Source organism: Ptychodera flava, chromosome 15 (genome assembly GCF_041260155.1).
Source record: "Ptychodera flava strain L36383 chromosome 15, AS_Pfla_20210202, whole genome shotgun sequence".
NCBI lineage: Eukaryota > Metazoa > Hemichordata > Enteropneusta > Ptychoderidae > Ptychodera > Ptychodera flava.
The window spans coordinates 39,864,325-39,993,887 of NC_091942.1; the positions used below are offsets into that span (position 1 = coordinate 39,864,325).

General features: G+C 37.2%; 1 protein-coding gene and 1 long non-coding RNA gene across 2 annotated transcripts; one reads left to right on the forward strand and one right to left on the reverse strand.

The window, feature by feature from the left end:
- The first annotated feature begins 5,075 nt into the window (after positions 1 to 5,075).
- Positions 5,076 to 114,057, forward strand: LOC139152170 (fibropellin-1-like). The gene is made up of 46 exons (XM_070725291.1): positions 5,076 to 5,133; positions 5,760 to 5,873; positions 6,168 to 6,281; positions 7,087 to 7,200; positions 7,455 to 7,568; positions 9,038 to 9,148; positions 10,307 to 10,420; positions 11,155 to 11,268; positions 15,071 to 15,184; positions 18,579 to 18,692; positions 20,794 to 20,907; positions 21,764 to 21,877; positions 24,602 to 24,715; positions 26,451 to 26,564; positions 33,426 to 33,539; positions 35,888 to 36,001; positions 37,717 to 37,830; positions 40,014 to 40,127; positions 44,361 to 44,474; positions 44,839 to 44,952; positions 45,372 to 45,485; positions 46,102 to 46,212; positions 46,437 to 46,550; positions 47,508 to 47,621; positions 48,047 to 48,160; positions 50,787 to 50,900; positions 51,323 to 51,433; positions 52,194 to 52,307; positions 59,589 to 59,702; positions 63,912 to 64,025; positions 64,533 to 64,646; positions 68,836 to 68,949; positions 69,437 to 69,550; positions 71,099 to 71,449; positions 74,983 to 75,099; positions 81,130 to 81,240; positions 81,785 to 81,898; positions 83,822 to 83,938; positions 85,394 to 85,507; positions 95,317 to 95,424; positions 98,881 to 99,003; positions 104,945 to 105,058; positions 105,709 to 105,822; positions 106,451 to 106,586; positions 107,238 to 107,396; positions 110,394 to 114,057. The coding sequence occupies exons 10-46, from the start codon at positions 18,647 to 18,649 to the stop codon at positions 110,476 to 110,478; spliced, it is 4,425 nt and encodes a 1,474-aa protein (XP_070581392.1). The 5' UTR covers positions 5,076 to 5,133; positions 5,760 to 5,873; positions 6,168 to 6,281; positions 7,087 to 7,200; positions 7,455 to 7,568; positions 9,038 to 9,148; positions 10,307 to 10,420; positions 11,155 to 11,268; positions 15,071 to 15,184; positions 18,579 to 18,646; the 3' UTR covers positions 110,479 to 114,057.
- Positions 77,938 to 79,971, reverse strand: LOC139152171 (uncharacterized). The gene is made up of 2 exons (XR_011556584.1): positions 78,507 to 79,971; positions 77,938 to 78,126 (listed from the first exon to the last, which is right to left on the reverse strand). It is a non-coding gene; the product is annotated as an uncharacterized lncRNA (long non-coding RNA).
- Positions 114,058 to 129,563: the final 15,506 nt, after the last annotated feature.

The following is a 129,563-nucleotide window of genomic DNA, read 5'->3' on the forward strand; positions in this document are numbered from 1 at the left end:
AAAGACATTTAGCAGTATCATGTTGATTAATTACTAATTTTAATATGTGATAACCTTTTCAAATTAGTGTGATATGTCTAGAAATACTGCATCAAATTTGATGAAACTGGGTACAGGTGTTGAACTCTCAGTACTGTAACAGTGTACAAAGACATTTAGCAGTATCATGTTGATTAATTACTAATTTGAATATGTGATAACCTTTTCAAATTACTGTGATATGTCTAGAAATACTGCATCAAATTTGATGAAACTAATGGTGCAGATGTTTATTTCACAGTGTTGCAATAGCTTGCAAAGACATTGATCTATATCATGTCAATTAAATGGCAATGTATGTTTAATGAGAATTCATAATTAAGGTGATGTACATGATGCGGCAAATTCAACAAAACATGGCACAAATTTAGAATTCGCAGTAGTGCAATAGTGTGCAAAGCCACTGAGTGGTACCAAGTCAATGAAATGCTTGTTTGCATATTTGTTGAACTTTCTTAATCAGTGTGATGTCTAGAAATACTGCATCAAATTTGATAAAACATGGTATAAATGTTGATTTTACTGTGTTGTGACAGCATGCAAAGATATTTAGCAGTATCAGGTCAATTACCTGCAGATTTACGTATTTAAGGAATTTTCTTATTCTTAATAAATGTGATAATGCATCAAATTTGGTGAAACTTGGTAGATATGTTGGTCTCATAGTGTTTTAATTGAATGCAATGACCAGTAATGCTAACTTTTGATAACATTTTCACCATTTGTATTTTGAATGTTAACCATAGTTCATTGTTCTATTCCCCAACGCATGTTGATATACAAAGTATTCAGCGCATCAACTCAGTCCATATGTGTGTAAGTAAACTGCATTGTTATTGTTGAAAAGTGACCTCTGGTCTGGACAAGAATTCAAATATCAACAATAACCATGCATATTTTTATACATATGTACGCTAAGTTGAAAAACTGAATAGTGAGTGTTTTAACATATATTTGGAGTTGAATACAAAGTCGCAATTGATATATAAAATGAAAATAATGAAAAAATAATTAAAAGTTATCATCATGCACTGGTGTAATGACCTTTTATAATTAGAGTGACAGTCCAGATTGGCTTTAAATTTTCACCACCCTAGTATGGCCTAATCCGTTGTTTTTTGTAGTAAAGCTGGGTCTCTGAACAGAGAAAGAATGTCTATGATTAGTGATTTATAGCCTGAATGACTGCACTAAATCTGATGAAACTTGTTGCAGATGTTGGTCATACAAAAGATTTGATCATACAAAAGATTGAACAGTCAAGAAAGGCATAGCAGTATCAATAGCTAATTATAGTCTCCACTGCAGTGAACATAGGGGCATTTTAGGTTCATCTCGGGCATTCTGATTTTTAGTCCTTTGGACCCTGTGGGTCCAAAGTACTAATGTGATGGCACCGCATATATGCCCTATATATTGCACCATATGATGTGGACGGAGGCATCTCAGAAACGCCGTGCTTCAGTAACTTTTTCTGAAATTTGGTCTGATGGTCACTCGGGCACATATCTCAAACAGTCTTTTTTTTTTATTGAATCATTTTAAAGTCACTTTTTTAGCTTTTTTATGAAAACCAGTATTTTCAATTTGTCCTCAACACCACCAACTTGATCACTTTGATGTTTGGCATGGATGTTCATATACAGTAGTTGAAATGCCGTCAGAAATGTTCAAAGTTTGGTGATACATGCTTTGTATTATTTTTAAATGATACTTTTATTCATTTTTACTGTATATTTAGTTGATTTTTACTCACTTCTGCTAAAGCTACCGTCTGCGCATGTGCACAACTGTAGGACAAAATCTGAGTTGGAGAATCAAAATGGACGCCATCTTGTTTCTCGGTCTGGTCACACAGTGATGGTACTTTTGCCGCTATCGTGTGCTTTTTGATACGAAAGGCACCTTTGATTGAATGATGGCCTCCGTAGGCGATAATCACCGGATACCGGCAAATCTATTTCTTTGGCAGCAGACATATAGGCAGGCATATATTTTGCACAGACTCAGAAGCTAGCAGTGAATATGCAAGCAGTGTGACTACAGTCTCCCCGAAAGGACTGATTTCAGGGAGCATCAAGCCGCCTTGACAAGGGAACTTAATGGCAAGTGATGGCATCATGGTGGCAGTGATGGCGTTGTGGCGTATTTATGGCGCTCAAGGTCATTGCTGTCGATATGCCAGAGCTCTGCTGTCTATACACAAATTACCACTTTCGAGTAGCAGACATGTTTACATTGCATAAATGGGAAATATGATTGAGGTGAGGGTCATTCATGCCAAAACACATGCATCGTGCCAGATGACTGCATAGCTACAAAACACAAGAGCACTACCCTATTGTGGTTTAAGAATTCAAAATAAAAAGCGTTGCGGTACCATTTTTTTTTGGCATAGAAGATAAACTTCTGTCAACTGGTATCACAACAAAATTTCATCTGCAGGGTGATATTTAGTGTCACTCCATGGTTGGGTGCCACTCCATTGTTTGGTGTCACACCATGCTGTGTGTTACATGTATATTGCTAATCATGGTTTGATTAACAGATTGTGCTGTGGTCATCCTGCTGTGAAATTACATTATGTCTGACATGTATATTAAAACATTCACATTAACATTTAAATGTGGCAAAATTTACTAATAACCACTTTTTTTTTGGTTCTAGATATTAATGAATGTGAAAGTGGTCCCTGTGTTAATGGTATTTGTGTGGATTCAATCAATCAATACAGCTGTACATGTTTCCCTGGTTGGACTGGTACTAACTGTAATGTTGGTATGTCTTGCTATTATCTATTTTTTGCAATATGTCTCACACAGAGTACAGTCACACAATCTACCTGTAAATACAGTATTGATTCCAAACAGGTGGTATTGAGAAACTGTGAAATCATGAGATTTTCCTCAACGACATACAAACTTTATGATATCTAGTCAATAATTTATGAGCAGGGATGTTCCTGGCAGAGTTATCAAGTAAATCAAACATTGTCAAAGGTGTTGACAGTGCAACAAAATATCTTGTTGTATGCAAGTAAAAGCATTTTCATTATTGAAAGAATATTTTAATTGAATTTCTTTGTATTTGACAAAAAATTAGGGCTGATATGCAGTGTCTCGGAAGGTGTTATCCAATTGGGTGGCTGAATCATACCATGATAATTGAATAACACACATAGACTTCCTAAGCTGCTGTGAATAGTGACTATCGACCAATCAGATAAAACTGTCCGAGCAAGCTCCACATCAACAGAAAAATTATGTTCAGAAAGTTGTAGAGTACATTTATAAAATTTTGAGATACACAAGGTATTGCTTTTCACTTTTTGATTTTGTTGCTGTTTTACTGTAGCAGTATGTACCAGTAAATTACTAATTTCACAAAAGATTAATTGATTTAGCTGCTTCAATTAAAATTATTTGTTTCACTAAATGCGCAAACCTTATGTCCTGTCAAAAGTGATGTTTGTTAAAAAAGGTGAAACAACAGAAAAGATGAAGAATTTCAAGTGCAACTTTTTCCTAATGCTCACAATGTTTTGAAATTTAACACAATTTAGATATTGATGAGTGTTCCAGTGACCCATGCTTGAACGGTGCACTTTGCAGTAATGGACTTAACAGCTATCAGTGTATTTGTGCCCCTGGCTTCGCTGGAACCAACTGTGAAATCAGTAAGTACCATATAAGGAAATGCAGTGACCATTTTTTTAAACACCTTCCTTCTCTATGGGCATGTCCTGTTTTTCTTGATTCAGGTATAATGTAAATTTGTAATGTAAAAATGTAAAATTGTAAATTGTTTACAAGGTATAATCTCTCAAAGCATTTGGTATATTGTAAAATTTTGTTCTTAACATTTGCATTTATATTTGTAAGCTAGTGTAATTCAAAGAAAGCAGCCACCTCATATTAACAACTATATACTGTGGTATTTTGCCAGGATAGTTGTGTAGCATAGCTTGTTTGTGACATGTTCCCATGAATACACCAGTGGGTAACAGTTTCAGTACTAATTAGCTGAGGAAAACAAGTAAAATTAGTCAAAAGTCTGTCATATAATTAGATAAATGTATTGCTCCACTCTTACAAGTGCCATTGTCTGGTAACATCATGCAAGAATGTTATTTTTAATGCCAACAGATATTGATGTAAATATACAAAACTGATTAAAAGCTGATGTTCTCTTAAAAAAACTGCATTTTGATAGACCACTGATTTGTAATATATTCATCATTCAGGCACTCTTGTAATCTGAGCAAGTGAGAGTGTCGTCAACTTTATGAATGTAATACATTGCACAGGATATTGGCAAGTGCATTGCTTCTTGTGAACTCCCAGGAAAAATATCAATGATAACTTACAATTATTAAAATACACCTATCAGGTGCCTATCAGGTGCCGCCAACTAAGCTGTTCGTGCAAAAAGGTGTCTGTGTGCATTTTTTCAGTGGGCGGGCAATTTTCGAAAACTTAATCAGCGGGTGGGGAGAAAAAAATTGATATTTAAAGGGGGGGGGAAGAAATGTCACTTTTTTTTAGTGGGCTGGGCGAAAATTTTGACAGCGAGTACCAGAAAATATGTACAGGGAGGGGAAAGCAGTGGCTGATAAAACTTGAGGGGGGATTAAGCGCCTAACTTAGAGGGGAGCAATGTTCCAAGGTATACTGCTAGCTGCTCGCATGGTTGTGCGTTGATCTGTGTTGCCTAGTTGGGTATCTAGTGAGCAATGGTGAATTTCAGTAGTTAGGAGAGGGCAGTGGGGAGCAATGGTCAGTCCAATTTTCACAGATGTCATACAAGTGTGACACACTAATTATGAAACTATTTACCAAAATGCAATGATAAATTTATTATTATTTTCCTTACACTGTAACTATGAATGGCCCTGTGCTGTAAATTACACAATATCTTCAGTAGAATTACCTGATGAGTTTGAACAGGATCTGTTATGCTGTCAATTAACTTGGTTTTGCAGATGTCAATGAATGTAACAGTAATCCATGCGCTAATAATGCACTGTGTGTTGATGGTGTCAATGGCTATACTTGTCATGCCTAGATGGTTGGACTGGAGTAACCTGTCTTACAAGTATGTGTACGATATTGTTCACTGTTTATGTTATTATTTGCAAAAGGACTTAACATTTTCCCATGTTGAATTCTCTTCTGCTTGGTTAAAGCACAGACAAAGAGAAAAACCCTTGTGTGTCGTTAAAGCCATGTACCTTCTCCTAAGAATGCTTGCATTAATTTTGATATAACCATCAGAACTAATATTTATGTAAAAGTTAAAAGCGTAAACACGTGATTGTTTCATGAATTGAAGACAAAGATTGATTTTGTAAGCTTTCCATTGAATGTCCTGTATCAAAAAGCAAGCATCACTATTTCCAAGTATCACCAATGAATTGAAGTTACTAAACAATATAATCATTTTGTGATATTTTTATGTATTCACATATAAATGTTATGTCAGCAGAGTCGGATTTGCATGATGAGAATGTCTCAGTTGTTGTTTATAGATTTGAAAGTAATGATCTCTACATGTATCTTTATGATGAGAATACTCTGACAGGCCAGAAGACAATGTTTGTATAGACTCAAAAATTTTAGATTATTCTAGCTTATTTAAATTTTGATTTTGTGTGATTTTGTGTTATGAAGTTGAAATTTGAAAGAATTATGAAAAATAAGCATTATGTTTGATATTTACAGACATTGATGAATGTTCCAGTAATCCATGTGTGAATGGAGGGACGTGCACTGATTTAATCAATGGCTATTATTGTAGCTGTTTGTCAGGCTGGCAAGGCATCAACTGTGATATCGGTAAGTTATTTCAAGCAACAACTTACATATTGATTTTGTAGGACTGATCTTTCTTTAATGAACAATAAATTCATTAACAATGTGTTATTCAATGTCAATGGAAACTTTGTGGAGATAAGTTAGTTCACTGTCATGCGGAAAACTTTGGTTATCCATAGTCTACAAGGAAAGTTGTACCTGAGTTTGAGTTAAAAATTCACTATTTTACCAGAGCTCATTTTGTTTCAAATACAGAATTGATAAATTTGTATCATTCATCATGTTACACTAATTATTATCTTCATTGTTTTGTAGATTACAATGAATGTGTCAGCAATCCATGTGTCAATGGAGCAACCTGTGTCAATGGACAGAATGAATTCAGCTGTATCTGTGCTCCAGGATGGCAAGGCATCAGGTGTCAAACAGGTCAATTCCATGTCATATCTTTGTAATGTGACAATTTGAATTATACAGTAAATGATTTCATACTCTGATCATGGAATAAATTTCCGTTTGTTTGGAAATATTCTGTCAACTCTTTCTGTAGGGTTAATGATGCATTTGTTGGTTTCTAGTTGCTGACTAATGTATGGCATCTGTGTAGCACTGGATGTCTACACTAATTGTCTTACTACACATCTAGTTGCTCTATGATGTACATTTCATTCAATTCCTGGTATGTTTCAGTTCCAAAACTCATTTCTGTGTCAAAACCATGTTTTTGCCTTTCTCATCTACACCCTTCAATAATTTGTCAGGAGAAGACAAGGCTTTTTTGATTTTCACCTCATACTGAATTTTTTGCAATGTTCCCCTCGCTCAAAGATTCTGCCTACTAGATTTAGCACTGTAACATTGCTGCTCAGAAATTCAGTATTTACAATGATATCATACCAGTACATTAATGGTGCAAATACAGCAATCTGATTGGTTGAGACGCGAAAAGAACCGTGGTATATTGGTGATATACCACGGCTGGCATAAACGCGGGCTCTCAACTTGAGCAAAAATCCGTCTATAACGTTGCGCGCTATAAGTTCAATATACTGGTATGATATAATAGCAATAAATCACACCGAGCGACTGTATACCACTCGATTTTGACCAGTTCACTTCATATATGCACTCGCTATCGCTCGTGCATGTATGTCATGAACTGGTCAAAATCTCGTGGTATACCATCGCTGGGTGTGCTCTATTGCTTAATCATTTCTTTCTATACCATGCACAGATATTGATGAATGTGACAGTGATCCATGTCAAAACAACGGAGTGTGTATAAATGGCTTGAACAATTTTAGATGTATCTGTACACCGGGCTGGACTGGAACTCAGTGTGACAGTGGTAAGTATTTTATTGATAAACATTGAGATCTATGAATACCAACCACATTACTTAATACAACAATGTGTATCACTGTTACATTTTAAAAAGCAACAAAGAACTCCATTCACGGGATTACAATTGAATAAGGTTTCCTCAAAATCATAACTGTCATCTTTCCATAGATTTTTACCATTTATATTAGCTATTTGAATTTAGTGTTCTATTTGCATATGAAGTGAAAAACTTCTTCATTAATTTGTCATTCATTTCAGACATTGATGAATGTGAAAGTAATCCATGTCAGAATGGTGCTACGTGTGTCAATGGTAGAAACTCATACAGTTGCTCTTGTGTAGCAGGATGGAGTGGAACACATTGTGAAATAGGTAACATTAGGTCGTAACATGGAATATTGTCATATCGTAATATTAGAATATATGTCATTTGCACGTCAAATACAATGCGTCAGCCAATAGGATAACAAATGATTTAATGATCAATTTAATTTAACCCATCTGAAACATTCAGAGAAGCTGAAGGCCTCTGGCTCAGGAAAAAACAACAGTACACACATAGTCAGCTGTTTTCATATACAGTTCTACAGAGTAAGTACCAATTTGAATAGAAAGTTTGCAGATTGATGAGGGTTGTGCGGGCATATTTCAGCAGGTGCTTTGTATTTGAATCAGTCTTACAATTACACTTCTCAAATTGTCACCCTCCATCTGTCCTCTTTCTCTGCAGTCTACTTACCAAAGCAAAACATGGGATTATACTTCATGTGCATTTTGTACACTTCATTGTGATTGTGTATTTGTATGATTATGATCTATACATGTACATTGTACATTGAAAATGCATTTATCACAGCTGCATCTTTTAGTATTTAGTGTATTTACCGTTTACATCACATGTTGATTATTTTGCTATACGTAATCATGCATTAATGTTGTTTTGTTAATACTTTCCTAAAGACTCAATGTTAATCTTTCATACTAGCTGTCTTCTGTCTTGCAAACTTACAAACAATCATTAAAATTCAAATTATGTAGTGTTATCTTGCAACAGAAGTGTACCCTACCGTACAGTAGCTGAGTTAAACAAGATTTTAAAGGTGCCTTTAATGGTAACTCCTGGGCTAATGTCAGCCATGTATAATTTTTGAAATAAAATTTGACAAATTATGAAAATCTTGATATCTTCATCATGTCCTTCAACTTATTTGAAGTGATGATTTTCAAAGTACCAGGAACTTCTATTAATCACTTTATGGTATTTTTGATCTGATGTTTAAGCTAGATCCTCATTATCTCATAGTTGGATATAATTATTGGAATTATTTGTACAGTGATCAGTGCCTATGACAATTGTTTTGCTTGTTAATAGTTAATATAATATAATATAATATAATATAATATAATATAATATAATATAATTACTTCTCCATCTTAAATGTATGATAGTTCATTTCATGGGCCTTAGAACTGACAATTAATCTGCATTCTTTGTAAATCTATGAAGCTGAATGAGTTTGACACTTACCAGAAAGAGTAACAATGCAGATAATTTGCATAACAAAGCTTGAGATATATTCATGTTCTGGAATAATCAATTTAAATGAAACTAGGCCTGGGTCGTGGTTTTGTGCAGCATTTTTTGCTGCATGCTGCTGGTAATGGTTACCTCAACAGTGATAGGATGTGCCGACACGTTTACTTAATGTTCTGTTTTGTTTTTGTTGTGAATTCTTTTAGCAGACTAACATAACATCTGATAGCTCATACATGTATCTACTGTGAATTATGTGTCTTCAATTGTGTCCGTGTATGTTTTGTGTTGCCTTGGTTACTTGTAGATATTAATGAATGCAATAGCAATCCATGCGTGAATGGTGTCTGTGTTAATGAAGTCAATTCCTACAGCTGTACATGCAGACCTGGATGGCAAGGAACCCATTGTGAAATAGGTCAGTTCTTTAAGGTTTCATCAAGTTTAAGGCAGTATGCTCCTAACAAGTGAAAGACATAAAATTTTGCTCAAACTTTCCGCAGTAAAACTTTACCATTCGTTTTTGCAATCAAGAATAAAAATCAGAGGTCAATGTGCAAAAGTTGGTATTACAGAAACAAATTGCTCAATTTTTACTGATATTTGAAAGTCACAATGGCCACCATCCCTGTGTTAACTCTATGCATGTAGAAATATTAAATTCTCAATTTTTGTATAAGTAATTTGGTAAAAACTTTGTTTGCTCTATGAGTTCACATGAATGGCAGACCTTTTAAAAAAGTATTTTAAGAACAATTGAGTCTGAATATCTGTCCCTGAGATGCTTTCTACCTTTAATAAAAATTGTGAATACTACTGTGATAACTCTACTTTTATAGACATATTGCATTCAATTTTCCAAAAATCAAAGAACAGATGTACCATTAATACTTTATGTGCATTTTTTTGTTTTGGAAGGCAAGCATGATCATGTTTATCTGTTGAAGGAATGTAAGACTTTGAACTTCAGTTTCCATGGAAAATTAAAACAGGAACACCTCGTTAATCCTTTAAAGGCGGAACCTCCCTTTAAAAAGGCGCGAAACTATGGTGGTGTTCATTGTGTAAGTGGACACCAAACAGGCAACACGCAGGCACTCGCTCCAGAAAATGCCACTTTTTAGTTTTTTCTTGCCGCAAAAACGCAGACAGACTGTAAAGCGCTCAGCGCGAAGCTGCTGCCGATCGAAGTCTGTGGTTATATTCAAATTCTAACGTGACTGGAAGACGATTTTTTAGGAAATTCGACCTTTGGTGGTGGGGAATCAATGACCGTTCGCGATTTGAACTGACCGTCAATCAAACGCTTGTATAAACTCTGTCTGCAGGATTAGCAAAATGTGACAAAAGGTTGTTATCAGTTTGTGTAATTAATGTTATAGAAATCAAACATCATACTGGCCAAGTGTTTGACTGGGAGGAGAACTCCACTAATGCGAGAACCTGGGATTGAAAATTGCGGCGTTAACTCACTTCCTTAGATGGAAAACCACATGTTTAATATATTTGAATGTCAGCCATCTCATCAATATCATGATTCTTGTTGAAAACATCTGATTCACAATTGTATTTGCAGAAATTCAAGAGTGTGCCAGTGCCCCATGTCAGAATGGTGCTGCATGTATTGATCTAATAGGCAACTATATCTGTCAGTGTGTTGCTGGCTATGATGGTGTTAACTGTGAGAGAGGTATGTGTACCATAAAATATAACATATACAGAGCATAAGTTTTTCACTCTCTATTGCTTTATGTACAAGTAAATTTAATACTGTTTCATGAAGCTGTAAGACTGAACTAGTTTCGTGGTTGGTAGCTTTAATACAAAAATACTGAAGAGTTTTCTAATATTAGGCCCTATGAGCAAATAAATAGTGATTTCTGCCAAGTGTAATGAAAATACCAGTGAACAAAGTAGAAGTGTTGGTATGATGTACAAGTAGTACAAATATATTTTGACACTCAATCATGTCTTACATTCTGACGGGCAGCTATATCGCGGCAGTGTCGTAAATGTTGCAGTTACAAAACTTTTAATGAAAACATTCATTGATCCAGAATTGGAGCACAGATCGTGAGCGCAAATTGAAATGTGCTAGTGCAGAGTTGGGGCACAGACTATCGATTTCTGATACCTGTTAAATCCCATTAAAGAACCTAAGAACAGGTGTAGACATGTCATCTGCTGATTACTTGTTTAAATTGAATACAACTCTTTCTTAAACTAAACTTATCATGAAAGAAGCCCATATTGTACATCCTTTTTCTCTTAATTATTAAATGAAGTGTTTTTTAAATGAACACAAAAACAGAAGCTGTATTTCAGCAAGATTTTGGTACACATGTGAGGTACTTAGTTACTTTAATATTACAGAGACAGTCTTTGTTAAATGTTTCTCTGAGAACACATGTCTCCTATTCATAGATATCGATGAATGTGCAAGTTTTCCCTGTGCCAATGGTGGCACATGTACTCAAGGTGTGAATGAATTCAACTGTACCTGCAGAGCTGGATGGACCGGCATACAATGCCAATTCGGTAAGGTTATGACATTATCACCTCCATAAACAGCAGTTGTCCTATGCATTACAGCATACCATCAGTATCAAATCAATTCTTGCTCATTGTCTCAGCATTTTGATAAAATCATCTGTCAGTCTTTCTACACATTTTATTGCTTGGTCATTGTGACTGAAGGCAGACAACTTATAAAACTTTGCTCGTTCAATTTGCATTTTAAGCTTTCAAAATATTAATGGGTGATTATGGCTTTGCTATAATCATGTTAACGTCTGGAGGGACACGGGGAGAAGGGTTTAGACCTTGCTAAGTATGGGTCACCATGCACCACTACTTCTACTGCTTGCTGGATGCACTGGAGACGTAACCTTATCTACCAACCGCCTTCAAATCGTTATCTAAACAACTTGCGTCACCCTTGCCACGTCATTATCCATGCGCATATCAGTATGATCAAAGCCACAGATCGTCCATTTCAACTTCTGCCACGCTCAAGTTCACACCACAAAATTCACCATGCCAAAACCGAAGAAAAGCAGGGGCCGCGCACAGGCGGCCACCCGTACATCGGCGAGGGCGAAGAGACGCCCAGCGCACCTCGGCAAATACCTAGTACCCCAGTCAGTATACCGACGGAAACCACACCAACCAACCCTGCCAGCGGCGTGCCGACAACCGCCACAGCGGCAGCCGATCCAGGTATGTCAGACCACGTCGCCAACTAATAGAAACCGGCATCGCAAGCGCCGTTGATTCAATCCGACGGGAACTACGGCAGCCAACTACCAACACTACAGCACCGGCGCCTATCCCGACGCCCAACCTGCAAGTCCAGCCAACTGATACAGTCGTTGGTGCACTATCACCTGCTTCACTCATCGCCGCCGGGCCGACGACGCTCGCCGCTCCGTCCAGCTCGGTGCTTACTCAAGCCCACCCAAGCAATAATCTTGCTAATCGTAAGGATATCAACTCGCCATTACAGCTGCCCCACCTGACTCGACCACCAGTGGTGGCGCTGCGCACATCACCCTACCGATGGCAGCGCACCTCATAACAACAACCTGGACAATATGGCTGCGCCCTACGCTCAACCCGCCAGCCAGCCGGTCACAATGCACCGCCATGGCGCCCATCACCTAGCGCCGGGCCAACGGGCAAATCCTCTGCAGCAATACCCCCAGCCGACATGCTACTGCCATACGTCGATCAATCAACACTCAACGCCTTGGCTAACCTCGGTAAGTTCATCGAATTTGGTGACTTACACCCGGATGCCCTAGCTCCCAACTCAACCCAGGCTACCAAGACACAAGTAGCTTTCGATCCAGACAACCGTGGCGTAGCCACATTCACAACCGAGGTGAAGCGGAAAACTATCGACGACTTTGACACCTGGTTACAGTGCTTCCTCGTCTTTTTCTTATATCGAACATTCTACTTCCCACATTTGGCGATCCCCATGACCACCTACCTTCGTTTCATCGCCTCCAAAGCTGCCGCCTACAAGCCGGAGGCCTGGCTCACGTACGACAATTCTTCCGCCTGTACGCTGCTCGTTACCCAGACAGGGCCAACTGGAGCAAGCCAAACCCAGACCTCAATTTCCAGCACTTCCTCAACCAGCCACACCCCCTGCGCCCTTCCTGCTTCGCCTGTGGCCAACATGGTCATGTGAAGACCGACTGCCCAAACCTACGCAGCAGCGATACCAACCCATACTACTGGGAGAGCTCAGCGAACAAGAAACAGTACGACGAACCTCAGGTATGTCGATCTCTCAACCGAGGCTCATGCAAGACCCCCTGCCAATATGGCAGGCTACACAAGTGCTCCGTGTGTAACGCGACTGACCATAATGCTTTGCAACACCACCAAGGCACCAGACAAGAGACCCCCCAGCCCTTTCGAGGGAGCGACCATCCACACAGCGACAATCGCAATGCTACAGCCGACGACACCAATCAACCTCACTAAGCTTCCAGCTGCCCTGCACGACCACCAGCATAAACAATTCACAGCCAGCCTCATCCACGACCTCACCCATGGTGCCGACATCAGCTCCAGTGAAAACCAAACACCGCGCTACACCCGCAACGCCATTCAGCAACGATCAACCTGGATACCGTCTCCACCGCAATAACAAACGAACTGCACCTGGCCCACACAATTGGCCCATTCGCCGTGCCTCCTCTGCCATGGGATGGCAAGAGAATGGAAAGAGATGTACCCAATATTAGTCGCCTGTTCAATTTGGGGACACGGCTTCCGCGGTGGTGCCGCCACAACCACCGCCGAAGCCGGCTTACCAGGCTGGCTCATAAAGACACTGGGCAGATGGAGGAGTGACGGGTACCAGATCTACATCACGACACCATAGGAGACCCTCGACGTAGTACCGAAGGTACTCGCAATTTGCCAACAATTTGACGTAGGACTCTGTTCTCGGTGGACAATACCAACGATGTAATGGCTCTACGACAAGGTTAACGACACCATAGGAGACCCTCGACGTAGTACCGAAGGTACTCGCAATTTGCCAACAATTTGACGTAGGACTCTGTTCTCGGTGGACAATACCAACGATGTAATGGCTCTATAGAGACATGAAACGTTAGGAACAATGAACATATACTATGAGAAATCTCCCAATGACGCATGGTCACCACCGGGGGGGGGGGGGGGGGGGTGCTTTACTGCCGCACCGCAGTCATGCATGCCCGCGGTTTGGCCATAATTTGGGGGGGTACTGTCATGGGTCTGCTGCGGGCGACTGGTAGCACGTTGCCCGATGCACGGTACCAATAACCCGGTACCGCCATCCAGACCGCTATGACGCCTCGTTGCCCCGCCATGGCAGTACATGCATAACCCGGATTTCGGCCAAACACTTGTCTCCGTGTCGTTCCTTTGCGTTAATGGGTGATTATGGCTTTGCTATAATCATTGTTAACGTCTGGAGGGACACGGGGAGAAGGGTTTAGACCTTGCTAAGTATGGGTCACCATGCACCACTACTTCTACTGCTTGCTGGATGCACTGGAGACGTAACCTTGTCTACATACCGCCTTCAAATCGTTATCTAAACAACTTGCGTCACCCTTGCCACGTCATTATCCATGCGCATATCAGTATGATCAAAGCCACAGATCGTCCATTTCAACTTCTGCCACGCTCAAGTTCACACCACAAAATTCCCACCCACCCTCCACTAGAAAAAAAAAAAAAAAAAGCCTTGCGCAGGCTAGCAGCTCACAATAAAAGATACTGTATGTCTCTATATCGCTAACTTTACATAATAAAGTTCCAGGGGGGTACTGTCATGGGTCTGCTGCGGGCGACTGGTAGCACGTTGCCCGATGCACGGTACCAATAACCCGTACCGCCATCCAGGCCGCTATGACGCCTCGTTGCCCCCGCCATGGCAGTACATGCATAACCCGGATTTCGGCCAAAACACTTGTCTCCGTGTCGTTCCTTTGCGTTAAAAAGAGATATAATGTTTGTGAATCACTGCCAGTGCAAGGTATGACCATTCATATTTATATGACAATCAAAAGATTGCTTATTTGTATTACTTTTGTATACTTGTGTGCGAGATGTTTTGTGCCATAATTATTATCCAGTATACCATTTCAAAATATGAAAACTTGTAAGACTGGTTAAAAGTTACAGAATATTAAAAGCCTTGTAAAAATTATGCAAACAAATAGCAGTGCTGCTTGTAAAAAGTCTGAGATTTCAGTACATGCAGTTTTCAATGCAGTTCTGACATTGTTGATATGACTTTTAATTCTAACTCTCATATTAATTTCTACAGATGTAAATGAATGTGGCAGTATACCTTGTCAAAATAATGGCATATGCTTGAATCAGAACAACAGATACAGTTGTGTCTGTATCAATGGTTGGACTGGTATCAACTGTGAAATAGGTATTGTATCAATTATCTTCATTCGTGTTTGTCAGTTTTTGCCACAGTGAAACAGGAATAAGATTTCTTGCAGGAATTTTAGAACTGCAAAAATCTATAGTGCTTTGGTAGGCACCAACAAATTCCATATGTAACTTGACACAAATGCATATATTTGAAGATCATTTGCAAAGTAATTTGTCCAGAACACAAACATGACAAAATGAAATACCATAACATCCTACATGTACACAGGTTGTTAATGTAATCAAACCTGGGCTTAAAAAGGTCAGGGATCGGTGATTAACACAGAGTTAACTAATAGGTGGGTCTTTTTTGAGAAGAGTTGTGTATCATGAGTGTGTTGGAAACACTTGTGATCATTTACAGTATATCTGCGTAATCTGTTTTCCCTCAAATAACACCAGCAGACTAATATAAGTATATGGCCTTTATTTCCCAGGTTCACGTCAGTTATGTCTTGGCAATAATTCTAAAAAAATAAAAAAAATCAAATTAATCATCGTACAAAACAGGATCTGCTTGTGGATGTACTGCAAGTACATAAGTAAATGTAATATCATCAGGAAGAGTTGTCTGCACTGAATGCCATGTATATATTGGCATGGCACATAGCAAAATGATCATCAAAAACGAAAGAATATTTCAAAAAATTACAGATGACCCAAAATTGGCAATTTCTCATGGTTACAGTAAATAGAAAATTACCAATGAAACTAATTTTATCTGAACATTGATGTAGGCAGTAGGTGAATAGAAAAACCAATTGGTACAGATAAAATACAAAATTGGTAAGTTCACGACATCACATACGGGTCCAGACTTCCATGAATCTCATGTTCACGATAGCCATATTGACAATTGCGGTCAGCTTCTCGCTTGCTTCATAGGTACTTCAAGTATTTCCAATGTTTTTAGGAAACATTTGTAAATGTCCAACTGAAATTAACAACAAATCAGGTGCATCTTTGTTATTGAGGGAATCTGTAGTGTGACTCTATGAACTATCATTTGGCCTTTACAAGGTCAGTAAAACTGGCTTGCAGCCACCTTGAACTGATGGAGAAAAAGTTTCAACTGTTCAGATGTCTTTCATGCTCTGTTTTGTTCTTCATACAAAAAAGAGTTCAAATGTTACTATGCTGGCACTAGTTGTACATCCAAACCTTCTAAAAATGACATCTTTCCATTAATTACTCACGCACAGTTTGTGTGGCCATTTTCAGGTGAAACATGTCCAAAATGAAAAGTACCGTACCATATGTCTGGCCATAGAGTTTTTAGGGGCAATGTAAATAATACGCTTTCCTCGATTCAGTATAATAATTTTTATGCTGTAGCTGTTTTCCATGTCAATACAAACCAAGGAGTTTGCCTACTGTTTTTTGAAAAAGAAAAAAAAAGGGCACCCGCCTTCCATAAGAATATATCAAACAATTTACTTATTGTCTTCTTGCAAGCTCACATCCGAAAAAGGTTAATTATTATGAAGTCACCACACTGTAGACCCTGGTCAGGGTTTTGTTAACCCTTTGAGCGCCAAAGTCAATTTTTTTCACCTTTATAAAATATACCAAACTCAATATTTTTCAGATTTTTGCCAAAATTTTGATAAAAACCTGTATCCAACAAAATGTGATGTCCATTTGGTCCAAAATTATCAAAAAAATTACAAAAAAATTCATTAAAATGGTAAAATGTTGCAGCAGTAAAATTTTGGTGGGAAAAATAACAGCGCTCAAAGGGTTATAAAAAAGCAACCCTGCCCTGGTCATGGATGTAAAAAATAGAAGGATACAGGACAGTCCTTTGATCCTTTGTTCAAGGGATAGTTGCCGCCGATTCGTTATCTCGTAATCCCGTAACGGGATTAGCGTGTTATTTTATACATAGCGTGCCTTCGGGTTGTCGTCGGTAAACGTCGAGTCTTTCCGTGCATTACCACAGACAGCGTAAAAAATAGCGTCTTTCGTGCCAGTAATGTTGTTGTAGCAATACTACGACCTTTTTCTATCTTAACGATGATATGCGGCTCATCGAGGAGGAAAACAATCGATTACATCGCTCCTGGCTCACTTTCTGTCTCACGTAAACACGGTATAACAAGAACTGCGCATGTGTAATAACCTTTACCCTTCTTGAACAATGCCTCAACCCGTGCAGAATGGTGACGCGACGCAATGAACTTCGGCGAAAAAATCACCAGGGAATTTTCGGCCAGGTACTCAGATCGCCAAACATGACCAGACAGGAAAGTCTTTATATATGACTTTAGTTTTGGCGTAACAGTTCTTTCAGCAGTGTCTTTGAACGTCTGGAAACGTGAAACGGGTGAACCATGGCATGAACGACAAACGCATTTGCACGCAATCCTATGGGGACAAACTATCGGCGTACCGCAAATATAGCCCAACTTTAGAATACGATAACTTCAACGGCCAGGGGAACCAGCACTTAGGACAAACATTTTTTAAGCGTTCATACCTTGAACCTCCTAATTAAGAAAAAATCAGACTCCGCGGTTTGATACTTTGTAAGTTAGAGTAATTTTACGATCAGGGGACTTTATCCAAGTCGGTTCAAAAGAATAGTCATAACTTGGTCAAATATGCGTCGATTTTCTCAGTCTTTGGTTTGTTTGAGCTCTGTTCAGTCTGGGCATTCAACACAAGCAATTTCACAAGTTTGAAAGGTTTTTTTATGAATTTGGCAACAATAATTTGATGTACACGATATTGTGAGTGAAGTGGGTGTGTCTGAGCCGTCCTGATCGCGGCAACCATGCCACAACTTCAAAGACCAGCGTAGACAAAGAAATAACAATAGGTGTGAAAGGGATTATAGGGCTGTCCTGTATCCTTCTATTTTTTACATCCATGCCCTGGTAAAGGAGAGACCATGACTGCACAAAGTTTTCACCCTTTATGTGCGATATATATCCAAGTGCACACACCATCTGTTTACATTGTAATTATTCTGGTATGCACATGCAGCAAATGTTTGAGCAGTTTACACCTCTGCCTATCAGTAAATGATTGATAGTTGTTTGAATCAAGTAACAACTTTCCTAAGGGTCCTTCCCTTTATTACAAAGATGATTTCCCCCAAATCTTTGTAATTTAAAAATTTGTTGTGAAAGTTTGCTGGTACCTGTATAGCTAGGTGTTTATGAAACCAGATACATGCATAGAATGCCATAAGTTTCGTTTGAAAGTCATTTTATACCAGGCCAATTTTCATAGAGTGATTGATCTTATTGTTGCCAGTTTGTCATTCAAGTGCCATCATGAATTTCCATTTTGTTTGCATCCCTGTTATAATCTGCACCAGGATTTAACATAGTGCTAACACCTAAATTGTTGTTGAACTGTTATCTCTGACTTTTATCTTGTAGAAATTGATGAATGTGCCAGTAGTCCATGTCTTCACAATGGTACCTGCGTTGATTTGAGAAACTCATACATGTGTGATTGTGTGATTGGACGACAAGGTGACAACTGTGAAATAGGTAATAAAATGTGTCAATGTTCAAAGATATTCATCAGCTTGGCAGATTAAATGTCACTTTAAAGTTTTTGAAACACAAGCAGTCAATGTTTGCAGCGTATTGAGCTTTCGATCTGTCATGGACGACGATCTTCATCAGAATGACAAAAAGAAATGAATAATTTCTTGTCGACCACTATGGCGGTGTGATCAACTGATTGTAAATATGGGGTATTTCAAGATAGTTGGTATGACCTATGAACACTGCATCTGAAACACATGCCAAATGTGGTACTTCAATGCTCCACAGAATAATTTATTTTTACAGTTAATCTATTGGATGTGAATTGGAAAATGATTAATAATCCAAAATTATGAAATAGTTTTAGATGAGTCACTTTGTGGATTGATAAAATATTTCATATCATATATTGATGTGAGTGGAAAAGTGAATGATTTTTTATTCCAATGCTTGGTAGTGCACTGTGATCAACTGAATGTTACTGGAGCATAAGCTTTCATTCCAGTAAAATTCGCTTGATAATAGCATACTACCAAACCCTAAATTATATTGTGTTGATGATCAACATGTTGTCTTTTGCTAAATTCAATGCATATAACATTTGGTATGAAAAAAGCCCACAGTCTGTGTTTGCACCTTAAAGGTATTCGGTCACCTGTATTTTAATAGCCAATCACATATTTTACGCGGGTGGCCGTTTTTTAAAGAGGGCGCCTCCACACGACCAGCCATGGCATACTTAGCAGCGTCGTCTGCATGTTCTTTGACGTATCAAATATGGAGGACCGACAGCTACAGGTGTTACGGGGTAGTACGCTAAGCCCCGCCCCTTTACCATATATGGAATATGCAAATTTACAGTGACCATGTACCTTAAACCGTTTGAGCGCTGCAATTTTTCTCACCTGCAAAACTATAATGTGCAACATTCTACCAATTTTGTGAATTTTTCTCTAATTTTTTTGACAATTTGGACCAAATGAACATCACATTTTATTAGCTTCAGATTTTTATCAAAATTTTAGCAAAAATTAGAAAAAATTTGACTGGTGTATATTTGATACAGGCGACAAAAATTGACTTTGGTGCTCAAGTGGTTAATAATTTAGGTGAATTGATCTTGGGTGTTCAAGGTAAAAACTGCACAAAGGTGCCTGAGGCTTCATGGATTTGGCTGTGTTATAGAAAATGCAGCCATGTCCTTGATGAGCTTTGACATATGAAATTTATGATTTGTTTCTACGATATTTCCAGACTACAAGAGCTCCACAACTTTTAATGTGTACTTCTTGCTATTTATTTCATTGAATGCATGCATGCAGAAATATTTCAACTTTCATTATCTGTAATTTTTTTTTGCATTTTCAGACTGAAATATGGGATTGCTAACAAACCCCTATCCATTGCCAAGGATGCTTTTAAGAATGATTCATTCTCAGCATAAATGTTTTCGTTATGTTCTCTGCTGGTGTCTTCTTTGTTTCTGTGTTCATCATGTCTAGTTTCAATGTTTCACCTACATCTCTTTGCTGGCCTATGCCCACTCACAATCTGTAAATGCAATTTATCTCATCAATCTGTCAAATTCATATCCATCCTTTTAGAAGGTGCTGGGTTAGTGGTAAATCTGAAAGGTGATGGGTTACCCAAATTATTCACTGCTTTTTGCTTTAGGAACTTAGGAGACTCACATTTTATCCCTGGTTGGGGATTTGCCATTATTTTGAAACATTCTGCATCATTTCTGCTCGATGGTGAAAATTTTCAGGAATTACGGAGTTATTTTCAGAATACTAGTGTGTATTTACGTTTGACCTTTTCAGATATATAATGTAGAAGCAGGCTGTGCACATCACCTTTGCATTTTTGAGCTGTTATCAGAAAATTACAGTTGGTTACAGTAAATGCTTTCTCCAAAAACAGCAACAAATTTCTTTGTGTCTTTGATGATCATAAATTGAGAACTTTATAAGAAACAGTATTAAAAATTATACTCAGTCTGAAATGTTTTATATGAATAAATGGAGTACAAATACTGTAGAAAGGCAGACTGTCAATAATGCCATACATAATTTGTGTATTAATTGCTTTCTTTGTATAGACATTGATGAATGCAGAAGTAATCCATGCTTCAACGGTGGGACATGTTTGGATCAACTAAATGGATACACATGTAGATGTTTATCTGGTTACCAAGGAGTGCACTGTGAAATAGGTCAGTGAATGCAGAGTCTTAAATTATAAAACCAACCCAATAATTGATACATATGCATATTGTGTCCACTATTTACTTATCTGACAACCAAACAAAACTTAACTTTGATCAAGCAGAAACAGGTTTTTTAGCTCACGACTGGTACATGTTTATATACCAGAGAGAGCTTATATGGTCAGTCCATTGGCATCTGTATGTATGTATGTTTATGTGCATCTATGTCCGTACATATCAAAAACTTGAAACAGCAGCACCTACACCTACAATCTTAGTATTTTGTATACAGGTGCACCTAAGGGTGATGATGTGAATTTCTTCAAATGAACATGTTAGTGTTGAAAAATGCCAATGAGATAAAAAAGACATAAGCATGCAAATTGCTTGTTTGATACGAGATACTACATAAATAGTGTTTGATATGTTGAAAAATATTGAATAAATGAGTGATCATGCAAATATTGGACCCTGGTTCTAGACACGATACATGAAACCATCATGAAAATGAATTAATGGTTATGACCATTAATTCATTTTTGGCATGGTTTCATTTAATTGGTCACCCATTCACTCAGTATCTTTCAACATGTTAAACAATATAAGTAGTATCTCATACTTTGTCCCTTTAATTTTTTGAAATTTTGTTTTCAGAGTCCTAAAATATATGTACATGTATATTGCTTGGGCTCCTTGGGAGATGATGGTTTTTGTTTGTTGCTTCCTGCCTGTGAAGTGACCTGGATGAGTCAAGTGGATATTGCAGATGTGTATGTTGCATGTTATTTTTGTTCCAATCACATGACAGATTCACTTTTTGTCTTGCCAGTAGATATAAGTTCTGTGTATTTTTTCCCCCTAGAAATCAATGAATGTGCCAGTAACCCTTGTGTGAATGGTGCCACATGTAACAACTTTGTCAATAGGTATACCTGTACATGTGTAGCAGGTTGGCAGGGTATTAACTGTGATCAAGGTAAGCTGAGTGATAACAGTATCATCTTGTTTCCAAATGGCTAGTATTTCAACAAGTCAGTAATTGGATATTTGGACTTTGCTTTTTTTTAAAACTGGTATATTCGACCCCAGTTTTAGACAAATTAAATGAAACCATGGCAAAAATGAATTAACGGTCATGACCATTAATTCATTTTCATGATGGTTTAATGAATGTTGTCTAAAACCGAGGTTGAATATAAGCACAGTCACCCATTTATTTAGTATCTTTTAACATATCAAACAATGTCAGTAGTATCTCATATCAAACAAAATTCATGAAAAATGGCTGACTTTGTCCCTTTAAGCATGGCTGCTATATTTATGGTGTGGCAAAGGTTGCAATTTTCCATATTTTTCAATACAGTGTGACTAATGATATATGTTGTTCAATGTGCAAGTTGCACCTCACACAAAGCTGTAGCTGGAATTCTGTTGCATGGAATAAAGGACTTTTGAACTTTTACGATGACACCTTTGCATAAAACGTAGGTCACTACTACAAGTCCAAAAATGTCAATTTTTTACGCTCCCATATATGCATATGTATATATGCAAATGGGAGGTATTCGTATAAGGTGGCAAAATGGCGTCTGTGTGTATGTATGTAAGTATGTATGTATGTCTGTTAGTCCGTCCACATCAAAAACTCCTAAACCGTAGCACCTACTGTCTTAGTATTCGGTGTACAGGTGCACCTAGGGGTGGAGATGTGAATTTGTTCAAATGAACATGTCAGTGCCAAAAATATGCAAATGAGGGAGAAAAAAGGAATAATCCTGCAAATGGCTAAAACTCAGTAAGCATCGGTCAGATTTGGTTGAAACTTGGTATGCAGATTTCTTTAGGTATTCTAAATTATGTGTGCAAAAATTGGGATGAAATTTGCATGTTTGTATTTTTAGGGTATTTTTTCCGTTTTTAGTCAAAAAATCTTGTTCTCTGAAATCGCTCGTCTGATTGCTATGAAACTTAATATTCATGTTCCCCAGAATGACCTCAGTCATGCTTGTACAAATTGTATTGATATTGTCATATTTGTAATTTTGGGGCAATTTTCCCTATTTTGATAAAAAAAATTTTTAATCCAAAAACTACTGATTTGATAGCTTTGATACATGTATTTGGTATACAGGTATCTAAGATTAATCTCAATATAATGTATTGAAGGTATGTTGAAACTGGCAATTTTTTTTTTATTTTGGGGGCAATTTTTGCCTTTTTTGGTCAAAAATTTTTTCTCCTAAAACTTCTGATCTGGTAGCTTTGATATTTAGTGTACAGGTTCCTAGGGTTTATGTTAATTAGATATATTTAAAATTAGGCTGAAATCTGCAATTTTGTATTTTTGGGGGCAATTTTTCTCATTTTTGGTCAAAAAATTCGTTTCTCAAAATTTACCAGTCTGATTGCTTTGATATTTAGTAAACCGGTCCTTAGGGTTAATAAGATATATTGAAATTAAGTTGAAATCCGGAATTTTGAATTTTTGGGGCAATTTTTCTCATTTGGTCAAAAATTCGTTTCTCAAAATTTCCAGTCTGATTGCTTTGATATTTAGTAAACCGGTCCTTAGGGTTAATAAGATATATTGAAATTAAGTTGAAATCCGGAATTTTGAATTTTTGGGACAACTTTGCGAAACTTTCAGTTTTACTGGGATATCTTTCATTTTGTATTTTTAAGATTATTTTTGGTAATTTTATACCTACTGGTACTAAGAGTATATAATGTGGTGATTTAGTAAGCATTTGATATGGTTAACTGTATTTGTATTGGTGTTGAAATGCGGTAAAAAAATCCTGGCAGATTTTGAAAAAATTCCAAACAAATGCCAATAAAAAATTCAGCCAGAGAAGGTTTGACAAAAAGAAAAGGTGGGAGAGTGGGGAAAAAAGAATGTACAATGGATCGGATAAAAAAGATAATGTACCTCATCGATCTTCCAGACACCATCCCTTATCAAATGGTCCACGCCGATGTATTTTTGTGCACAATTAACCATGCAGTGTATTTTAGTTTAAGATGTCAAGTTAGGTAAGGATTTGAAAGGAATAGTCAAGTTCACCACAGTTATCTCTTGTGTCATCATCCTTGTGTAATTTGTTAAGTTTGTAAGTTGTTCCAGATGTGGATGCACCAGCTGTTCTGGAAGAAAACAATGTTTACTTTTCCCTGTAGGGTTTCTGAGTTGATGATTGTATGTTGAAATTTCTCCATGTATCTGGTGTATGGGCAAAGTGTAAACATTGGTTGCATGTTGTGTATTTCAGTCTATGTCAAATATTGTAAATGAAAAATCAAGAACAGTTTACTGTGTGCTTGTAAAAGATAACATATTTGTCAATACATAAACTGCCTTGCAGATTGATTGTCTTAAAGGTTATCACAGAAGTAGAAAAGGAAAAGAAACTAATCAAATTGCTGTAACATATTCACTCTCAGTGCCTGTATAGGCCTATACTTAACTATTTTATCATTACATTCAGCTGTTGTTATATCTTTATCACTCTCCATGGGCCAAGGCACACTTGGGGTCAATGTCATCACTCTGTGCCAGTCTGTGTATGTCAGTCTGTCTGTATATGTATGTCCATGTTTCATACAATTGTTGACTTGTTTTGATAACTATATGGGAGCGAACAGTGATGTTGTCACTATTTTTTAACAAACTAAGCAATTTCAATGACGACTTTTTCAACAGATGTAAATGAATGTATAAGTAATCCATGTGGTAATGGAGCTACATGTATCAATGGTTTGAATTCCTGGAGTTGTGTCTGTTCCCCAGGCTGGGCAGGACTTCGTTGTCTTGATGGTGAGTGTATATTTGACGTTATGAATTACACTTCAAAACCATACATGCATCTCATCCAAAAATTAAATAACAGAGGGTGTTTTATGACAAAATAGAGAGTTAACTGTGTATATAGTCAATGCAAGTAGCCAGAATAGCAGCCAATCAAATCAATATATTAATGTGACAAGCAGAGGAATTTGATCACTTTATTGCACAACACAAAAGGGCATATTAAACACCTATTACCTGGTCATGGGGGCTATAGCCCGAATAAAGACCAGGCTATAGGTGTTTTATAACATACTACACCATATGCTCATGTTGTATTATGTTATAGTTTTTAATGTGTTTTAATATTTGTACCACAAACTATCCATTGTGACAAGTGTACTTGGCGATATTTCCACAGCAGATACAGTAGTACATGGTACCAATTTCTTCAAAAAAATATTCTAAGCATACCTAGCAACATCCTTGGTTGCACTTGAATCGTTTCAGTCAACGAGCTGTTCAAGTTCCTGCGCTGTTGGAATGGAAAATCTACCTGTTTTAGAGAGAGGCTCATCGCTCATCGCGGGCGCACATCACATTCCAGTCACCCACCATTGTTTCAAAGCTGCAGATGACACTACGGTCACGTGACTGGGCTTTTTTCCAAGTTTGGTCAAAACTGTTTCCCTAGGATAATATTTTTTCAAAAAACCCTCTGATTTCACTTTTGTCAATTCAGTGGGGACTAGACGTATCGATTTTCGTGTCACGTGACGTATTCCAGCGAATCACGACACAGAATGAGCATGTGGTGTGTTATAATAGTTTTTAAGTAAGAGAGACAATTGCATTATGTAGAATTATTCCATTTTAGTAAGGGGGATATTTTGTTTATATTGATGAGTACTTCAATACAAGGAGACAGTAAAACTTTACTTGCAGGCATGTAATGTAAGATTATTGTTCACATCCAATGATGATGTAATATTTTTTATCTTTCACTACAGCCTGATGTTTTTGTGTCTCAGATGTAATTTTTGATATATGAGGAAATTCATCTTTATGGAAGATACATGTATAAGTCATAAAGTAAAGCTGAAATGTATTATCACCAGTTATTGGTAGGGTTAGAGCAATGGCGCAAAGTGAATAAAACTGGCAAATTGGGATTTGATATCAAGTTTTGGCTGGACTGGTCAAGTTCATGAAGCTGATAATCTTGGGCCATGCATACGGTAATCATTGTTTAAGGTAGTATGCGCCTCTTAAATGAAAGTCTTAAACTTTTGCTCAAACTTTGCTCAGGGAAACTTTCAACCATGTTCTTTCAAATCAAGACTAACTTTGAGGGTCATCATTGAAGTTTGGTACTATAGAAACAAGTTACCCAATATTTACCGATATTTGAAATTCAAGATGGCTGCCATTCCTGTGTTACTCCAAGAGGAAAAACTGAATTTTCAATTTACACACAAATAAGCCACTAAAAACTTTAGTTACTCCATAAGCTTCCAAATGACCCCCCACAAGTGGCATACCAAAAAATCATTGTAAAATGTTAAATCTGAATATCTGTCCTCGAGGCACACTCTCCCTAAGAGTATATAATGACTATGAAGAAATAGACAGTATAATTGCATTTCCAAACTTTGCAATAGCATTATGGTGTGTGATGTGAATGCTTTACATTATGAGTTTTTGTTATGCTCTCTTCAATAACTGATAACATTTTTTCTCTCGCATCTTTTTTGTACCTTCTCAGATTTTAATGAATGTCAAAGTAACCCATGTCAGAATGGAGCAACTTGTGTAAATGGACAAAATATGTATACATGTCTGTGTCCTTCAGGATGGACTGGCACAACTTGTAACACAGGTATCGATTATTTGCTGTATATAGTCAATATGTATATCCATTCAGAAGTTATTAATTCCCCCAGGCCTGACCCTAAGGAAGTGATTCAATTACATCTATACTTCCAGAAAGGTATTACTGTTGATTATTTAGAAAATAATGATAGTGACTTAGGGAGGAGGTCATTTTCAAACAGGCGGTACCTCGCGCGGAGTCCGCGGTGTCCCTCTCACCCTGTCGGGACGTGAGGTAAAGCAGTTAGCGCCTTTTAATGAGTTCGCATGCATAAATTGTCCCGCGGAAAACCGCACCGTTTGGCACGTCATTAAAGCTTGTGACGTAGTCTTCCACTTGTCATATCAGTAATGGCTTTTACCGGGGTCGCAATTTAGGTTGAGTGACATCAGTGTCTATTGTTGAACGAATCAGATTGCATGTCCTCCTGGGATCCTAAAACGGTCATCTGGCAGTTCCTAAAACGCGTTCTTTAATTAGAAATCGCGTTCGGGACTTTTCAATGCGTACTGTCTGTCGAAGTGACCTAGAAAAATTGCAACACACATGCACACAAAAATGTGGAAAAAACTTCTGCAACAATGTAGCATTGCCCCAAGGGCATACGGAAGTCTTATGTAAATATTTTCGGTTCCACCGATAAATGTGTACGCCGATTGGAAAGACGCACGCAATTTTAAAACTACTATTTTCCAACTGTAACATCGGGCAGTTGATCATATTTCTAAAATAAAAATGACATCACTGATCACAAACAAACGTGATGTTGAAAAGAAAGAGACCATGGTATAACTTGACGTAAAAATCCCTGCTGGTAATGTAAGTATGTTTTCTTTCTTATAGCTAAAGGTCTATTTGTTGAACAATATTTAAGTTTTGAAGCAATAATAAAAACTACAGCTTACGTTAAATATTTTCCCCAGTGCGAAACTTTACGTCATTGTTTTAGTAATGCATAAGCTTACCAACCCGAGATCGGAGCTATCTTTTTCCCTTTCAAAAATTTGAACACAGAAGCTTGTTTGGGTGGCGAGGAACATGTTGTGATAGAAGTATGGTCCCAAGAAAATTTCTCAGAATCGGGAGCGTGTGACATGGTATAAAAAAAACAACATGCACGAACTTTGAACGTCCGACAACTCAGGCTCCCGATCCCGTTCGTCCTGTTATGTTTCTACACATCCCGATGTTATTCAAAGATTCATGGAGTTGTATTTAGATGCCTCTCGAATTAATAATGTTATCAGTTTTCTGTGATCCCGTCAAATCAACCGTAAGGCGCTCTGCGTGTTGCTTCGCGATGTCGGTGTGTTGCACTTGCAACAAAGGGAGGGAGAGAGAGAAAACCCCGATATCCGGATCAGCCAGCGATCTACCTCAAATGTTAAAATGGCAATTTCGCAGCTTAAATTTTATCGAAACTTAGCGACATATTTTATTTGGCACGAGACTAGATGCGAACAGACGGTTTTTGACTACGTGTGACGGCGACATCGGGTTTGGGATATAGTTCCGCTGCAATTCCGAGGTCAAGACAGGACAACCCTAGATCTCCTCTGATTGGTCGTAAGATCCGAAAATATCGCGACAAATATTGGTTATTTTGACTATCTGCTGATGTTTTTTGACGGTAGTGTAGTTATTAAATGTTGTAGTGTTGTACTGTTATGGTAGCGACGTTATTTTTTTAACTTATCAGATACATGGCTGAACTTAAACCGTGGATACGTTTCCTCATAGATTTTGCCGTCGAGCTTCGCGAAAACCCGCCCACTTTGTGCAGTTTGCTTTTAAATTAGACAAGTTCTTGTCTCGTTTATTCGGTAAGTTTTACTGGAATTTGGGCCGCGTAATAACCGTTTCAACATCTGGTGCTGCTCGCTCGTTGGGGCGGTCCGGGCCTGGGTTTCAACTCTGTCTTTTTTCTAGTTCAACACACGGGCCTCGCGAGGCACTGTGTCAGGGGACATGTGAAATCGACTTTTCTCTGTTGAACGTGAGACTGACTGCGGAGAGGGCGTTGAACTCCTCAACCCTGCAACACTAATTTGTATCACCGATGTCTACAATACTACGCACGAAGTCTGCTGCATTAGTGCATTGCCAGTGTTTAGTAGCGATATACGTTGAATAGTCTCAATTAATTACTTGTAGTCTACATTCTGTTTAAACGCCCCGACTCTTTGGATACTGCCTTCATGACAGTCACAATACTGTGAATGCTTCAGCATCCTTCTTCAGAAATAAATGAATGAAACCCTACAATGATTATTATCTTTGCGTTCAGCCGGCCTCCCCGCCCCGCGTTGTCAGGTGGCCTGTCTTCTTCAGCGTATTTATTGTTTGGCAATATAACACTTTCATTTGTTTTTTGTTCTAAACGGGATAAACGCCAGTCACACCTATAACATCGTTAACAGTTGTCAAATATCAAATGTGTGAAAGCAACTTATTGACTTCCACACTCCCGTGCGCCACTCTCCCTTTTTAGCAGATGCGTGGGTCCGTCAAACAGCGTACGATCTGATGAATGAGTTTTTTCGGTTCTTTCTTTCCGATTTTCCAAAGACACGTCGACTTTCTCTTCCGTGTTTGAGCGAAACGAACGTCGGCTTCATTCGGAAATGGTCGGCTATTACGTTAGTCCAATGGTAAGCTATACCCGACGTGAACGTCGGAATAATTCGGACTGTAGTCGGGAAAGCAAGGTTGACCTTGAAAGAGATTCCCAGTATACACGTTCGCTGCGCTGATGCGGTACTACTACACTGACAGCAACAAGTTCACCGATTGCATTGTCTGAACTGTTCATGCCGGGCAGTTATTGTTGTTCAGTGAGACGCATCGGCTTTACCCGAAACGGCAGCATATTGCGGTGGTTGTGCGGGACCCTTCATTGATATTTCAGATTTCGTCACCATTTGTCATTTGTTTGTCGTAACATATCAACTTAAAGCAAGTCCCGTTCCGTTGTTATCAGAATATTTAGCTTGCCTTATGTCTGATCGAGAGGAAGCGTTCAAACAATACACTTCCTTTGGTCGTAAGATAGTCCAGAAGGCCGTGTTTGGGTCACTATTTCAGATAAAATAAATATGTATCGGAGCGTATTTGCGAGGGAATCTAATAAAAACGCACATGGGATTCGGAAACGACCAGGAGCAGACAGAGAAAGACATCTAAAATAAATCACTACATAGACGGTGAAGCGTCATTCAACATGATGAAATCAAATGCAAGTTCAGGGAGATCGGACACAGAAAAGCCCTTCACAGTATACCGGTACATGTATAAATTGCTTGAAACCTCCGGAAATTGAGCAAAAATTCAAATAAAATGCTGAGTGGTACATATCAGAAAGCCATTTTATTGCAAAGTAAAAACGTAGCAAGACTACAGATCGTAGCTGTATGGCATAAATTCCGCAAATGTAGGAATCGGGAGCATGTCAGCGTTCGAATTTTGCCCTAATAATGACATTACCCTGAAAACTGACGCTAAATACTTGTCATAGGCAAAGGATACGTATTAAACATGTTTGTCTACTGTTGATATCAGTCAGCTGGCAGCATTACAGCATGAGCGATCATGATTTTGATCAGTTTGCCGCTGCGGCATTTTGCAGAGCTTGTCAAAATGCATAGAATCAGTAAATTATTTGAATGGCTCTCGACCAGATCCGTAAATAAATTTCAAGGCAGTCACGCTAGCTGGTATGTTAAATTTCTCAATCATACTTGGAAAACTACAATGCAAACAACGTAAAAAAACACTAATTTCCAATTAGAAAATGAAAAATATTTCGAGGTTATTTTGTAAAACACTCACATTTTTCTGTTTGCTCAACGTTTAAAACCTGGAGCATACCTACCTTGTTCTGTAAAATCTTGAATTGCTTCAGTTAATATTTTATTGAAAATTTTATTTAACATTTTATTGAGCGAAAATGTAGAGATTGCAGTAAAATATTGCTACAAGTTTCACCACTTTGACCTTTGATCTTTTGTTTTGAAATTTGAGACCCTTCAATGAGTGTTGAACGTCTGCGTCTAAAAATAACCAGCACGTCGCTCCAACTATCGCGCAAAGTAGGAAAAAAATCAGGCTGGTTTTCATAAACTGCAGCACAGCCGTCACCCCTCCCAGCTTTCTAATTCCCGCGGACTTACCGCGGATGTTTTAATGCAGCAGAGATACCTCGATCATTAGAGCAAAAGGGACTGAAATAAAGGTGTGAATGGCCCAACTCCAGCCTGCGGTAATGAGTTCGTCATGAATATTCACGGAACCTGAGGTGCGGTAATCACCAAGGTAAACGGATAAGTGGGATACCCCGGAATCCGCGCGAGGTACCACCTGTTTGAAAATGACCTCCTCCCTTAAAGGGAAACCTAAGTCCAGCAACTTTCACCGTTTATCCCTTCCAAAATCACCCTTGAATAAAATGCAGTTCAAATTTGCAACATAATTGCACGCGCCGACGACTACGGAGCGACGAAAAGAGACGTTGAAGTAGACAACATTTATGAAAATGAGCTTGGAATCCTATGCGTGCGAAAGGGCTCATGGGAGGAGCGTGTGTGACGTCATCGACGATACACGAACGATTGTGCTAGCTTACCAAAGCATTGGAGTCTATGACCTGTAGCTGTAGTAGTGCAGTTCTGCACGTTACAACTTTTTAATGCTCAGTAGCATAAAAAATGATTAACTGTTGTTCTGTTGAGTGCAAAAATGACTCAATGAAGAACAAAACAGAGTCAATTTTTACCGTCTTCCCACAGAACAGCTTTTTCAAAGACAGTGGCTAAAGAAAGTCAGGCGGGAATTTAAAATCTGTAAAAGATACAAAGTTATGTTCTGCTTCTTTCATGGATTGTGTTATAGGGGATTTCGGGACTCTGATACAGATACAAGACGATACTACACAATGCGGTTTGTATCTTGACATGCTGAGTCAGCCTACTATCGCCGGTTTTAACCAGATAAATATAAATATTGGCTCGATTTCAGGGCCCTAATATCCCAAGACGAAACTACACAAAGCCTCTCTTATCTCGACAGCCCTTTGTGAAATCACCAATATATATCGATAAATATAGGCAATTTCAGGACCATACCTGGTAATATTGATATTACAAGATACTGGAATGACTTCTTGCCTATTGTTTCTCGGCACGCCGGGTCTGAGAAATTGCCGACATTTACCCGATAAATATCAGCAATTGCGCCGGGACTCTAATATCGATACCAAACGATACTAGATTTACTTGCACTGTATGGTGTTGGCACGCCGGGTCTGCGAAATCAACGATATTAATCCGATAAATATCGGTGACTTCGGACTTTAACTATAATACTAGACGATACTTTGTCAAATCGTGGGTAAATATCCGATGTATATCGGAGATTTCACCACCTAAAAGATCTGGCCACCTGACTACCTCTGTCCGACTCTAAGTTCAAAAATAGCATCCATGGCCGGCAGTCAAGAATACTGCATGTTTTACATTTTTTATCACATTTATTCATGCACGAAATACACTTTGTACATGGAAAGCATTTTTTCATTAAATGTCCACACGCGAACTTTCATACACTACTGTCGGGACTTTGTCAAGAGGGCCGATGGATATCATCGGGAGTTTGGGTGGGCCTTGCACGAAATACATTCTTTACATGTAATACATTTTTACTTGACGATCGGGACTTGGACAGAGGACCAATAAGACATATCATCGGGAGTTTTGGCTGGTCTTGTATGAAATACATTCTTTACAACAATAGACGATACTGTTTTTTCAAATCGCGGGTAAATATCCAATATTGATTTGATCACTTAACAGATCTGAATAAGTCAGACTTTCTCAGTTCGACCTAGCTGTGATATCGCAGCGGTACTTGCGGTGTGTATCGAATGCGCTCAGGTCATTGGGGTCATCGCCACAGTCCCCCAATGACCCGAGCGCGTTTGATACACGCTACAAGTACCGCTGCGATGTCACAGCTAAGTTCGACCCCAACTTCGGAAAATAGACGACACTATAGAATTGTCAAATCGCGAATAAATATTTTCCGATACATATCAGAGATTTCGCAACAAAAGATCGGGCCAAGCTCGACTTACATGGTAACACATACAATCAGTCAATCATTCTGTATCATTCACAAAGTAATCAAAAATTAATTTTGAGCGGCTGACAAAGACAACTCTGTTTTAGAAACATAGCGTTTAAGGATTGCAGGGTCACTTTGTGTCTTCCATCCAGTTCGGGGTCTGTACAAGCGCACAGTGACTCCCTCCGCGGAATCATACACAGAATGCAAACAACCAAAATATGAACGATGTGTGGAGATGCTTTCCCATTATTACATATCTTGGTTCAAATTAGTATGGTTTGATTTCAATCGGGGAAAAGTAATACTAGATGTCAGAAATATCGCTGTCCGAACTCTCCATAGTTGTCTTACAAATGCGCTGAACTGTTCACAGTACTCCTCCAGCTTCAAGCTCCAATCTTCTGTATCGCCGATGACGTCACGCACGCTTCTCCCATGAGCCCTTTCGTGCCAATGGAATTCCAAGCTCATTATCATAAATGTCGTCTACTTCAACTTCTCTTTTCGTCGCGCCGTAGTCGTCAGCGCGTGCAATTATGTTGCAAATTTGAACTGCATTTTATTCAAAGGTGGACTTAGGTTTCCCTTTTATCAGACTTAATATCAACCTAGCAAAACACAATCAATCAAATTCACTGATATTTCTACCATTCTCTGCCCCCCCGGCCATTTGAATGTATGCATTTATAGTGTTATCTATTTGCTTGTAAATTTTATTTCTTAGGAATAATGTTTCTATATTTTCAGATGTTGATGAGTGTGCCAGTAATCCTTGTCTCAATGGAGGTACCTGTCATAATGGACAAAATCAATACAGCTGTCAATGTTTACCAGGCTGGCAGGGTATCAACTGTGAAAGAGGTCAGTATAGAATACTAGCTGCCATATCTTGCAGTAGGAGGAGCTAATATCAGTCTGACAGTCATAGTGAATGGAATGGAAAGGATATACATAGCTAATATCAGTCTGACTGTCATAGTGAATGGATTAGAAAGGATATAGATAGCTAATATCAGTCTGACAGTCATAGTGAATGGAATGGAAAGGATATAGATAGCTAATATCAGTCTGACAGTCATAGTGAATGGAATGGAAAGGATGTAGATAGCTAATATCAGTCTGACAGTCATAGTGAATGGAATGGAAAGGATGTAGATTGCTAATATCAGTCTGACAGTCATAGTGAATGGAATGGAAGGATGTAGATTGCTAATATCAGTCTGACAGTCAAAGTGAATGGAATGGAAAGGATGTAGATAGCTAATATCAGTCTGACAGTCATAGTGAATGGAATGGAAAGGATGTAGATAGCTAATATCAGTCTGACAGTCATAGTGAATGGAATGGAAAGGATGTAGATAGCTAATATCAGTCTGACAGTCATAGTGAATGGAATGGAAAGGATATAGATAGCTAATATCAGTCTGACAGTCATAGTGAATGGAATGGAAAGGATATAGATAGCTAATATCAGTCTGACAGTCATAGTGAATGGAATGGAAAGGATATAGATAGCTAATATCAGTCTGACAGTCATAGTGAATGGAATGGAAAGGATATAGATAGCTAATATCAGTCTGACAGTCATAGTGAATGGAATGGAAAGGATATAGAATATCAGTCTGACAGTCATAGTGAATGGAATGGAAAGGATATAGATAGCTAATATCAGTCTGACAGTCATAGTGAATGGAATGGAAAGGATATAGATGGCTAATATCAGTCTGACAGTCATAGTGAATGGAATGGAAAGGATATAGATAGCTAATATCAGTCTGACAGTCATAGTGAATGGAATGGAAAGGATATAGATAGCTAATATCAGTCTGACAGTCATAGTGAATGGAATGGAAAGGATATAGAATATCAGTCTGACAGTCATAGTGAATGGATTAGAAAGGATATAGATAGCTAATATCAGTCTGACAGTCATAGTGAATGGAATGGAAAGGATATAGATAGCTTATATCAGTCTGACAGTCATAGTGAATGGAATGGAAAGGATATAGATAGCTAATATCAGTCTGACAGTCATAGTGAATGGAATGGAAAGGATATAGATAGCTAATATCAGTCTGACAGTCATAGTGAATGGAATGGAAAGGATATAGATAGCTTATATCAGTCTGACAGTCATAGTGAATGGAATGGAAGGATATAGATAGCTTATATCAGTCTGACAGTCATAGTGAATGGATTGGAAAGGATATAGATAGCTTATATCAGTCTGACAGTCATAGTGAATGGAATGGAAAGGATATAGATAGCTAATATCAGTCTGACAGTCATAGTGAATGGAATGGAAAGGATATAGATAGCTAATATCAGTCTGACAGTCATAGTGAATGGAATGGAAAGGATATAGAATATCAGTCTGACAGTCATAGTGAATGGAATGGAAAGGATATAGATAGCTAATATCAGTCTGACAGTCATAGTGAATGGAATGGAAAGGACAGATACAGAGTAGAGTCAAATAAGATACACAATAGAAGGGAGAGAATTATTTACATTTAACTTGTTTTGTGTCCATTATTATTTGTTCCAGTGCAAGGATTAGAAGTCTTGCAATCTGTCAAGGCAGAATTGTATCATCAACAATGAAATTTTATGTTGGATTTACATGTTACAGGCTAGCCTGAAACATTTTATATTGAATTTTAGATGATCTGCCTATGTTTGATTTTGTCATTTGTAATATCATTAAACCATACGATAACACTTTAACTGAAATTCAAGTGCTTCAAATGAATTGGAACCCTAACAGTATAACTTAATTTATCTTTGAAATTAGATTTTTTCGAGATAAAAGTCTACGCTACAGTAACAGATTAAGGTTCAAAGGCAACATCAAGATTTGTTGCAAAACTTGATTTTGTCTTTAAGGTAGAACGTGCCTTGAGGACAGATATTCTGACTCTCAGACTTTTACAAAACTTTTTAGTCTACCATTAGTGAAGGCTTATTTAAAGCTTATGAAGAGATAAAAGTTTTTATTCTCTTTTGTGAAAATCTTGAAAACGGTTGAGTTACATCAGATCAATGATTTGTGTTCTTGATTTCAAAAATGAATGGTTTAAATTTTCTTAGAAAATTTGCACAAAAGTGTAAGTTTTTTAATTTTAAGGTGCATACTACCTTAATTGATCTTTCAAAAGCACTGTGATGATTAGATAGTTGTGAAATCCTTCCTGTTTTGTTTTCTTCAGATATTGATGAGTGTGAAAGTGTACCTTGTTTAAATGGTGCAACATGTATCAATGAACAAAACCAATTCAGTTGTAACTGTGGACCTGGATGGCAAGGCGAGAACTGTGGTGTTGGTAAGAACATGTTGATCAGATGATTAAGTGGTTTTCAGTATTAAACCTTACCTTACTTAACTGTGACATTGTTAACATAACATCTTGAAGACTCCAGTGTATGTAGCTAGTTGTCAAATGTCTCTGTCAAAAGCTAATCCTGCAAAATTCATATGTCACCATCAGGGGATACCAGTCAGGCATAATATCCTGTATGTTACATTTTAACAAAGACTTGAATGTTTGAAGGCCCAGAAAACAGACATACTATAAACATGACTTTTACTCACTAAATGTACCATAATTAATGTACCATGCTAAGTACTAGATGAAAGAACCAGTAATTTTTGGCTGAATACCACTTTTTACTAACTTGGCAGATTGGTAACTAGTATTTCTGGGCAGATTAGGGTTGATGTTCAATATGTATTTACTGCTAATGAGAAAAGTGAAATCATGTTGGCAGGATATGAAATGAACATATAGGCCAATCTATGAAAAATGCATTTTATTTCCCATATCTTACCGAAAATACTCAAACAAGAGAAAGACAATTGAAAAAACATTGCACCTGATTTCTGCTAGCTGACTACATAAACTGAGCAGACAATGTTTACAGTTGTCATTAGCGTCAAAAAGCACATTTGAAGTCATTTGAAGTATACATTTTTTATTAGAAGATGGGCAACCAGAATGTTAGAGCACTAACCTGATATGATAGGATGTGTATGGGTCAGTCCTTGAAAAGACAGCTGAACTTCTGTGCATCAGTAATTTAAGATTTCAGGCAAACCTGGAAATCTCTCTGTGTACTCATGCCTTTCTCAGGGCCCCCTTTTTCCTTTATGTAATGATTTTACTTGATGATTCTCTCATAATATCTTTTTGGTCACATCAATTTCAAGGCAACACCCATGTTCAACATACATACCCCGGTACTTACAGCATGATTTACAGGATGTTCTGTTAAATATAAGAGAGCAGTTTCTTAGACCAAATAAATATACCCATTAGTTTGTACAGTATTCATCATCAAGCACACGTCAAAAAAACCAAAGTCACATGCAAAGCAGTGGATGTAATGTTACAGACACCATAGAGTTAGAGGGTCAGATCAAGATAAGGCCAGACTTCAACATCCCTAAAATACAAACAACACATCATATGGAGAATTGATTTTATTTCATGAATTATTCATGAATATTGCTGGTATTCATATGTAAAATATGATATACTGTAGTTCATTCACCCTGCTTCAATTCTGTCTTTTGCCTCCAAAAAAAGAAAGGCGTTCTCAGACATACTGATCAAGAGCATCCATCCATTAGCTGGCCAATTAACCTAAAAGCATATTTTTTTCAAAGTTATTAAAATTACATGTCATCTGTAAATTTTTTTACGCATGAGAGACACGCAAGACTTCACTGAGGAATCTCTAATGTATAATTAGAAATCAGAATAGATCATGAGATGTATTTACATTGCCATGCCTTCCTGCCTTTCTGAAATCCTTTCCAAACCTGATATGGAGTGGTTCTACAATGCCACGCAATTCTGTAATGTGTGTTTGTCTATGTAGAAATCATGAACAACTTTGCAATATCTGCACACACACCACTTTAAGATGATCAACTGCTCCCTTGATGCAAGTTATCATTTTCAATGGTTAAATTTGTGGCGTCCAACTTGTTGTGCATTCCAAACAGCTGACTTTTTATTCTTTTGATTTCTTTCAGATGTGAATGAATGTGCCAGTAATCCCTGTGTCAATGGTGGAACATGTAACAACTTAGAGAATAGATACACTTGTACATGTCAGCAAGGCTATGCTGGTATCAATTGCCAAACCAGTAAGTATTATCATAATTTTAGGGTAGAATTGCAATACTGAAAATTAATTACCTTTATTTACATATTGTATTACCTTACTTCATATATTTGATTTTTTACATGCGAGAATGGAAAATTCTTTTCCGGACAGACTTTGAATTCCTTTTTTTGAAAATTTAGTGAATTGACCAGACATTGCATAGATTTTATCATTTAATGAGCAGGGTGAATTTTTATGATATGTTAGTGCTTTTTCAACCTCTCTCATGCATATTGCACTCTAAGGGAATATTTCTATCCGACTTAATCCTCTCAGCATATTCCCCTGTTACAGTTCACCTTTTCCAGTGAAAACAATAAATTGGGCCAAACCATGGTGGTGAAAAGGTTATACCATATACAGATAGTCAATGAATAATAAATGACAGTGCCAGCTAGAATTAAGTTGATAAAATAATACACATGATCTTAGCCAAAAGGAACAATTTGACCCTGTAATTTATTTTTTTTTTTATTTACATATTTATTCAACTTCAATAATTTTTCACTACACATCAAAAGAAAAAGACATCCTAACTTACAGTGTATGAAATGAAATATTTAACATATTACATCGCGTAAAAGCTTGAAATTTTGTGCTTGAGCTCTCTGTAATAGCTCACTTTTAATCACTACAGTAGATGGAATAGAATACTTCAAATTACAGGTGTTGTATTTATGTATAGCCCATTTTCCTATTAAAATAATCAAGTTTACTAATTTATCTTTTTTCCTTTTCATTTCAATTCCTCCTACAATTATTTTATAATTCAGTAACAATTTGAAACCCAATACTTTTTCCAAGATATTTTCAACATATTTCCATATATTCTTAGCAACTATACAATCCCAATATCTATGTTTATATGTATCCCACACTTTACATGAATCACACAAAGGAGAATTTCTAATCTTCCATTGAAATAACTTCATAGCATTTGGCACTCTGCGTATCATAAATTTCCAATGAAATGAGTGTAATTTTGTTTCTGGAGTGATTTTCTTAGCTAACGTCCACAGTTTACTTTCATCAAAATTACAATTACATTCCATTTCCCAAACTGAAATTGCACTTGTTTTGATCATTTTACAAGTGGAACAATTTGACCCTGTAATTTATCAGAATCATCCAAAAGTGTTATTAATAAGGTTAAAATATTTTTTAATTTGATTTAAAATAGATGAACGTAGAATATTGTATTATTACACCTCTCCTGTCATTTGATTATCATGATTGGCACTAAGACTTAGTCTTGTGACCTGTTGAAATAGAGTGATATAACGTGATTAGGAGAGTCTTTCATGATCAGCGAGGTGATCTTGACTGCTGCAACCTAATAGTACAGTTAATGTGTGAGTTATGACATACTGTACAACCAGCTACAAGTAATTCTTTGTCCATTCTTAGAAATGAAAAGCAATTTTAGGTTGGTGATATGAAAAATTGAGTTGGTCACAGCAGCGTCTCTGCCTATGACTACTTTCTATGCTTTGACTACAACAGTGTATCCTTGGATAGGTTTGGACACCAAAGATTTTATTCAATGTGATATACCAAGTGAAAGATCACCACTTGTTATGTAACATTAGAACTGTCTTGTTATTGTTTAAGTGATAGTGTTTAGGTACTCAAATACTCAGAAATATTTGTTAACAGAATACATGGGAAAAAAGCTTTGTATTCAGCATTGTTATCATTGAACTTTGCAATGATATTTCCTTTGATGAAACAATGGTTTCTCTTCCAACTACCGATCTGTTAGTATCCTATGTTAATTGAAGTAAATGTAATCTACTTGTTAGAAGAAATACGTCCACGGTGACAGTCTGCTGTCATAGAGCAAAATGAGATTTGCACTATCCATGCTTGTCGTCCTCAAATTAAAGTTGTTGCAAGTTTCAAAATCTTGTAATGTGAGCCACACAAATTCTGTGAGTGTCTGAATTATAACATCTCCCAAAATGCAAATTTACATGTAAGTCTTGAAGATTTTCTTTTGTTTTCAATTTATCCTAATAATGCTATATCAGTCCAAAGAGACATTGGAGAGTCAGCCATTATTTAAACCGTACAGCAATATTACTTAATTTATATCATGTAAGCTTAGCCTACTGTATCTTTTATATCTTATTATGTTATCATTCAATTTTTGTTCCTCCATAGATATCAATGAGTGCGCCAGTTTTCCTTGTATGAATGGTGGTACATGCATTGATGGAATTAATCAGTATCAATGTGTATGCAGACCTGGCTTTGCAGGGGTCAGATGTGATCTGGGTAAGTACCAAGTATCATATGGGTCTCTGTCAACAGTTTTGTAATTGTAGAGTGCGACAAAGTCATAATGACAGAAAACTATGTACATTATAGCAGTGTTTGGGCTACCGCTTGTCAGATGGCAAAATGGCGAAGTGATTGACTCATTGGCGACTCAGACGGTCAAAGCAATCGCCAGGCTGGTGACTCGAAATTGTTAACGTTCATTCACTACATTCTACCATATTCTCTATAGTTCTCAGTTTTCCGATGTTCTGTTGCATTGCGGTAAATTTTTTTACTTCTTGGGGAGTATTTTGCCATAAACTTTGTATGCAAGTGGGTTTTTATTTGTGTAAAATGTATCAAAAATGTGTACGTTTCCATAAAGTTACTGCGGAGTCCGTACAGCTGAAGTGAGTTGGATCATGGAAACAGTCTTTTCCATAAAAGTTGGGATTAAAATTTCCTTTGATGGGCATGTTAAAAAACAATAAGCTGGGGGTCTTCAGCATCAACGTCTCTCAGTTGTTGATCTGCCTTGCCATGCAATTCTGCAGCCATGTGCAGGTTCCATGCCATGGTGTATATTCATTTAGCAGTATAAAGATTCAAGTTCACAGAAAAGACTCTATTACTACAGACTAAGTACAGTCAGTACAGCTTGACAAAAAAGCAGACTGTGGTCAAAGTCCAATGGAACCTCAGGAATGCCACCAGGCAGACTCTAGATCGTCACCCGGGCTGTAAACAGTGTACGGTGTACCCCAATGACATGCAACCATAACAAATACACTTAACCAGTTAACAGTATCGTGTTTATGTGAGAATTTCCTGCCTGTCTAGAACCCTTATCCATATAAAACTTGCATGTAATTAATGATTGGCACAACGCTTTGTGATGTGAAGATTCAATGTTGCTTGCAATATGATGAACCAAATTGTGGCATAACAGTGAAGTGAACTTTTTTACTTGCAAACAGGTGCAGAAATTCTTGACATTACATTTCAAGAGACAAAATGAGAATAATTCAGCAATACACAGAACAAATATCGCTCTGACTGAGATTCAGAGACGATGTATGATTTTCATTGGAACTTAACACGAGCTTAATATCAAACATAAAAAATGCATCCTAATTTCAAATTTTTGAAAGCTGTTCTCAAGAAATCATCTCATTAAACCTCATTATCTATAAAGGTCATTAGTGCAACAAAGAGAACATTCTCGACTTCAGAACACACACACAACCAACAGATACATTCCAGTTCATGCAACCAAACGGCAACATTCAAGGGCCTTGTTAAACGCGAAACATTCGATACATTAGAACAATCATGCAACAACAAGACAATACAAAATACAAGATATTTTCGAGATAAAAGTAATGAAATGCGAGAAAAACGATTCTACATCTTGTTTAATTATTACTAACTTTTTGAACAGTCAGATGACATTTTATGTTATTAAATTTTCATTGAATTACTTTCAAAACCTTGGAAACGTAAAAAGGAAAAGGGAACCAAAACATTTCAGGTCCCCTATATGCAGATCATAAATTTTCAAGTGCCCCTCTACAATCTCCCAAAATTTTCAACTCCACCCTGAATTTCTCCGCCCCTCACCATTATTTGTTCGCGTAGTTTAATCGAATACGTCAGAAACAGAAATATAAGCATTATGATTATGCCAAACTTCATAAAACCTACAACAGCCACATCTCAAATTCAAAATGAACATACACAAACACAGCCTGGCTGAACATTTGACATTCTAGCTTCCCTACTTGAACAAACTGAACTTCAGTGAAGCAACTTGATTGGTAACACGTACAATCATTCAATCAGTGCATACATTTCACCAATCGAAAATAAATTTTTAGAGACGGATGAAGACAACTCTGTTCTTGAAAGGTAGCATCAAAGGATTGCAGTGTCCCATTAGTCTTGTCACCCCATAGGGCAGGAAACAAGATCAGGGTACATCTCGCCATGGCAAATCAACACTTTACATAAAACAGCCAAAGATAACATACAGTTACAATATACACAATATCATGGGCAATCTTCAAACAACTAAGATATGAACGATGTGTGGAGTTGCTGTTTCTTATTACATGTCACCAATTGTGTCTGCTGTCAAATTGATCTTCCCTGCACAGACCTTTGTTCCTGCCAAGGCAGCGATAACTGTGGCAACTCTTTTACTCATGACAATGCTGGTGAAGAAGAGGATGATGAATTTCTAAAATTACTAGATTTACTCAAAATGAGTGACACTGTATTGCCATGAATGATTGGGATCATGAATCATGACATTACTTTGATTGCAGCGTACTCTGACACATTGTTTTGACTAAAGAGTCACTTTTCAACAACTACAAATGTCGTTCATGTGGATCTTTCTTGAGTGTATGTTTGTACTTGATAGTAATTGGTGATATTTTCCTAACACGTCTTTACGAAATAATGTTGGCATTCAAATCATTTACCATATATGTTAAAATCAATATATCTATATATATATATATATAATATATATATATATATATATATATATATATATATATATATATATATATATATATATATATATATATATATATATATATATATATATATATATATATATATATATATATATATATATATACACAAAATGTATACAATGTGCCCTCCCGGTTATCACCATAATGGCTTTATGGCAACCTCTGAACTTGGGCACAGAGAGTACGGTTACACATTGTTGAGGATTGAAAATATGGACTCACCAGAGTGCTCTAACGGCAATACGTACCATGAGCGAAGCATAGTGCCAACAGTGAACGCCCCTTATATTATGCAAGAGGCTGCCCAACAATCTCAGAGTGCTCTAACTACTATTAAAGCAGTGAGCGAAATACACAAAATGTATACAATGTGCCCTCCCGGTTATCACCATAATGGCTTTATGGCAATCTCTGAACTTTGGCACAGAGAGTACGGTCACACATTGAATGTATGAACATATATAGTGTATGTAAGTTTCCATATGCTGATATGCTGTGAATGGCTATATTATACTCCAAACAAAAGGCATGTTTTGAGAAACAGCCTCTGACCTATAAAAGCTAGACACCGGTATTGGATAATATTGGAAACAAGAAGAGGTGTTCATATGTTTTAAAGCATACATTAAACAAAAAAGGAATCATTTTCAGAACTCATTTAAGCTGTTTGTTCTCCACTGATGTTCCATAGTATGCACTTTTTTCACATCATAATGCTTGTGGTTGCATTGATACTTTTGTAGAAATTCAAAAGGGGAAAATATTTTTTTCAATAGAAACCAAATATTTCTGAGTGAAATCACTAAATATATCGTTTGATATCAATTTTGTGTTTTACATGCAAATACCATTCATTTGATATATCACTATAGTTAACAATGAATGTTCTGATTTTATATCCCATTTATTCAAATTGCTTACCCGTGTAATTAACCCTTTGAACCCGGCTTGGACATAAATGTCCGATGATGTCATAGAGTACCAGGGGGTCAGGGTGCAAAGGGTTAAAGGGTACGGCCTTACTTGATAGCTCAAAGTTGTCAATTTTCTTCAAGTAGAGATAATAAACTTTCAAATGACATATGATGTGGCTGTATGATGTGGCTATATGTGTTAAAATTTTTAAAATATTGTTATTATATTTTTTTCAATATAAATATGAAAATATTTCAGTATAATAAATTTAAATACCTTTCATTTGATATATCACTCGATAGTTTAAAAGTATGTTTAGAGAAGTTAACTATAAATTTTTAATATTATATCACATTTATGCTAATTGGGTATCCGTGTGAATTATGCAAATTAGGGGGTATGGCCCCACTTGGCAGCTCCACATCATCAATTTTCTTGAAGTGTAGAAGTAATAAACTTTCGACTGATGTATGATCAGGCTGTATGATGTCAGAGTGACATTTTTGATGATTCCAGTTCAAAGAAAACTAAAAAGTGTTAGAATGATGCCCCAAAGCCTGCTTACTTTTGAAAAATGTATTAACTGCATACATAAAAATGACGTCATACTCTGTGAAATACTGTAAGGATGCATTTAATAGTACCCTCATATTTCATATGAAAAAAAGAAAAAAAATGGTGTGAGAGTTTACAGTTTCCTCTGCAAGAAATATTAATAACAGGTGGAAAAGAATACTTTTTAGATTATTTGACATGAGACCCATGCACTGTCTATGTTCTAAACTTTCAGAAATCAATGAGTGTGAAAGCAATCCATGTCTTAACAACGCAGTGTGTAACAACCAACAGAATAAATACCAATGTATTTGTATGCCAGGATGGACTGGCAGCAATTGTGAAACAGGTAATAAATTGAATCTTTCTCACAAGAACATGGCGTTCAAGATAATATTCATTATAAAACATGAAGCAGCTTTATTCTTGCAACAAATTAGTCTCCAGGAGAGTGTTGACCCCAGATGGAGATCATTTTACAGATAAATTACCCTTTAACAGGTCTGCTTAAATTGTAATTTTGAACAACATTTTAATTCTGTAAGTGTTTGATGTTTGTATATACACAATATGTAACGCTGATGCCAGTATTGATATGAACATGTACATTGAAAGAGATGGGAAACTCAATGTCTTTTATTTTGGAAAAAAGTATTTTGTGCATATTACCAACCATAATTTCAAATGATTCTGATCGTTTTATTTGTTTGAAGAAATTGATGAATGTGAGAGTGATCCATGTCAGAATGGAGGAGTTTGTCTCAATATGCAAAATTACTACAGCTGTGAATGCCCAGATGGTTGGCAAGGTTACAACTGTGAAACAGGTATGTTTTTAGTCTATTTTAATGGGGATAGAAAAAACATTACCCACAGTATTTTACATAAAACCTATCAAAAACAGAATGAGCAAATACCACTCTTTGTCTCACTATAAGATAGACTTGACATAACAAATCTACAAACATTGTGATTCATGAAACAGGCATGTTTAATGAGAATCTGATATCAAAATAAAGTCTAAGTCTTTAAAATATCAGCAAACAGTACATCTAACATTGGCTCCACATTGAATGATTTCATATATGCCCATGATTACTTATATTCATAACTTGATTTACAGAATTTTGATTTGTTGCATAAATAACTAATCTGCTGTCAATGACTGGAAGTCATATATTTCTTTGTAACGGTTTCATCATTGTTGCGTTTGGTGTTGGAATATCCAAAATGTTTTTTCCCTCAGAGATCAATGAATGTTCAAGTAATCCGTGTCGCAATGGTGGTTCCTGTGAGGATACATTTAATGGTTACAATTGCCAATGCATTCCAGGTTATACAGGCACAAATTGTCAGTTAGGTAAGCACTTTACAATGTACATGTACTCTCACTCATTTGTATATAGTGCTGATGCTCTTAATTCTTATTTGGTCAATAAACCTGCATAACAAACAAGACTTGTCTTTGGTTTCAACTTCATGGCTGTCTTAAATTGAATGCACCTTTGTAAATGACACAAATGTAGTCAATGTGGACCTAAGAATTAATTCTCTTGCTGCCTTGATGCAATGGTCCATAGCCATTCTTCAGGTGTGTCATAACCATGCTTTACATCATTTTATTGTATCATATAAACTGATATGTCAGATGGACATATCAGTTTATAATAATTTATTCTTTATTATAATCTGATATGTCCATCTGGCAGAAGGATATAAGCATATGGCCATGATTTTTACATGGTACAAACAAACACAACCATTTTCTTTTATTTCACATTGAAAATGATTAAAAAATCCAGTTTTGTCAAGTATTGACTTCAAATACCTGCCTAACTATTCTTTAATGCCATATACATTGTTCATAATAGGTGCATTTTTCCAAAAGAGCAAATTGACTTCTGCATTGTCGTCTTTTTTCACAATTATATGATGTCCAGAAATATTAAATGTGTATTTGTTATATTTGATCTCAGATATTGATGAATGTGCTAGTAGTCCATGTAGAAATGGTGCATGTACTAATTTGGTGAACAGATACACATGTACATGTCCACAAGGCTGGACTGGTGTCAACTGTGATCTTGGTAAGTTTCCATGATGGTATAGAGCAGTGTGTGTATGTACTATGTACTGTGTGTTGGGTTATTGGGACTGCTTCAACTTATCATTGAGATTGATGGAAGGGTTTGAAACCACTTCACCCAAGGCAATAGTCATTTCACCAATTAAAAAGGGTTTACAAATAGCTGCTCTTACAGCATTTATTAATAATGCCAAAGATTCTGTTTGTTTGATTTTGACAATTTAGATGTTGATGAATGTGAAAATAATCCCTGTCAAAATGGAGGAACCTGCAACAACGGACAGAATTCCTACACCTGTTCATGTGTTCAAGGATGGACTGGTATTAACTGTAACCAAGGTAACGTCTAGTCTTAGATTAATCATAATTTTGTAGAATTACAAAGTTACAATATGATATTATCAGTATTTGACAAGAAGTGTATTTCATTGCAGATGCTAAAGGGGATATTCATATAAATCAACTCAGGTGGTGTTGCACTTAATCAATACACATTTTTCAAAGATGACATGACAACGCCCCATACTATATATTATCAAAAACCAGAGAATGTGAAGTTTAATGTTTACTCAAAGGATGAAGGGGCAACATTCTGGGATAGAAATCCTGAATTTTGGTATGAATGATAAAAATTAATTTAAGTCAAAAACTTGATACTACTTTATTAAATTTGATATCTTGTTTGAAACAGCACAATTAGAAAAAAAATGATTTTGCGCTATCTGTCATCATTCATAAATAGCAGGGGTTGAAAGACTGACATTAAAAACTGTGATTGACATCATGATATTATATCTTGTATAACCAAATTGAAATGATTTTTATTCAAAATGTAAGATATTTTATTGCAAAAAAAACGCTCTTGTTTATCATAAGGTATTTAAAGAATATAGTGTGGTATTTCACAAATTTTGACCCATCTTACAACTGTTTGTCATGCTAGAAGCTGAACTCAACCAATATTTAATCTTTGTTTCAGAATTAAATAAAATTGAATGAACCTTTGCAAAAAAGCCATTTTGAGCAAAATAGCTAACTATGTTATAGGCAACACCACTTTAAATGCATTAATTATTGTGATTACTGCTGTCATGTATCTAATCCTCACATAACATGTACATTGAAACAATAACTTTGGACTCTGTGGTCCTGCTTTAATATAAAAATGCATAAGAATATTTGGAGAAAAGAATTATGTGTTTGAAAACATGTTTGAATCTGTAGAGGAACATCACAATGTCGTGATGTTTATTTCAAATTTAAGAATTCTTCTAACACTGTGAACTTTGATTGTAGATGTAAATGAATGTAGCAGCAACCCATGTCAGAATGGTGGTACGTGTATCAACGGTATCCAGGTGTATAGTTGTAATTGTCCTTCTGGTTACCAAGGAGTCAACTGTGAAATTGGTAAGCTACAATTCAATCGGCAAACATGTCAACTCACAAGGTGTGAGTCAGACCAGTGTAAAACTGAATCAGTTTCATACTACAAAATGCAAAGGCTTGAATGTGACCAGTATTGCTATAGTACTATAGAATATGGCCTATTCAATGAAAACAGTATTACTCTATGGCTTTGCTGGCCATGATTTCATCTCACCTAAATTAAATATTGTTGACATAAACAAATATATATTTGTTTATTACGGCTTAGCAACAAACAGAAGGGTAATTGTAGTGTTGTATTTATGGGAAAGAAATATCCATTAATGAATCAAATATTTATTAAAGCTGATGATATCTGTTAATTGTTGTGATCGCTATCATACACCAATTATTATGTCAACAGAGAATGATGTGACAGTAATTTTGTAATATATTGTTTTGTACAGATGTCGATGAATGTAACAGTAATCCATGCCAGAATGGAGGTACATGTGTAAATGGACCCGGAAGATACACTTGTAGATGTGCCTCTGGATGGACAGGACCTCACTGCTTAGATGGTAAACAATTTACAATTTTGTCCAAGAACTATCTTCTGCTGGTTCATACCTGTTGATAAAAGATGATTCATAAAACCTTTTGTACTAAGAAATGTTGTTCCTAAGTATGCCAGTATGAAAACAATAATATGTTTCTCCAATTTTATTCGATGTTACTCTTTCAAGTCTGATATTTTCATCTGGATCAAAGCCCAGAGAGTAGCAACAACAAGCAAACATTGGAACAACTGAAGAAGAAATACCCTTTAGTTTTCATCACAGTTTTTAAGGAGCTTTCATCACAGGTTTAATGAAATTCATCACAATTGTATTACGGTACTATTGTAGCATAGAAATCTAGCCCATGTGAAGGTATGATATGACAGTTAAACAGAGGGGCGATCAGTTTACATAACAACGCATAATGTGCATATCAGGGATAGAAATACTTTTTTATTTCTTGTGGCAAAAGTTTGCCACCGGATATAAAATCAGGTGGCAATTATGAAAAATCTGGTGGCAGTTTAACACATCATGTGATCGGTATAATACAGCATTTTGTCATTGCCACATACTCATTCTAATTTATAAATTCTTGAAAATATGGTGAGTACACGTCACAAAAAGTCAACCCATACTGCAGGCCTCGAAAAAAAATTTTCAAACCTACTAACCGTGGGACACGGTGAATTTCATTTTGACTTGCCCGAGAGGAAAAATTACTTGCCGTAAATTTCTAATAACTGTACCAGTAATTTGTAACAGAGAGCAAGAGTTTGGCCATTTGAAGTGAATTCAAAGAGGGAAAAAACAGATTCAAATATGAACTACATGTACATCTTGTTAAAATGCAGGACTATTATCAAATCTGAAATGTAGCAGAAGAAATGTGAGAATACTTTAGTCTTTTCTGTAGATTTGGCCATCTCGAAAACATCCTTGAATTTAGAATTTTTCCACAACCTAATCCAAATTAAAATTTTGCATAAGAGTAATAAGCTTGTGTGATTTACAATGTCCATGGCTGGCTGCTGCTCTTTATTATCACGCTGAGATCACAAACAACTGCTCTGCTAGTAGTAGTGTTTATCTTCCAATGCATACGCACATGTACATCTGCAACCCTTTTAACTGTTTACATGTTTGCTCACTGAGCACAGCAGTCTTTCAAAGTTTTATTTTGATAAATGTATTCGTCAAGAGAGCAGATTCAAGTTTCGTTTTCGTTACTCTTCAGTGCAGATTTGTTTTCTGTAAGTGAGAGCCGATCCCTAACAACCAAGGTCACGTAATTTGAAACTGTCTGCATCTCACGCACTACATAGCTGCAATATGTGGCCTCCTTGGTCGACTGAGCCCGTTTCGACTACGATGTAAACTTGTATTTTTTCAACAGGGTGTTGATTTACGTTGAGCAGTAAGCATTGCCGAGATCCATGGCCATGGCTTCGAATAAGTTTACATCCATTTACCAAGCACATGATGCAATTACACTATCGCGTGAAGCCGATCGCGATCGACTGTCATACGACTCATACACTTGCACTAAAGAGAATGGCAACCACTGTCAAGAGCATACCACTTTACGGCACACATACAAAACAGTGAGTTCACTCCGTGCCGTCGGAGAGAGAGAACAATGTCGCAAAACTCTATTCTTACGACTTTTGTGTTTTACAACAGCAAGAACGATTAATTTGCGATGTCGGACCGATTTCAAGGGTTTCAGAAAAAAGTTGAAGGACTTACAATGATTGTAGGCGTGTACAGACCTAATGAAATACGTTTTCAAGCTTGAATTGTCCAGAGCTAAGTTAATTCAACCACTGGTGCACTTGCCCGTCGGACGGGAAGCATATTGATTTTACTTGCCCGAACGCAAAATTCACTAGCCACGGGCATAGGGCGATAGGAATTTTTGAGCCCTGTACTGGCATATGAATTGCAAGTATTTATCATTATTTAATTCATGCAGGCTGCAGTTTGGCTTTGTTTTCAAAATGTCACTACATGCTTTTATCTTGTGCGGTATGACTGCATATGCGGCGATCACTGAGGGCAACAACATGTCAAGTGTACAAAAGCTGCTGTCATCGATATGGAGATTAGCCAATCACAAGTTTGGATTCACGCTATGTTTTGATTCATGCCAAAATGTCGCAATTAGTTTGGGTTTTTTTTGCTAATGAGTTTTTCCGCCGTCAGACAACGCGTGTTTCTTCAGAGTTCCTTCATTCAAGCCGTAGGATCGATGACATGATGACCCAAAATTTAGTGAAGAAAAAATACCACCAGAAAAAAATTTTGGTGGCAGATTGACAGTTTTTGGTGGCAAATGCCACCATTGCCACCGATTATTTCGAACACTGCATATATTCTTTTTTTGTGGAAATGTATTCTTTTGTACAGTTATTAATATATGAATAGATTGTGGTAGTATGTTGACAGTTACAATGCTCATGATCAGCATTATTTTCATAGTACATCAACTATTATATTTTAAACAAAAAACTGATGCATTGTATTGTGTATCATTATCACAATAGTTAGCATTATGGTAGCATAACATTGTAATTCTAAAGCTCCAAGGCAATGGATTTCACTTTGAAAGGAAAGCAATTGATTAAAATCCCTACTTTTTTTTCAGACATCAATGAGTGTGTCAGTAATCCATGTAGAAATGGTGCTGCTTGCAGAGATTCTTTCAATAAATTTATCTGTGAATGTACACCAGGTTGGGAAGGAGTCTTCTGTTCTACAAGTAAGTGATATAGCTGTTCTACAAGTAAGTGATTCAGCTGCTCTAAAAGGATAACATTCTCTTCAATATGTGATTTTATTCAAAGACAAACAGAGACAAACCTTGGCCATTTGACATCATACAGGAAAATTATCAACAAAAAGTGCAACCAAGTGTCTTTTTAACTCTAATCTATAAATACATATTCTTCTGTCTGAAGATTGGGGGGTGCATGAGGAGTTAAACAGTTCACATACAGTATTACAAGGTTAACAAAAACTTTTTTCCAGATATGCTTTTACCAATTTTACTCCACCATGATTACTGTCAATGGTTTCCAAATTTATTAGCCAAACAGGGACAATGACTTGTTATTTACAATAACTTGTTGTTTACAATGACTTGTTGATTACAATGACTTGTTGTATTTGCTTTGTTTGCAGATATCAATGAATGTAGCAGCAACCCTTGTTTTAATGGACAATGTACAGATGGAGAAAATGGTTTTACCTGCATTTGTAATTTTGGTTACACTGGAGACCAATGTGAACTAGGTAAATTGGTTTTATTTACTTACCTGAAAAAAACTAACAATTTTTCACTCTCAATGATGTAATTTTTCAAGTTCTTTTGTTACTTTTAATCATTACATCAGATAAAAATTAATTTGTGAATATCGAATATGCACACAATATTCTTGATTGCTCAGCTATCTTTAATTAGAGCTGACAGCTTTGACCCATTCATGTTTAGTTACAGTATAGTGCTGTCAAAAATAATCTTATTATCCTCCTTGATATAGGACCTGGCTATCAATGTTATGTTTTGAACAGTAATTAGCTTGGCAATTTCACACTTATGTAAACTACACCAAATACATAATTGGTAAAGATCATTTGCCAACTGCAATCATGATGTTAAAACTAACTAGTCCATGGATACCTGCAGAAAGTGTAGCAGTGTGCTCACTTCAATGGGAAAATTTGAATTGGAGTTTATTCTCGACCGCGAGCCATCCGGGTACTTGCGGATTCTTATGTCATTTTTGCGTCACGTACGGTGCCATGAAAACAAATCATTGAAGTTCGGATTTTTCAACCATCAAACCAATATTCAAAGTTTCAATATACGTAAATGACATAAATTTTCTGCTTTTTTCCACACAATTTCTGTATCATTCTCTCTTCTATATCGTCTGATCTCTCATTCACCTCACTCGTATGCCTTTCACCTACTGACGTCACTCCACAGTTGAAATTAATCCTTCAGATCAAATCGTATATTAAATGGCATATAATCTTTATGACATTTTAGAAATCAATGAATGTGCATCGTATCCATGTCTTAACAATGGAAGATGTTCACAGCATGTTGGATACTATACTTGTGACTGTCTACAAGGCTTCATTGGTATCAACTGTGAGATTAGTAAGTAACCCTGTACTCTCAAACATTTTGTACTTACATAGAAAAAGGCTATACAATAGGCTTAAGTTGATGAGTGGAAATTCTTGTCTTTTCATGTTTTCTCATGTTTCTTTAAGAAAATCTTACATCTTTACAGTGATAGTGTTTGTAATTTTCAGTTTTTACCATTCAACAATAAATGGTACTAAGAGTTAAGCTGTATGTCATTTTCAATGGCACTTATGGCATTTAACATATTTATTTCAGATTTAAAGAATAAGTCCCCTTAGCTTACCGTCTGTTTCTTAAATTAAATACATCCATTTAGTCAGTGTTTTCTCTGCATGTTCACTGAAAGGGGCACTTTGTGCCCATTCATCAAAATTAAGGGGCAGACTTGACATTTTAGAGGCAGTGTTGATCAATCAATCAATCAAAAACATTTATAAAGCGCCAGGATCAATAACCAAGTTATTTTCAAAGGCGCTGAGTTTTAACATAAGTGTTCATGCGCTTTGGCAAATATAGGAAACGCTTCCCCAATACCATTACAATCGTCACCCAGTTCAGTTGCATCGTCTATGTGGCATGCAGCACCCGTACTATCATCGACACAACAATGTCAGCTTGTGATCTGCTTTAACTTGAGGTTATTAAGCCTAAAGTTAAGTTGGACATCAGAAAATATTTCTTCATACCCAGGATTATGGATAAATGGAACAGCCTGCCTGCCACCATAGTAAATGCCAAGTCAGTAAATGCCTTTAAACAACAATACAACTGCCACAATTGTACTAAAGGAATGTAATTATCCTAGCCAGATATCTTATCCCTCTTTTGAACTGAACTGCTCAACTGCTCTCTGTCTTCTGTCAATTTGTCACCCACAGGTTTGCCCAACTTGAAATTTGATGTATTAATTTGTACTTGTTCCCTTGGACACAATCGTTGCCAATTTGGGGGCTTAAATCCATGTCTTGGCCTGTAGTTAAAATAATTGTGTGCATAGGGCGAAAAGATAGTGTTATGTAGGTCATTTCCCCCACACTCATCATGACCTGAGTTCAATTAGTCTAGAACATTCCCAAGGTCACTGCCCTTGATGACCTCACAACCTTGAATTCAATTAGTCATGTTTGGAATGTTCTGGAAAGTTGATTAGTTGTGTAAGGGAGATAATTTTAGAACTGTAATTAGCATGTCAATAAAAGTTCTAGATTGTTCTTATATGCCCTTATAAAAGGGACGCGCTCAGCTTCCAGTCAGACTTTTGGGATCGTGTCTCTTGTGTGTTACTATAAACTCCAGCAGTAGTCATTCTCAAGACTTTTCAAGACCTTCACTGTCAACGCTGGATTTATACTGTGGACTTTGTGCAGCTGCAAGCCTGCAAGGACTGTTCATTCATTCAACTGACTGTTACAACTCTGAGACTGGAGCTTTGCCGTCCCAGCTGAGATAAGTAGTCTGTACACTTTTAAAGCTTGTACTCTATCCCTGACTTAGCAATTAGTTTTTTTTTCGTAATAAATTTTGTTTAAACGTTAACTGCTGAGTTCACCCTTTTGTTCGTTATCTCTGCACGTAACAAATTGGGGGCTCGTCCGGGAGACGAATATTTTGAGCCGTTTGAAACATTTTGACAGCCTTTTCAAAACTACTGTATACTGTGAACTCAGCGAAATTCAATCATGGCGGAATTCAAGCCAGACGAATTTATTTATGACCTTGATCAGGACACATTTAATTCCCTCAGAAAGACAACCTCATAGCACTGGCAAATTTCCTTAAAGTAGATGTCAAAAGATCTATGCGCAAGCGAGAAATTCAGTTCAAGATTGCAAAACATTTAGTTAATTCTGGCCATTTTGAGGAGTCTGCCTTAAAAGATTATGAGCCTGAGTCTTCCTTCGAACTCAAAAAATTAGAATTAGAAATACAGGCAGATTGGAGCTTAAGAAATTGGAATTAGAAAAGGAAAAATTGCAAATGGAAGAAAGGGAAAGGCAGGAAAAATTACAAATGAAAGACAAAGAATTACAAATGAAAGACAAAGAATTACAAATGGAAGAAAGACAGAGAGAAAAGGAGAGAGAATTGGAAGAACATCGACTACAGTTAGAAATGAGACGTTTAGAGCTTGGACAATCAGGAAAATTCTTCCCTTCAGACAAGTTTGACATCACTAAGCATTTCAGGTTAGTTCCCCCTTTCCAAGAAAAGGATGTTGATAAATATTTCCTTCATTTTGAGAAAATTGCTCAGAGTCTGAATTGGCCTAAGGAGTCCTGGTCTATGCTTTTGCAGAGTGCTTTGGTGGGTAAAGCCAGAGAAATTTACATTCAGTTGTCAGTAGAGCAGGCTTCAAATTATGATTCTGTGAAGGAATTAATTCTCAAGGGCTATGAGTTGGTGCCTGAAGCTTACCGTCAGAAATTTAGGGATTGTGAGAAGGTGAAGGATCAAACTTATGTTGAATTTGCTCGAACAAAAGAACAACTGTTTGATCGCTGGTGTTCTTCTGAAAAGGTCAGTCAGAATTATGACAAATTACGACAGCTTGTTTTGATTGAAGAATTTAAGAGGTGCATTCGGAGTGACATCAAGACGTTTATCAATGAACAAAGGCAGATACATTGGAGGTTGCTGCACGTTTGGCCGATGATTATTCATTGACCCACAAATCTTCATTTCTCAGCAAACCATCCCAGTCCTTTTCATACAGAAACAATGCAGGTAAATTTAACTCCTCCTTTTCATCCAAGAATTTTTCAAAGGACAGTAGAAAATCAAATGACAACAGTTCACAGAGTTCAAGTAACACTCCCACATCATCAGATCCCAAGTCTCAATCTCCTTCTGACAAACAGTTTGGTACACTTTCTTGTAATTATTGTAAGAAAGACGGCCATTTAATGTCAGAGTGTTTCAAATTGAAAAGAAAACGTGAAGGTCAGAGTGGTCAAAGTGGATCTAAGCCCACCGGCTTTATTTCTTCATCAACTCAATTAGAGTCTAATAATGTGTGCAACACATTTTCTGAGGTTAAACCCCTCTCATCCCCAATTAATGAGGTCAAGGTCAATTCTTCTCAAGATAGCATTATGGGTATTTTCGAGCCATTATTCATAATGGTTTTATATCACTTTCTAGTGATTTCTCTTCCGCTACCCCTGTCAAAATTTTAAGAGATACCGGGGCTTCCCAGTCTCTTTTGTTGCAGATACCCTGCCGTTTTCTGAAAAGTCATTTTCAGGTTCTAAAGTTCTTATTAAGGGGGTAGATTGTAATGACTACATTCCTGTTCCTCTCCATAATGTCTATTTGTCTTCGGACTTTGTTTCTGGACCTGTGACTTTAGGTATTAGGCCTTTTTTGCCTTTTGAAGGGATTCACCTTCTTCTTGGAAACGACCTTGCTGGGGACAAGGTCATTACTAATCCACTTGTGACTGATAATCCTAGTTTAGATCAAAATCCAGAGCCAATAGAGGAAGACATTCCCGCCTTTTCCCATCATGTGCCATTACTCGAGCCATGTCAAAGAAAACTTCCGAGAATCAAAATACTCTCAAAAATAATGTCACAGATGTTGACTTAAATGACACCTTTCTCAGTCAGGTGTTTGACACGGATTATTCCGTTATCCCTCGTGGATTTGAAACTTCCAGTAAAACTTCTGCTGACCAAAGTCAGACATTTTCTAGATCAAATCTCATTGCAGAACAACACAAAGACCCAGATATTTTGTCTTTGTTTGACAGGGTAGATGATGAAGGTAAACTTCAGATAGCTCTGTTTCCTATTATACAAAATCTGGTATTCTCATGCGTAAATGGAGACCTCCAGATGTCTTGGTTGATGACGATTGGGCTATAAAACATCAAATTGTTGTTCCAAAGCCCTATCGTGCTGAAATATTGCGCCTGGCCCATGAAACTCCCTGGGCTGGTCACTTAGGAGTCAGGAAAACTTATCATAAAATTCTCAGTCACTTTTATTGGCCTAATCTCAGGCAGGATGTAGCACATTTCTGTAAAACTTGTCACACATGTCAAATGGTAGGAAAGCCAAATCAGACCATTCCAAAGGCCCCTTTACAGCCAATTCCTGCATTTCAAGAACCATTTAGTAGGATACTAATAGACTGTGTTGGGCCCCTACCAAAAACAAGATCAGGAAATGAGTACATGCTGACAATAATGTGTACATCAACTCGGTTCCCAGAAGCCATACCACTGAGAAATATAAGACAAAGACTATAGTGAAAGCTTTAGTCAAATTTTTCACTTTATTCGGCTCCCTAAATGTGTCCAGTCCGATCAAGGCTCCAACTTTATGTCTGGTATTTTTCAACAAGTAATGGATCAGCTAGGCATTAAACAGTATAGGTCATCCGCCTATCATCCAGAAAGTCAGGGTGCTCTTGAGCGATTTCATCAAACTTTGAAAAACATGATTAGGACCTACTGTTTTGACACAGAGAAGCAGTGGGATGAAGGAATTCATTTTCTGCTCTTTGCTGTTAGAGAGTCAATTCAAGAGTCTCTTCGTTTTAGCCCATTTGAGCTTGTATTTGGACATACAGTCCGTGGCCCACTTAAGCTCGTTAAAGAGAAATTCCTATCAGACGATGATGATTGTCTGAATATTTTGCAATATGTGTCAGATTTTCGTACAAAACTCTCTAAAGCATGTGAATTAGCCAGAGAAAATCTTGAGTCATCTCAGCAGTCAATGAAAACCAAATACGATAAAAACACCTCAAAACGGAAGTTTGAACCAGGTCAAAAAGTTCTTGTTCTACTTCCAATTCCTGGCAAACCACTCCATGCTCGTTACTTTGGGCCATATCTAATCGATAAGAAATTGAGTGATTTAAATTACATCATAATAACACCTGACAGGCGAAAACAAAAGCAGCTATGTCACATAAATATGCTTAAGCCATATTTGGATAGGGATAATCCTACTATAACTCAGCCTGTCAGTACGTCAGTTCTGGCCATTATGAAGATAGTGATACTGAAACTGACTTGAGTGAAAATACTCTAAACTCAAAGCTGGGCTCGGTCAAGCTTCAGAACTCAGAAATCCTGGAGAAGCTGGAGTCTACAAAGTTGGCACACCTCCAGCCAGAACAACAACAACAGGTGAAAGAACTGCTCCACGAATATAAACACCTGTTTCAAGATGTTCCAACGAGGACAAACGTCATCTATCACGACGTTGATGTTGGGGACAGTAAGCCTGTAAAACAACATCCATACAGACTGAATCCAACAAAAGCGAAATATCTCCAGGAAGAAGTCAAATACCTGCTGGACAATGACTTTATTGAACCCAGTAAAAGTAACTGGAGTTCGCCGTGCATACTTGTTCCCAAATCAGACCACAGTTATCGTATGTGCACGGACTTTAGGAAGGTCAACACTTTAACAAAGACAGACACTTTCCCAATCCCGAGGATTGATGACTGCATCGACCGAGTGGGAAAAGCCAAGTATGTGACAAAATTTGACCTACTGAAGGGATTTTGGCAAGTCCCTCTGACGGATCGTGCTCGTGAAATATCCGCCTTTGTTACACCAGACGGATTGTTCCAGTACAAGGTGATGCCATTCGGAATGAAGAACTCTCCGGCAACGTTCCAACGGATGATCAACGACGTCATATCCGGGCTAGACGGATGTGCAGCTTACGTTGACGACGTCATCCTGTATAGTGACACCTGGGAGGAACACATCAAGCTCATGCGGAAGTTCTTTGAGAGACTAAGCAAAGCAATGTTGACTGTCAACCATCCCAAATCTGAGTTTGGTTGGGACATACTGTAGGACAGGGATAGGTAAAACCTATTGATGCAAAAATCAGTACCATTTCAAGTTTTCCCATACCAAACTGCAAACGACAACTAACTCTTGTGCTTTCTCGGTATTGCTGATTACTACAGAAAATTCTGTCCAAATTTCTCCACAATTACTAAGCCTTTGACTAACTTACTTTTAAAGAAAGTAAAGTTTGTTTGGTCAGAACCATGGCAACAGGCATTTGATACACTTAAAGCCATACTGCAAAGTGCTCCAGTGTTGTCTGCACCAGATTTCACTTTGCCATTCAAATTAGCTGTAGATGCTAGTGATACGGCTGCTGGTGCTGTTTTATTGCAAGAGGATAGTCATGGTGTAGATCATCCTGTTTGCTATTTTTCACGCAAATTTAACAAATCCCAGAGAAACTACTCTACAATTGAAAAAGAGTGTTATCTTTGATATTAGCTTTACAGCATTTTGAAGTTTATGTTACTTCTTCAAATCGGCCAATAGTGGTTTATATTGATCACAACCCTCTTGTTTTTCTGCAGAAATTTAAAGGCAAAAATCAGAGATTGCTAAGATGGAGTTTAATGTTACAGGAGTTTAATCTTGACATTAGACATATCAAAGGCAGAGACAATTAATTGCAGACTGTCTCTCTCGTATTTAGAGTTTATTGTTGTTCACTTTCAAGAAATTTTACTTTAGAGTAAAACAAAATTTGAGTACTTAAATCCTTTTCAAGATTACTTTGTAAAAGAAAGATTTTTCTTTGAAAAATTTTCTTTTTTTTGAAGAGGGGGTGTGTTATGTAGGTCATTTCCCCCACACTCATCATGACCTGAGTTCAATTAGTCTAGAACATTCCCAAGGTCACTGCCCTTGATGACCTCACAACCTTGAATCAATTAGTCATGTTTGGAATGTTCTGGAAAGTTGATTAGTTGTGTAAGGGAGATAATTTTAGAACTGTAATTAGCATGTCAATAAAAGTTCTAGATTGTTCTTATATGCCCTTATAAAAGGGACGCGCTCAGCTTCCAGTCAGACTTTGGGATCGTGTCTCTTGTGTGTTACTATAAACTCCAGCAGTAGTCATTCTCAAGACTTTTCAAGACCTTCACTGTCAACGCTGGATTTATACTGTGGACTTTGTGCAGCTGCAAGCCTGCAAGGACTGTTCATTCATTCAACTGACTGTTACAACTCTGAGACTGGAGCTTTGCCGTCCCAGCTGAGATAAGTAGTCTGTACACTTTTAAAGCTTGTACTCTATCCCTGACTTAGCAATTAGTTTTTTTTTCGTAATAAATTTTGTTTAAACGTTAACTGCTGAGTTCACCCTTTTGTTCGTTATCTCTGCACGAAAAGATAGACACACATGTGTGATAGCTTGTGTGTTTTGTTTTGTGGTTTTCTTTTAGATTATAAGTAATATTTTCCAACAGACAATGAGTAAGCTGTGTGTTTACAATTTCTTTTGCCAGATGTTGATGATTGTTTACCTAATGTGTGCCAAAATGGTGGAGTATGCACGGACCTTGTTGATGCTTATTCCTGTCAGTGTGCACCAGGATGGGGTGGAACAAATTGTGAAATCAGTAAGTACATTTCAAAAAAATTTCAATCATGATGCATAGTTTCATGAGTAGTGTAGTTCTGTTTTTTTAGTTGTAGTGGCATTGTGCAATGTTGTCAGTAAGTGGTGTAGTATTGGAACAGCCATCATTCTTTAAATGTTAAAACAATAACAGTCACCATATTTCATGGCTTGCATTAATTTAGGCACATTATATCATTAGAGATACTACTATAGCGTATGTTGATTGTCTCCAAAGTTTTTTCACACAACCTATGGATATTTAGATATTATTCCCTAACATTTCTCTTTGTTTGGCGAAGGAAAATATTGATCTTGTCACCATGAGTCCAAAATGAGTGACGACGCGGTTATTTCATGAAGAATATTTTCCAAACTGAATAAAAACTATTAGGGAATAATATACTTATCACATGCACAAGCCAAGAATTCCTTACTTTTTGCAAAATGAAAGGAGCTTTCCTCAACAATACCAACCTTAAGCTTCTGAACTAATTTCAGAATACTATCAATACACTGTGGGTGAGTTATCATCATTTCTAGTCGTCAGTTGCATGAGCAAGGAACACAGCGCTTACGTTTGTGTACTGAGCAGATGACCTCACACAAGATATACCTTCCATGAGGTTATACACGATTTCCAAGATAGCATAGACCTAGAAATTTAACTTGGATAAAGTTACATTATTTTTCGAGAACAAAAATCGACTGAATCTCAACGATGCAAACACTGCAAAGTACTAGAGATTTCCCATAATGCATTATGATTTGTACCAACGTAGATTCCCCTGTGAAGTCTACTATGTCTCCCATGTATAGACAAATTCCTGGACTAGTTGTAAAAATTCTGAAAACGTACTTTTAAGGACACCTTTTTTCTCCATTCCCATTTTAAAGGATTAAGAAAATTGTGCTTGATTGAGAGAGGAGATAGCATTTTAGTAAAATTTTCCCCTGATTGTGTCCTCAGCCATACAGAATAAAGTGATGGAAAGTAGGGAGACTAGTTGCACCTGTTTTATGAAACAAAAGGATATTGATTTTTTGCAAATAGAAAAGATAAAAGAAATTTACATGCTAACTTTTTTCAGAGAATGACCCCTTCAGTTGGTCATAACTTGCTTCACAAAACTGTGACATTTGTAGTACCTGCAGAATGTGACTTTTATGGTTAATTGACGGTTTCTTTGAAATTTATACTACAATATTTCAACGTACTTTTAATAAATATAATTAATCAATTATCTTGAGACTTCACATTATTGCTTTTATACACAACTGAAAAAGTTATAAGAAAACTAATGTCGTTGGTACAAATCAAACAGCATTGTGGGTAATTTATTGTACTGTGCACTGTGCAATGTCATGCCCATCCGTACCCAGGTTGCAATGCTCATGGAACCCTTGGTTATACAACCAGCTTTGAGTTTTTTGTTTCGGATAATTACTTACATAATTCTTAAGGGAAATACAAGCATAACACTCTTTTTTTGTTGTTGTTTGGATTATTATTGTTGTAGTATAGGAAAATATAGATTTCATTACACATTTTGAGGCTCAGTGTGTGGCCCAGATGTGCACTTTACTCCCCTTATTGCAGTGGAAACTTCATATTTATGAATATGTAACTGCATGAAAGTACTCTATGCATCAAAAGTTTAGGTTGCAGTAGTGTCTATATGGATGTCAACCCCCATATTGGGGACAAAACTAAAACAGAACTCAAAATTTGCCGGGAGGATGTATTTTGTGAGACTCGAAGACTTAATTAGGCTGATTTTTACTCACATTTGGTATACCAATGTGAGGTTATCGTATAAGCTGAATTGATTTGCATGTCTGTATATTTGTGGGTATGTGTGGATGTATGTCCGTCACACACAAAGGCTCCCATACCGCCAAAGCTACCGTCTCAGTATTTGGTGTACAGGTAGATGTAAGGGTTGAGATGTGAATTTGTTCAAATGAACACATCAGTGTCAAAAATGTGCAAATGAGGTAAGAAAAAGGGAAATTCTGCAAATGTTCATGAGTGGTCGCATACCAATGGCTGAAACAGGATACTCCACTGACCTGTAGTCATTTCCTGTCATTGTTTATGAACTGTTACATATTAACAGACCTGCTCAAACTAAGGGACGGACCATTAGATCTTGGGAGGGGGTGGTCACAATGAAATTGTGAACATTTTTTTTACAACTGTAAATTTCTAAAAAAAAAATTTTCCAAATGAGAAAAGCTGTGCTAATTTTTTTACTAAGTAAATTTTCAGATTTATAATTTTTTTTAGTTCGACGCTGTCTGAGATACAATGTACATCCATATCACTAGCGCAAATAAGATTGCGTGCTGTAACTACTTATGGCCCAGTGATTTATATTGCTGATAGATTTCGCGAAATGTTGCAGATCATCTTTTGACAAGCTGAGAAGCTGTTTGCAAAAAATGTGGTGAAATTTCAATATTTATGTTTTTAGGACAATATTTGCCCTTTTTTTGATCAAAACATCAATTTCTCTGTAGCAGTATGTCAAACTTCTGTCATTCTTGTTGTTTTTCTGGTTGTGCTGTGCAGAAATTATTGTCATAACATCAACGTAGTATTTTCCTGCACTGAACAGATAGAAACATTTTAAAATTTTCACATCAGACAAATTTTGATCACGGGAGCAATATGGGCTGCCATGTTGTTTGTTTACATTGACAACATTGAAGATTGTCACAAAAAGAGTTCTGATGCACCAAATTGATGACATAGATGAGGTTGTAGTGACGTAGGTGTCTGATTATGGTATAATACTATAATCAAGGTTAATGCCAAGATGACCTTGCCTTTACCCTTCCTACACCTGCCCATCTGCTTGGATCTGTCCCTAACCTTTTTAATTTTCCCACACATTCACCCCTCTCATATTCTTGACCTCTGACTTTTTTTTCTCTCTCCTTTAAGTGGCACCTGCCTTTGTCCACTTATCTCCGAATGTAGTCCGATCACACCTTGACCTCTGACCTCCATGCTTCCCAGGCACAATAAGCTTCCGCATTCCTCCTCTCCCAGTGTTTTGCTTTACCCCACACTTTCCCTTCCTGTCCTTCACCTCTAACAGCTTCCACTGATCATGCTTTCCCCTCATGTTCATGACCTCTGACTTTTAGTTCTCGTCCGGCCCCCCTGCAGCTTATGCCTTTGTCTTCCCTTATCTCTGTTTATATTTCGTTCATGCCTTGACCTCTGACTTTCACACCTTCAGCTCATTAGGGGAAGGCTGCATTAACTTGCATGGTACCTGAAACTCGAGTCCTTGCCTGACCAACTCGGGTGACAAACAGAAGACTTTTAATCCCCAAGGTGTGAATGTTCCATTGTTATGTTTATCTAATCCAGCTGGTGCCATTGTAGTGGCATTGTAGGAAAGGCAGGTCTGTGAAATTGATCCTCTAGGGAAGTCGGGTATTCCTAAGTTAATGGAGCTTTCCCGTAATGTTTATGTTCAGCTCACTCGCCCTCCTATTTCATTCCACCACTGCTTGCTGCCACAGTGCACATCGCTACACTTTCTCGCCCTGATCCCACCCACACCTTTCCTTTTTCGAAGCAGCTTTGTTTCATGCTTCGGACATTTGGCATTCAAGGCTACTCATACGCAGTAGGCAGCCTCATTTATATTTTGGCTATTTTGACAGTACTGCCTGCTGCACTCACCATTTGTATTTTGCTAGTTTCTGATTTATTCTTTTTTTGTTTAGTTTCCAATAAAGAGTGTAAGGGCATTTGCTGACCAGAGCACACATGCCTCACTCGAGCACCATAGCCTACACCATGAGGGAGTTGAATCAGACATGTCTCCCATCATGGGGTCTTGGTTGCCATGACGCTGCTTGTGGGGCTTCTGCGTTCAGCAGGTATACTCAGGTCACCTCATGATGCTACCCGAAAGCAGGGTTTCATCATGAGGGAGACCGAGGCTAAGACGCCTGCTTGTCATACCTAGATTCCCCCGACCTTTTAACGGCATTACTAGTCTCTGTGTCATCATTCAGCATTAAGACCTGAGTATAAATCCTGGTATTTTCTATTCCGAGACAACAACCTTGGCTTGTGCATGTGATAAGTCCTTCTTAGATCTTGATCAAGAGAAGTTGTATTCACTATCAAAATCATTTAAGATAATTCAATTGATTATTATAAGTAATTTTTTTCTCCTCACAGATATTGATGAATGTAGTTTTAATTTCTGTGCTAATGGTGGAACTTGTTTGGATTCTATAAATGGATACACCTGTCTCTGTGTCAGTGGATATCAAGGAAGAAATTGTGAACAAGGTAAGAATTATGAATCATTTTTGCAAATTTACGCTTCATACAAGGTTATCTCTTGTGCATAACTTTTTGTATCCAACAATGCTTGTGAAAAAATGTTGGTTTTTAGACAACAATGGATGAGGGTCATAATTACACCAGGCATTTTACCCATTTCCTGCCAGACACATGAGACAGTATCACTTCCCCATCAGCCAAGTCAGTAAAAAGCGGTATTGAGCCAAAACATGACGTATTTTCACCCACTTGGCTTGGTATGTTATAGCATCTTTAGTCCAAACAGTACAGTATTTATGTTTTCAACAGCCTTCAAATGTACAGTATTATGTTAAAATACACCATATGGAATATGTTGTATTTCATTAATTTTAATCATTTTGACCTGATGGTGAAATATGGACTTGGCAGGAAAAGGGTTAATACAACAGTCAAACAACAAAGCTGTCATAGCAATCAACACATTTAGTTACAGAAATAAACATATCTTTCGTTTTTTCCTCTCTTCTGTAGATATTGATGAATGTGCTACAAACCCTTGTGTGAATGGTGGTGTATGTGTACAGGGTATCAACTCCTATACATGTTACTGTCCTATGGGCAAAACAGGACAGAATTGCCAAACAGGTACCATTTATAGTGACTATAAGTATCTGTCTTTTTACTGCTGGAAAAAAGAAGTTGTGCTTTGTGAAATGCTTTGATGTTTAACTACAAACCATCATTATGTAGTATACTGTGTAGTATATAATTTGTATATAATATGATAGACCTTGATAACCAGCTAATATATATATAATAGCTAGCCTTTTCAGTGTGTTGTTATTTTTCTCATTTTCACAAGCGTATGATTTTAAGTAAAATAGTTCTATTTATAGGATCTATGACATCATTTCCAAAGTTTTTATTTTTCTTGTCAAAAACTCAGCTAGGGGACCTGTCTATGGATTGCATATTGTCTCTATTTTGAAAGATGTGCGCGAATGGTGCAGTGTTTCCGTTAGCGTACAAACTTGCGTACTGTACGCATATTTATGGCTCTGTACGCAAAATAAAAATCGCTTGCGTACGGATGTACGCAAATTTCTGGCCCTCGACTGAAAATCAAAATTGTTCGCGTATGTGTTCAAAGACGTTCTCAGCACACGCAAGTAAGTGGGGCGTCGACCTGTTGAAACTATAAATAGCACGGAGTGAACGCGTACCAAAGACGTCCCTAGCGAGTTGCAGGTCACGTTCGTTGATGTTCACAGAAAAGACTGAACAACGTTTCTCCTATCTACAAATCAATACTGTAGCTGTCAATCATTTCCACGCACATTGACTTTCGACCAATGACAAGACGTGCCTAATTAACTTAGATACAAATAAACTTTTATCATCACACGATGTTTTTTCTTTCCCACGAGCTTGCACAATCATTCGAGTCGCTTCTCCATGCACGTGTTATTTGCTATTTGACTGTTGATCCTCTATCCACGGACCGGGCTAGACGTAAATAAATATGTCGAAACGTCAAAAGACACTCGATTCTCTGTGGAAGACAACAAAGACCACAGAACCACGGGTTAACGACGATGTTCGTGACACGGAGCCGGGTGATAATAATGAACCTAATAACGCTACCGAAGACGTTGGAATTTCAACACCGCATGCCTCGGTTTCCAGCACAACAGTTACCGATTTGGACACGCCAAAAACTGACGAAACGACATCTAATAGGCGTCACAAGTTTCAGGAAAAGTGGCTGAAAGAGTTTTCATGGCTACGCTTCGATGGTGAAAAAATGATGATGTTTTGTTCAATTTGTGTAAGTGCTCAGAAAGTCAATTCATTTTCAAAGGGCTGTCGAGATTTCCAAAGATCAGCATTATCACGTCACATGGATGGTAAATCACACGTGGATGCCTGTAGCCTACGGGGACTGAAATACAACATGAAAAAAGTTATGGATAAAGTTTCTACTGTTGATAGCGATGGGCAGACTGCAGTTATGAGAACAGTGTATTTTCTTGCAAAAGAAGATTTACCGGACACAAAACTGTCGAAAATGATCGCTCTTCAAAAAATAAAGGGTTGCGATGTTTTTCAGAAATGCGACCCGTATACTCACTCGGATTCCATTCATGACATGCAACTTGCCATTGCAGACACACTGCGAAGTGAAGTCGGTGCAAAGATACGTTCCAGTCCGTACATTGGTTTGATGATTGACGAGAGTGTTAATATAACTGTCGACAAAAAACTGATCGTCTACATCCGAATCATGACACGCGAGGGTCCTAAAACTGTATTTTTTCGAAATGTTACCATCCATAGTGGTACAGCTGAAACCCTGATGGACGCATTATCGCAAGTGTTGACCGGTAATAACATACCCATCCGAAAAGTAATGGGATTTGGGTCTGACGGCGCGAGTGTAATGACCGGTAGACATAACGGAGTTGCGGCTCGTTTCAAGCGCGTAAACCCTTATCTAATTTCCGTGCATTGTGCAGCACATCGTGTTGCGTTAGCCGCGGCTGATGCATCGAAACGAAATAAAGGAGTGGATAAAATAAGTGACTACCGGACGACCATTAATAGCTTGTATAATTTCTACAAATACTCAGCGGTTCGCTATAATCGTCTACGTGAGATAAGCGAAGCCATGGATGTCAATGACTTTCGATCTCTGAAAGAGCCATGTTCAGTTCGGTGGCTGTCGTTGTCGAGAGCAGTTACAGCGGTCAACAACATATGGTCGGTCCTGAATCTCGAGCTGGATGAAGAATCGACCCGAGGAAACGCAACCGCGAAGGGTATACTGAAACAGATATCCTCATTTAGCTTTATTGCCATCACGAAAATGTTGAAAGACGTATTGGCTATCATGGATCGCTTAAATCTTCTGTTTCAACGTGAAGATGTAGACCTTTCCGCTGTTCAGCCGATGGTCTCGTCAACAATCGAAACGCTACAACACCTAGCTACCACACCGTTCAGTGGGATTTTCGAAACTGATTTCTTCAGAGAGTTTAATCGCGAAACAAAACGCTACCAAGATATAACCCTTACATACGCAGGCGAAATCAATATTGAAGCCCATAATCAAACGAGGCGAGCATTCATCGACGTACTCGTGACAAATTTACAACAACGGTTTCCAGAAGACAATGTCAGTATCCTATCGGCGTTGGATCGTGTTCTGAACCCAAATAAATTACCGCGTACCCAGACGAACTCGCAAATTACGTACTCGATTCGATTGAAATCTTGGCGAATCATTTCGGTAGAGACGCCGCGTTGGAAAACGGAGAGCAGATTCAGGCTGTCATTAATGAGCAACAACTGCGAGGAGAATACCAACAATTTAAATCATGCTATATGGTTTGAGGCATGTATCATTCATAGATATATGCAAAATGCTGTATAACGAATACAGACAAATATATTCAACGATGTCTGAGCTTGCTGCCATTGCAGCTGTCATTCCCGTTTCATCGGTACCTTGTGAACGCGGTTTTAGCTGCCAAAACCGGATAAAAACATCAAAACGAAGTCGACTAAATGAGAACGTCATCGATGACATCATGATGATAACACTGCAAGGGCCAGAGATCGGAGAGTTTGACTTCCAAAGTGCGATGCAAGAGTTTAGACGGCAGAAACAGCGGAGAAAATAGATTTGTCTGACGTCTATTTAGGGAACGATGACGTCACCACTGATACCAGCGGCAGCCTCCGTGTATTAGCGGTACTTCTTTGTTTTGGTTTTATGAGGTCAGTGGTCACCGTACGCGACTTTTTTTACTCTGTACGCAATTTTCCAGAGCCTATGCGTACATCGTACGCAAGTAGAAAAAAACTAACGGAAACACTGATGGTGAAATTTGACTCTTTTTTCATGCCTGGTGATCAGGGGGCCACTTTGCACCCGAACCAGGCAGCGGTATTTGCATATTGACCAACAGGCACAATTGACGTCATATGTTCCACGCTATTGACATGAAAGTGTACTTAGTGGTCCTTGCATAAATTAGACCACAAATAAAGTCAGCTGTATAATTATGTAACACCGCGACACCATTGGTGATCGTGAAAAGACCATGGTTTGGTCACTAAAAGCAAACTAAAAAAATGTACTAATGTAAGCACTATGATGTTAGCTGGATGTACGTTCTGAGCAAAGGAAGCCCTTGCCACACACCCTTATGGACATGGGATTTGCGAAGGTGTGAAAGACTGTTTGCCCGTATTAAAAGCCGAAAAAAGTCAATTTGGGCTATAGGGTACATGCCCACCCATAACTTTTACTTGCCTTTTATCTGGACAAAGGGGACGATATGCAATGCAAGCCAGTGACGTAAGCTAACTTCAAGACCCAAAGAGTAATTTTATGTTTGGTTGTATGTGCATGTCATAGTCACTTTAACCCTTTTCCTGCCAGACAGTATCACTTCCTCATCAGCTAAGTCAGTAAAAAGGGGTATTGAGCCAAAACATGACGTATTTTCATCCACTTGCAATGGTCTGTCATAGCATCTTTTGTCCAAAAAATCAAGTTTACAGTATTTATGTTTTCAACAGCCTTCAAATGTATAGTATTATGATAAAATGCACCATATGGAATATGTTGTGTTTCATTAATTTTAACCATCTTGACCTGGTGGTGAAATATGGACTTGGCAGGAAAAGGGTTAAACTTCGTATACCGGTACATGGTAGTCCCTGCATGATTTTAAATACTGGGTACATACATGTATGTGTCTTCCATTTGTCATTGAGACCAAAGGGTTTGCTAATTCTTAACTTTTTTTTTTTTATATAAATGTAGATGTTAATGAGTGTGAGAGTAATCCTTGTCAAAATGGTGGCTTCTGTACAAATGGAAACAATGAATTCACATGTACCTGCCAAGCCGGATGGACTGGAATACTTTGCGATTTAGGTATGCACTTGCCTTGTTTATGATTGATGGTGCTGTTTACTCAGTAACTTGTAAAAGGCAGTCTCTTTATATCAGGGATTTTACTGATAAATAGTTTTTTATCAAAATTAGTGTTCAAATCTGTGACAGTGTATGACCAAAGTTTATTGGGATGTGAAAAAACATTTGAAAGAATTATTACAAAAATACAAAAATACTATGAGGACTTGGTGGAAGTTGACTGAAAGTTGACAAAAAAGTGCAAACTTCTTGACAACGCTTTGAATTTAACAAGTTTAAGTCAGAAAGAGACATTGTACCCAGTCTGATTCATTGCTGTTTCTTTCAATTTCCAGGTAAACATTGTTGTACATTTCTTAATGGTGATACTGTTTTGACTGAATCTGTATATTCTCCATGACACTGAAATACTGATATCTTACTGTGATGATTTTAACATTTTAGGATTTGACAATGACAAAGATCTCAATGGTTTATTTTCATCTAGATATCAATGACTGTTTCCCAAATCCTTGTAAGAATGGTGGATCGTGCATTGATTATGTTAATTATTATGAATGCAGCTGTACTGAAGCCTGGGGTGGACTCTATTGTGATATACGTGAGTATGGATTTCATACTTGTGTGCATATTAAATTTTATTTGAAATTTCTGGATGCAAAGATATGTAGGAGTATGAGAGTTGTATAAAGTCAATTAAATCAAGAAGTACTTCCCTAATTGTCTATTTGCACTTGTAGGCATTCAACTTAATAGTCGCGCCAGCGGCTTACTGACTACGCATGCGCTTATTCATAATATACTATGCGAGTAACCGGAATGTACCCTTCTTTCATGGGCGCCGCCATGTTTTGTTTTTTGGAGTACTCGTAAATAAACAAATACGAAACAAATTACTATTATATAACATGCCTTTTATAAAATATACCTCTTTTATTAGCCAGTAAATGTTATTATGCACCTTGTCGCTGATACAAAATATCGTTAATATAGATAAAGGGAGAAAACTATCATGTATATGAACGGGTGCATACGCAAAGAGTGCTGGGATTGAATTATAGAAGAGCGCCCCCTGTGTGAATAATTAGATCCAAAAATTGCCAGTTTTTAGACGGAACGCTATAGTTTTCAGCTTGCAAGTGGAAGGTGGGCAGTGCGGTTACCATTGCAATGATAATGATTGCATAATACGTCCCTTGTTTAACGCAATAGGCTGTTATCATTGTAAAAATTGCCAATTTTTGTCAAAATTTGTACAGGTTTGACGTCGTGTACGTACGTGAACTGCTTTCATCAGAGGGAGACCGGGCATAGTTGTCATATAAACGTTTATGAAGTAATAATTACAGTTTATCATGAATCAATACAAATAACATTGCCAATCTTAACCCCAAGGGCTGAGCCCTATATAATATTAGTTTGAAATGTCTGAAAGAAATCTTCATATGAGGTATTTAAGAATAATTTCTGTGAATTGCAAGATCTTGCACCCAGGGTCAAATGACATGCATCATGCCAGTGATGGTGTAAATACAGCAATGTCAGAAGTTGAAACATGAAAATAATAAATGTTATTAGTCTCAGCGGATGCAGTCTGGTGGGGACTTATAGATTGGGTCCTGTCCGTCAGCAGCCGTTTCTCTGTCACCCCTGAGCCGATTTTTTCAAACTGTGTACAAGGATAAAGTACTGCGGAATACATATATGCACGTTAATTTATTTTGCGATATGATCCAATATGGCCGCTGGACAGCCATAATATTAGGTTTGGATTCTCGCAAGTTGGCACCGACAAGCTCTTTCATCGATCCTTGATGTATTTACAGTGACATCAGTATTACTCATTGTAACTCATTGTCTCTCTCCTTGTTGCTTGGTCAGAGGCATTTGCATAACAAGTGTCGCTGCCATCCTGCTCCAATTTATATCCTACTTGCCCCATGAAATATATTTTTAATAAATTTTTGCTGTAAAATAAATGCCCATGCCAGTTGCAATTACTCCTGGCTGATCACTGTTCTCTTCATACCGTCGCTGTTTTCATTCAGATGATATCCTAAAAATATGGAGAACCATTTTCTGGCGTTCATGCTCTCAAATCCACTGTTGACAGAATAAATATTTCTTTGCTTTTTTCATTTTCTTTCAGCAATTGGTTGTAGACATGATTTTGATGTTCCAGAATGTGGTATGAGAATTCTTGAAAGTACAAATTATCCATCTAACTATGACAACAATGCTGATTGCCTGTGGCGTATGTCAGCTTTGCAAGGACACAGAATCAGAGTGGTTTTTAATTTTTTCAAAACTGAAGCTTTGTATGATGTTCTTGAAATTGGTAATGGTTTAAATGAGAATGAACGAAGATTTTTCAGGGAGTCTGGTGATAGTCTCCCAGATCCGATCATTTCCCTGTCAAATACCATCTGGATTAAGTTTACCTCAGATGCCAGTAAAGCAGAGCAAGGCTTTTCCATGGAAGTGCAAGATGAATGCATGGGTAAGTTTCTCATTCAATGACAGCTTTTTCCACTCCCTGCATACTGAGTCTAGGAAACTGATTGATTTGGCTTCATCCATACATGTGTTTTTCTTTCCGTCTGGACATTGCATAAATATGTGAGTTGATTTGTTTTCGGACACAGTATAATAGGGCTGTTTACCATTAATTTTCATGTAGTAAAAGTCCTAAATGTGAAAATGAGAGTAATAGAATAGGTCTAGATAATAGGTCTAGATAATAGGTCTCAAACTATGATAACAATGACATTCATTTCACTCCAACAAGTGCTTTACCAATATGAAAATTGGTTTTATCAGGTTTTTGTGCTAGCATCTGTATTGGAACCTTACCTGTAGCCATGTAAATATGGCATTGCATGAACTCTTATTTAGCCTTCAGTTGTTACAATTACGTTTTTAAGGTTCCAAGACAAGTATTAAACCCTTCCAATTGATGAACTATCTGCAGAAAATTGAGTTCGTAACCCCATCAAAGTATATATTTCTGAAAATCTAGATATAGGTTTGTATTATTTGTCAATTGTTTACATAAGGACCACATGACAGTCAATTTGAATAACCTCTTAAAATTGATTTTTACATTACCCGGCAGTAAGGCTGCAATATTTTCAGTCAAAATTAGCATGATCAAAAGGTGTTGTGTCTGCGATTTGTGTTTTAGGCTCGAGAACATTTCTTATGATGCGACAATTTTCTGGCTGATAACTGATCCCTAGTCTAACACCTTTGTAGTAACATAAAAAGTGCGACAGATTAAAAAAATCCCAGACACTTTAACTTTTATTATGTTGTCAATGACTGGTGCAAATTTCAAGGACTCTCTGGGATCACATGACAATTCACACTGTTTCCAAGACCAGGAACCTTTTCACACTTTGAAGCCGAGAAAAATGCAAAAACATTTAGCGCCCATAAAAATAACAAAAGGAATAAGCCCTGTTTGTGATAGATTATGTTTCAGAACGATATAACCGAGCAGAGGAGGTGGACATTTTAAATAAGTTCGAAGGCAATCGTGGTAAATTGTCAGAAACTTGAGTATTTTTCAGTCCTGTTTTAATATACCGGGAACAGAGCACAACCCGTGTTGTGCAACATTGTACCAACATCATGGACAGTGTTTGTGTCAGGCGTGGCTAAACGTTGTTATGTAAATATCCAGATTGGAGCGTCACCAACAAACATTGCAGACATCATTTTATCAGGCTAAAGTTCGATAATCTACCGCTAAACAAAAACAACTGTTTCTTGACAAAACACATGTGCAAGATGGTAAAGCAGAGCACCCATGCGTCACTGACCATCAAAATGCAAGATGTCTAGAAGAATGGCCATGCAGAGTGAGAGAACAATGATGGGGAAGGCTTTGACTGGCTATTACAGTCAATTTTGCAGCACCGAAAGTAGTAGGAGTGCCATTGTCCCCTCTGCTAGAAAGTGACACTGCCCTTCTTGCATTCCCTGCAAACGGAAAATTTACTGTATGCAGTATTTAATTGGTCTAGTTCAATAAACGGGAGTGATGCAGGAGACACCAATTTTGGTTCTTTGCCGTCATGAAGAATCTAGGAACTGAACTTTGACTTGCATCCAGGGGGAACTTCCTTTACTTGCCAATATGTATAGGTGTCGCCCAATGGGGTGGGCATTTCAGCAGCTTTGTCTAAAATGGGGATGTTAATTTCACTGTAAACCAAGCCTAGATTGCTTTCCCGTCCGCTTGCCTCCGTACCTCCGTCCCCACTACCGTCTAGTCTCGGAGCAGTATTTCGAGCTAGAGTTGTAAAACTGCTCATTTGAATGTCAATGGTCACCAACTGAGACCATGATGTCACTAGCGTCCCTTTCAAAGTCAATCACTGAAAATGACCCTCTCATGATTGGCAGAGCTGCAGTGTCAACACAATTAACATATTTGACGTCATATTAATTAGCTCTGCCCAACCAAGTCATAGGCCAATCATGAGAGGGTCATTTACAGTGATTGACTTTGAAAGGGACGCTGGTGATGTCATGGTCTCAGTTGGTGACCATTGACATTCAAATGAGCAGTTTTTACAACTCAAGCTCGAAATACTGCTCACGAGACTAGACGGTAGTGGGGACGGAGGTACAGAGGCAAGCGGACGGGAAAGCAATCTAGGCTACTGTAAACCATGCAGGGTGTACAATGGGGATGATATTTCAGTGCCAATTCGTAACACACAGCAAATTTCAACCATCCGTTCCCATCTCGCTAACACCACGACTTGCTTTGAGCTGCACTCACTAAACATCGATATCTTTTTCTGTGAAGGGAAACCATGAAAGAAACCCATAGCTACAGCCAAGGTAAATGTCAATTTGGTTTTAGAACACCTTCACTGATTGGTCAGAACTCCACATTGGAAAGAATTTTAGCCAGTGAAAAACATCCAAAGAAAGTTGATGTACTACTCCTGGTATTTTTCATGACAGCTCAGCCATGGTCATATGAGCTTGTCAAACTGAAGGGCTTCCTGCACTGTAATTAAGAATTTATAAAACGCCAGTCAGACTTTAACCGATAATAACTGATAATTTTCAGAAGCTGCACGGACTGAATTTTGTTGGAGTGCAATTTTTAAAGATTTTCTGAAATGTCTTTTGTAAATCATGGCTTGGCCAGGAACTACATAAATGCAGTAGGCTTTGCCAGTAACCCGGTCTAGTACAAATGCTTCATTTTTACCCAATAACATAATGTTTTTCAAATTTCGATGTTATGACTTTTGGCCCGAGTCAAAGGATAGATGTCTAAAACTTGGTCCTAAAATAATAAGATTTTATGTCTAAAATTGGCCATGGTTTTTTACGTGCAGCCACATGCCCCCACCACTTCACTGAACAAGTGCATCCCTGGAAGGTGTGTCAATCAAATTGGGTGGTTGATTGTAGTACTGTGACGAGCCCTTGTCACTCTCCTTCAATGGCTATTCTATTCTCATTATCAAAAGGAACCCTTTCTTTAAGCTTCCTTGGCATGATGGAACGTTCGTTTCAAGAGCAGGTCGTTTTTGTGTTGTTTGTGTACAGCGCTAGCGATGAGATTTGAGTTACTGAAGAGTATGAAGTAGTTTGTTAGAGGATGACACATGTAACAAAGCATTGTTTGCGAAAGGAAGTATTCAAGCCGTTACTAGCAGATCAGTCAACAAATCATTGTTGTTTTTCTCTCTGTCACTCATGAATAATTATGCAAATGGTCATGTAAATGGTATGTTCAGTGTATATAACCAAGCATATCTGACATGCATTTGTTTTCATTCAGTAAAGCCTAATCTTTGTAATAATCTTCAAGGACCTTGGGATTCCTGATTAGGTACATAGATTTAAGCACTGTTTCAACAAAGTCTATCAGAGATTTTTGAAAAATTGACCTAAAATTTGGAAACTACTAGTCTTGTATCCTTAAAAAATTCTTTATTACAAGTGAAGAACAGAGTATTTCTTAACAACATTTTTTCAACATTAATATTTTTTTTGTTGCAGATAAGTGTTACAGTAATCCATGTTTAAATGGTGGAACCTGTCTTGCATCAGGAAATGCTTATAGTTGTCAATGTACATCACAGTACTCAGGCGATAACTGTCAGACATTTTTGAACAGTGAGTATCATTTACCATTTTCCAGACCAAATATACCAAAACCTTAATTGACTGAATGATTGTTAGCCCACCCTCACCCCCTGACTTTCCCAAAATGTTCTGTACCCAGTGAGGAGTTCCATGATGTTAAATTAAATGTAATGTATGCGTACAAGAAATTCAAAAGAATCAGACAGATCTCATTTGTAAAAAACAAGAATTACAAAGTTACCCAATTACAAATAATCAAATAATATGACAGAACCCCATGGCCTGTGAGTGCAAGCGTGCCGTACTAGCGGTATTTGCACGAGTGCTGCGGTGTATTCGGCGGCAGTTTCGCTCGTGAAAGGACAGCCGAATACACCGCAGCACTCGTGCAAATACCGCTAGTACGGCGCGCTTGCACTCACAGGCCATGGGGTTCTGTTATTATTACATATGTTCTGTCTGTTATTTGCATCATTTATCGAGAGAATCGACGATTAGTCAAGCGTACTACTTGTCTGTCAAAGCTTCAGGGCGACCCTGCGGAGTTATATAACATTGACATCACTGTAATGAGGCATCAAATCAGATTTCACTTTTCATTGGTCAACGCCGCCACACCCTCCATTTTGATTGGCTAAACTATTGTTTACTTGTTTATCAAGGATGACGTAAGAGGAATGTCGGAGGGCTTGAACTCTGCTTGCGATTGCTCACACATACGTAGCAACATGCCATAGATAGCCAAACGAGAACGCTTTTGATTTTTTCACATTTTGAGCTTGAAATTCTTCTAAATGATCGATACAAGTAACAGTTCGAAGATTTTTACGGGAAATTTAAGAGTAAGAAGGAAACAGGTATAATGGACAATAGTGATACTCAAAAATTTGGTGACCTATTGACAACCCGTTTTACTCTCAGAGTTGTATGCAAATTTTGATAGTCGTCATGACAACGACTCGATCTTCTCAGCACTGTGACGTAAAGTAGCAGGGCTAAAAATAGGCATAATTTCCGTGTAATTTTGATTGATACATTATGATCGAAATGCAACGAAAATGTGCTTTCATTGGCCATCATTTCCTTTGCCTGTCATTCAAAGGGACATTATCACTATCTTTTGCCCCTTTTACACCAATATTGTTGCAAACGAGCAGTTGCTGATCTTGTTCGATTTATTGAAACAAGTCTAAAAAAATGGTTGCCCATAGACAACTTCCAACCAATTTGCCTACACTGTGTAGAAAAACCTCGGGTCAGGGGTTAACAGTAGCCCACCTAAAACCTCTTTCAATAACGCTTTTGATTTTTCACATTTTGAGCTTGAAATTCTTCTGAATGATCGATACAAATAACAGTTCGAAGATTTTTACTGGAAATTTAAGAGTAAGATACGGCAAAGTAACTTGTCAAACAATCAAATTTCAGTGTTCACCGTGGCATAAGTGCTCACTCAGTCTCTGTTATCAATTAGCGTGTAGGACACACAAGCACAGAATAAACTGCATGCAAGAGTGACTTTCTATTGTAAACAGGGAATGTCCGGTGAGAAAACATCTCTGAAAATGTTAACTGTTTATTGGCTCCGTTGCACCCGCAGTTACGTGTGTTTTGATGTATGATGGCAGCAGTGGTACGGTGGCCACCATGTATCCACCATTGAGCTAGAAACGGATGTCACCCATTGTCAATGTTTTGGCTTCGCTGACAAACAAACTGCTCTTCCGGATACTAAAAATCATCTTCACACTATAATAAGGACATGCAATTTTCTTTGTCATAGTTTTTAATCGGTGATGTCATGCATTTTACTATAACGAGCATCGAACCAAGTGAAACGAAATCTTGTAAACGACATTTTTTTGTGTTTACAAACATAAATAGTTCCGGGTCAAAATTGTAAATACTCATAAAATTGGTAAATACTCATTAACATAAAGGAATGGCATAAAGTTTTGGTATTGCACTGCAGTGCAAATACCGGTAGTACGCGCGCGCTTCGATGCAAGTAAACTGTGGTACATATATGTAATAATACACAAGACCTAGACAACAGGATGCGTTGGATTGAAAACATATTGAAAGTCATTGAAATATGTTCAAGAAGTAATAACTAGCATTTGACATATCAAGATACAAACTTTTCAGAAAGGATGACATAACCAAATATAGTTCAAAATAATAAAATGGAACACTTGAAGCCATCGTGAGAGACTGAAAACTGTGTTTAAAATGTTGTGAGAGTTGAAATCAACTGAAGCCAGCTCAAGGAATTCTGAACCAATGAAGGCCGAATAGAAGCACTCAGAGCCATGATTTCACTGACACTGTACATTTTGCAAAATACAAATAAAGTGCTGTGTACCATTATGCTTTCTATTGTTCTCCCTTACCGAAATTTTAGGCCTCCCGCAAACTGTTACTGCAAATTTGCCGCAAGCTTTGCAGTAAATTTGCAGCAAACTATTTGCCGCAAATATGCGGGTGGTTCATTTTTCAGATGCAAATTAGGTTTCTTGTGAACTTGCTGCAAATATGCAGCAAACTCCCTGCCGCAACGTTGCTGCAAACTCTTTGCAGCAAATTTGCGGCACAATCCTTGCAGCAAACTTGCGGCAAATTAATTTGAATGTTACTGAAAATTTGCCGCAAACTCCATACAGCAAATTATTTTATTTGCGCTGACCATTGTTTCTCTTGAAACTGGTATTTCAGAGTTTAGTTGGATAAAACCACTTGTGCTGTCCACAGTCGGCCAATATATAAATATTATTTATCCAACTTAACTCTGAAATACCAGTTTCACGAGAAACAATGGTCAGCGCAAATAAAGTTATTATAAACAAAAAGATGACAGAGAAAAAAAGGTTAAATTCAATTGTGGTACAATTTATTTTATATGCCATGTTCATTTCATGCCACATAAGTGTCATGATCATGTCAAGATTTTCTTTTGACTTGAGAAGTTTCATGTAACATTTACATTACTGTCAAAGGCTGCGATTTGGCTTTCTGTTCTCTGAATTTCTTGTCCCTTTAGTGTACCAGCAATGGATTCTGAAAAATATAAATCGTTCAGGGAAGAGTGTAAGTCTTTACCGTTTGACCAAACATTGTAAATTTCATGAAAGAAATCGATAATTATTTGAAAATGAGACAAAATCAAGTTGAAAAATTGAAGCAGAAAATGCATAAATATTCATGATCGATAATGATTAAAATGTCCGACAGCGGACAACTCGCCGTATGTTGTTTGCATACACGACGGCGACAATCTGCAAAATTCTCAGCATTTACTGTAACTGTTGTGAAACGAAAGTGAATTCAGTATGAATCAGTACTCAACGAAAATTTATCTTTAGGTAAAGATTGCAATACAACGATTACAGAACATAATTATAGCGATCGATGTACAGACGAACGGTACATTGACTTACATTTCTGAACGGCTCACAGACGCTGGACGATTCCCGGTCCGGTTGCAGGGTCTCACCGTGCTGTGTGTAAATACCGTACTCAGAAAATATAGTCGGCATCTTTACTGCCGCTCGCGTTCACAAATTTAGAACTCCGCCTGTCCCTAAACTGTATACACGTTTTTGCAACTATGTGATATCATTTGGCTGGCGATTCCATAGAAAGATCACGAAATTGTCCACTAGAAAACTCCCTGCTCACAAGTACGCAGCCGACACTGGCCGATGGTACTAAAATCTAACTTCGCGCCGATCAAGCCTCATGACGATAACGGAAGTGCGATCTATAAATCATTACGCGATTGATAATGTAGTCCTGTTTTTAAATGCTGGAATTGACTCTACATCTGCACCAATCCGTTATATTTCATACTTAATATAGCATTTAATTTATTAGTGTAATGAAAATGGTTACTTTTATCATAGAAAGACTAAAAAGAGAGTAAAAATTCTTTCAGCACGAAGAATCAATATCAATGCGAGAACTGACCTTGACGAACCGTGACCAGAGAGTGTAAACATGTCGGCTGCTCGCAGCTGATACACAGGACGTGTTGGACGTTGGTGAAGCGGCGCTTTGAATTTTTGTACAGCGACTCGGGATGGAGTGTAATCCTAAACCTCAAATTTGTGCTCGGCAATACAACTCTAACGCTGAAAACATGGACAAAAGCCTTTTACCTCGACCCATGTTATCAGAAGGCGAGATTTTGTCAGCGGCATCGATGGGACAGACTGTAAACTGCAGTGCATTGTACGTACCGTATACATGTACTACCGTATTGATGGGATGAATAGCTTGGAGCACAGCCACTACTCTGCTTGGAGGTAGTAGCGGAAACATTACTGTACAGATTTGCAGTAACAAAAGTCTACGACGTGTCCGTACAGACCATCATCAAACGCACATTTCGTTCGAAACTGTTTGCATTTGGTATCATTCGCAGAAAATACAGGGTGTAACTTGCAAGACAGATAAGTCCCTGTTTCAAAAATTTGTTTCCCTAAAAATTCAGTTTTCGATCCAACCATAATTTACCCAACCAGATTGTCAAAGGGCACTTTTATTACATCATGTCACTACAGTATATACTATAGATGCACTCTATATCCATGCAATGCTTTCACCAGCATAACTGTAGCTGTTCATTATCTAGCATTACCAGTTATTATAATTTAAAAAGTGGATTGTCTGTTATGAAATAAAGGAACATAAAATATAAATGAAAGATCAATTTTATGTTGCTTACACATGACTGGTCACGAAGTGCAACAGTACTCAGTGTGTAGTGTGTACTCCCTGGTAATGAAATAGTGGGAAATATGTCAATCATGTGTTGCTGCATATTTGCAGCAATAATCTGGTTTGCCGCAAATTTGCAGCAACTTAGTCGTTTACCGCAAATTTGCTGCAAACTGACTTAAGGGTTTGTAGGAGGGTCACATCTACCTGCAAACTTCTGCAACTCCTTCCTGCAAGCTATATGCTTGCTGCATATTTGCAGCAAACTTACGGCAAATTTGCAGTAGAAATAATTTTCGGTAAGGGTTGTTCTACATTTTCAAATAGAGTATAATATATGATATATGGACAGTCTGTCAAGAAGAGCTACATTGGTTTGCTTTGAAGCATTGGCATTAGACAAACTACATGTATTGTGTTAATCGAGGTGTTGCCAACACTGTCAGGTGCAATTACCAGCTAAGCGGTAATCGATCAAAAAGGAATCAACTCTGCAAAAGTTGAAACATTGTCTAGCAGGAGGTTAGACGTAGTCAAAACAACACCATCACATATGTCCAAGCACTGTCCAAGTCTTATCACTTGCTTTCAGGTGTAGTTGTTTTGACTACATCTGACCTGCTGCAAGACGATGTTTCAACTTTGGCAGAGTTGATTTCTCTACGGTCGACTGGAATTACTGCTCAGCCGATAATTACACCTGACAGTGTTGGCAACACCTCAATTTAGACAATGTCTACTTCGCGTAATGCCAATGCTTCAAAGCAAACTACTGTAAATCAAGATTTCATTTGCCAAATAGAAAGACAATTTCTGACTATTTTGTGATCAATGTTGTAAAAAGCAGCAAGACATTCAAAAAAGTTGGAAATATAAAAATCTAAAAATGAATCAATTGGAGCTCTAGAGTGTCACATTTTTGCTCCTATTTGGTATAATTAATGTGTAACAGTGATAGCCTATGACATCAGTGTCCATGCATCTTCAATATGTCTGAAAATATGAATGTCGCAAAAATATGCAAAAGACATAAACAAATGTCACAATGGCCAAATACAGAAAGTTACAGGTCTGATTGCTTAAATATTTTATCTTCAATAACTTTTTTTATCTATATGTCCATTTCGTAGTGCTAGGAGTAATTTCCAATTTTCAATCAGATTTTTGATTTCTGCAAGTGAAGTCCAGATAACGAAGTTTAAATGCAAAGTGGATTAGAACAAATTTGAACTGTAGTGTATGTTACCCTGTCCTGTGCTTCAACCTTATACACCTGTTTATTTAAATGCAAGAGTGAAAACATCCCTTTCACCATTGCTTCATTCTTTGTTTACGTCTTAGATGCATGCTCTCCAAATCCATGCCTAAATGGTGGTACATGTACCACTAGTGGTACATCCTATGTTTGCTCCTGTCCAACTGGTTATTTTGGATTAACTTGTGAGACTGCAGGTAAGCACTTTAGTTACAACCTTGTCATTTACCTGTCAATAGTCCATTCTAACATAGACCCTCTCGAGGGTCTATGATTCTACTGAGTAAGAATTCGTGGCCATACAGGCCAAAATACTTGTTTCTCATTCTAGCCTGGGATGATATAGACCAACCGCATCAGCCTTTTAGTGTTATAGTCCATTGTATTATTTACTTGATCAGAAGAATCATGTTTTACATGGACGACTGATTGGCAATATCATAAGAACAATAATTTCATTTTCCACTGAGAATTTCTTGTACAAAAGCACTTTTATGAGTTTGATATGAAAAACTGCTCAATTTACACCCACAGACACGTAAACTTAGTGTCTCCAATAAAATTTAACATCCCTCTACTCGGTGACTGTCTTCTGTGTCCTTGGATCAGTATTTTATATTTTTCATTGCAAGAAATACAAAATTCTTTTATCTGCATTAGTTTTGAAACAAGTTTTCAACAAAACTCTATTAATGACCATTCAGTCTGTTTAATGTTTACTTCTATCTTTTCTCCATCCAGCAAGTCCCTGCTCTAGCAACCCATGTACCAATGGAGGTGTTTGCCGTTCAAATACAGATTCCTTTGTCTGCGAATGTCCATCTCAATATAGTGGAACACGATGTGAACTTATAGGTATGCATTATGTTTTAGCATTGTACCCAAACATATCAATTAAATTCTGTGACATATACCAAATGGATAGAATTTAATAGTTATTATGATGGACATTAACTTCACTGGCTAATCACAACGATTTGCAATTTTAAAGTGTATCAGTGTATTTTTTATTATTTCATTAATATGTATATGTGTCAATCAGCCATAGTGGACACTATGAGAATAATACAACTGAAAGTGACATTGGACATAGACACTTTTCCATGTTGATATTAGTTGCTATAGTTACCTGTTCCCATAGATTTGAATGTGAAAGGTATGGTCATATCTCACATAATAGTGGACTCATTATTGAAGTTCTTCCAGTCAGTTGAAAACTAATGTGTTACTATTGTACACCAAGATAAATACTTCCCAATCTGCAAGCTCAGTGATCAAAGCATTGTGCAATGACTTGCAATGACTATAGATTTCAATTTATGTTATGCATTCACATTCTGCCAATTCTTGTTTGTTATCACTGCAAATATCAGTTTATCAGTGATAAAGTATATAAGGTCTAAACAACTCATCACAATTTCAACAGCTTTAAACAACAGTAACGCTATCTGACTGTTACCAAGTTAGTTTTGTGAGCACAACCACAAACACTAAATCTATGTAATGCTACCATTAACATCATCAGTTTCTGTACTATTTATTAAATTCTTACCGCTACCACTGGTCACTGCTGTATTACTAACTACTTCCATTGGTCAGTGCCATTACAGGGCTCGAAATTAACTTTTTCCCCTGGTAGTCCACTTGGGCTACCATTTTTAGAAGTTTGTAGCCCAGTGACAATGGCTGGAAGCCCATGCATATTTTAGTTCAGAGATTTCTTTTTTAGTTATCCAGACAAGAAAAAGCTATTTTTCTAGATTCTTCCCATAAAGTGAATTTTCTAGTCATTTGATGTCAATATTGCACACCTTTAATACCGAAGGAAACAGGTATAATGGACGATAGTGATACTCAAAAATTTGGTGACCTATTGACAACCCGTTTTACTCTCAGAGTTGTATGCAAATTTTGATAGTCGTCATGACAACGACTCGATCTTCTCAGCACTGTGACATAAAGTAGCAGGGCTAAAAATAGGCATAATTTCCGTGTAATTGTAATTGATACATTATGATCGAAATGCAACGAAAATACGCTTTCAGTGGCCATCATTTCCTTTGCCTATCATTCAAAGGGACATTACCACTATCTTTTGACCCTTTTACACCAATATTGTTGCAAACGAGCAGTTGCTGATCTTGTTCGATTTATTGAAACAAGTCTAAAAAATGGTCGCCCATAGACAACTTCCAACCAATTTGCCTACACTGTGTAGAAAAACCTCAGGTCAGGGGTTAACAGTAACCCACCTAAAATCTCTGACCCCAGGTTTTTCTACACAGTGTAGGCAAAATTGGATGGAAGTTGTCTATGGTCGACCATTTTTTAGACATCTTTCAATAAGTCGAACGACATCAGCAATTGTTCGTTTGCAACAATATTGGTGAAAAGAGGGTCAAAAGGTAGTGATAATGTCCCTTCAAGTACGTCACTTCAGATATTGAAACTTTGTTTCGAAGTTCCACCGCACGGCCGGTCGTCTTAGTAATTTGCATAGCACACACATAGTCTGACCTTTCTGTGTCCAGCTCGTCCCAAAGTGACGGATTGGGCATGGCATGCCAAGTACTGACTGAATTTCAGGTCTCAGGCTTTGGTAGTCCGTGTGGGCTACCATTTCATAGATTTTGGTAGCCCGAGAGAAAAGTTGGTAGTCTGTGGACGCCGGACTACTGCTAATTTCGAGCCCTGCATTAGTGCTCACTATAACCTTCAATCATTGCCATTACTGCAAACTACTAACACAGTTTTACTTTTCCTTACTGCTACTCACAGTGGGTCGGCCATGTTCAACTGATCCATGTACTAATGATGGAGAGTGTGTACTTGATAATGATAATAATCCTCGATGTAATTGTGCACCTGGCTTCACTGACACATTCTGTAATGTTGGTAAGCTATGTTGGTGTCTCTCTAGTCTCATAACTGTACCGCTGGTATGTTGTGTATAAGATTACTGCAAAGTATCTAAATAGTTGAATTTGTGTGTATGTGGACAGAACTTCTGTATGAAGATACAACAAATGTTTTGATGAATAATTTAATTTTCATGATGCTGAAAGAATGGTCGAGATATAACACCACTTTAAAGTCCATTATACAGTCAAACCTGTGTTTAGTGGTTACCGAAAGGATCAAAGAAAGTGACCACCATGTGAAGATGGCCTTTATGTTGAATGATATGTCATCTCTCCTTAATGTGACCTGATCAAAAAACAGATTATGGTTTATGTGTTCTAATGAAAGAATAACATAATTCAGTGATTTACTTTATGATTAGCTCACATCTTAATACACGTGAGCTAATGTCGCAGTGATGTCTGTCTGTCTGTCTGTCTGTCCGTCTGTCTGTTGGCCCAATATCTCAAGAACGGCGTATTAGATCAGAATCAAATTTGGTAAATAGATTCAATTTGCAAATGGCAAGAACTGATTAGCTTTTGGTAGGTGTGGCATGAATACTTTTTGCTCATTTGCATAATTAATGATTTTAGAAAAAAAAAAACATTTATACATTTAGAACGACTGCACACAATTTGATCAGATTTGCTACAAATGTTGATCACACCAGGATATATCAGCCATGAAAGGTATTAAGGGGTGACATGAAAGAGAATTGCCAATTTGCATATTTAATGAACTTTCCTAATTAGGTATATATATCTGATTTGACCCGATCAAAATTGACGAAACTTGGTATGTATATTGAAGACACTATGATTTAACATTATTGAAAGTCATTAGGCATTTTTACTTCAGCCAATTTCTAATTTGCATATTTAATGAACTTACCTAATTAGGGATATATATCTGAATCGACTCAACCAAAGTTGACAAAACTTGGTATGGACATTGAAGATACTATGCTTTTATATTATTGAAAGTCATTAAACATTCTCCCTTCAGCCATTTCCTAATTTGCATATTTAATGAACTTTCCTTATGAGGGCTATATATCTGAATTGACTTGATCAAACTTGATGAAACGTGCAATGTACATTGATGATATGATTCTCAAACAATATTGCAAGTCATTTCGCATTTTCATGTCAGCTAATCCATAAGTTGCATATCTAATGAGCTTTCACAGTTTGGCATATACCGTATAGCTTGAAGGACTTGACCAAAGGCAATTACACGTGCTATATAAAGTGGTGATACAATGACAACAGTATTGGAAATTTAGTATTTTTATTTCAGCTAATTACGTATTTGTATAATCTGTGGTGAATGATGTTGGTCATAACACAATGAAGTTGCAAACATGTGGCAAATATTTAAAATTTATACACAACTGCCTAATGAAACATGGTAACATTTTCAGTTCATATGTTTTTTTTTTTCCAGACATTGATGAATGTGAAAGCAATCCATGTCAGAATGGTGGAACCTGCATTGATGCAATCAATTCATTTGTCTGTCGCTGTCCACTTGGCAGAACAGGAGTGCTGTGTGAGTTAGGTAAGTAATGAAATGCCTCTGTCAAGTACTGTATAAATAGCTTTTTCATGACCTACCGGTAGTTGAGATTTGTCCAAATTATGATGAAATCTGCAATTTTGTATTTTTTATGTGTTTTTGAATTTTTTTGCTAGTTTACTATTTATTAGCTCCGCTGTCAGCGACGCGGAGCTTATCAAATAGGTTGATTATCCGTCGTCGTCCGGCGTCCGTCGTCCGTCGGCGTCCGTCGTCGTCCGTCAACAATTGCCTTCTCCTCTAAACCACAAGTCCAATTGCTTTGAAATTTTATATGCAGTTCACTTGGGGTGACCTCACTTCAGTTTGTTCAAATCATGGTGTGAAATTTGCATATTTGTATTTTTGGGGCATTTTTTGGTGTTTTTGGTAAAAAAATCTTCTTCTCTGAAACCGCTTGTCCGATTGCTTTGAAATTTGATATGCAGTTTGCTTAGGGTGACTGAAACCAGATTTGTAAAAATGGTGGTGAAATTTGCATATTTGTATTTGTAAGGCAATTTTTGTCATTTTTGGTAAAAAAATCTTTAAAAATCTTCTTCTTCAAAACTACTGGTCAGATAGCTTTTATATTTGGTATATATGTCCCTAGGGATGATCTATTTCAGATTTGTTCAAATTGTGCAGAAATATGCAAATTTGCATTTTTAAGGCAATTTTTGCCATTTTTGGTCAAAAAATGTATTTCTCAAAAAGTACTGGTCTGATAGTTTGAAATTTGGTATACAGGTTTCTATAGATGAACTAAGTAATATATATTGAATTTCTGATGAAATCTGTAATTTTGTATTTTTGGGGCAATATTTGCCATTTTTGGTCAAAAAATGTGTATTTCCAAAACTACTCATCTGATAGCTTTGAAATTTAGTATACAGGTTCCTACAGATGAACTAAATGATATTTAAGGAAATAATGATGAAATCTGCAATTTTGTAATTTTGGGGCAATTTTTGCCATTTTTGGTCAAAAAATGTGTTTCTCAAAAAGTACTGGTCTAACAGCTTTGAAATTTGGTACACAGGTTTCTACAGATAAGCTACGTAATATATTTTGAATTTCTAATGAAATCTGTAATTTTGTATTTTTTGGGCAATTTTTGCCATTTTTGGACAAAAAATGTGTATTTCCAAAACTACTTATCTGATAGCTTTGAAATTTGGTATACAGGTTTCCATAGATGAACTAAATGATATTTATTGAAATAATGATGACATCTGCAATTTTGAATTTTAGGGCAATTTTTCTCATTTTTGGTCAAAAAATTTTAGCCACTTTTTTCTGGCCACTGCATTGAGTTATCAAAGATTTCCACCTTCTTCATCAACATGTGTCAAAAATAGTTATTCTGTACATAAACACAGCGGAGCTATATCGGCCGCTAGGTCGCTTGTTATCAAGGTACAACTGAAGCATACAACTATCCACAAGGTGTATTTTCAGCAATAATTCCAGTTCCCTCACTTCAAGACTTACATATTGCCTGGGTTTCCTCTGGGTCAGCAGGTTATGTTCTCAAAAATGAGAATGGTGTGCTAAAAAAATTCTCATTTTCAGAAAAATTTTCTCATGCAATAATTACCGTAGACTTTTTTCCTCAATAATTAGGGCATCCAAGTACACTCTAAATTTCACTATATTTCTTGAATTGATCATATAATTGATACAGTCAATTGAAACAAATAATACTAGTACGTTCATAAGTTTGAAGTGAAGTCAGATATCTTTATTTCAAGTCAAAGTACTGAAATGTAAGACAGTGAAAGTAACAATGTAGACTTGCATTTTTCAATATTTTGTTCTGTGCAGCAATGTTGTCCAGTCATATTCCCTAAATGACAATAAAATACCAGGTGTTATGGCAAAAAAATTAAGTTTTTTTTCTCATCCTCGGTTGCATACAAAAATGGTGCGGTGACGTGCTTTTTATATCGTGCTTTTTATATCATATTCAGGGGTTTTTGTGAGCTTTGATATTTATGTTAATTGGGTCGTACATGTTGACGTATGTTGCACCATAGTACAAAGTGCTCTGCTGGGTGGACGGACCATGGAGAAGCAAGACTGTCAATGATTGTACAGGAGATGCATCAAAAAGACGATAATTCATATAAAATAAAAAGATACAAATGTAAACCAATCAATAATAATAGTTTGATTCGCTGAACAAAGTAAATGGGGATGTCAATATAGACAAGTTAGACCGAATAAAAGATAAATACTGTACATTACCAACACTCAATCCCAAAACAAATTAAATGATTTTCGAAGTTAAATTAGAACCCCGAATCTCAGTGTGACAGTTTTCGGACATTTAATGACATGCTGCACTGTTCGTTGTACTCACTTCGCTCTGTATTGATAGCGTTAAGTCAGGTGATGCTGCTGTCCCATTGTGAATAGTTATTGTTTCGGTAGAAGCCATACCGGACGCTACAAACTTGGCGAAATTAACACACCGTACGATACAAGGTGTCAAAAGCAACACACAGAGACAGCCCATGTCCGATATGTAAGCACCATACATGTGCTAAATATAAAAATAGCGTCAATGACACTGTAGCTCCCATCCTGGACTATTTAGTGTTTGTTCTCTGGTCAGATATTTGAACATGTGTGAAAGGGATAAAGTGCATGAAGTGAAAATACTTAAATGTAATGTACTGGAGACAGTGAAATATGTTTAATGTATTTATTCAGAATATAAATGGAAAAAATACAGAATTAGATATATCGAATACTGTGATACAACAATTACTGCTGGCGCAAATAAACTTGGAACACCGAAGTCCCTATATACATAGGAAAACCGTGGGAATATCCCTATATCGCCAAGTAATCAGCCAACAGCGGTATCGCTAGTGCATTGGGTCATCTTACACTTTGTTTATCGAAAACACTGCGGGGTGCCCATGCTGTGTCTCATAGACAAAACGCCTTAGCAGAGGCCGTTCATTTTGCGTGAACGATGGTACAATAAAGAATTGACGTTTTGAGTAAAGTTACGTTGGTAAATTTCAATGACCAGGGAACCTACATCTTATTTTCGTCATATTGGCCCGAAACCAACTCGCCCGTTGTTTGAGACTACACGTTCGTTCGTACCGCGTTCCTTGTGTTAAAATTCACATCCCCCCTGCCGATATAGTCTGTAAATATTAATTATGGATGGTATAATCGAGACTGTCTATGATTTTATCAGTTGGAACAAAAATATTTCGATAGATTGACTAAGACAACCAAAATTTTAAGCATTTTTCTTCAACTTTAAAAAATAAGCATCGCCTAGACATCGCCGTTTTCGTTGAAAATGCTCAATTTGGCATTAGTCGAATATGAACGCTCAGGTTTACCTTGGCCGTGTACTGCCTGAGAGGTGGCTACTTCTTCAGCTATTTTTTCAGTTTCGGTAAAGATATCGCCAACTATTCCTTTCAGTGCTCAGTGCAAGTCTGTTTACGTTTGCAGGAAAAATATATCGTTGGCTCGCCCAACAAATTGTCAATGAATTCGGGCGAGTTGGTATCGGGAATCTGGGGTGGTTTGAAAAGGTACCCGTTTTGAAGCAAATGTAGGTTATCAACATCATTGATGATATGCCTTTTTTCTCACCGTGTTGTCTCATTTCTCTGTAATTTTTGGTTATAGCGATTTGAAAATAGTAATTTCTTGTCCGCTGACCGTGGCGATTTGATGTAGCTCTCAGAATTCGAAGTACGAAACGTCGACGTCACTGGCTGGGCTGCGGGCCATGCCGCGGGAGATCAGAAAATACATTTTCAAACTTTGGGTCAAACTAAGTTTACGTTCTCGATCGGATAACGTTGAGGTCAAAAAACAAACTTTGCCATAGCGATTAAAATCTGCAGCATTTCAGCGTTCTTTGCAATTGATGATATGATTGAAACATTTTTATTTAGCCTGTCCTTTTTCATCATACGTTTCTTGAGAATAGTATGTACCCACTTCAATCGGATACCCCTATGAATAATGATATCATCTGTATGACGCACGCAATAAATGTGATTGAACTATGACTTTCTTGTGTCATGTCAAGGCCGAGACTCGGACACGGTTTACGTCGCCTTTGCCTCTGAGAGGTTTTCAGAAACAAAGCCGAGAAAAGGTCTAGCTTTATCTACGGTTTACTTTATTCTTCAAAATCACGAAAGCCGTCGATGGCGACCGTAGAGGTTATGGCCGACAGTTGGATGCTTGTAACAGAGATTCCCCGCCACACCACGCCGTGCGCCAGCAGCAACAAGTCCACGCTCGCGCTACACTGAAATTCTCCGAAAACCGAAACCTTGCCAGTATTAGTTCTCACAGAATTTCGCTACGACATGTCGGACAAAAAAACGTCAAAGCCAGGAAGTTTTACCTAGCAACTCGCACGGCCGATAACGTACCGGTAACGTACCGGTACCATTGGTTATGTTCACAACCGTCTATTCCTCACTTAGAATACGCATCTACTTTACACCGGTCGACAAACCATAGATCCTCGAGAAACGAGGGCCGAGGGTCTATGGACAAAACCGGTTTCTTCGAAACGAAATTAGAAATTTAGCGACTTTGAATTTCACTCAAGGAAACACTGTCGCTTTGAATGGAAATTGTCGAAGTACATGCTCGAGATATTACATCGCTCGATGGGTGTAAAACGTGAATAAAGGTTCATGTACAACATATAAGAAAGAGACGCACATTGTAAACCTCAACGTAAGCTGATCACTTTATAAAAATGAAAGTTAAAAATACAGATTTAACCACAATACCGGGCGTCATTTACAATTTTTGTGAGATAGTGGAAATGACGGCATTTGTGATGACACGCCTGCACAACGAAACGAAGCCAAACGATAGTTTGTGAGATAGTGGAAATGACGGCATTTGTGATGACACGCCTGCACAACGAAACGAGCCAAACGATAGCGAGCTCCATGACAACACCTACCGTTTTCTCACCTGCACTCTTTCTTCATTTTGAGGGAAAGTCTGTCAAAACGGTTGCTTCAACAGGTTCCCTGCTCATCGAAATTTACCCAAGTAACTTTACTCAAAACGTCAATCTTCTTGTACCATCATTCACGCAAATTGAACGGCCTCTGCTATGGCTTTTTGAAACACATGCAGTATGGGCACCCCGCAGTGTTTTCGATAAACAAAGTGTAAGATGATCTAACTCACTAGCGATACCGCTTTGGCTAATCACTTGGCGATATAGGGATATCGCCAGCGGTTTTCCTATGTATATAGGGACTTCGGTGTTCCAAGTGTATTTGCGCCAGCAATAACTCAACAAGTCATTTACAATGACATAGTCCCCACTTGTAATAGGAGTATTAGTCTTGATGGGCAGGAAAATGTGGTCATTAAGAAGTATCACTGGAGTGTATATGTTGAGATCTATGGGCACATAGGTCTATGTCGTTGTTCCCAATTTGAAACACATGAGGCATGTCTAAGTTATGGTTCTAAATCGGGAAAAAAGATCAGACCTCTAGCAGTATTGGCCAGCCAAGAAATACATATGCGCATTATAAATGACGTACAAGATGTGACATCTTAAGGTCTAATATCCTATCAAAATTGGAGGGTATAGAACTTGTGGTTACTGAGAATATGCATATATATGTATAATCAAGGTCAAAGGTCATCGAGGTCACATGACATTTTGAAAAAAAAAATTATATTGCTAATTTATCCCTATATGCCAAAAATCAGATCTCTAGCTCTATTCGCTTGCCCAGAATTAGATGTGTACATAATTAATGAGGTAAAGCGTGTGTTGTCATAAGGTCTCCCATCCTACTAAATACAAAGGACATAGCACTTGTGGTTACTTATTTATTGACATAAACATATATTTTAGGTAAAAGGTCATCGAGGTCACATGACATTTTGTCAAAAAATTTCTCTCCTATAGTTATCCCTATATACCAAAAATCAGACATCCAGCTCTATTGGCTTGCTCAGAATGAGATATGTGCATAATTGTTGAGGTACAGTATGTGGTGTCATACGGTGTCCCATCATACCAAATATGAAGGGTGTAGCACTTGTGGTTACTGAGTTATGGACAAATATGTATATTTGAGGTCAATGGTCACCGAGGTCACGTGACATTTTGTCAAAAAATTGTATTGCTAAGTTATCCCTATATACCAAAATCCGACCTCTAGCTCTATTGGCTCGCTCAAAATTAGATATGCGCATAATTAATGAGGTACAATATGTGGCGTCATAAGGTGTCCCATCATACCATACATGAAGGCTGTAGCACTTGTGGTTACTGAGTTATGGACAAATATGTATATTTGAGGTCAAAGGTCACCGAGGTCACGTGACATTTTGTCAAAAAAATTGTATTGCTAAGTTATCCCTATATACCAAAAATCAGACCTCTAGCTCTCTTGGCTCGCTCAAAATTAGATATGCGCATAATTAATGAGGTACAATATGTGGCGTCATAAGGTGTCCCATCATACCATACATGAAGGCTGTAGCACTTGTGGTTACTGAGTTATGGACAAATATGTATATTTGAGGTCAAAGGTTACCGAGGTCACATGACATTTTGTCAAAAAAATTGTTTTGCTAAGTTATCCCTATATACCAAAAATCAGACCTCTAGCTCTATTGGCTCGCTCAAAATTAGATATGTGCATAATTAATGAGGTACAATATGTGGCGTCATAAAGGTGTCCCATCATACCATATATGAAGGGTGGTAGCACTCGTGGTTACTGAGTTATGGACAAATATGTATATTTGAGATCAAAGGTCATCAAGGTCACATGACATTTTGTCAAAATATCCGAGATGTCTGCGTGAACGGATGGACTCACGGATGGACAAACAGACGGACATGACCCAATCTATAAGCTCACTGGACTTCATCCGTGGGGACTAAAAATTGTGTCACTGCATCCTTTTTGCAATATGAATCGATGAGAAACTAAATTTTTATTTTCGTGGCCTTATACATGGGAGTCTATGGAGATCTGCCTAATACATGGGAGTCTATGGACGTGTAAACTAAAAATATGCAAATTTCACTACGATTTGCCCAATTTGGCAAAGGTCATTCCTATGCACTTCCATACCAAGTTTCAAATCAATCGGACTTGTGGTTTCAGAGAAGAAGATTTTTTGACCAAAAATGGGAGAAAATTACAAAAAAATTCATGAAAAATAGCAAGTCCAAGATACTGACCCAAGATGTGCACAATCATTTCATGTCAGCCCAAAGTACTTACATGCCAATTTTTCATGTAATCTGCTCAGTGGTTATTGAGTTTTTTCAATTTTGACTGTTTTTACATTTTTTCACTTAATTTGCATATTTTTGGCAATGACAACTTCATTTGAACAAAATCTCATCTACAGCCCATCATCCATATACACACCAAATATCAAGATGAAATGTACAGCGGTTTTGGAGTTTTTGATGTTGACGGACAGACATACAGACATACAGACATACAGACATACAGACATACAGACATACAGACATACAGACATACATACATACAGACATTTCCCTAGCCTATAAGAATAGCTTCCATTGCCATATATACATATGGCTATGGGAGCTAAAAACTACATAGAAATATAGTTGCGTCGTCCATAACATTGAACATAACTAATTTATCATGAAATTTTTACAAACAGTTTTCTAAACACATCGAAATTGAAAATCGGGGATTTGAAGTTTCAAAATATCAATATTTAGCCCTTATAATCACATTCCAAAGACGACGTCCGATTACTACGATAGCAGTCCGATTACTACGCACTCAACATTGGGTCAAAAATTTGGCAACTTTGACCCCCTAAATACCATTTCCGTCCTGTTAACAGTTTTAGGATAAACACAATAAAGTTTCGAAGGGTGTGGTAATAAGATTTCATACTGCTCGTCATTTATGAAACGGCTTTGGGGCAAAATTCACTGCCCTGTCCGAAAACTGTCACACTGAGTGTATCTAAAACCGCGTGCCGTCAATATTCGAATCATGTTACTGAATGAGATTTGAGTTACGGAACTGGTATGACCATCTTTAAAATTATGTACCAACTTCGATTTCAAACGTAGGTAGCTCTCTGTGATGTTCAAATCTACTGCACAGGGACAACTTCATCTTGCGAGCTCACGTAGTTCAAAACGGTAATCATGCTCTTTTTTTGCGAAGTCTCCAGCGATTTCGCAGTTTGTGGCTCTTAATTGGCAGTCGAATTAAGCTACACGATCTCTTTCTTTGTCTGATAAAGCTTACCACCGGTAATGCCTTATTAAAGTTTCGGAGATCGGACCTCTTACTAGTTTAGTCATCGTCGATCGCAAGCAGTATCGGCCGCTCCTCCGTATCTGAATGAATGCCATGCACCGTCTGCTCTGTGTCAGCCTTTCAAATGCATTGTCCAATTAAAAGACGGCTTTCATGATGAAAGTTGACCCAACATCAAAACCTGTGCATTACGAGCGCAGAGACTTAACTATAGTTGATATAGAGTCATTTATTTTTTGAAGATTTTGGACAATGTCATTTTAATAGAGGGACTTAGTTGTGTTCTATTGCGTGTAAAACCATTATGTTTCCAGGCCAGGTTCGTGTTACCAACTTGGCAAAATGAAAGGTTTGGCGTAAAAGCAATGTTTACATTTCCCTTCAAACGTTTTTTCATTGTGATTAGTGGTCAAATATCTTCGCAAAATGTACGAATACTAACTAGAATATTTTCGTAAACGTCTGATTTTCTTCTGAAAATGCGAAAAAAACGAGTGGCAGCGGGAACACAGATTGCTATAGCAAATAATCTTTATACACACTTTAACGTATGTGCTTGAAGTGTTGTGTCTCTGCAGGGCCACAAAGTATTGCCCAGATTGATAGCTAAGACAATGTATTTTAGAAATTTTCAACAGGTTCTGCTGACAATTAGAGAATTTTCATCAACTATCAACCGATGTTGCCGTGAGTGTGTGGGGGTTCGAATCTCGTTTGGGTTATAGTAAAATTTATATTTCTTTAACCTGAGTGGACAGTTCTGCTGGTGGATATTTACTTGTCCCCGAGTCTGTCTGATAGCTCAGTAAAAAGCTTCGTGCTTTTCCGATTACTATATATGTGTGTACTGTGTGTGTGTACTGTGTCTGTGTGTCGTCTGCTCCACGCATACCGTGTTGTTCGGTCGCGCACAGAATTGTAACATCTAAGTCGGTTACTGTGACCAACTCTTTTGGGTTGGAAGCAGTGGCCGACTGGTTTTGTGTGAGGCCTAGCAGCTAGGCGATGTTGCCGTGAGTGTGTGGGGGTTCGAATCCCGTTTGGGATTAGTAAGATTTATATTTCTTCTCAAGATCTTCTGTAGTATTAAGTCTTAGCCAAGTTTTAAAAGCTGCTCTGTTGACTGATTCAGTTGAAAAGACACACTTTTAGCTCCAAGGAGAGCTATTATTTAGCTATGTCTACACTGATTATCTTCCAAACTTTGAGCAAACTAGACAACACACTATGCATATGACATAGTCAAAGATTTCACCAAATTGAATGTGATCAAATGTGGACTAATATTGCGTAGATTTTTCGTTGATTTATTTATTGAAAAAATCTTATCTGTCTTATCTGTTGATAGCACATAACCCATTGTGCTCCGGCTTTAATCTATACTTTTAATATCACACATTACGTCAAATTTTGTGGACAGTCTCTTACATTCAAATTATTTTGTGCTTTATCTTAAAGTTGCAATTTTATTGCCAAAGTATAAACTTTTTGTTATTATAGAACCATGTACAAGCGATCCTTGTGCAAATGGTGGTACCTGCCTGAACAGACAGGATTCCTATGAGTGTAGTTGTGCATCAGGATGGGCTGGTACAACATGTAGCAATGGTAAGTTGCAAGTATCAATTCATTTATGGGTTCTTCGGTTTTCTCAGTGTAGCTTTGGCAGGCCATTTTTGAATACAGTCAAACCTGTCGCAGTGGCCACCTGGATAGAGCGGCCACCCGTCTATAACGGCCACTCCATTGTAGTCCCGACATAATTTCAATGTAATTATACCTTGATAGAGCAGCCACCTGTCTAACGCGGCCAGCAGCCACCCTATTTGTATGTGTTTGGTTAGTTGACACTTTGTATTACGGCCAGAAATATCTTGACTGCCCACCCAAAATGTCCTGTCGTACTCAAATTTTGACTCGTTGCAGGGAGTTTACATTGAATAGCCCATTGTATATGCTTGTCCGACTCGACTCTCGCCCTGTGTTCAGGACGAGGTGCTAACAAAAAAGGTGTGAGGAATCCGCCCCAACAGTATATTACAACTGTCCCCAAAAAGCCCCCACTGACTAAAAAGCATATTGACACAATAGTTTTCACCAGTTTAGGTAAAAGAAATGTCGAAATAAATCTTTCAAGTTTAATCATTCTTCAATCGCAGGGTTACCACGACCATATTTTGATCAAAAACGCGGGAACTCTGATCAATACCTATGATCGAAACAGACAACTACCACTTCAACAAAGACATGTACTTAGCATATTTCTAGAACCTTACAAAGCAAAATTTTAACTATATTTTCGCAAGAACACTCGGCGCGATCTAACTTTCTACACATGTCAGCTTATGTGGGATCCACGGCAGCCATTGTTGTTTATCGAAATATTGTCGGCGATCGCGCTCACCATTGGTCGAAACAGGGGTACAGCGCCCTCTTCAACATTTCTATTCAAACTGTAAACAATGAATATGGCGGCCAGACACAAGTGCCCTGGAGTGCCTTGCATTCCAAAGCGTACTGAGGAGGATATTACAGACTAGAAGTAAAAGTATTTTCAGTCGTGTTTTGGAAAGATCAAACTTGCTTTTCAAAATCGAGAAGTGACTACCGCGTTGTTTCTTTCTCAGCAAAACAGTGAACGCGGAAGCCGGATGCGAACAGCAGCAACTATTCAATCGATCATGCCATGTTTCAAACTTTCACACATAGCAGTGACACTATGATGCCATTGACGGTAAGCTTTGTCGGCCTGAGACTAGAGAAGACGCGAGTCAGTCGGCTACTGTCATAAGTATTTTGGAGGTGATTGACATTTGTGATAATTAGAAATGCAATATTCATGTATGATCGGTCGAATGTTCAAATACCAACAGATTGATTCTAGCTACAGTCGAGCTACCATCGCTACGAAAACAACGCAAAAGTAGACTGAGCGCAGACTAATCTCATTCTCAGTGACTTTGTGAGGAAAAACTGACAAATGAAATTTTTGTACCATTGTGGTTATCAGCATTAATTCTTTTAAACACACTATGAGGACATTTGTCAATCTACAGTACATGGTCATTTTCTTATTTTGCATGACTGTAAAATTACTTTTTTGCCTATGATATTAACAAAAAAGTTACAAAACATTTCTTTTTTTTTTGTACTGTATATATATAACATGAAGTGTTTGTCTGAAATGCCTGTTAGAGCATTTTATTTTGTAAATCTGTACCCTGCCAAACATCTTGATAACAAGTCGACAAGCCAAATACATTTATACATTTACATATTATGAATAAATTATCTAACCTGTCTATAAAGGCAACCTGTCTATAAAGGCCACTTTAGCTAAGTCCCTTGACTTGCCGCTGAGGTTTGACTGTAATTGTAACATGGACATCCAGACTGTTCACTAATGACATCATTGTCTCTCATCAATATTCAAAAAAAAAAATATTTGTCTGCAGTTTTAGATGATACTTAATGTTGCATTATTTTAACACCTTTATGAGGTTCTTTGGATAGAAAAGTAATGGTCAGGTATAAACTGAAACAATTCATTGCACTTTCCGAACCCTTTCCCTCTGTATTTGAGCTAAACTAGGGTAAGGGCTTATGGACTAACGTACACTGTTTGAAAATTCTGTACAAGTTAGAGTGGCTTATACTGGTACACTAGTAGATAGCTGTACCTGAATGCACATGGTGTAATAAAACTACCAAAAAAATGCAGTTTGACTTTACACTTAAAATATATTCATGCATAGTTATTAGTCCCCACGGACACCGTCCGGGGGGACTTATAGGTTTGGTCATGTCCGTGCGTGCGTGCGTCCGTGCGTGCGTCCGTCCGTGCGTGTGTGCGTCCGTCCGTCCGTCCGTTCACGCAGATATCTCAGAGATGCCTGGAGCGATTTCATTCAAACTTGGTACAAGGATTACTTCATATGTCATACAGATGCACGTCGATTTGTTTTGTGATGCGATCCAATATGGCTGCCAGGCGGCCATTTTATTATGATTTTTTCATGTACAGAGCCATAACTCAGGCATGTTTCAACTGATTTTATTCAAAGTTGGTACAAGGACATTGACCAATGTCATAGATATGCACGTCAATTTTTTTTGTGATACGATCCAATATGGCCGCCGTGCAGCCATTTTGTTACGATTTTTTCACGTACAGAGCCATTACTCAGGCATGTTTCAACAGATTTTATTCAAAGTTGGTACAAGGACATTGACCAATGTCATAGCTATACACATCAATTTGTTTTGTGATACGATCCAATATGGCCGCCGTGCAGCCATTTTGTTACGATTTTTTCATGTACAGAGCCATAACTCAGGCATAACTGAAGCGATTTTATTCAAACTTGGCACAAAGATATTGACCTATGTCATGCACATGCACATTGATTTGTTTTGTGATACGATCCAATATGGCCACCGTGTGGCCATTTTATTACATTTTTTCATGTCCAGAACCATAACTCAGACATGTATCAAGTGAATTTATTCAAAGTTGGTACAAGGAGATTGACCAATGTCATACATATGCACATTAATTTGTTTTGTGATACGATCCAATATGGCTGCTGTGCGGCCATTTTGTTATGATTTTACATGTACAAGCCATAACTCAGGCATATCTCAACCAATTTTAATCAAATTTGCTACAAGGACATTGACCTATGTCATACATATGCACATTTATTTGTTTTGTGATACGATCCAATATGGCCACCGTGTGGCCATTTTATTACGATTTTTCCATGTTCTGAACTACAACTCACACATGTATCAAGCGAATTTATTCAAAGTATTTTTATCACAGACCTAATGAAGAGGACTCTATCCTCTCTGAGGACCTGTAATCAAAGTACCCATTAACAAGTGGGGACTGTGTCATCAACGATGACTTGTTTCCAAGTGTAACTGCATGAGTTTCATTAAAAATACTGATCAGCTTAAGTCTGAGTTTGTTTGATGCAGGTACCAGTCAAACTACTATAATTCTATTCTGCTGAAAACGGGATCCCAATGTCATTTACACTTTTTTTTCATAACAATTAGACGTTGATGAGTGTGCCTCACAGCCATGTCTGAATGGTGCTAGTTGTGTCAATGGAAGAGATTCATTTTACTGTGAATGTGTCCAAGGCTATACTGGTGATCGTTGCCAAAACGGTCAAACTGGTAAGTAACTTCATTTCTCGAAGGTGATCTCTGCTTCTGTGTTCACAACTGTCAATTGTTTCTTATATCGTATATCTCTGAATTGAAGAATAACGTTTAAGATTTCAAAAAGTAAAAAATCCATTTCTCACCAGATTATTTTGGTGGCTAGGAGTGATTCCATAAAGTGTGATCCTACTACGGTGGCCCAAAACTACCTGTTCTCCGCATTCAAAGTCTGCGTCGCAATCAAATGTTTTTCTCTCACATAAGCTTATGTCTCCGCATTCAAAGTCTGCGTCGCAATCAAATGTTTTTCTCTCACATATGTCTCCGCATTCAAAGTCTGCGTCGCAATCAAATGTTTTTCTCTCACATATGTCTCCGCATTCAAAGTCTGCGTCGCATTCAACTGTTTTTCTCTCACATATGTCTCCGCATTCAAAGTCTGCGTCGCATTCAATTGTTTCTCTCTCACATATGTGTCCGCATTCAAAGTCTGCGTCGCAGTTAATTGTTCCTCTCATATGTGAGAGAAAAACATTTGATTGCGACGCAGACTTTGAATGCGGAGACATATGTGAGAGAAAAACATTTGATTGCGACGCAGACTTTGAATGCGGGAGACATATGTGAGAGAAAAACATTTGATTGCGACGCAGACTTTGAATGCGGAGACTTATGTGAGAGTAAAACATTTGATTGCGACGCAGACTTTGAATGCGGAGACATATGTGAGAGAAAAACATTGATTGCGACGCAGACTTTGAATGCGGAGACATATGTGAGAGAAAAACATTTGATTGCGACGCAGACTTTGAATGCGGAGACATATGTGAGAGAAAAAACATTTGATTGCGACGCAGACTTTGAATGCGGAGACATATGTGAGAGAAAAACATTTGATTGCGACGCAGACTTTGAATGCGGAGACATATGTGAGAGAAAAACATTTGATTGCGACGCAGACTTTGAATGCGGAGACATAAGCTTATGTGAGAGAAAAAAAATGAATGCGACGCAGACTTTGAATGCGGAGACATATGTGAGAGAAAAAAATTGAATGCGACGCAGACTTTGAATGCGGAGACATATGTGAGAGAAAAAAAAATTGAATGCGACGCAGACTTTGAATGCGGAGAACAGGTAGTTTTGGGCCACCATATCCTACACATGTATCTATGTTAAATACAGACTCTGATAATTTTTAACAATACACATGCATTTGGACATTGATATAACATGTCAAAGTTTTGGAAAGTTTTTAGCTCACATTTGGTTTTACCAATGTGAGTTTATCGTATAGGCTGAAGTCGATGGCGTCTGTATGTATGTATGTATGTATGTATGTACAGTATGTCCGTCAACATCAAAAACACGCAAACCGCTGCACGTTTCAGCTTGGTATTTGATGTGTGGATGCATCCTGGGCTATAGATGGGATTTTGTTCAAATGAAGTCTGCATTGCCAAAATATTGCAAATGAGCGTACACAATGTGAAAATGGTTAAGAATTAATAACTCAAGAACCGCTTTTTTGATTGCTTTGAAAATTTGTGTGCAAGTACCTTAGGTGAACCTTATACAGTTTTATGAATATTGTGAAGTTATCCTTAATTTTGTATTTTTGCTGATTTTTTTTGTGATTTTTCTCATTGTCAGTAAAAATTCTTCTACTCTGAAACGCCAGCCCAATCGCTCTCAAATTTGGGTTGTCTCTTTGCAAGGGTGTTACTCTTCTAATTTGTTGAAATATGACAAAATTGGGAAGATTACTATTTGTGCAATTTTGTCATTTTTGGTCAAAAAATCTTAGACAGTATTTCCTTTTTAAAACCCCTGGACAGACAGCTTTCATATTTGGTACACAGACGTACAGAGATGACAATAGTTAGATATGAGGAAATTGTCCTGAAATATAAAAAATTGTATTTTTAAGACAACATTGTCATTTTTGGTCAAGAAAACTTAATCTCAGCATTACTTGTTTGATAGCTTTGTAATTTGATATAAAGTCCCTAGTTTGATAGCTTTGTAATTTGGTATAAAGTCCCGAAAGATGTTATTAGATAAATTTTCTGCTCAAAGTGTTGGGAAACCCCCAAATTTGTATATTTTGGTACTTTTCTCAGTTTGTGACCTTAAATGACCTACATCAACCCAGGATATGTTGTGAGACAATTTTGAAAGCTGTGAACATAATTTTGTCATATTTGGTACCAATTGTAGGAAAATTTGATCTAGAAAACAAAGCTGAGGTGATTTTTTTCATTTTGGATCAATTTTTGCAACTTTTCTATGTGAGACATACAAGAACTGATGAGAAATTTGGATCCAGGATAATTCCAGATGTTGTAATCACCACCCACAGTGGAAGGCATTTCACTATCTGTAACTAACTTAAGTGCTGTTTACATTAGAATGATAACACTCATGGCATTAATTAAAAATCTCCAAGGTTGTAAATGTACTTCCTGTCATTTGGTCTTATGTAATACCAAGGGGTGGAACATTTGATATTCAGGAGGGGGTAGGGTCTAGAAGATCGATGATGTAGCATTACTTTTTTTACCAGATCCTTGTGCATTTTTTGCCCACTCCCACCTTTTCTTTTTATCAAGCCTTCTCTGTTTTTTTGTTTTGACATTTGCTTATGTATTTAGGATCTGCTTCTCCCATTGCTATAGAAGTTGATATGCGTGTTCCTAAAGATGACCTCCAGTACCTAAGTTGGAGACCTTATTTGCTTTTGTCATTCTTGTTTTTCCTGGTTTAAATATTTCTCAAATGGACCAATTCAAACCGAATGTGAGCACATAGTGTCCTTGACGGTATTTTAGGTGGTCCGTGGGGGACTTATAGGTTGGTCATGTCCGTGCGTGTGTGCGTGCTGCGTGCGTGCGTCTGTGCGTCCATCCGTTCACGCAGATATCTCAGAGATGCCTGGAGCGATTTCATTCAAACTTGGTACAAGGATTACTTCATATCTCATACAGATGCACGTCAATTTGTTTTGTAATACGATCCAATATGGCTGCCAGGCGGCCATTTTATTATGATTTTTCATGTACAGAGCCATAACTCAGGCATGTTTCAACCGATTTTATTCAAAGTTGGTACAAGAACATTGACCAATGTCATAGATATGCATGTCAATTTGTTTTGCAATACGATCCAATATGGCTGCCGTGCGGCCATTTTGTTACGAGTTTTTTCATGTACAGAGCCATAACTCCGGCATATCTCAACCGATTTTATTCAAACTTGGTGCAAGGACATTGGCCTATGTCATACATATGCACGTCAATTTGTTTTGTGATACAATCCAATATGGCTGCCAGGCGGCCATTTTATTATGATTTTTTCATGTATAGAGCCATTACTCAGGCATCTTTCAACCGATTTTATTCAAAGTTGGTGCAAGGACATTGACCTATGTCATAGCTATGCACATCAATTTGTTTTATGATACAATCCAATATGGCCGCCATGCGGCCATTTTGTTATGATTTTTTCATGTACAGAGCCATAACTCTGGCATATCTCAACGGATTTCATTCAAAGTTGGTACAAGGACATTGACCTATGTCATACACATGCACATTGATTTGTTTTGTGATACGATCCAATATGGCTGCCGTGTGCCCATTTTGTTACTTTTTTCATGTCCGGAACCATAACTCAGACATGTATCAAGCAAATTTATTCAAAGTTGGTACAAGGAGATTTACCAATGTCATACATATGCACGGTAATTTGTTTTGTGATACAATCCAATATGGCCGCCGTATGGCCATTTTATTACGAGTTTTTCATATCCTGAACCATAACTCAGGCATGTATCAAGTGAATTTATTCAAAAGTATTTTTATCACAGACCTAATGAAGAGGACTCTATCCTCTCTGAGGACCTGTAATCAAAGTACCCATTAACAAGTGGGGACTGTGTCATCAACGATGACTTTTTATAGAAAATTTGAATTATCACCATTTGTGTCCTCTCTACGGTTGATTGAAATATACTCAAACTGAAATCTCTCATCCTGCAAATTTGAAGAATACTTTGTCAACCATATTGCAATTCCCACCAAACGATTTTGTTTAAATTTTCATATTGTGTGACTGCAATGTTGAACTTATCTCAAACAAAATATAAAATACGGCATCACCAGCCTATTTATAGAGCAGATTGATCTTGGAAAGTTTGTGCTGTTTTAATCTTCATTTGTTTACAATTGAAAGAGTATGATTTCTTTGTAGTTTTCAAGTGTTCCACAAAAGACCAAAAATATCAACTTGGTACTAGATAATGTTTAAAAACTGGTCTTTTCAACAAAATCTGTAATACTTTCACTGTCTGTAAGCATGCTTTAGCTTGAATTTGCCATTGAGCAATCTTGCTATCATTATGGTATCATTGCAAATGTTATTGTCACAAATACATTGTGGTCATGTTATCAGGCTCTTCTCCTTTTAAAAAGACACAACATGTCATTTCTCTGTCTTTAGCCAATGGAATGTTTATTGATTCTTTTGACATTGCGTACATCATTAATTTCAGACTTATAATTTTGCCCGCGTGAGTTTCTTTTCACAAATGGTGAGCCACATGTTTTCTGTTTACACTCAAACACAAAGCTTTGACATTGGTTCCTGACATGTACCAGACTTTCACAGACACCCCCTCCCCATTTGCCAATCAATGGTTTAGCCCATGGAGGTCCTTTGCTGAGCAAACACACCAAACTATCATGTTGCCCAGTGAAAACATATTTGCATGGTTACCCCTGGTTTTCATTTCCATGATACATCGGACTAAGTGTTCGCTTGTCAATACAGTGTCTGTATGACAAAATGCAGTTTTTTGTTTACTTTTGAATTTAGTCTGAACTAGAATTAAACATAATTGCTGTCTGTTAGGATTATGCCTAGGTCTGTTTTTGCACACTTCTTTCAACTTTGTTTTAAGTCCCCACATATATATAGCAGTACTGGTATATCATATCAATTACCTGCTGATTTGCATATGAATTTTCGTAAGGCTGATATGCCAAGAAATGGTTCATAAAATTTCATGAAACTTGGTACAGATGTTGTGCGCTCATTGCTTTAACAGTGAATAATGACATTTATCAGTGCCATGTTAATAAATTTTTAATTTGCATAATTAATGAACTTTCCTGATTTGAGTGATTTGTCCAGAAAAACTATATCAAATTTGATGAAACATGATATACATGTTGATCTCACAGTGCTGTAATACAATTCAGTGACACTTAGCAGTGTCATTTAGATTACTTGCTACTTTGCGTACATAACAAATTTTGGTTTTTGGGATGAATGCCCAGAAGCACTGCATCAAATTGTATAAAATGTGATACAGGTGATAACCTGTCACTGTTATAATAGAATGAAAAATGTTTTGCAACATCCTGTCAATTAACTCTTTGAATGCTGTAATTTTTGCCATCAAAATTGTTAATGCAACATTTTACCAATTTTTATGAATTTTTTTTGAAATCTTGTGATAATTTTGGACCACATTGACACCACTTTATATTTAATCAAAATTTAAGGAAAAATCTGAAAAAAATTGTCTGGATCTTAAAAATATTGGCTGTATTATATTTTAAAAAGGAGGCTATGGCATTCAACGGTTATATAATTACTACTTGAATCATTTTTGTAATTAGGGTAGCAGCCCAGATTGGTTTTACGTTTTCACCCCCATGGAGGTCATTCTCGGCCATTAAGCCTCATTTGTATTGCAGTATTTTTGATCACAGACCCATTAATTAACAGGACTCTATCCTCGCTCTCCGAGGACCTGTAATCAAATTACCAATTAAAAAGAGGGGACTGTGTCATCAACAATGACTTGTTATTACTCCTTTCTAATTTCTCACCGTATCCAAGCTAAAAGCCATGATGATAAAGATAAGGTGTTAATTTTTTTACGCAGGAAATGCATGTTCCTCAAATCCATGTCTCAATGGTGGTGCCTGCATAGCAAGTGCTACTGCTTACACATGTAACTGCATATCACCATACTCAGGAACAAACTGTCAAATTCAAGGTATGTACATGCAAATTACATCTGACCTTTATCACCAATGACATCACTACCTGTGACATGTTTCTGATTTGCTGATTATGTCACAATATGTAAATGTTTCTGTGTCACTGATTACATGTTTCTGTGACATGTTTCTGATTCGCTGCTTACATCACAATATGTAAATGTTTCTGTGTCTCTAACTGTACATCACTAACTGTAACATGTTCCAAATGCAAAGAAAACTCAATGAAAATGAAACAGTTGATGATGAAAGACAAAGTTTGTGTTGTAGCCATAGAATTCAAGGCCCTGCTGTAATTCCAAATCCCCATAATATCCTGGGCAAGGAGGCACGAAACTCCAGTATTGTAGGATCCTGAACAAAAGAATGTAGTGACACAAACATGGCTGCAAATCACAGACAGAAATTAGAAAATGAAATGAAGAACAAGTTCCAAGAAAAGTTTAAAATATTCACCTTGAAACAGGAACAAAATCCAGAAACTAAATTTTACACAATGATCAGATTTTAATGGTAACAAAATTTCCTACTGGTAGAAGGCAAAGAAAAAAACGGTTGAACATATTAGGCAGGACTGTTCACAATACGACTTAATTACAAAGCCACAGAAAACTACTAAAAGTATAAAACACAATTTGACTTATAGGTGGTGTTTGTGCGACAAATCCATGTTTAAACAATGGTGTATGTACAGATAGCGGTAACTCCTACACCTGTAGCTGTACAGCCCAGTATACAGGACTACGGTGTGAAACTCCAGGTAAATTTTTACCAGTTGTTGGTACACAACTTCTAGTAGTTAAATACTGGTATCCAGTACTGCAAAGACCTCAAGGGCTTAGAAAAACTACATGTAGTGTTCTCACTTTGCCATCATTGCAAATGCACTCTGCAACTGAGGATGTGTTAAAGCAGCTCTATGATATCAAGTCTATCATGAAACATTTAACAATTAAGTTTATAGTGAATGTGTGAATCAGCTTTCAGACTCTTCATTTAAAAAAGAACATCAAATACTAAGACAAGTTTTTTCCATCGGTTAACAGTTCACAATATTTATGCAAAAATATTTGCATTACAATCCTGTGATATTATCTGCTTTCTGACATATCATCTTGAACCAGAATGAATGTACTGGATACCTGAAGGACATTCTCCCTCATACATTTGTATGTGGCATCTAGACAATTGCCTTTGGTGATGATGCATTTTTAAAGAAGTGTGGTCTCTGGAAAGTATCCACCTAGATGTGTTGAAGGAGTGCGGTTGAATGGACAAAGCTTAGGTTGTCCATGATGATAAACGTCCGATCATTGAAGACATTGCAACACTCAACCCTACACATAGACTTAACAAAAATAACAATAAATCTTTTTTTATGATTATAGTTTCCGGTAGTTCAGGTGGCAGTGCAGCAAGCAGTGATACAACACTTGAAGTTTACTGGATCATTATCATAGTAATCCTGGCAATTGCCTTTATCTTTACTCTCTTTGCATTGCTCTACTACAAATGCAAACCCAAGTAAGTATTCACAGTAAATTTTCACTGACAATGCAGGGTGATCAAGCAAAACAAAGCATTCAAGGAACAATATCGCTATCTTTTGTTCTTTTTTCACAAATATTGTTGCAACCTAGCAGTCGTTGATGTTATTAAAAAAACAGTCAACATGACATGAATTTTACGGTTTCCTGTAGTCGTTGTTTAAGTTTGTTTAGCGGTATGTGATTTTGATAAAGCACTGTCACTGTCAGTCATCAAACTCGGTGCCATACCAGTGACCGGAAGGCAAGGGCGACTGCTGCTATCTCAAGGCTCTGTCATTGCAAGGTACTCACTTTTAATTTGCAATGCCATTTAACTGAGACAAATAATTACACCATGCATAGAGAAACCCCCCATTCAATAACATAGTGTGTCAAGAGGTAAACTCTATTCATGAGCACTATCGATCCACAGTACCCAGCATGGTGTCATGATGTCATTGACACTACAAGTTCAACAAGTGATATTATCATGTTCCGAAAAAAAAAAAAACTGGAAGACACGAAAATTCCCTTAAGATCTTAAAAATCGAAGAAGATTTAGGTAAATCAAGACTTTGTAACCATAAAATGCAAAGAGTGAGTGAAATGAACAAAGTACATAATATGGTTATCAATTGTTCTGTAGGGATCGAAGTCTTCTCTATGATGCTGAAGAAGCTGCCAAGAGACACCGAGATGTCCAAGCTAATGATTCATATGACAGATCAGCTAATAATTCCATGAACAAACCAAGACCAAATACAGAAAATGATTATGGCTTTATACCACCTCATGGTGGTAGCAGGTAAATATGGTTTATCTGTTTACTTTTTAATGGGGATCGGTTTTGTCACCAATGTGCAATAAGCGACTCATGACAGTTTTCATATCATGTACAAGGCAGTACCTATGAACATCTGAATGGTAGTCAATACTTTATCCCTTTTCCTGCCAAGTCCATAATTCACCATCAGGTCAAGATGGTTAAAATTAATGAAACACAACATATTCCATATGGTGTATTTTAACATAATACTGTACATTTGAAGGCTGTAGAAAACATAAACACTGTAAACTTGAATTTTTTGGACTAAAGATGCTATAACATACCAAGCCAAGTGGGTGAAAATACGTCATGTTTTGGCTCATTACCGCTTTTTACTGACTTGGCTGATGGGGAAGTGATACTGTCTGGCAGGAAAAGGGTTATACCATTTCAGTGGGAAAGCATACTCTCTATTAAAACCATTTGCATTCTGATCAAATGGTTTCCACTTTGTCAACGTCCAACTTTCTCTGTATTTTTGAAAGACCCTGTATTGACACTCTTGATGTTGATGTGATAGAATTGGTTGTTTATCAGCTGTTGTAAATAATGAACAGTCATGATCATATTTCAAATTTGACAGAAAAGTATTCAGAATTATAAATTTCACCACTAAATCAGTCAAAGAAAGTAAAAATTCAGATAAAACATTGTTTTTAAGTTTAATGCTTTTTTGAGTGGAACAAGAAACTGTAATTGACATTATTACCAAGACGGTAAAAATCATCAAAAGTTATGGCCTCTCGCCCTTTGACACCTTGTCTATTTTGTCTGCTAGAAATTGACGGCCAATCAATGAATTGCTACTCACTTTGAGTGCTTGGAAATTTCTGCAAGATACTGTGTTTGCTTGGTACAGCAGTTGTGCTTATTGTGATATATCGATTTTCTGTGTGGTTGGATTAAAGTTTTACTGAAGTTTTGAAAGTGCTGGGCCTCTGTTTGCCAAAAAGAACATGCCAAGCAAAGGGTGAATGTCGTATCCCTTGACTTGAAAAAGTCTATTTGTATGTGATTATTTGCCAAATAATGTTATCCTGCAGCTGTATAAACTGATAGCATATTTGGAAAAGGCTAGATAAATCAACTACTTTTGAAGTGTGTTTTTATAGAAATGATGGTTTGATAATATTAAAGATACTCACAGAATAAAATATTTGTGTGATTTCAGACGAGTTTCCTCCAGCGAAGCTACAACATTGACAATTGATTAGGGACTTGTATCTAAAGCAATGTGTTTCAGTATATTTGAATGAACAAATGTTTTCAGTTTTTTTGAGAGATTTTTTAAGAGAGATTTTTTAAAGTATCTAACTGTTCAAAACCTCTGTTGGACTGATGATAGACTGATATCATTGATTCATAACATTTATAATTATCATGATAAATTTCTATGCATAACGTTTTTTATGAAGAAATTTAACAAATGATAGAAGCAGTATATAGTAGAAATTGCATATTTATTCTTGATTGTAATACCACACATGGTGGTTGATTGCTGGTTACAAGAGAACACATGTAAAACTTTGAATTTCTTTCACAATAATGCTTGCGATCACTTTTGTGGATGCCATCATGAATAAGGTAAAGGGGTGTCATTGATGAAGTTTGTATCATAGAAGTTTTCAAAGGTTTTATTCAATGTACTATTTGGGATTTGTATTTCATTAGAATAAGCTGTATAACTGTTTTCTGCAAAGTGTCCGCTGTTTGAAATTGTTCTCATATCTCTCTGTATCTCTGTACAAAGTCAAATCAGTACACTAACCTGTGAAATAAAAATTGTGTGGGTTGTTTACTTTCAACTTTTTCCATGTCTCAACAACGGTACACCACTCTCTTGGCAGTGACAATCAGCTGGAATATTGGCTGGGCAAATTTGTTGAATTGTGAACAGAATAGAATTATAACATATCCTCAATTTTTTTCCCATTAACAGACAAAAATAAGTTTCATTTAGCTGACATTAGAAAAGTGAAAATGAAGCTTGATTTCATTTTTCATACTGGAAAGTTTCTGATTTTCTGACCACATGCACTCAGCACATTTGAGACACTAATGTTCAGAACTAACTTCTTCAAAGTGAGGAGAGTCATGCCAGCCAGTCCCCTGGACTTCACAAGTAAATTTGAGCAGAATGTACTCTAAGACAGCTTGGAACAGAATTTACTCTAAGACAGCCTGGAGCAGAATTTACTCTAAGACCGCTTGGAGCAGAATTTATACTCTAAGACAGCTTGGAGCAGAATTTATACTCTAAGACAGCTTGGAGAAGAATTTATACTCTAAGACAGCTTGGAGCAGAATTTACTCTAAGACAGCTTAGAGCAGAATTTATACTCTAGGACAGCTTGGAGAAGAATTTATACTCTAAGACAGCTTGGAGCAGAATTTACTCTAAGACAGCTTGGAGCAGAATTTATACTCTAGGACAGCTTGGAGCAGAATTTATACTCTAAGACAGCTTGGAGCAGAATTTACTCTAAAACGACTGAGAACTATTGAGTGTTTAAAACTTTGACTTAAACAGTTAAAATTTGATCCAATAATTTCAGTTTGTTGCATATACAGAGTGGCAGTAGTATGTCAAGTGCTGTGTAACCTTCAAATCAACTCAGCTTCTACAGTTTTTTTTTCTGTATTTGCCAAACGTTGAATCTGTGATGATTTACCTATCAGAGATTCTAAAGAACATGTACAGTATAGTAGGCTGTGTTTAACAGTTGTAAAATTTCAGGGTGAGAAAGCACATCATTAGAGGACTTTGTTTGAATCATACTAGTAAATTAAACCATGCCACATTTGAAGAAAAAATAGTAATCATGCACGGCACTTCAAAGCGTTTTAATTTTATTAAAAAAAACTTTTATACTCTGTGTATTTGCAGTGTTGTGTATTTATCAAGATTGTCTGTTGTTCTGTGTAGATTACCGTATTCTCACAAAATGTCTTTTGATGATTATTGTTCGATTGCAGGTCTACGGTGGCTGAAGTCAATAGTTATGAGAATCCTTGGCCAGTCAGTACGGAAGATTTTGAGCAACCCAGAACATCACTTTAGTCTGAGCGGCAACTTGCCCATGAATATCTTGTAAATGGTTAAGTTTTTATTTATGTGGAAGTTTCCACATTTTTGCAGTTGTTATTTGTCACTGTTATGAACCACTCACTGATACTGAATCACAAAAAATAGAAAAGAAATCAAATCCTGGAATTTGCAAACAATGGAAGCACTTTTATTCATAGCGGTACTATATAAATGAACGAGTACTGAGCATGTTCAGGCTTTAAATTTTCAAACATATCCAGATACAAATCTTCATGTTGTTTCAATACAAGAATATTTCGAAAAGTAGTAGGTCATGGCAGCACTCATTCAGCAAGTAGAATATTGGTAACTATGGTTTTCAATACAGACAGTGAGGAATGCTGAGGACCATTCAGCCATTAAGTACTACAGTACTTAAATGCTAACAGCCGACCAAAGTCTAAATTTATACCTTGCATAGGCCGTGGAAAACAGTCACACTCTAAAGTACTCCAAACAGACGACAATCAACAATGTATGAAACAAGAACTTATTCTATAAAAGTTTGTCAGTCAAAAGTAAGTAAATTGTCATGTTTATCAGATGAAGTTGCAAATGAGATTCTGTACGTGTGCTGTTCATTCCTTTGTGAAGTGAGTAAATATGTGTATTTGCTGTCTTTATATAATTGTGTACATCATGTGATGTACATAGGGTCATCTGTATTTAAATTTTGAAGAAAAAGGGAAATGGTGAAATCTTAAGATCCTATCAACTTATTATAAAGTTAACTCAAAACATTGCCCATAGTGATCTCTTCTGTTCTGTACAGAAGGGCTATGATCTCTACAGAAGGGCTATGATCTCTACAGAAGGGCTATGATCTCTACAGAAGGGCTATGATCTCTACAGCAAGATATGTTATGAAGATATAAATGGGTAATGCTATTCAAAATGCTATGTATACATGTTTTCAAAAACATTCGGGAATTTTCAGAATTTGTACATAAAATGCAGAATTTTGTTGCCAGCCATTGCAAGTGCTGCGTAACTCCGAGTCTGTTATGTTTGTGAGTTACTTTGACTATTATTGACAATTCAGATTCTGCATACTGTTCATGGCATTGACAATCAATTCGGCTGCTACAATGTCATTATGGGGCAATGACAACCATGCAGGTTAGAAAAATCTGTAACAATGTATTGTCTTTATTTCTAAATATACCAGAACAAATGAAGTTCTGAGCATTACAAGACTGGTACATTGACTGCACTAAATAGTGTAGTTTTGAATGATACAGTCCAGCTGCATATCTAGTTCAGTAAACCATTTTACACAATGATTAGCTTGTTGAGTGAGCCTTTCATGTCAAAGACCATTGCTGATGCATCACTGCATGGCAGGGAATAGAAGATGCGTTTAGAGTGGAGGACAGAGTCATGAAGTCGTGAATATTTCATGAGGAATTGCTGTTTATACAACAGTTTTGCAAGGACTTCAATGATCTGATTTCTGGATTACTTTATAAACAAAGTTTAAAAAGCACTGTTAAATATGATCCATATCACACATCTTCGCTGGTTTCAATCATTTTCTATATTTCAAGTTGAATCGTAACATCTAATCCTGTTGGCGTATTGACAATATTTTTATGAGAGCTTATTAAATTATGAAAGAAGTATGATTTTTGAACCATGATCTCTTTGTGACACATGTATTTTAACAGATAATCAGAAAATTATTCCAATAATTTTGCTCATGATTTTTTGTATCTGAACCATTTCAAGTTATTTATGAAGATTTCATTACATGTGCTGTAATTCTTAGTATTAGAGAGAGATGTTAAAAAACCATGCATGCAAAATCAATGTAATCATTAAGTTTCAAGAACAGTGAACAGTGGTTTAGCACAATATGAAGGTCTTGTGTGGTTGCCATCTAAGACGGGGATGTCCAGGATAGCACTGTGGAGCTGTGAAATGTAATCATTTCCACGTACAATTTAACCACAAATTCATGATAGGAATTGCTGTGGTGTGTCTGTGTGTGTGTGTGTGTGTGTGATTTACTTGCAATACCTGGTTTTATCTTTTAATACAACAATTATCACAGATTTCCACAGTTACACTTTGTAACAATGACAGTAAAATAACTCTGCATCAAGTTCTGTGTATAAGACATGTAAAACTGTTACAAATATCTTGGAAGTCAAAACTCAGTAACTTCTTGTTATTATTTTAGATTTCAAAAAAAAAGGAGAACGATTTTCATGTGTATTTTGTAAAGCATGATAATGAGATGAAATGTAGTGTTTAACAGTCGAGAAGGGTGGCTTATTATAAAATATGCAAACACAGAGGAAACTGCTTCAAAACCAGTGTGCTAGTGCTACAGTGATATTCAATTGGTAACTTATGAAGTATGTAACTTCTATTGTGCTTCCAAAGTACTAAAAATTTCTTAGACCGTCCACATGTGTTAACTTTGTGCCATTGTAAGAGTTAAAGCAAGCCTATCAGCATGGCATTAATAATCTGTTGAATAATTGGTTGAAACACTGGTAATCTTTATGGTGTGTTTTATGCCATGCGATGATCAAAATTATACTCTGCCAGGATACTGATGGCCAAAATAATGATTTGATTTCTTGAGACTTTAAAATAACAGTGCTGCATTCCCATGGTACTGGTAGTGCAGTTTGAACACGTGTGAGCTCTCAGTTAGAGAAAAAATCCTTTTTGAACATTTCATGCTGGAATTTCAATGTAGTTGTAGAATTATAATAGCAATAAACCATCCCAGAAATGAGCTTATACCACTCAGTTTTGACTAGTTCATTCTGCATATGCACTTGCAATGGGCTTGTGCACATATGTGGGGAAGTGGTTAAATCTGCTGATATATATGTGGCTTGTGATGGTTTCTTGCTGAAATATCAAATGATATCAACTATCACAGTTTCTGATGAATGCAAGTATATTTGTATCAATTCCATAGACAAATTATCCATCGCCATGAGGATGTTCATTATAAAATTTGTAAATATTTGATAAAAAATACTATATGCCTTTCAGGAAGGCGAGTTCACTTTTTAATTAATAAACTGGGTGATATTCCGTAAATGGTGCAAGTATTTGGAAAATTCATCACAATTTGTTTTAATCTTGTCTTTCACAACTATTTTTGATAGTTATAGGTTTAACAGATGTTCCATCAAAGATTCCTGTATGTATAAAATTTGTGTATATTTTAGTCCTAGAGTAGTTTGCTCTATATTTTTAAAACTGAATTTACTCTAAAGACTTCAATGACAAAATGCAATCCATTTGGTATGATGATTTTGATTTTGAAAATTTTTCTTCAGAGAATCCTAGTAATTTTGTCTTCTTTTTATTGGAATGTTATTACATTTATAAATACTTGGCTTTGTCTGTAGACAATGGAGTGAACAGTGGACACTGTCTATGCTTTGTCAGACACTTGAAATTATGACTCAGAGAAAGTTGTATATCTGTGTGCTTTTAGTATTTAAAGAAAAAATTACTTGTGTATCTTTATCAGTATCATATGTAATATATAATAAAGATCTGTTTTTTTTACATCACAAAAAATATGTCTACCACTTTTTTAGCTCCGCTGTCAACGACGCAGAGCTTATCAGATAGGTTGATTTTCCGTCGTCCGTCAACAATTTCCTTCTCCTCTGAAACCGCAAGTCCAATTGCTTTGAAATTTTATATGCAATTCACTTGGGGTGACCTCACTTAAGTTTGTTCAAATCTTGCTGAAATTTGCATATTTGTATTTTTGGGGCATTTTTTGGTGTTTTTGGTAGAAAAATCTTTTCTGAATCCGCTTGTCCGATTGCTTTGAAATTTGATATGCAGTTTACTTAGGGTGACTTCAGTCAGATTTGATCAAATCATGGTGAAATTTGCATATTTGTATTTTTAAGGCAAAATTGGTCTTTTTGGGTAAAAAAATCTTTAAAAATCTTCTTCAAAACTGCCGGTCAGATAGCTTTGATATTTGGTACATATGTCCCTAGGGATGATCTATTTCAGATTTGTTCAAATTGTGCAGAAATATGCAAATTTGCATTTTAAAGGCAATTTTTGCCATTTTTGGTCAAAAAATGTATTTCTCAAAAAGTACTGTTCTTATAGTTTTGAAATTTGGTATACAGGTTTCTATAGATGAACTAAGTAATTTATATTGAATTTCTGATGAAATCTGTAATTTTGTAATTTTAGGGCAATTTTTTAGCTCCGCTGTCAGCGACGCGGAGCTTATCAAATAGGTTGATTTTCCGTCGTCGTCTGTCGTCCGTCGTCGTCGTCGTTCGTCCGTCGTCGTCCGTCAACAATTGCCTTCTCCTCTGAAACCGCAAGTCCAATTGCTTTGAAATTTTATATGCAGTTCACTTAGGGTGACCTCACTTAAGTTTGTTCAAATTGTGGTGAAATTTGCATATTTGTATTTTTGGGGCAATTTTTGGTGTTTTTGGTAAAAAAATCTTCTTCTCTGAAACCACTTGTCCGATTGCTTTGAAATTTGATATACAGTTTACTTAGGGTGACTTCAGTCAGATTTGTTCAAATCGTGATGAAATTTGCATATTTGTATTTTTAAGGCAATTTTTGTCATTTTTGGTAAAAAAATCTTTAAAAATCTTCTTCTTCAAAACTACCAGTCAGATAGCTTTGATATTTGGTACATATGTCTCTGGGGATGATCTATTTCAGATTTGTTCAAATTGTGCAGAAATATGCAAATTTGCATTTTTGAGGTAATTTTTGCCATTTTTGGTCAAAAAATGTGTATTTCCAAAACTACTCATCTGATAGCTTTGAAATTTGGTATACAGGTTCCTACAGATCACCTTAATGATAATTGTTGAAATTATGATGAAATCTCATTTGAATTTTGGGGCAATTTTTGCCATTTTTGGTCAAAAATTGTGTTTCTCAAAAAGTACTGGTCTGACAGCTTTGAAATTTGGTATACAGGTTTCTACAGATGAGCAAGTAATATATATTGAATTTCTGATGAAATCTGTAATTTTTGTATTTTTGGGGCAACTTTTGCCATTTTGGTCAAAAAATGTGTATTTCCAAAACTACTAATCTGATAGCTTTGAAATTTGGTATACAGGTTTCTATAGATTAACTAAATGATATTTATTGAAATAATGATGAAATCTGCAATTTTAAATTTTTGGGTATTTTTCCCATTTTTGGTCAAAAAATGTGTTTCTCAAAAAGTACTGGTCTAACAGCTTTGAAATTTGGAATACAGGTTTCTATAGATGAACTAAATTTGATCTTTTGAAATTATGATGAAATCTGCAATCTTTATTTTTGGGGGCAATTGTTGCCATTTTTTGTCAGAAAATTTTATTCTCAAAAAACTACTCATCATATAGCTTTGGTTGACATGTTCTTAGAGATGATTCGATGTGATATATTCAAAGTATGATGAAATCTTCGATTGTGTATTTTTGCAGCTTATTTTAGCCACTTTTTTCTGGCCATAGCATTGAGCTATCAAAGATTTCCACCTTCTCCACCAACATGTGTCAAAAATAGTTATTCTCTACATAAACACAGCGGAGCTATATCGGCCGCTAGGTCGCTTGTTCCATTTTTGGTCAAAAAATGTGTATTTTCAAAACGACTCATCTGATAGCTTTGAAATTTGGTATACAGGTTCCTACAGATGAACTAAATTATAATTATTGAAATTATGATGAAATCTGCAATTTTGTATTTTTTGGGCAATAATTGCCATTTTTGGTCAAAAAATGTGTATTTCCAAAACTACTCATCTGATAGCTTTGCAATTTGGTATACAGGTTTCTACAGATCACCTTAATGATATTTATTTAAATCATGATGAAATCTGCAATTTTTGTTTTTTGGGGCAATTTTTGCCCATTTTGGTCAAAAAATGTGTTCCTCAAAAAGTACTGGTCTGATAGCTTTGAAATTTGGTATACAGGTTTCTACAGATGAGCTAAGTAATATATATTGAATTTCTGATGAAATCTGTAATTTTGTATTTTTGGGGCAATTTTTGCCATTTTGGGTCAAAAAATGTGTATTTCCAAAATTACTCATCTGATAGCTTTGAAATTTGGTATACAGGTTTCTATAGATGAACTAAATGATATTTATTGAAATTATGATGAAATCTGCAATTTTGAATTTTTGGGGCAATTTTTTCCATTTTTGGTCAAAAAATGTGTTTCTCAAAAAGTACTGGTCTAACAGCTTCGAAATTTGGAATACAGGTTTCTATAGATAAACTAAATTTGATCTTTTGAAATTATGATGAAATCTGCAACTTTTGTTTTTGGGGGCAATTGTTGCCATTCTCAAAAAACTACTCATCAGATAGCTTTGGTTGACATGTTCTTAGGGATGATCCAATGTGATATATTCAAATTATGATGAAATCTTCAATTGTGTATTTTTGCAGCTATTTTAGCCACTTTTTTCTGGCCACTGCAATGAGCTATCAAAGATTTCCACCTTCTTCATCAACATGTGTTAAAAATAGTTATTCTCTACATAAACACAGCGGAGCTATATCGGCCGCTAGGTCGCTTGTTTGGACAAGTAGGGCCTTATGTCAGTGCTCTGTCAGTCTGGAGACCGATGTTGCAGAACTCATAACTACAAAAATATAAACAAACTGACATGTTTTTAAATAAATTTTTACCAAGTTTTCACATTTTGTCGACCAGTTTCTTGAGATGGTGTAATTCTAGTCCAAATGATGATGAAATTTGTATAAAGTAAATTTCTGTCAAGTTTTGCACTTTTAGTTCGAAATGTCTCTGAAACCAGATACCTGATTTATTTTTTAAATTTTGAAAAATCTTTTCTGTTGGAGTACATTGATTTAGACAGATGATGTACAGGTCAAAATCGTTATTGAGTCATAAAGTGTACATATTATATATATCGTGGGTTTGGATGGTCTCAACAAAACAACGTATAGCTTCTTTATATCTTTTCGCCTGTTCACAAGGCAGTATCGGGTGAAAATGGAGATGGTACGCAATGGTCCAAAATATGTACAGGAGAGTATAAATTTGAAAAAAATACAAAAGGGTGATAATGAGTCTGATATCAAAGAGCTATGGCCAGTAGTTGGTAAAAATGCACGTTTCACATTGTTGAAGCTATCGTTCTATGGGCATTTGTGTGCAATTGTACATTATAGAACCCAAACGTGTAGGACAAACGTGCATGAGTAAACACTGTAAAAGTCTGCACGTTAGACATTTTAGACACGTTAGGTCCGTACAGGTTAGTTTTGCACAATACACGATAGGTTTGCATGATTGGCATGATAGAAATATGATAGGTTTGCATGATTGGCATGATAGAAATTGGAGTCATGTGGAGAACCTAAAATGACATGCACGTTAGACATTTTAGACACATTAGGTCCGTACACGTTAGGTTTCCACGATACAAGATAGGTTTGCATGATTGGCATGATAGAAATTGGAGTCATGTGGAGAACCTAAATGACATGCCACGTTAGACATTTTAGACACATTAGGTCCGTACACGTTAGGTTTCCACGATACAAGATAGGTTTGCATGATTGGCATGATAGAAATTGGAGTCATGTGGAGAACCTAAAATGACATGCACGTTAGACATTTTAGACACGTTAGGTCCGTACACGTTAGGTTTGCACGATACACGATAGGTTTGCATGATACACGATAGGTTTGCATAATTGGCATGGTAGGTTTTGACTCATGTTGACAACCTAAAATGACATACACATTAGACATTTTAGACACGTATAGGTCCGTACACGTTAGGTTTGCACGTTAGACGATAGGTTTGCACGATTGGCATGATAGATTTTGACCCATGTTGAGAACCTAAAATGACATGCACGTTTGACATTTTAGACACGTTAGGTCCGTACACGTTAGGTCTGCACAATACACGATAGGTTTGCACGATTGGCATAATAGATTTTGACTCATGTGGAGAACCGAAAATGATATACACGTTAGACATTTTAGACACGTTAGGTCCGTACACGTTAGGTTTGCACGATACACGATAGGTTTGCATGATTGGCATGGTAGGTTTTGACTCATGTGTAGAAGCTAAAATGACATACACATTAGACATTTTAGACACGTTAGGTCCGTACACGTTAGGTCTGCACGATACACGATAGGTTTGCACGATTGGCATGATAGATTTTGACCCATGTTGAGAACCTAAAATGACATGCACGTTAGACATTTTAGACACGTTAGGTCCGTACACGTTAGGTCTGCACAATACAAGATAGGTTTGCACGATTGGCATGATAGAGTTAGACCTTACCGTGTTTTTAGGCCATCACGTGAATCTTGAGACATATCGTATAAGGTGCCGACCTAAGATTTACGGAGCTAACGTGTCTAAAATGTCTACCGTGTATGTCATTTTAATCCGTGGCATTATTAGGCCAACCGAATTTGAATGTCGAAATCGAAGAAGGAATTCTGAAATATCGTCATTTTTCTTTCTGTGATTGTCGTTTTGGAGTTGGCATTTCCAACATCGGATTTTACATGTAACGCCGTGCATTACGCGGCCAGCTTATATATGATGATGATATTAGAGAACGAAACGCGTATTAGCTCGAAATCCAGCACATATGCAATGTTCGCACGAAACAAGTGAGAAGATGTAAAGACCATCGCTTTGCAATATGCTAGGAATAAATCGAATATCGAAATTTGGTGTAGAACAGGAAGTTAATTCGTTTGTCAATGTTTCATTTGTAAAGGCGGAGCCTCCTTTTAAAAGGGCGCGAAGCCGTGGTTGCGTTCACTGTGTAAGTGGACACCAAATAGGCAACACGCGGGCACACGCTCCAGAAACTGCCACTTTTTGTTTTTTTCCGGCCGCAACAGGGCAGAAAACTGCCAAGCGGTCAGCGCGAAGCTGCTGCCGATCGAGCTCTGTGGTTATATGTTATATTCAAATTCTAACGGGACTGGAAGATGATTTTTAGGAAATTCAAGCGTTGGTGTTGGGGAATCAATGACCATTGGCGATTTGAACATACTGTCAATCAAACGCTAATCTTGTATAAACTCTGTTTGCAGGATTAGCAAAAGTAGCCAAAGGTTGAGATCAGTTGTGTAATTAATGGTATGGAAATCAAATATCATACTGGCCAAGTGTTTGACTGGGAGGAGAACTCCACTAATGCGAGAACCTGGATTGAAAATTGCGGCTTTAATGTTGACCTTGAACTGGCGTCGCAAGTCGGACGGCTATGCCAAACATAATAAGTTTCACATTAAATGAAAGTTTCAGTCAGGCATATTTAATTACAAACCAGTTACTCTGCTTTGTTTCCGAAACAGACGGAACATGGTCACCATGCTCTCTCTCCCCCCCCCCCCTCCCCATCCCAATAGAGCTGTTATTGAGTTGCGTTTGCCAGAGTGGACAAAGTTTCAGGGTACCTACTTTTCGGCTAGATGCGTTCCTTATTCAGAATAAAATAATTGATGGGGTTTATAAACACGTAATTAATTTGCAGTTCTCTACAGCTCGATATCTTTTCTTACTTTCTTTTTTCACTTTTCCCGGGGTCAACTTGAAGAAGTGCCTTTATGTAACTATCATCGACTGACAGCCGTTCTAGATCCATAGCTGTCCTTGTGCCAGACTTTCAGATCAGCCTCAGGCCGAGTGAAGAGCGGCTCAGCATAGACACTAACTTTGCAGTTTTATCAGAAAGTATCACAAGGACAGGAAGGAGCGCGCTTTTTACATGTAGACACAAGCTATTGAGGAAACCGTCGACAGTATAGGCGCGGATGGATGTTTTGTCTAAAATGTATCAGTCTCAGTGAGACGGGATTATCACTAAAAATGTAACATTGTCGGGTCCAAACCAATATCGAAAATCGCATATCCGAAATAAGGGGCAGTGTATCAAATTGCAATATTCGATTTTGTTTCACGCATAAGACAGAACACGTCGCACAAGAGCAACTACTTCATGCGCAATATTGCTAGTCAACACTCGTAAACATCAATTTAAAGCCGATTCCACACAAATGTTTTTCTCTTTCAAAACTAGAAAGATGCCTGGCCGCCAAATGTATCGCGCACCTCGCGCAATTTAAATTTTTGAATTCGTTCACAAAATCGCAGCGGTTATGTAAAATTAGCGTGTAAACGTCATTTCCTTGGGTCTGAAATCTGTGACAAAATGCAATTTAGACATAATTTATCATGTCTTTCTCTGATTTCCACATCGAAATATGGTTGGCCTAATAATGCCCACGGATTATTTTAGGTGTCCACGAGTCAAAATCTACGGTATCATGCCAATCGTGCAAACTTATCGTGTAAACGTGCTGGCCACGATACGTTAGGTGTGCACGATACACAATAGGTTTGCACGATTGGCATGATAGATTTTGACCCATGTTGAGAACCTAAAATGACATGCACGTTTGACATTTTAGACACGTAAGGTCCGTACACGTTAGGTCTGCACAATACACGATAGGTTTGCACGATTGGCATAATAGATTTTGACTCATGTGGAGAACCGAAAATGATATACACGTTAGACATTTTAGACACGTTAGGTCCGTACACGTTAGGTTTGCACGATACACGATAGGTTTGCATGATTGGCATGGTAGGTTTTGACTCATGTGTAGAAGCTAAAATGACATACACATTAGACATTTTAGACACGTATAGGTCCGTACACGTTAGGTCGGCACGTTAGACGATAGGTTTGCACGATTGGCATGATAGATTTTGACCCATGTTGAGAACCAAAAATGACATGCATGTTAGACATTTTAGACACGTTAGGTCCGAACACGTTAGGTCTGCACAATACAAGATAGGTTTGCACGATTGGCATGATAGAGTTAGACCTTACCGTGTTTTTAGGCCATCACGTTAATCTTGAGACATATCGTATAAGGTGCCGACCTAAGATTTACGGAGCTAACGTGTCTAATGTCTACCGTGTATGTCATTTTAGGTTGTCCACGAGTCAAAATCTACGGTATCATGCCAATCGTGCAAACTTATCGTGTAACGTGCTGGCCACGTTACTTGTGCACGATACACAATAGGTTTGCACGATTGGCATTATAGATTTTGACTCATGTGGAGAACCGAAAATGATATACACGTTAGACATTTTAGACACGTTAGGTCCGTACACGTTAGGTTTGCACGATACACGATAGGTTTGCACGATTGGCATAATAGATTTTGACCCATGTTGAGAACCGAAAATGATATACACGTTAGACATTTTAGACACGTTAGGTCCGTACACGTTAGGTGTGCACGATACACGATAGGTTTGCATGATTGGCATGGTAGATTTTGACTCATGTGGAGAAGTTAAAATGACATACACATTAGACATTTTAGACACGTTAGCTCTGTCAATGTTAGGTTTGCACGATACATGATAGGTTTGCACGATTGGTATGTTAGATTTTGACTCATTTAGACAACCTAAAATGACATACACGTTAGACATTGTGTCTAAAATGTCAAATGTGTATGTCCAATGAGGGTCTCAAAATGAGTCAAGAGCTATCATGGCAATCATGCAAACCTATCGTGTATCGTGCATACCTAACGTGTACGGATCTAACGTGCCTAAAATGTCTAGTTATAACGTGTAGGCCTATGTCATTTTAGGGGCTCAAGGTAAGTTGAATGGTACAGTCATGATATACACGTTAGACATTTTAGACACGTTAGGTCCGTACACGTTAGGTCGGTACGTTACACGATAAGTTTGCACGATTGGCATGATAGATTTTGACCCATGTTGAGAGTCTAAAATGACATACACGTTAGACATTTTAGACACGTTAGGTCCGTACACGTTAGGTCGGTACATTACAGGCACAGGCGCTCCTTAGCTTGGTAGTCTGCTAAGTAGATCGATTTTCGGATCGATCTATTGATCCCGTAGTCGATATGCCCGCCACTGCTTAGGTTGCAGTGGCGGGCATATATCCACTACGGGATCAATAGATCGATCCGAAAATTGATCTACTTAGCAGACTACCCAGGTAAAGAGCGCCTGTGATTACAGGATAGGTTTGTACGATTGGCATGATAGATTTTGACCCATGTTGAGAACCTAAAATGACATACACGTTAGACATTTTAGACACGTTAGGTCCGAACACGTTAGGTCTGCACAATACAAGATAGGTTTGCACGATTGGCATGATAGAGTTAGACCTTACCGTGTTTTTAGGCCATCACGTGAATCTTGAGACATATCGTATAAGGTGCCGACCTAAGATTTACGGAGCTAACGTGTCTAAAATGTCTAGACTACCGTGTATACATGTCATTTTAGGTTGTCCACGAGTCAAAATCTATCATGCCAATCGTGCAAACTCATCGTGTAACGTGCTGACCCAACGTGTACGGACCTAACGTGTCTAAAATGTCTATGTATGTCCAGATAAGTCGAATGGTACCATATGAAAAATGTCAATCGTACAGTCATGATGTACACGTTAGACTTTAGACACGATAGGTGCATACATGTTGGGCGTGCACGATACACGATAGGTTTGCACGATTGGCAAGATAGAATAGGACTTATTTGTACGCCCTAAAATGCTATACATGTTAGACATAGGTTCTTTAACGTTAGGTGTGCACGATACACGATAGGTTTGCACGTTTGGCATTTTAGGCACGTTAGTTCCGACCTAACATGTCAAACATGCACTACTAAAATGTAAAAATGTCTAAAATGAAAAAATCCCGACTTCTGGCCATGGATGATGTCAAACAGCCAATACTGAAAAATGTTACATGCAAGAGAAACTCTTAGGGACTGGTCAGTTCTTCGGCCTGGGGGGGGGGGGGCGGGGCGGGGTGGATTATTTTTGCCGACGTCAAAAAGTGGCTGACCCCCCTATGCCAAATTTTGAAAAACAGGGTGACCCCCCCCTATTCCAAATTTCGAAAACAGGGTGACCCCCCCCCCCCGGCGCGCGACATAGGTAAAAGAAAAGGTGGACATAAATTATAAATATATATATATATATATATATATATATATATATATATATATATATATATATATTATATATATATATATATATATATATGTATGTATATATATATATATTTTACATTTTACATACATTTATATTTTAAATAGTCATTCTATGTTTTAATGAAATTGTTGACATGTCAGTTGTAAGATAGGAATTTCAAAGTGTCAATCTTAAAGTTTGAATACAGTACATTTTGAATGAGCTGTATTTTGAATGAGCTGTGAATGTATTTCACACTTTCTATGCTTAACCAGATGTCCTGAACTGTTGTACAGAAATGGATGTCAATCATTAATATCAAAGAGGAAAAAGCAGTGAATTAAAAATTTTGATGGGTGTTAAGACTTGCCAACCATCCAATTAAATCTCCTGAGGAGCCATAGAGAGCTTTTTTAGCCAAATCTGATGTATACAGTGTCTGAGAGGACCTTTTCTGGTAACATTGAAACCATAAAAGCACAGCTAATAATGACAAAAACGGCCTTCTTTAACTGTTATTTTGTTCACAATATTTTTCTATCTCTAAAATAAGTCATTGTATCAAATATATATTGTATTTGTGCATGTTGCTTTCTCATACTGAATTCTCATAGAGAGAACAGAAAAGTATCAGGAATTTGTCATCCTTTTCATATGAAATGCAGATTTCATAATGGTACACTTTCACTAAGCAAACATCAAGATATCTCTGATTTATTAAAGTATGGCGCCCGAAGGGCGCGCCGAAAAATATGAAACATCCTGATATCTCTGATATATATGCCTTGTATATTAAAGTCATGCACCTGAAGAGCATGCTGAAAAATGTCTGATATATTAAAGTAATGAACTTGAAGAGCACGCTGAAAAATATTGAACATACAGATATCTCTGATGTATGTATGCTTGATATGTTAAAGTTGGGCGTGCTGAAAAATATGACTGATTATTAAAGTTACGCGCCCGAAGGGCGCGCCGAAAAATAAAACTGAATGATGAAATTTGTGGCTGACACTAGCATTTTAGGCAATGATGAGCCTGTGTCAAAATTCAAAAACACACTGACCCCCCCTATTGGGCATTTCAAAAACATGGTGACCCCCCTATCACCAAAGTCAAAACAGGGTGACCCCCCCATGAATCCACCGCCCCCCCCCCCCCAGGCTGAAGAAACTGACCAGTCTCTTAACTGCCTGGAATGTGCTTGGACAGATCTGGTGAAGTAAATCACACAGACAATTGTATTGCATCTCGGAATGACGTATGTAATCTCTTTATCCAAAATGTTTCTTCTGCATTGAGGTTCCTTGTCGGTGATTTGATGGATTGCGATGACTTAAAGTGGTCATCTGTGTGTCCAGGGCTGTTGACATGGTGCTACTTGTGGACTACTGGTGCTGTGATGTTGTCTTTTGATGGAACTATAGTGATAGCTGATGCGTTGTTTGATCATGTTATGGGTTTAGCCAACATTGTTTGCATTTGGTACATATGAGGTGATGGATGACGATGATTATTTGCAGTAATGGTCACCTCTGATTCTGAACTGTTCACCTTGTTTATATACATACATTTTTAAGTGTTAGATCTACATATATTTAGAATAGCACCTGTTGTTTGCCAATGTGCACCATGCAGCATCGGCTTTGCAAGTATGACAACATTGAGTTGGCCATATATGGATTTACTCAAGACCAGACGCTAGCAATAATGGAACATTTGCTTTTCTGTCCCTGCGGTCACTGATGCCTATGTTATCACTTTATGCACCTTTCTCTTCCATCAGCGTTGATACTGTGTGAACGCTGTCAGTTACTACTACTGAGCTGTTGCCTGTTTAAGTTACAGGTTATATAATCAACAGAGCCAGAGCTCATTTTAGGATGGCCTTACCAAAAATGGCAAAAATACCTGCAAATATACACAATAGAAGATTTTATCATAATTTGAACATATCACATTAAGGTAGTTCACGCCTCGTAAGTGAAAGACAAACTTTTGCTCAAATTTTCCTTGAGGAATCTCAAGAATAAAAATTATGTGTCACCGTGCAAATTTTGGTACAAGAGAAACAACTCAAGATTTACCGATATTTAAAATTCAACATGGCCGCCATCCCTGTGTTAACTCTATGGAGAAAAAATAAAATTTTTGAATTTTGAAAAACCGAGCCGGTAAAAAGTTTTCTTACACCAGGAGCTTTAAAATGAACCCCCGCAAGTGGTATATCAGAAAAAAAATTGTAAAAGTTTGCGAGTCCAAATTTGTGTCCCCGAGGAGCATTCTACCTTAAGACCATGCCTCAGAACATGTCTACCAAATATCAAAGCTATGAGTACATTTCGAGAAACATTTCTGATATTTGGTATACAGGTTCAAAGGGCTTATTTCAATGTGAACTATTGAATTATGATGAAATCTGCAATTTGTTTTTTTGGGGCAATGTTTACCATATTTGGTCAAAAAAATTGATTCTCAAAATCTACTCGTCTGATAGCTTTTGGTCACATGTTCTTAGGGACGATTTTCATGTAATATGTTCAAAGTGTGATGAAATCTTCAATATTGTGTAGTTTGCAGCTATTTTTGCCATTTTTTGTCAGGCCACTGATATGAGCTATCAGAGATTTCAACCTTCTTCATCAAAACATGCATCACAAATAGTTTAATATTCTCTACATAATACAGCGAGCTATATTGGCCGCTTGTTTCTTCGATAAGATGGTTTGATATTAAATGCAACTTATGTAAAAATGCTTACCACAGAACGTCGTTCAAAAATTGGCGACGAACGCACATTTTTTATTTGGTTGCTGCTGATGGTGCACCGACAGCGTCAAAGGCAGTGTGCGAAATTAAGAGAAAATAGCTTCAGGTCATAAGGGCCTGCACCAAGCCAAAGCTTCAGGTCCTTACAGAAAACTGCCGGTCCTCAATAAATGCAGTTGTTAACGACCATTAAAGTAAACACTCTCTCGACTAATACTATGCTTTTGAATGTTGTAATGTTTAATTTTTCATGTCTTTTTTTCAATACAAAATGACTATTGTTCACATAGATTGCAGAATAGTGTAAGTGAATGCATCATTCAGCTACATGATATAGAATCTGAAAAAGATCACAGCCCTCATCATCCTCACTGTCATGCGCACACATTTATCAATGTTTTCCACCACGGGGGGGGGGGGGGGGGGGGGGCTATGGGACTAACAGGAGAATTTGACTTTTTTTTTCCTAGCCATGTCAAATCCCCCACTTTCGGACCATAAAATGATGTCAAAACCCAGGGGCCGGCCAATACAGGCTCATGCACTGACTACGTGTGAGTGATGAAAGCGAGACAGTTTGTCTCTCATGACAGTCTATGGGAGATGATGTTCTCTACATGGCTGTGTAAAATTGTACACTACACCAGGGCATGTGATATTGTGATTTGAATATGGTTGGCGAGCTGAAAATCACTTCTGAAATTAGCCAACGTGAGTGGTAGAGAAGTGAGTGAATACCTTAGTACCCTGAAAACGGTCAGGAGTAAGGGGAGTGTGTGAATAATTTTTTATGCAAACATTGATCACTACGTCTTTTTTAATTGTAATGTAAAGCAGAAGGAAGACAATACTTGGTATGTATTTTGATATGACGAATGGCTTACTTTCAAAATTTTTCAAAAAATAAATGTGCTTAAATGTGGCCTCTGTTGCATTCATGAAGAAACAGGTGAAGTTATACTTTTAATTAAAAGGACAAGTATCGTAACTTTTTTCTCGATTATAGAAATTGCAGACAACATGAATGGCACACGTCGCCACTCGCGGAAATGAATGCATATTTTCTGATTGAAAAGTCTTGACTGAGCGATTGCTGGGTCTCATCGCCTTTTAAAATGATTCTGAAAAGTTTGACAGACACTCTATACTGCTGAAAATGATCGGGACACGATCAGTTAATGATACCGTAAAATCTTAAAAGACGTAATTTTTTGCGATATTTAGGCGTACAGTCCAGGATGACGGTGAGTTTTGCATGCCTGTCGTAAAACGGTATACATTGAAACAATTTGAAGCCCTACTCTCGGCCTCTGAGAGCATACACGACGGATCGTGCAACTCGACAAAACTGTTATGATAAGGCCGCTATGTTTTATAAAATGTACACTTGTTATCACGTCGATATATATCGTGCTATTATACAGTCGGTTTTGTGAACTTTGGTTAAAGACCAACGAGCAAGCAAGATGTTCTAGTGGTCCAGAAACAAACGTAGCGAAACGTGAACTTGACTGTCGAATGCAGGTAGCACTATTGGGCTGTCGTGTAACATCCTATCCTTGTATTGGGCGTAGTTCAAAGCCATGGAGGTAAAAAAATACCTCCATTTTCAAAACCAAATCTGTTTAGGCAACAGCACTGTACTCGTGGTAGGTTTTTGTCTTAAACTCTTCTATGAACCGTTTATGTTTTGAACGCGTCTACCAGGACACGAAGTGCGATCAATATCCCCTGTTGCCCCGCACTCCCATGGTGGAAAACATTGATAGGTGCATGACATTTAAGTCTGAATCAATATGATTCAAAGTTAGTCATTATCTGGATCTGTTACAGGTCTTGACGGAGAAATTTTTATCATATATTCCAAATTCCAGTCGGTCATAAGGACCGACATGTTGCTAAAAACTTTCGGCCCGACGAGAAATCTGTCGGTCTCGGACCGTCGGACCGACGTTAATTTCGCACACTGGTCAAAGGATATCTTGTGTGAGGTTGTCAGGTGGACAAATCGTATGATATTACATCTTAATTTTAATCTAGTGTCGTATTCATCTCCTTTTAAAGACTAAGATTGGTTCCTTTAAAGCCCCGATAGCTGTTTGCAAATCGTTTGACATTCAATTCCAAATTAAAGATACCAAACGCACACGATTGGAACTAATTTGGGATAATTGGATGGTGAAGTAAGGTCGTTTTAATCTGCAAAATGTAAGTTAACCTGCTTTCTTTTTAAGTTATGCACTTGTTTTTATGAGTAATTTGTAATATTGCAACATTCAGCTATAGGGCACACTTTTAAGAAATTTAAACAATATGAAGATTCAATTATCCCAAATTAGTTCCAATCGTGTTCAACGCCATCCTAGATGCATGCGCCTTCCTGGCTGAAGGCCACATTATGTTAGAACTCACACTGCACAAAGGAATGAATACTGTACACCATGACATTCTCTCTTCATAAAATTAGGTTTTTAAATATTTATAAACAGCATAAGTTACATCAAGCGAAGTTTGTGCAATATGTGGTGAACAAAGAGACTGCACTGTTCATTTAACGATTTTATACACCAATCAGTCACAAATACAATACTAGAAAAATTTCATAAATGATCTTCCCATTGTAATTCCAAAGATATAGACCTATGCCAGGACATTTACTATGAATTTTGCAAAAATCATAGCGCAAAAGAGCATTCCGCAAAACATCATACAAATCACTTGTTCAAAAGGGAGTTCTAATCGTATTTAAAGATAAAAAATATTTGAATAGACAATCTTTTCATTTGTTGAGAGAATCAGAATTCTAAGTGTAAGAGTCTGATTTGATGATTTCCGAAACTATTTTCCGACTCTCTTTCCTTAAAAGTAATGTAATCTTTATTTATATGGAATAAATTATTATATTGACATTATATCGATGTTGGTGATACATTTACCAGAATGTCAACCGCCTGGAGATAGCAGTAGTCGTTATCAGTCATTCTGCGGACTCTATGCCGATATATGCAATATGTATTTTGATTTTGAATGATACAAAAGACTGCTGTGTCTAGAAATTTGTGCTTGCCTGGCGTTACAGGCTGGTTAGGTTTTAGATCCAAAGCGACGAGTTGGAATTGATGTTTTGTTTTAATTGTTTGTAACCCCTTCCTTCCTTGTTTGAATCAAGCCAACACGAATGTCGTTTGCACTATATAAAACTATTTATAGTCTGCCAGAGTGACTCCATCACAAACCCTAGTTTTT

Excerpts from the sequence above, each read along its gene's own strand:
- LOC139152170 (XM_070725291.1), top strand. The coding sequence starts at position 18,647 with ATGTGTGATTGTGTGATTGGACGACAAGGTGACAACTGTGAAATAG. Across the intron at positions 44,953-45,371 it reads AGGTTACAACTGTGAAACAG|AGATCAATGAATGTTCAAGT; the intron begins GTATGTTTTTAG and ends TTTTTCCCTCAG. Across the intron at positions 106,587-107,237 it reads TACTACAAATGCAAACCCAA|GGATCGAAGTCTTCTCTATG; the intron begins GTAAGTATTCAC and ends ATTGTTCTGTAG.